The sequence below is a fragment of the Leptopilina heterotoma genome, unplaced genomic scaffold (assembly GCF_015476425.1).
Source record: "Leptopilina heterotoma isolate Lh14 unplaced genomic scaffold, ASM1547642v1 Lhet_19, whole genome shotgun sequence".
NCBI lineage: Eukaryota > Metazoa > Arthropoda > Insecta > Hymenoptera > Figitidae > Leptopilina > Leptopilina heterotoma.
In genome coordinates this window covers 569012-711066 of record NW_025110908.1, presented here as the reverse complement: position 1 = coordinate 711066, position 142055 = coordinate 569012, and the positions used below count along the sequence as shown (strand labels likewise).

Sequence of the window (142055 nt, the reverse complement as noted above, 5' to 3'; positions counted from 1 at the left end):
AATTTCAAAACAGTAAACAAAATACTTTTTTAATAAACAAAATAAGTATTTTAGCTTTCTTTGAAAAAAGTTATCAAAATGTAAAATAAAATGCATATTATTGTTTGTAGTTTGAATTTCAAATAGAACTAAATGGTGAAAATAAAAAAAATTAACTTTTTTCTGAAAAATAACAAACTCTTTTGTTCAATGACAACTTTTTAAAGTTTTTATGCATGATAATCAAATGCATTTTTGAAAAAAAACTAATTGTTTTTTTTGTTATCTTATAATTAGAAGATTATTGAAAAACGTAATACAATTGCGAAATAATATGCAAATTACATTTGCAGGTTGAATTTAAAAAAAAAATAATTTTCTAAAACAAGGAATCAAATTTTTTCCATCAAAACAAACTAAAAGTTTTAATATTGTTGTAGCACGAACTAAAAGTTTGTATGCTTGTAAATTACGTGAATTTTTAAAAAAAGAAAAAAATTTTTTTTTTGTAAAGAAACAATTGTTAGAAGAATTAAAAAAAATAATAGTTTGATTGTCCTTTACCACCGAGAAAATCAAAAAACGTTGAAAAATAAAATTATCTTCGAACGAGTTCTCTTTCCGTTCGTTTTCGCTCAAGACAGTTATGATTTGTTTCCAGACTCAGAGAATTGTAAGTTGTGTTAAATCCACATTGGCAGCAATTGTGGAGCCAATGTCTTTTATCAAACTCGGTCAAAGCAGGTTTTAATAAACACCTGTCTTCGTAGAAAATTTTTTCGAAAATATCTTTACAACTAATATTGCAATATTTGCAATAAAATTTGTCTTCTTCCTCTTCTTCTTTCTTTGGAAATTTTACATCTGTAACAAAAAGATATTTCATGTTATTTACAATAATATATTGTTAAATGTTACAAACAATTTCCTTTTAAACCTTTTTTCCTTTCCTCCGGTTAATAGAAACAGGACTAAAACAAACATAAAAAGACGAGACATTTCACAATTTAATTAAAAAAAATCTTTTTTCCCAAGACGACACATTAGAAAAAATATCTCTTTTCCCAAGACCGGACACATTAGAAATAAATTCATAAACGGTGACAAAAATAATTTTAATTTTCTTTCGTTTTATGTACTTAAAAATTGAACAATTGGATTAAAGAAAAATAAATTTCGTTGAAACAAATAATTTTTAAATTGTTAAGGGAATATTAAAGTCGACACGATTTTTCAATTCAAGTTCTGTGTAAATATCGCATCGACTTCGACATTACGTTTAATTAAGGAGGTGTCTAAATCGATTGAATTTTTCCATTAAAGCTTCTATGGAAAAGTCCAAATGACTTTGACATCCTCTTGACAGGAAAATTATGTAAAAATTATCATTTTTTTTTTTTTATTATTTGATAATAATTTGTGTATTTGATTATTGAAAAATAAATTATTCAAAACAAAAATTTGTATAAATCGTTTATATTTCTATAAAGTATGGTATATAAAGCTTATGTAATCCAAGTACAAAATTATAAGCATTTCTTTCAGAAATTATTTCTTAATTAATTATTTCTTAATTTTTTCCAATATAGACGACAATGAAATGAATAGAACGTAATTTAATCAAAAGACTTTCTGAAAGCTTTTGAATTTTTTTTTTAAAAGCACCGTACCTCTTATATAATTTTTAATTAATTAATTTTCTCTCCTTTCTGATTCTGTTTAACAAAATGTTAAAGTTTAATTACTCTAGGACAGATAGTTTTATTATGCAATTATATATTTATCAATATTTCTTGTATAATATTGTTTTTTCAAATACTTATAATATTACATGCAATAAAAATGACGAAAAATTAAAAATTAATGCGTCATTCGAAAAATAACACTGAAAAGTAACATAAATTCAATTAACATTGAATTATTAAAAAATGGCGAAGTTTTTATTTTTCAATTGGAAATTAGTATTTTTTTTTTTTACTAATTACTGAAGTATAATTTTTTCGGTTATTCAATAATATCCTTATAATGAAAAATGAGAGCAATTCTTGGTGAATTTATATTTAATTAGAAAAAATTTATATTTAGGAATATTGTTATATTCTAATTGATTGTAACTTGTAAATACAAAAATTAAAGAATTTTAATTTTTATATTGTGAATTGATATGAATATGAGTGAAAAGTCGTCAATGTATAGCAGAGTTTCAAAGCCAGTTCAGAAAATTAAGAGACTTGTGAATATTCTCGAAAACTTATTGGAGAAAATAGTAATTTGACATAAAAGCATTTAACATAAATATTTAACATAAATATTTGACATAAAACCATTTAACATAAATGTTTAACATAAATGTTAAACATTTATTTAAAACTTATTAGACAAAATAGTAATTTCACAAAAGACCATTTAACATAAATGTTAAACAAGAATTTTAAACATAAATGTTAAACAAAAATTCTAAACATAAATGTTTAACATAAAACCATTTAACATAAATGTTTAACATAAATGATAAACATTTATGTTAAACATTTGTTTAAAATCTTTGTTAAACATTTATGTTTAAAATTTTTGTTTAACATTTATGTTAAGCATAAATATTTAGCATAAATATTTATTATAAATATTTAACATAAATTTTATTTGACATGGATTTCAATAGATATAAGTTTCATTTGACGTTGAATTAATTTAGCATAAAATTAATTTGACAAAATTTTTATTTGGCATAGATTTAATTTGACATAAAGTCCATTTGACATAACTTTTATTTAGCATAACATTTATTTAAAATAAAAATGTCGATGCGAATGTTAAAAGTAACCAATCAGATATTATAAAAAATATTGTGATTGGACAATTTTAAATTTATATCAAATGAATTTTATGTCAAGTGACATTAATGTCAAATGCATTTTAGGTGAAAGAAAATTGATGTCAAATATGAATTATGTTGAATGAGTTTTATGTCAAATTAATTCAACGTCAAATGAATTTTATCTTTAATGAAATTTATGTCAAATGAAAATATTATTTTCATTTTATTTATTATGTCAAAAAAAATTCATGTTAAATGGTTTTTATGTCAAATGACTAATTTTGTTCAATAACCTTTCGTAAATATTCATGCGTCTCAAAAATTAAAATTTTTACTTCATCATTTTTCGGTAAAATTGCACATTAATATTATGAACATTGTTGCAATGACTTTTGACAATATAGTAAAAAGGATATTACTTCGATCTCCGATTTTTGAGACAAACTCTCTTTCGATAATGTTTCTGCAGACTCGATAGTCTGTAAAAATGTTGATTACATCTCTCGCATACGTGATCTATGCCACATTCATTATTCTTGTGAGACGTCAATGAATATTGTGAACTAAAACAAAAATTACAATCTTCACATATGAAGGTGAGGCCCTCTTTTTTAACGCTATATGGATTATGTGGGCACTTGTTTTCATGGAGAACTTTTCCAAAATTCGTTGGCATTTTGAATTTACAATATTTGCAAATTGTATCGTTGTTTATTTTCTTTTTACAATTTTTCGGATTCGAGGGACATCTTCTCTGGTGAATACCTCTCCCTCGCGGTGTATCAAACTGTAATCTACAATAGTGACAAATTGCTGTTTGAAATATTGGTCTCGATTGAAGTTCCTCGAATCTTCTCACAAACAATCGTGGTAATTTCGTGTCATACGATTCATCTGCAACAGATAGAATTTTATTAATATAGTGGTGTTCGGAAAAAAATTTGTAGACAATAAATTGCTAGGATTCTTTTTTTTTTTGAGGGTACAGAATATTTATTTATAAATTATTAAGCATTGTATATAAAGTCATAATGTGGAGAAAAAGTCGTTTATTTAAATGAACTTGTAATTAAAGTTCATACATTTGTTTTGTCTTTCAAAGACTATTCTTTACATAAAAGTTATAAATCACAGAGAGTAAAAATTTAATGTTAAATTTAATTATATTTTTGTAGTAAACAAGTTTTCAATTCTTAAAAAATTGCTTTGACTTCTTAAGTCAATTGTTTTACAATAAAAAATTTGTTAAATTTTTTTTTTTTTGAAGAATTGAACTCTTCAACTGATTGCTAATATTTTGTCAGTATTAGAAACTTTGATCAAAGTCTAAATTTTTTCTCTAAATTCCTAAATTTTTCTTTTCTTATAAATAATGTAAATAATAATTTTTATTTTAATTCTTGCAAGATTATTTTCATAGGTAATAAAATTCTTCAAAAAAATTCAATTAATTCAAAAAATTTTAATGAAATTCTTGTCAAAAATTCAATTATTTTCAGATAAAACAATATTCTTGTCAAAAAATTCATTTATTTTCATAAATAATAAAATTCTTGTCAAGAATTCAAATATTTTCATAAATAACAATATTTTTGGCAAAAATTAAATTATTTTTATAAATAATGCAATTCTTTGAAAGAATTCAATTATTTTCATAAAAAATAAAATTCTTGTCAAAAATTCAATTATTTTCATAAATAATAAAATTCTTGGAAAGAATTCAATTATTTTCATAAAAAATAAAATTCTTGTCAAAAACTCAATTACCTATTTTTGAAAAATTTAATAAAATTTTTGGCAAGAATTTTTAAAAATTAATTTCTTGGCAAAAATTCAATTATTTTCATAAATAATAAAAATCTTAGCAAGAATCCAATTATTTTCATAAATAATAAAATTCTTGGCAAAAATTCAATTATTTTCATAAATAATAAAAATCTTAGCAAGAATCCAATTATTTTCATAAATAATAAAATTCTTGTCAAGAATTCAATTATTTTCATAAATAACAATATTTTTGGCAAAAATTAAATTATTTTTATAAATAATGCATTTCTTTGAAAGAATTCAATTATTTTCTTAAAAAATAAAATTCTTGTCAAAAATTCAATTATTTTTGAAAAATTTAATAAAGTTCTCGGCAAAAATTCCATTATTTTTAAAAAATGTAATAAAATTCTTGACTAAAATTAAATTACTTTCAAAAATAATCAAATTAAAAAATTCAATTATGTTCATAAATAATAAAATTCTTGGAAAGAATTCAATTATTTTCATAAAAAATAAAATTCTTGTCAAAAATTCAATTACCTATTTTTGAAAAATTTAATAAAATTTTTGGCAAGAATTTTTAAAAAATAAAATTCTTGGCAAAAATTCAATTATTTTCATAAATAATAAAAATCTTAGCAAGAATCCAATTATTTTCATGAATAATAAAATTCTTGGCAAAAATTCAATTATTTTTCAAAAATGTAATAAAATTCTTGGCAAAAAATCAATTATTTTTAAAAAATGTAATAAAATTCTTGACAAAAATTAAATTATTTTTAAAAATAATAAAATATTCTTTGACAAAAATTCAATTATTTTCAAAAAATTTAATAAAATTCTTGACTAAAATTAAATTACTTTCAGAAATAGCAATATTTTAAAGCAAAAATTTAATTATTTTCAAGAAATTTAATAAAATTTTTTATAACAATTTATTTATTTTTAAAAGAATTTTAGTAAAATTTTAATTACTTCTTTATAAACATTCAATTATATTTAAAAAAAAATAGAATTTAAATATATTCAAAACCTAATTCTTCATAATTTATAATAAAACTTTTCCGAATTACAAATTTAAAAAAATGTATCTAAATCTTTTCAAAATTATTATTAAATTAAAATAAAATTCCTCTAAATTTCCATTTTTCCAAAAATCTGTTTTGAAATTCTATAACAAATTCAATTATTTTCAATTCCATTTCACAAAATTTCCATTAACTTGATAATTTTTTATAATGAAATTCTTTAAAAAAATTGAAGTATCCTGAAAAAAATTATTTAAAACTCAAATAATTTTTTGCATAATTATTTAAGTATTTTTAATTTTTTCAGCGGAATTGAAATTTTCAAAAAAAATTTAGTTGAAAACCTCTTGAATTTCAATTATTTTTTAAAATTGCCACAGTTTTTAACTAAAATCTTTTCTAAGATAATTATAATTAATAGCTTTTAGAATAATATTATAGAATTAAATTATTTAAAGTAAATGAAGATAATTCACACAAATAAAAAAAATTAACTCATTATTTTAAAATCCATTACCTATCATTCAAAAGTTTCTAAGTGTCGACAAAATTTCTGTGCAGATGATGAAGAAAAAAAAAATTTCTTTCGAAATTTGTCTCAAAAATCGAGACAAATATAATTTTTTTTCCTCTCAAATTATTGATTTAGCTGGGAACATAAACTTTTTCGTAAATGCTGACGTAAATTGTTCGAATCGGAATAAATCTTAAAACAAATATGACACTTGTGAGTAATGCCGCAGTCGAATTTCTTGTGTCTTCGATAATTATAAATATTATTAAAATTAGCACCACAATCATCACACTTAAATAGAGAATTTTGTCTAATAATAATTTGGGGATTGAGAAAACAACTATTGTTCTCGTGACGAGTCTTGGCGTGACGTTTACTAAAAAGTTTTGTGCAAAATCGACATTGATATTCAATGGTTTCCATACAGCCTCCTTTATTTATTGTTTGAAGTCTTTTGATGCTTTTTATACCAAATGTTGGTAAATCTGCGTTGTTCAAAATTTCTGCAACAAAAAATTGTCGATTCATTAGTAACAAAATTTGTTTCAAAATAAAGTGAGAATTTTTTTTTTTGCAATAAAAAATATGAATAAGAAAACATCGAGAATTTGTCACGTTGGTGAAGTTCACGCAATACGATCGACGATTGAAAGGAAAAGAAATATTTTTCCGGAAGAAAATGAAATTTTTTGTTCACAGAAATTTATTTTGTCGAATTAAAAAAATTGAAAAAAATTATTTTGTTGAATTAAAAAAATATATTTTGATTCAAATTTCTTTAATTTTTTTTTCTAATTTCTAAAAAGGAATGCGAAATACTTTTTATAGAATTTGTGACGCGCTGCTAAAAAAACCGGAAAAGCAAAAAATGTTATGTTATTTTTATAGTATTTACTTTTAGATAAATTTAAATAGAAAAATATTTTTTTATTACAGTAGAACCTCGGTTATCCGAGCCTCGATTATCCGAGATTCCGGATTATCCGAGGCACTAAACATGCTCGGATAATGCGGAATAACTCGGATAAAACGGATCGAGCGACTAAATTTGGAAAATAAATTTTACAAAACCACTATTTGTGATCATTGCATTTAAAATTTCGTCCATTTTTGTCATTTAATATTATTCTAACACTTTAAACACATGAAAAATAATTTAAAATTTTGAAATTTTCATTGGTTCCGTGTTATCCGAGTTTTCGATTATCCGAGGTACCTCTTCCCCACATTACCTCGGACAATCGAGGTTCTACTGTATTAAAAAATATTTTTCTAAATATAGTTGATTGTGAACGTTGTGAACTTCACAAACGTGAATTGTTTGCAAAAATTTTGTATTTCAAAAGTATGGATGAAACAAATTTCTTATTAGCTTCTTTTCTCTATAAGTAAAGTTTATTAAGAAAATTATTTTGCGCCTACAATTAAAGCATCACTAACATTGTTTTTTATGTGGGCTTAATTCAAAGTAAAAAATCACTATTGTTGTGTATAATATGTGCTTGTTTATAATGAAGCATCATTGTTATTGTATCTTATATGCGCTTATTTATAATCAAATGAACATTGTATAAATGTGTAATGAAACAAAAGAAAAAATTTTTTTTTGTAAATTTATAAACCTAAGTGCAATTATTTTCATTGCTGAAGTTTTTTTCTTATAATTAGTGTATAATAGTAGTAGTTTTACATTACTTTCTTAGAAATCAGCATTAAAAAACTTAGTATAATTATATATACTAATTGGCAAATTAATATTAATAATTAGAAAATTGTAGAAAATAGTAATATAATAAATGAATATAGTAATTTTTAATGCTGATACATTTTTTATAACAAGTTTTTTCTTGTATTTTAATTTGTCAACTCTCGCAAAATTGAAATTGTTTTCTGGTCCCTTAGAAAAAATATTCGCAGGAATTCAATTTATTATTCTCAAAAATTGTAATAATAAAATTCTTGTCAAAAATTCAATTATTCAAAAATTCAATTCATAAATAACAATAAATAACAATATGCTTCGCAAAGATTTAATTATTCTTAAAAAATTAATAAAAAAAATTAATAAAATTCTTAAAAAAATAAATTATTTGTAATAGAATTTTGGAAACTAAAATTTTCAATTACTTGTTTATGAACAATCAATTATCTTTAAAAAAATAAAATCGAAATATTTTAGAAACCTGTCTTCAGAATTTGAAATAAAACTTGAAAAAAAAAATTAAATTATTAAATTTTAAAAAAATTCCTTGAAAATTTTATTTTCTATAAATCTGTAATGAAATTCTCTAAAAAAATTAATTATTTTCAGTTCAATTTCAAAAAATTTCAAATAAAATTTTGAGAAAATTTCAATTTTGAAAACAAATTTTTAATTTAAATCTTCTCAAAATTAACTCATATTTTAAGATTAAAAAAAAAAATTTTCTTGCAAATTTTGATTATTCTAAAACTCTGTAGGGAAATTTTCCAACAAATTTTATTTATTTTCAATTCATTTTCACAAAATTTAGATTCATTTCATAATTTTCATAAAATTCTTTGTATAAATTATTTTCAATATTTTCTAAATTTTTTTAAAAGAAATTATTTTCAAAAAAATAAAAAAATTTTTTTTTAAATTTAATTCTCTGCAGAAATAATAAAATTGTTCCGAAAGAATTTAATTATTTTTTTAAAATTTTGAGAAATTTTTAAGAATTAATTTTTTTTCAATGCAATATCATATTTTAATTCTTATAGAGAATCTTATCAAAATTTTTGAAAATGTAATTGAATTCCTTCAAAGAATTTTAAATATTTATGCAGATAATTGAATTGTTGGGAAAAATTTTATTATCATACTTTCTTGAAAGAATTTAATTATCTTCATAGATATTAAAATTCTTTGTAGAATTTTAATTATTTTCAAAAATTTTACTAATATTATTTCCAAATTCAATTATTTTTATAAAAATAATACAATTCTTCGCAGAAATTCAATTATTTTCAAAAAATTTGTATAAAATTCTTTATGAGAATTGAATTATTTTGAATGCAATTTTAAGTAAATTCCTGGAAAAAATTTGATTATTTTGTCAAAAATATTGACAAAATTAAAATATAAATTAAATGAAAATTTAAAAAAAATAGTTTTGATTCAAAATATTATAAAAAGTTTACAAAATAGGTGAAAATTTTGAATGCAATTTTAAGTAAATTCCTGAAAAAAATTGGATTATTTTGTCAAAAATATGAACAAAATTAAAATATAAATTAAATGGAAATTTAAAAAAAATAGTTTTGATTCAAAATATTATAAAAAGTTTACAAAATAGGTGAAAATTTGATCGAACAGGAAAAATAGATGCAAAAATTTAAAAAAGGTGAAAAATGGTTCAAAAGTGACAGTCTGTGATCATTGTAAAAATATTCGATAAAAAATTCCGTCGATAATTTGAATTTTTTCAATGTCCCTTAAAATTCAATTTATCGAGAGTCGACTGTAAGTGGAAGAATTTATCAGTACTTAAACATTGCTTTTTGTAAAAGTATATTGTTCATAAATGCTTTAAAAAATGTCGAGCATTCAGAAAAATTTTATTTTGCCTTAAATATATTTACGTGCTGCCGAATTAACCCTTTGAGGACTATTCTAAATGCAAATAAAAAAATATCAAATTTTAAACAAAAAAACTAAATAACTTTCTCCGAAAAACTTGTATAAAAAATTAAAAATAGAAAATCGCGATTTTTTAAAGAAAAAAATTGGTCCCAAAAGGGTTTTAACTAAATTAAAAGTTCCGATCAAAGAACCAGTTATGATTATTTGAAGCTCAAAATCATCTTCTTCTAAATAAAAAATTAAAGAGTTTTAAATCTCAATTTTTGAAGAAATATTTTCGTAATTAAATACGAAATGTTTACAAGAAATTAAGATTATTTTTTTTTTATTTTAGAAATCGAGAATTTTGAGTTTAATTTAATTTTCGATAAATTGTATTTGTTTTCTGGTCCCTTAAAAAATATCCGATTCTTTAAATATTCGATAAATAAAACCCAAGTTGAATTTTTTTTCCTTTGAGTTTCAATTTATCGAGAATCGACTATAAATACAGTCGACTTTTAGCAAAATTTTTCAAGGGACCAAAAAACAAGTTCAACTTATTGAAAAATTCAATATTAATAGAAAGTTTAATTATTATCGAGAGTTGACAGTAGTTCATCGTTGCAACATACTGTTCGCATATGGTGTATAAGATAACAAGCGTTCAAAAATATTCCATTGCACTTTAAGCATTTACGTTCCATTCTGTTACAATCATTATGTCGATCAAAATCTGATTCTCGTCTAAAACCAGAATTACAAATTACACAACGATATGGCTTCATTGGATTTGGTGGATAATTTTTTGGATTTGCGAAACAAGTTCTGCTTCGATGAGTTCTTAAAGCGCGATTTGAAGTACAAATTTTTAAACAATATGGACATTTTAAGTCCTCATCACCCTCAGGTTCATTCTTTGGGAGAATTATTTCCTTCTTTTGAGTTTTTGAACTGGGCTCTTCAATTTTCATTCTTTTATTAGTGTTGTCATTGCTTGGGAGAAAAAATTCCTTCTGTATTGCTGCTAAATTCATTAAAAAGTTGGCGGCATTTCTGTTTCCCTCCGTGGTGAACAGTGGGTAAATATTCTTCAGTAGAATTGGCCATTTCATAGAATCTGCAACGATAAATATTTGTTAGTAAAAATATTGTCGAGTTTGAAGTAAAAATAGATTTTTTTCTATTTTTACTATTTTATGATTTATATTTTTACTATTTTAAGATTTATATATTTTTTACAATTTTATGATTTATTTAACTCAAATAATTAATATTTGGTTTAAATAAACTTTTTCCCTGGGTGTAGGGATTGCAAAGGAATTAAGGATAATTCTTTGGTTTCATTTATTTAGAAAAATCTATTACAAATTTTTTTCTGCAATTGTCTGGCTTGAATTTTTTTCAGTTGATTTCCATTTATTGCAAATATTCAATTGCCTTCAGTTTTTTTGAAACTGAAAAGAAGTACTTTTTTATACTTCGGCAAAAATTTGTTCAATTGTAAAATATTTCAGGATACTTCTGCAACAGAATTAAAAATATAAATTAGAAAATATTTCTCAACTAATAGATTTTTTAAAATAATTTTCTCAAGTGTTCTGAAAGAAAATTTGTATATATTTGTCAAGAAATATAAATTGTTGGCTTATTTATATATCTTGGATTATATTTAGAATATTTTTAAATTAATTTTAAATTTTTTGAATTTCGTTTAAATTTAAAAAATTAAAGAATTTGGTTTAAATTCAAAAAATGCAAAATTAAAGAATTTTGTTTAAGTTCAAAAAATTTAAAATTAAAGCATTTGGTTTAAATTTAAAAGATTTGAAATTAAACAATTAAAACTTGTTTCATTTGATTAAAATAAAATGAAAAAAAATTAAATTAATTAAATTAAAACCAAAAATTACTAAAAAAAATTCCAAATACTTCCAAAATGTATTATATTCTAATATAAAATATTAAAAGAATCGTTATAGGGGAAATTAAACACGAGACTGAAAACCACAACATTTTTGAAAACAAAAACGAAAACGAAAAAATGTAACAATTTATTTTGTTTCGCCTTCAAATTCATGTTATTTTTGATAAAATTTTCTTTTAATTAACAAAGTAACAATTTCTTGGAAAATTACGCGCTACGTAATTAGAGATGAATTTAACTTGAAAAAATTCTTCTTTTTCGTTTTTAAAATCGTTGTGGGTTTCAGCTTCCTAATTAAACAAAAATTTCAATTTAATTGCATTTATTTCGTATAAACATGTAAGTTAGTCACATGGAAAATTAACTTACTTCTCAAAAATCTCATTAAATTCGAACGATAATTCTAAAAAAAAAGAAAAGAAAAGAAAAAGAAAATAAATTATCATTCAAGTTCAAGTTTATTTTCTATATAATTTGACATATTTTTTTAATTCATTTTAAAATGAGATAATTGAGAAATTCGATTGGTCAGTTCAAATATATATTGTGTCTTCATAAGTGTTAGTATAATTGAATGAAAAAATTGTTAATTACATTGAATGGAAAATCGATTAAATGATAGATTACATAACAATAAATAGTAAAATATGCAGCTAAATGCTAATTTGTGAAACTGATTCTTTTAGAAAGTTATCATATAATAATTGTTAAATTGTTAAAATAAATTTAAATTCTCAAGAGCATTTAGTACTCTTTTCAATTTTCTATATGATTTTTCGTATCTCTTTTGAAGTAGAATGGCCCCTAGAAATGTGAAGGCAACTTTTGCCTCGGGGGCGTAGGAAATATTGAAAACCCAATAAATAGCGTGTAAATAAATCAAGCCGTCTATTGGCGTTCCTGTAAATTCAACTTTTCCATCTATATAGATGGAAACTAAGAATGATGGCGAATCGGCCGATCCGATGCCAATTAAACGTGGTGGATCTTGAGCTCTTGGTAGCACTGATTCATAAGGTGTTCCTTCCTGAAGTAAAAACAATTTTTAATTCTCGAATTATTATTATTATTATTATTATTATTATTATATTATTATTACTATTATTAATATTTGTATTATTATTATTATTATTATTATTATTATTATTATTATTATTATTATTATTATTGTTTTATTACATACCTCGAATATTTCAATGATGTGTCTACATCGATTTTCTTGTCCGAATCTGGCCTTAAAATGAAGAGAAATTAAATTCAATGCTTGAACAGATAATTGATTTATTGTCTTATTCATCCAAGTTTTATCGTTCGACGCGAAATAGTTTACTAATTTTGGTACAGCAACGGACCATCGATCTCTCAGTTCTGGTATTGATAAGCCCACTACTGCTTCGAATTCGTTAAGTACCTAAAAAAAATTTTAAAAACGGAAAAAATGTAGTAAAAAGGGCTGATAGAATTTTGAAAAGAAATTCTAAATTAGAATTATTTCTCAAAGAAAGAATTTTTACCTACAAATATTATGAATTATTATTATTAAGTATTTTTATACAGTAAACCAATTAATTGTAAAATTAATACAAATTCAAAGTAGAAATATCAGAGTTGTCACAAAAATCTAATTTCGTTTTTCTGCGATTTTCAAACATAATTTTGATTTTTTCTCTGATACAAAAAAAAATATTCTGATTCAAGAATTTTAATCTTAATCGAGAATTAAGAGATTTTTTTTAGATAAATATTTAATCATTATTATTATTATTTCCTCATAGGAATTAAAATTTTCGAAAATTAAAAATTTGAAACCTTTTGGAATTCAATAAATAACGTCCCTAAAAGTTTTGAAATTTCAAATGAACAAAATTCTTTTATTTCTTTTTTAAATTCCAATTCTATTATAATAAAATTATCGAGTCTCGTGTTGAAAAATAATTTATAAAGTTTCAAACATTTTAATTAATATTTTATATTTTTATTGCAATAAGTAATATTTATATTGAAAAAATATTTTGTTCATTTGTGTTCAAAATTTTTGGAAGATATATAAGAATTGCTGTATCAATTTATTCTGATTATTCTTATAATAAATACTTGAAAATAATTTCCATGAATTCAATTCAATTGTTTTCTGGAATTTTTAACTAAAATTCTTCTCTAAATCAATTATTTTTAGTAATTTTTTTGAGAAAGTTTCATTGAGAATTTAATTATTTAAAAAAGAAAACATGAAACTTTACCTAAAATAATGTTGAAGTCTTGCTCACAATTCAATTTTCCGAAATTTTGATACAATTTTGTAATTAATTATTCAAAAACTTGAACTAATTTCAAAAGAAATTAAAATAAAAATTGTTCACAAAAAATAACTTTTTCGGAATTTTCAATTAAAATTTTTCAAAAACTAAGTTGTTCAGAACTTTTAATTAATTAAAAATTCAGATTTTCTAAAATTTCAATTTTAAATCTTTGGAAACTGAATTATTCGAATAAAAAAAATTGTAAACCTAACTCTTATAAAATTCAATTATTCTTGGAAATTTTAGGTAAAATTATTTCTTAAATAATTAAAAAATTAAATAATTTTATGCGATAGTTCTTCGAGAAGTAAATTATTTAAATAAATTCAGTTTCATATACTGTAAAGTGCAATATTATTGTTAAAAATAAAAAAAATGCTTAAAATTTTGTATTTAAATTCGTGGTGTTTTTAACGTTAATAAGGTAAAACAAAAAAAAAATCCAAGAAGAATTTAATCTTTTCAATATTTTCAAAGATTAGACACAATATTTTCTTATGAATTCTAAAAATTTAATATTTTTCCAGTGTACTTTTGATAAAATTTCCTGACTTAAAAGTCAAAATATCTTGAGGTATCTCATGATTTAATATTAATATTTAATACCAATTGACATATGTAAATGTAAAATAACTTAAAAAAATAGTTTTGAAAAAGGATACAGAATTTATTGGTTAGTTCTGCACGAAATGAATATTCACTCGAAATTACTGAAAAAAAATACACAAGCACGTTTTGTGTTCTCTTAGAACAATTTTGTTTCCACATTTATAAAATATTCACACAATTTGAGAATTTTATGAATCAACTATTTAATATAAATGTCTCACAGATTGTACAAGGTAACAAAAAAATAATCTGATTTACTTTTGAGAATACTTTAAATGATAAGAGAGAAAAGAAAAAAATTTTCGATCGTTTGTTTACACCGTTTACACTTTAGGCTTCTGTCCGCCATTAATAAAATCACGTCATTTTCTCCACATGCGCGCGCAGATTTGTTTTACAGATATTCTAGGGATGTCCCTGGGACGTCTGGGACTGTTAAGGCGCTCTCACAGCTAGTAGGCAGCATATAAATTTGAATTTACTGTCTCTTTCACTCTAATTGATTTTCTCTCTTACTCCAATTACTGCCTGCGCAGGCAGGCAGAGCTGTGAGAGCTCCATTAGGTCACGTGATCGCGACAATTTTCCTCTCTTTTTTCGAAAATAATTATTCAATTTCAAGAACTGAATCAACTGAATTTAATAATTTATATGAAAAACGAAATGTTAAATGAGACAGAGGTATGGACAAGAATAATTAATTATTATAAATTATTTATAAGTAATGTTTTCTAATGAAAGGAAGGTTTCGCGACAAGAAACTTATAGGTTATGTTTAAGAATGTATTAACTTGATTAAAGATTAATTTTCAATTATTTGAAGACAGAAACAATTTTTATTCATTGTTTAGTGTGTAAAGTAGTGAATAAAAATTGTTTTTGACTTTAAATAATTAAGAATTAATCTTAAAGGAAGCAAAAAGTATTCTAAACATAACCTATAATTTTTTAATGCGTAAATTCTCTTTCACTTGAAAGTGTCACAAATTCGAATAAGAGATTAAAATATTTTGGTTTTATTTTTAATTAATTTAATTAATTTTCTTGGGTGTTGTTAAAAGTTTCTTCTTGTATTTTTTCTTTAAATTACTAATAAGTTTAAATAAATTTAAATAAAAATGTTTATTAAGTTTAAATAAAGTAATAATTAATAAGTTTAAATTTAAATGTCTTAAAATTTTTAATACGTTTAAATCAACATAAGTTTTAAAAAATTTTCATTTGTTTATAAAGATTAAAAAACCAATAATTAAAAATAAAATTGACTTAATTAACTTACCAATGGTTGAAATTTGAGAGCCGGATAATCCTGTAAATGCATTTCTATGGATGAAGATCTTTTAGCATCCTCTTGCCTCTTTTTTCTACAACGAATAAGAAGAGTCTTCAAAACATTTATCGAAGGCGTTTGCTTTGACATTTCTTGATTCATCATTTTTATAACTTTCTCATGACATTTTGCTGGTGTATCTTCAGCGGACATTTTTCTTCTCTGCAGTTTCAAGTAGTGAACATGATTTTTCGAGCATCTCTTCATTTGACTAACTAACGTTTCCTAGAAAATGGAATTTTAAATAAAGTTAACAAATTTTTTTTTAACTGAAATCATAAAGGATTTTTAGATAAAATTAAAAAAATTAATCACAAGTATTATTATTTACTGTAAATACTCACAACTCCAGCAGCAGTTCTCAATTCTAATATAGGGAATTTTTTTAACGCTCGTTGAGCGACATCGTAGTAATCGGCATCTTGCATTAAACCATTGTCCTCCATACGTCTCACAATTTTTCTTATAATTTCATTTCTCATTTTGTCATCGGGTTTTGATCCCTCATTGATGACTAACTGAATATCTTCCGGCCATGATAGGGGGAAACAGTTTTCAATTTTATTTGCCTGTGGAAAACAAAAATAAGAAAATTAGAAAATTAATTTTTTGTAATTCTTGATATAAATATTTATTTTTCGACTGCAAAAATGTGTCTTGTCTTCGTTTTAAATGTTTCTGTGTAGTTTTCATTTTCTAAAAAAAATTTGTAATTTCTCCACTTGAGAACGCCAAGGTCACCACTAGGTGGCAGTTAAAATTCTAAGAAGGAACTGAACTGCCATCTGGCGGTGACCTTGGCGTTCGCAGGTGGAGAGTAGCAGTTGATATTTAAAATTTTTTAAATAGATTAGAGGCTTTTTTAAAACATTTTTTAAATTCTTTTTACATTCAAAAGAGACTTGTTTTTGCACTGTTTGCGATAAATTCAGTAAAACTAATTATGAAAACGTACCCTGGCAAAAATGTGATTTTCTGTAAAGACTGATAAATCGTCTGTGGACGTTGAAGGAGTTGCAAAGTCAGTAATACCGGCACTAACGAACATGGGAAGTTGAAGTGTTTCCAATGTTTTAACTGATAATCTATGTGCATCCTCTAAATCTATAACAAAAGAAAAAATATCTTTATTGATGAGAATGGAAGAAAAGAAGCAAGTGAGTGAAAGGGGAAAAACTTATTACTGCATTAAACTACATTATAATTATTACAAGTTTTATTATTTTATTAGTCAATCTTTATTATTCAAAAATAAACATTTCTGTCGTCCAAAGTAAAAACCACTAAAAACCGCTTTTTCCATAAGGTCTTTGAAGTTCACTTCGGTTATAAACAAATCACGACCTTACGAAAAATACAGTTACTAGGTTCTTACTTTGGACAGTAGATTTTTAATTAAATACACTATTCATTTCTATTTAATTTATAATTAAATATTAATAAATTAATATTTAATTAATATTTATTAATATTAATTAATAATTAAATTAATAAAAATATATTTTATATTTAATTATATTCTTTACCATTTTTTGCAATTAAATTATTGATAAATTGATCATGATTAATCAATTAATTTACAAATTTTTAATTTCTTAAAATTTTATTACATTCAAAAAGCATGTTTAATACATTACAATCTTCAGGTGATAATTTGCAATATTATCCCCTAAAGTACATAATTAATAACTATTCGTTGAGAAATAATAGTATTTTACAGATAATCTCAAATATATTCTCCAATATAATATGAAAGAATATATCACATTAAGAATTTTTTTTTAATCTATCTAATTATTCTTGATTCAAGAATAATTTTCTTAAGATAAGAATTCTTAAGAATTCTTAATTCTTAATTCTTAAGAAATTATTTTTTTCGAAGAGAATACTTTTATTTTACGTATATTTTTTACAATATAAACTTTCGTAAAATTAGTTTAATTCCGATTTATACTTGTTTCTAGGTAAATGACATCGACCATGTCAATTGTCAAATAATTGAATTTTTAACTGAAATTAATTTTTTACTGCAGGGATCACAGTTAGGCCCCTTTTTTTAAACCCTTTTCCCCTTTTTTAACCCCTTAAATGCCTTAAATTATTGAAATCCTCTAAAACTCCTAAAAATTTTTCTTCCTTTTTCTCATTTTCTCCCCTTTTCTCTTTATTTTTATGAAAAAATTATAAAAATTGTTATTTTCTGTGAGTTAGGGATTTTTTTCTAAAAAAACAATTTTTTTCGCAAAATTTGGAAAAATTTTAGTTTTTTTAAAACTTAAGAATATTTCTATATTATTTCTCAGAATTTTTAAACTTGGAATTTTTTTCCTTGAAAGGTAACAAATATAAAAAAATTTTACTTTTTAAAAAATGCCTATAGTTTGGAATTTTTGACAAATTTTATTATCTCGAGAATAAATTTTACTAAATTCAAAGTAAATTTTACTAATTTTCCTTTTTTTAATAAAATTTACCACGAATATCAAAAAATTCACTCTGAAAATAACAATGTTTTAATAGCAAAATTTACTATTTTCAATGTTAATTTTTTTTATATAAAAATTATTCAAATTTTCCTCGAACATTACAATTAGCTACTAAAAATTATTTTTAAGTAAATTTTAGGAACTATTTTTATAGTATTCTTTTCTAATTTTTATAAAATCAAAATTGTCTTTGAAAATAGTAGAAGTAATTCTGGAAATAACAATTTTTAATATTAAATTTTAGGTACTATTTTTGAAGAAAATAAAGAAAAAAAAATAAAGAAAATATTAGTAATTAATAGAACAAGGTTAGCAAAAATAAACAATAATTTGATTTCAAAGAGCTGTAGTTAAAAAAGTAAAAAATTTTTTTTAATAAATTATAGGCGTTATTCTAATATTATTATTTTTACTTATTTTGTAAATTTCACTTTTTTTAAACTGAATTTCTTTTTTGGAAAATAAAATTTCCTTTTTTACCTAATATTACACGAAAAAATCATTGTGATCCCTGTTACTGTGATAAAAAAATATTTAAATTTATTTTGTTATAAATACGATGTAAAATAGGCATGATTAACATAATCATTTCAAATTCAAAGAATTATACTTTTTTTAATCCTTTAAAGCCCGAATTATTTTCGTCGATTCGATTTCTATCTGAGAGTTTTTTTGGGTTTTGAATACGAATCTATAGTCGGAATTGAAAAATCAAAAATGGTGGATCCAATATGGCGGACGAAAGAATTAAGAATTAATTTACTAGAAGCAACTGCGCTTGCGCCACTATAATTCTCTCATTGGTAGAAAAAACCGCGATTATTTAAAGTGCTTTAATATTATTTTCAAACGAAAATATTAAAATAAAAACAATTTAAAAAAATATTAATCTCTCAAATTATTATTTTTTATTTCTGTAATTTTTTAAAAATTAATCCAGTCAGGATTAATTTTATTACATTATTTTACGCCTAATATTTGGTTGGAATAATTTTTGAATTCTTTAATTAATAATAAAGTAATAATAATCGATGACAATTAATATTTTCAACATAGACGAAAAAAAAAATTTTTTTTAAAAAGGATTCACTTGTGTTATTCTTTAAAAATGTAAATATAGATTTCTAAAGTATTTTACTTGAATACATTTGCAGGAAATATTTGCTCTCTAAGGTCTTTGAAAATTATTCCTACTAAATATTAACCTTAAACAAATTTAGTAAAATTAATGTATCGATTCGAATTTGGAAAATATATTACTAAACAATTCAATTTCAGGGGTAAAAATAGTTTTTGTTGACATTTTTTTATATTAAAGTGTTTCGAATAAGCGCGCCATTTTCCACCAATAGGAAAGTGAGTAGAAAGTGAGCGGGGGAAAAAAGACGCGCGCAGGCGCAAAGCCTGCGCGAGTCTTTTTTCCCCCGCGTCACTACTTTTTTTCCCTCTCATACTATATTGTAATAATAAACAAATAAGTAAATGTGACGCACTTCTGAGAAAAGTACTTAAAACACAAAGAAATAAAATAAATTTTGAACTAAATAAATAGTAAATTTATTCCATTAAAAAAATTTAGACTATAAATTTCAAAGACTATAAATTCTAAGACAGGAGAAATTTTTCCATCCGCCATATTGGAACCACCATTTTCAATTTTTGACTTCAGGTTCATATTAAGAAATGTGTGAGTAACTTTTACAGTAGTTTCAAAGTTATAATGACTTTAATGATTTTTGTAGTATAACCACTGGGCGTTAAAGGATTAAAATTTGATGCAATCGCAAAGTGTTTATTTACAACTGTAAATATAAGTTTGTACAAATTCCAGCGCGTAAATGCCTCTTTAAACTGCTGCTTTCGGAGAAATTACGATTACAAAATTTACAAATGTGACTTCGTCCACAATCATAGCGAAGATGTTGATTCAAACGTCCCTTACTCGTATAAGTGGCATTGCATTGCTCACAGGGATAAGTTATTGGTTTTCCTGCGTCAACTGATTTTGCATAACAAACGTACATATGATGATCTCGACTATTTACACTTTTAAACATTTTCGTACAGTAATAACATTTTAATAATGACTTTAATCCCTCGTTTTCTTCAGTTAGGAACTTCTTGTCCAATGTCCTCAAAGAAAATTTGTACTCTGAAACAAAATTTTTAAATGATTGTCAATTATATGGAAAGGAGTTTGAAATCTTGCGGTAATATTTGGATTTTAAAAATAAAAGTGGACATTAAATTATTAGGCGCTTGCTGGAAAGATACCTGAGGAAACAAAGGATGTTAGGTTGTTTCTAATTTTTTATGTAAACATACCTACACATTACTATTGAGCAATTACTATTACAAATTATTGATTTTTATGTTTGTTGTATCAAAACCTTTCTCGATAGAAGCTTTTCACAGAATTAAAAAGAAAATTTTTTCCTTAAGACAAAGACAAACAATTCGTTTGTTTCTTAGATACCTTTCTAGAAAGCGCGTCACATTCTTTAAAATGTTTCACACACAGAAAAATGAGAGCGGTAATTATCGTACAGCTGTAAAATAATATTACATTACTAAAACAATTTATTCCACAGGTTCATTACATAGTTTTAATTACAATTTCCGAAGAATTTCGGTTCCTTAATATATAACATTACTGCAGTTGTTATGTATATGTGCTTTTAAAGAAGAATACTGTAAAAATGTTGAACCACATTTTTTACATTTATGAATTGTGTTACAATCATGTTTAATGTGAAAATTCAGTCTCTTTATTTGCGTATAAGATGTACCGCAAGCACTACAAGTGTGGAATTTTCGTTCTTTCATTTTCATACTCTGTGGATTCATGACACATTGATGGAGTTCGTGACGAGTCTGGTAGCGTTGTTGGGTGAAAGATTTTTTACAAAATGAACACGAAAATAGTCTCAGTTCTAGAGTATCTAGTACCGATGCGTCATATTGTGCAAATGTTGGATCCAAATTTTGAAAAGATGTGTTCATATTTCCTGAAACAATGTAAATTTTGCACGTTAGTTGAATTTATTGAAGGAAGATAATGCTCGAGAGTGAAAAAACATTGAATTGAACGAAAACAAGAAAGAAAAATTAAAGATAGAATTACCATGCAATGAAATATAATGTGCCTAAGTCACAATTTTTGCTTTTATGAAATTTGTTGTTATTCTTCAATAACAGGTATTTTTATTTGCCACTCTTTACATTAATATATACAGGTATTTTGGTTTATATAACTCGTAGTTCTCTGTGTACCGTTGATGGAAAAGTTACCATCTACTTGATTTGCTTATAATTACAAGTCAATAAAGTGATCATTATTGCCCAGCTGGTCCAAAAAGTGACCATTATAGCCCAACTGATCCAAAAAATGACCATTATACCCCAACTGATCAATAAACTGACTATTGTAGCTCTAGGGCAAAAATAGTCACTTTATAGACTGATTTGAAAGATGAAAGGCTACTGGAACATGGGCGGAAACTGATGGACCATCGACGGTACACAATTTACATTCGACAAATGACGCTTTAAATTGCGAAGTTCGGAAAAAGTATTGCCACACTTTTCACACGAATGAATTCGTCCGCAATCGTATTTTTTATGAGCACGCAAATTATAAATATGACTGTAACTTGCTCCACATGAATTGCAAACGAAAAATTTACTGAAAGCCTTAAATTTATTTTCACAGTTTGGATTTAAGGCGCATTGGAATTTTTGATGCTTTATTGTATCACTCTCACGTTTAAAGCATCTTTGACAAAAATTACATTTATGTGTTCCCATCACCATTGATTGTTGATCATAATTATATTCCACATTTTGCGATTGACTGCTTAAAAATGTATTTTGCTCGCTTGTGGATTGTAATTCTTCCCACATATTTGTATATTCTGAAACATATAAATAATGTCGGTAATTAACGAATAAATTGAATAAGAATTCGGTTTGTAAAAAATACCTACATTTGGAGGTGGAAATTGATTCACATGCTATGAGAATTCAAAGAAAGGATTTGTCAATTTAGAAATCGGAAATTATTTTAAAAAAAGCCTATCCTGTATGAGGCATTATGAAAGGAGAAAATACTTCGAATGAAGATATAAAATTCTAATTTGGTATATTTCAATAATTACACTGTTCACTACAATTCTTTAGATGAGAACGAAGACTAGTGGTTCGTTTGAAAAGTTGTTGACAATTATTGCATTTATGAATTTTTCCGCAATCGTGTCTTTGATGATAGGTGAGATTTTGTTTGTACGAGTATTTTGCATTACAGACATGGCAAACGTAGGTTTGCTTTTTGCCGAACATTATCGATTGTGGATTCTGAAAACAATGATATTTTTCGTGTCGTATTAGGAAACATTCTTCGGTGAAATATTGATGGCAGTAAAGACATTTCACGTGTTTTAAAATTGTACCCTCTTGTGATCCGTGTTTAGCAAATGATGATTTTACGCTCATCGGTATATATTGAGTGAAAAAATTCCCCTCGGCATCTGAAACAAATTAATTCAAAATGTGGTTAATAATAGTTCACAACAATGACAAAATATTTCAAAGCGAACGTAAAATTACTTCAACAAAAATTCTTTTCGTTTTGCTAATATTTTAATATTTTCATGTAAATATTAAAGTATTTTAAAAAAGCGCGCCAATTTCTACCAAAAGGAGAGTTAAAGTAGCGCAAGCGCAGTTGCTTCTTGCGACGATGCGCATGCGTCCCTAGAGAGAGATAGAAGAGGGGCCGTTACGTACTTTATTGTAGATTTTCGTTCCTCTTGCAACTAAATATTTACAGTTTTTAAACATTTAACAAAGCTTTTCCCCTGAGGAAGCTAAAACTTTAAACGTAAATAAGATGAAGACGAAATATAGTACAAAAATTATTTATTAAAAATTACTAAAGGAGAAAACACTTCATTCTTATTCAAACAAAATTCACTCTTTAGCAATTAGCACAATTATATTTTTCTCAATATACTAAAAAATAGTTAAATACTGAATAACAATAATATCGATTATTCGTTCTGGCACAAAAAAATTTCCTTTAGAGACAATAACAATTATATATTTTTCGGATAGAAAAAGTAGCAGCACTACAAGATAAAATTATTTTCGTCCACAGGCACTATTGTTAACGTGTCTTCTCAATCCGTTAGTATCGGAATAAATGAGACCGCAATTTTCACATTTATGAATTTGATTACAATCATGCTTGATGTGGTAATTTAATCTCGTCTTGTGACTGTAACTTGAACCGCAATTATAGCAAACATGTAATTTTAATTTTTGAACTTTTGTTTTTGAGTTTGGATTAAAAAGACACGTATTCTTTTGATGCCGCGTCAAACCACCGTAACTTCCAAATATTTTCGAACAATAACAACAGCCATATTTTTTATTATCAACAAAATCTGTTGGAGCATATTCCTCTTGATCTGTAACTTTTACATACAAATCTGTGGATTCTGTGGTAAAGTACGAGCCTAATGTATTACCTGTAACATAAAATTATTTTTTATTTACAAATTTTTTTCGTAGAAGTTCGAAAACAAAATTGTTAATGATCTGACAAAAATTAATATTTTCTTTTCATGCAGTAATTGAAAGATACGTTTCGCCAGGAGCTGTTTCTTTTATTTTTAATTAAATTATGAATTAAATTATTAATTAAATTATTATTTCATAAGTAGATTACAACATAATATAACAGTTCCTTAAGTAATTATACAAGTTTTATTTCAAATTGTCAGTAAATTGTCGGCTTAAGTTTCTTTGGCAAGACATTGACGCCTTATTGTGTTTTGCGAGACTTCGCTTTTTCTGAAAAGTCATTCCACAAACGTCACATCTATGAATTGTGCTACAGTCATCTTTTTGGTGAACACTCAAATTGTATTTGAGGGAGAAACTCGCGCCACAAATATTGCAACTGAATGCCCTTTGTTTTCCATAGGATTCAGAGTGAGGATACCAGTAACAGTATTTTCGCAAATGCGTCGCAAAGGAACCTCTTCTATTAAATATCTTTCCACAGTAGGAACAAATGTCCGTCGCATTTTGTTGTTGTACGACATTATAGTCTTCTGAAACGAAAAAAATATTTAATGATAGTTAGAGGTGGAAAATATTTGTGATATAGGAAATTATAGAAAAATGTAGACAACAAATATAGGAAAACGCATTGCAGAGTTGGGAATTAGTAAATTTCTGTACTGTAAAAAATTTTTGGAGAAAAATAAAAATAGATGTACGAAAATATTAGTTTGATAATCGCTTTCGGAGAGTGCGTAACGTCCCCTTTTCTTTCTCTCTCTAGAGGCACATGCGCACAGAGAGCCAATGAGCGTCGAGAAACAACTGCGCTTGCGCTATTCGTATTAGTAGAAAATAGTGGCGCATGCGCAGTTGCTTTTCGGGATGAGCGCGCATGCGTCGATAGAGAGAGAAAGAAGAGGGGCCGTTACGCACACTCTACGCTTTCGATATTTAAAATCCACTTATTTGGAATTTACATAATTTTTGTAAATATACACTCCTTGAAGAAAAACAACTCATTCAATAAAGATTTACGTTTTTTTATTAGTTTTTACAACAGCCGAGACAAATTCAAAATTAAGAAATACAGAGTGCAATAAATGATTACTTTATGAACAAAACTTGTATCGTTAGGAATAATTATTACTTTTTATCTCTAAAAATTCAAAAATGTTTTTTTTACAATAAATGAAGTGATTTTTTTAAATTTTAAGGTTGACGGATATTTTTTTGTGGATCAGCAGTTAGGTCGATAATAAAAACTTGTTCGTTCGGATGTCGTCGCCGAACGTGTTCATAGGCGTGGGAGGTTTTTTTCGTACGAAATTCACAGAAAGGACAGGCAAATCTCGGAGCTTGTTGGCACTCGTATTTTAAGTGCCTCGTCAAACAGCCCTTTAATTTAAAAACACTACTACACTTTGGACAGGGGAATTTTTTTGAATACATATCACTACTGTTTCTAAAATTAGTATTGCCATCAACATCATACAGGAATAATAAATTCTCGTCCTGTATAGTTGCACCGTGATCTTCAAAAAGAAATTTAGATATTGCACCTAAAACAAGAAAATTTTTTTTATTAATATTTTGTGGAATGAAATTTGAATGGTGTTTATGTTAATTTTTTATTAGTTTAGTAATTTTTGCTAAACAGACAAACGATTTTTCTAAAGTACTATGACATAATTTTACATGAATGCTACTTTGACTTTTGGGTCCATTCAAAAAATACGTAACGCTTTTTTCGAAAATTTTAACCCTTTCCCTGAATTTATTTATCACCTAAATTAATTAAATCCAATTAGCGTTAATAAATGCTATAAATAAATTTAATAAATAAATGAATTTAATTCTTAAATTAATTTTATTAATTAAAATAATGCTGCCGATCGTAACCCTTCCCCCCCCTAAAAGTGTCAGTATTTTTTGAACGCCCCACTGAGGATAAATTTTCATAAATTAAAAATTACGACTCACTTTATAATTATTAATTTTTATTCGTATTTTTCATCAAACGTACATTATTGTTATTTTAACAAAAAAAAACCCTTATAATATTATGCAATGTGAATAACTTCGATCGAAATTATGTGAATTTAACAAGAAAACATTTTTAAATGCATTCTAAACTTATATCATAGAATGAGTATGAATAATTTAAAAGGTAAAAAGTATAACCGTAAAAAACCAATATAATAATAATTATAACCGCCGATTATAAGTAAATTGTTAATTTTTTAAATTTGAAATTTTTTTAAGGCAAATACAATATTGAAATGAGACTTTCAAATGGTATAAAATATTATGCAATTTTATGCAAAAATTTTTGCTTATAGAATTATAATTTTTAATGCACTGAACACAAAAATAATAAAAATTTTTCCAGTGTGTATTTTTATGTTGATAAGTTCTAGATTTTGGAAAAAAAAATTTTAAGAAAAAAAAATTGGTTTTTAATTATTTTGTTCATATTTTAAGCTTAGCGATCTATTTAGTTTAGATTCTTCTCGGATGAGTCGTTGTCTGGCAAATCTGAACCATTCGGAACCAATGTTTTGAAATTCAACTTCAGTCATGCCTGGGAAGCCAGTGCAAAATGTATCTGAAATTTTAAATTAATGGTTAAAATTATTAAACTTTAGTTAGAAAATAATAATTTTTACTTTTATTTTAGAAAATTATTTATTAATTTATAATTAATGATAAAATTATGATTTATTAATAAAATAATAATAAAATAATAATAATAGAATAAAAATAGTAAAATAAGCATAAATAAAAATTAAGTATTTAAAGAAAGTAAAAAGTATTAAATTTTAGAAAAAAATACATTTTAATTTTCAAAATTAAAAAACGAAAAATTTGTTTCTTTTGGTACAAATAGAAAAAGCGGGATTGATAAAAAAATTATTTTGTACCTATATTAAATCATTTTTATATTTACCTTTCATAACTTGTACGAAGCCTAAATCAGACACCTTGATATTATTTTTACGACCCTTCCAGGAGCATTGCAAGGCACAGGAATTTGTGAACATTTTCTTAAGGGCCCGATGAATATTTTCTTTTACTGAACGACCTCCCATGTGAGTCAGCATTCTTCTCTAAAAATTTATCATTTTTTTGTTTTGACACTTTAGTGAAATTTAAAAAGTTTATAATCAACGATTCCAAGGAAAAAATTATAGAAAAACTATTTTTCAAGCCGAAAATAATAAAATTTTTGTTTGCTTTTTTACAATGTTTTCGAAACTAGAACAAAATTAAAACAAAAAACCGTTCTATAGATTTTTTGAATTTTATACTTGGGTAATAATAAAATTTTTTATTTATTAATATTTTTCAAAAATATCGATCTAGAAAGTATGTAAAATATTTTTTAGACTAAAATTTATTAAAACTTTAAACAGAATATTTATAAAGAAATTTTTTTTCGATTTTTGGAAGATGATGGAAAAATTAAAAAAAGTAAAACAGTTATCTTTTTTAATGAGTTAATAAAAAAATTTTTTTTTAAATAAAGAATTAAAAAATGAGAATGTAAAAATAATTTTTTTACATTCTCATTTTTTAAATTTAAAAAAAAAAATTTTTTATTAACTCATTAAAAAAGATAACTGTTTTACTTTTTTAATTTTTCCATCATCTTCCAAAACTCGAAAAAAAATTTCTTTATACATATTATAATGGAAGGAAAAACTATTTTAAACTAAACAGAAAATATTTTTTTTCTAAATCGTTAATTATAAACGTTGCAAATTTCACCAACGTAGAAATAAAATAGAAATAAAAAAATTTCGAATTATAAGAAATATATTCAATGAAAATTAAAATTAATTCAATTTAATTAAATTTCAATCAATTCATAGTAAACTGTATTAAAAAGCGTTGCAGCTTAAATTAAAACAAAAAAATTAGATTATTCTATTTTTGAATTAACTTTTTCTAAAAAAAATTGTCTACATGAAACAGGAATTATTTTTTAAAACATTTTGAAAAAAATCTTTTATTGTATTATTTTAATCCTTGAATGAATTAAAGTTTTGTCAGATTATTTTAATTCATTTCGGTGTTAAAATAAAAAAATTAAAATATTCAATAAAGATTGCTTTTGATTGAAAAATTAATGTAGAAAAATTTTAAACTCAAATATATAATAAACAGAACTCATTTTTTTGCGTAATGCAATATTATTAAAATTATTAAATTTAAAAAGTTAAAAAAATTTTCATCACTTGAAAATTAAAAACTTCGGAGACATTTTGATTTACGCAAAAATAAAAAAAATGCGTTCATAATTCTATTGGATTAAAAAAAATATTTATAAAATAAAAAAGAAAATAAAAAATTTCTTTAAATTTCTTTAATAAAATAAAAAAAAAATAATAAAAAATTGAATAAAAAGTATAAAATAGACTTACAAATTGAACAACGGCTTCTGGATTTGTTGCAATTAACATCTCAAAGTGATTAATACTTTCAATGTCATTCATGGGAAGAAATTGTATGAAAATTGGAAAATCATTATCATTAAGCACTACTTGAGGTTGCATGGGTGGCATTTGAGGTTGCATTTGCGAAGACATTTGTTGTTGCATTTGTGAAGACATTTGTTGCACGTGGGAAGGCTGATGAATTGTTGGAATTGACTGTCCCGTTTGTAATCTCTCCGGGCCCTCCAATTTATCATCGATTTTTTTAATCTCGTAGTGTATAATTGTAAATAAATTAAGTATTTTTTTGAAATAGTCTGAAAAAAGTAAAAAATTTGTTTGTTATTTTTTTTTACAAAGAAAAATGAAATTATAAAGTTGAATTAAAAAACTGATTCAATTTCTATGTATACAAGGAAGAAAAACCTTCTTTAAATTTTCACTGATAATATTTTGAATTTAATTTTTGATTTTAGATAAAATATTTTTTTTAGCCAAAACAGTTGAAAAAAATCAAAAACAGTTAAAAAAATTAAATTTTTTAAACTAAATTAATTTCGTATGAATATTAACTTTAAATAGATATTTAAAATTGATTTTTTTTCGTTGTCTAAAATATTATTATTAAAATTTTTTAAAACTGTTCAGCAAATTTTGATGAAATTGATGAATTTTGAAACGAAAAAAATTGCAGTTAAATATTTTCAAAACACAAAAAATAATATGAAACTATTACTGACAGTCTAAAGAAATTTTTTCCCTTCATCTAAAATACATTTTTTTAAATTAAAAAATTTTTAAACTTACCCATTACACCAGGACTTGGAATTTCATTTTTACATTTTTTCTCCGATTGTTTTTTATCTGGAACAAAAAATAAATAACGAATTATTAGTTTTAGTTACAGCTGAATAAAAAGATTCTTTACTCTTTTCAAACATTTAAAAAATTTTCGGACAAAACAACAATTTTTTTTAGTTTTTTTTTAGAATTTTTCTATAATTATTTTTACTTTTTCATTACCTCGATAATATACATTTTCTTGATCGTCAATATCCATAACAATTTCCGGATGATGTTGATTACTCTCACCAGAGATTGAAATCAGATCAACTTCAGATAAATTTCTAAGCAATAGTGGTCCAAGTCGACCTACAAAAAAATGAAAATAAAAATTATGTATTAGAAGAAAATCTTTTGGGAAAAACTTAATTTTTATTTAAATACATTTACCTAAAGTTATAAAGTTAAAAAAAGCAATAAAAATGTTTTCGTATAATTTTATTCAAAAGAAATTTTATTCTCAAATAGTTTTTTTTTTTAGTTTTTACAAGAGATAATTTTCTTTTTAACTAAATTGATTGTAGTTGATATAAAGACGGGAGTGATAACCATCGAAGCATTTGAGGCAAAGATATGGTTTGTCAGGACACGAGATGCAAATTGTGGAAACACGAGCCGCTTTGCTCTGTGCATAGCCAATGCTTTTTTCGTCTCTCAATGTCATGTAGCAAAATTTGCATCGTCCTCGTACTCTTCTACTGAAACAGATTTGTGAATTTTAATTTATTATTTTCTATTTTAATTTATTTATAGATTCTATTTTATTATTTTCTTCTATTTCTTCTATTTTCTTTATGAATTTTAATTGTTTTTATTTTATTTACTAAATTTTAGTTACTCTTGAATTTCTATAAAAATCCAGCTAGTAATCTAACGTCCCCTCTTTAGTCTTCGTTTCTTAGCGCATGTGCGCTGATAATGGCGCAAGCGCAGAAGCTTCTAGTGACGGTCGTCGACCGTCACAAGAAGCAACTGCGCATGCGCCACTCTCTTATTGGTGAAAAAAAGCGCGCTCTTATTTAAATTGACTTAATTCATTTTATCAAAAGAAAAACAATTTCAAAAATAAAAACTTCGCAAATTAATTAATTATTACATAATAATTAAATTATTTTAATTACACCCCAAAGACTGTAATCTTTATTTTAGTGAATTAAAATTACTTTTTTTTCTAGGGGGTAAAATAAATTAAATAAATTTTCATTTTAAATAAATAAATTTTGATTTTAATTAAACTAATTTTAATTAAATTAATTTTTTCGTGTGCAGTAAAAAACTCACTTACGCTTTCTTTTTCGCCTTCCTAGGATAGAATTTATCCAGTCTATGAAGAAAATGATTGCCATACGCATAAAGACAATCGGACGATATATAGTCACTCAGGTTATCTGCAAAAGTATAAATTGAATTTTAATTTCAGTAAAAAAAAAATAATTAATCATTTTTTTTTTTCTAGCAAAGTACATAATATTATTTTTATACAAAACAAATTCCCTAAGTTCACATTTGTGTAAAAAGTAAACACAGAAAGATACCACAGAAATGCAAATAAGTTAATTCAACAATTTATTAGTTACAATGACCCTTTTTATTTGCAAAATAAAGTGTATTCGTGTGATTAATAAAATTAGTACATTATTCTTGACAGAAATAATTTTGCTTTCAAACAAGAAAAAAATGTTTCCCTATATAAACACAGTGTCAGTATACGTGAGAGATATTTAATTATTTATATTTAATATCCGAATGGATATTTAACAGAAAAATGCACTCGTTGATGCTCTAATAAGTGATGACGACGTTTAAATCGCTTATTACACAAACGACACTGGAATTTTGGTAGAACATTGCATTCGAAGTTTAAATGCCTCCTTAAATTTCCTTTATGTGAATACGATTTTCCACATGTCATGCACATAAATGGTGGACCGTCGCCTCGCATTAGATCTAAAACATAATGAAAATTGGAAATATTAATAAAATTGAGAATGATATTTGTGGAAATAATGAAAACGGAGAAATGGAAAAAATCACAAAAAGAACACGTATATATGGAAAATTACAAACAATTTTTTTAGCATGTTTTTACGTCCCAAGAAATTAATCGGTATCAGACATTCAATTCCTGACTAATTAGAAAACTTTATTATTATTAATTATTATTTATTATTATCTATTATTAGTTATTATTATTATTATTATTATTATTATATTATTATTATTATTATGTACGTTATTATTTTCCTAACAATTAAAAAATTTCTAGTTAAAAACACTAGAAATTAGGGTTAATACACTAAAAATGAAATCAATAATAATAGAGTTATTAACAATTTAAAATATTGTAAAATGTCGAGGAAATAAAAGCAGTCGTAATTAATTAAATATTGGACAAATTTGTCATTTTTATTTTAATATACAAAGTAAATTGTAAATTCCAAATAATGAAATAAACAGTCAATTCAGAATGAACTGTAAAAATTCATCGATATGAAAATTGTCAGTAATGTAAAAATCGGTAAAATTATTTATATTACAAATTGAAGTGAGGACTTCACAGTGAATTACGAGGTATTGAAAAGCTTAAATTTACCGGAAAAAAGATTAAAATAATCCATTTTTGGAATAATTTTTTTAAAAATATGCCTCTAAGTCAAAATTATTATTCAATGATTTTAGAGAAATAATCTTTTCGACGAATTATTTTAATCCCTGATGGATCAAAGCTCTGCAGATTATTTTAATCCTTGATGGATTAAAGCTTTTCAGATTATTTTAATCCTTGATAGATTAAAGCCTTGTAGGTTATTTTTAATCCATTTTGATGTTAATAAACAAATATACCTTATAATTTTCTGTGTGCTTCAAAAAAAGTCACATTTTTTTAAAACTAATAAATATAAACGATGACACTGTACGTAGAAAATAATTTTTAATTAAAAAAAACAAATAATACAATATTTCTGAATTATTTACATCAAATTGATAATATTTTTAATTAATAACGTAAATGCAGACTTTGATGTTCGTTTAAATGATGACCGTGTTTAAATCTTTTTTTACAAAAGCCGCATTCAAATTTTCGTGAAACATTACATTCGAAGTTTATGTGCCTCTTTAGTGTGCTTTTATGTGAATATTGTCTGCCACATCTCCTGCAAAAATATGGTGGACCTTCTCCTATATCTAAAACAAAAAAAAAGGCAAAAATTAATAAGAATTGCAAAAAAGTTAATTTAGAAAAAAAATTTTTTGCTGTATAGAATTTTAAAGGTGGGGGTTGTCGAAATTTAGGGAGTAAATGTCGTATTGAAACTGAATGTAATAAAAAACTAAATACAGTAAAGTCAAATTAATTATGAAAAGAAAATTTTTCAAAATTCCAATTTTTATAATGCAGACCTTTTTGCAAAAAAAAAAAAAATGGTGATCCTTTTCCTAAATCTAAAACATAAAAAAGAATATAAAAATTAATAGGAATGATAATTAATAATAAAATATAATAATATTAATAAATAATAAGCAATATGAACAAGAAATAGTAAAAAAAATTGAATAAGAATAAAAATAATAAATTAAAGAATAAAATTAATAGTAGAAAATAAATAAAAATCAAATTAAGAATTCGGTGAATTGACAAAATTAACAAATTTAATAATTAAAAAAATTTTGCTTCGTCGAAATAAATTAGCAATTTACATTATCCAATTATATTCTCTATTTATAATATATCTTTTATTAAATAAACGAAGTCATGAAATTAAAGTCTAAATTAAAAATTGATAGATTTTGCAGCTTCAGAATTTAATCAATAAAAATTATTGGAAAATTAAAATTACTACCACTATATAAGTGAAATTTATTTATTCGAATTGACAATTTTAAGCACAAATACAAATTAATTTTTAATATTTTATTGCATGAATAAAGAACAATATAAACTTTCATGTAAAATAATAATTGTTCATGTTTTCCGGCTTTGAACGTAAAATATAGTAAATAAATTAAAGTGTTTAGTTTAAATTAAATGAAAAATTATTATTAATACTTCAAACAGATATTTTGTTAGAAGTATTTGATTTATTAAATTATTTATAATTTATACTAAATATGCTTACTAATGTATCGATAATAATAATAATAATCAGAACGTTGATATTATGACAGTCATTTTGATAGAGTAATATTAATTAAAATTTATAATATTTAAATGATAATTTCACCTAGAAATAATTTTATATATTTTCAATTTTTTTCTCATTTCTAATCAAACAATTTTCATCTGAACCTCGATCTGAACTTAACATGATGGTTTACTCAATATATACATTTTATAATATTCAAAAGCGATTTAACATTTGGGCCTTATTTTCAACTTTACTCATTATTCCATCAACCATTTACCTATCTGAGATAAATAAATAAGATATGTGCTAAATATAGTTACAGCAAAAATTATATGTAAAATATTAATTGCTTACAAGACGAAAAAAAATTAAAAAACTGATCATTCTGAATTTTTCTACTGAGTTCGTTATAGTTTATAAATTATAAAACAATTTCTTAGGAATTTTCGTAATTTAGCTTTTTTAATTTCGTTATTAATTAATTTAATTAATTTAATTTAATTTAATTAATTTAATTTCGTTAACATTCAAATATCTATTCGTTTCATTAATCCGTTCTGTATTCTGGATGTTTGGCAGAAATATGATTCTTCAACACATAACGCCTGTAAAATGTCTTGTAACAAACACAACATGAATATTTTCGAACTTTGTCACATTCGAGACTTTGATGTCTCTTTAAATTGTCCACTCTTGAATAGCGTTTTCCGCAGACTTCACATTTGAAAGTGTTACTTTGATCGTCATCATATGCCGCTGGATAATATTTTGATCTTACTGTTTGTTTTCGTGGTGATAATTCAATACCCGGATATAATGCACCTAAAACAGAAATTATTTTCTTGTAAGTCACTTTATTGAAAAGAAATTGGAAATTTTTTACTGTTTCTTGTATTGAAATTTGTTTATAAATATTTTTTTATACATTATATAATATATACTATTTATTATACACATTTTATATAAATTTATTATATAAATTTATTATACAAATTTATTATATAAATTTATTATACAAATTTATTATATAAATTTATTATACAAATTTACTATACAAATTTATTATAGAAATTTATTATATAAATTTATTATACAAATTTATTATATAAATATATTATACAAATTTATTATATAAATTTATTATACAAATTTATTATATAAATTTATTATACAAATTTACTATACAAATTTATTATATAAATTTATTATATAAATTTATTATATATATTTATTATATATATTTACAGGTGCTTCGAATATTGTGAAATGAAGGAAAACTTGAATATTTCTGTTTTAGAAAATTATTTTGTTTAGAAATTTTAACTGTTATTTTTTAAATAAATATTGTTAATTTTTAATTCTAAATATGTACAGGATTATTAACTTACGATTTAATGAAAATTTTTTTGTTTGCATTCGTAGAGATTTAAGAATATCAGGTCGATAGAAAGAGGCAGCCAGTAATCTAACGTCCCCTCTGTTGTCTTTGTCTTTTAACGCATGCGCGATGATAGTAAGATAATAAGAAAGTGAGTAGAAAGCAGGCAGGGGAAAAAAGACGCGCGCAGGCGCAAAGCGGCTGCGCGAGTCTTTTTTCTCCTGACAAAATTTCTTTTTATTAATTTTAATATTTTCTTTAAAATATTTTAATTAATTTTAATATTTTCTTTTAAACATTTTAATTAATTTTAATATTTTCTTTAAAACATTTTAATTAATTTTAATATTTTCTTTTAAACATTTTAATTAATTTTAATATTTTCTTTTAAACATTTTAGGTAATTTAAATATTTTCTTTAAAATACTTTAATTAATTTTATTATTTTCTTAGAAATATTAAAGTATTTCAAATAAGCGCACCGTTTTCTACCAATAAGAAAGTGAGAGTGACGCAAGCGCAGATGCTTCTGGTAACGGTCGACAGCTTTGCGCATGCGTCTCTAAAGAGAGAAATAAGAGGGGACGTTAGGCTGATATATAATTTTTCATCATCTACTTAAAAAAAAAAAAAATTAAAAATTCTTTTGACGAACACTTTTGGGTTTTATTTCGAAAATTCAAGATATAATTTACACGATTTATTTCCTTAAACACACTTACATATATATATATTATCTTTTTACATACCAATTATTATAATGAATAATTTATCTATCTTTTAAATTACACTAAGAATTAATATCATTAACAGAATTTTTAATTAATTATTTATTACACATTTTAATTGAATTTCAATTGATCACTTTTTTAAAGTAAAAAATACACTTCACGCAGGAGAGTGAAAAATGAAAAGAAAAAAAATCGTAAGTGAACTATACAAAAATTTCACACCACTAATTTATTTAATAGAGAAAGGAAAAAAAAAGTTATAATTTAATTTTCTTGGGACAAATAAGATCGTATTTCTCTCATTCGAGGAGTGAATTGAACTCCCGTATTGATTCCGTAATAGAATGATTGTACGAATTGGTAAAATGTTGATAGAGTCTCTTCGAATCTTGTGTAAAAGACAAAATGACTTTTGAATAGTTGATCGAAGGCCATTTGAAAATTTGTCGCATTTGTTGATAGTATTTTTCCCTTTATGGCAATGTAGTAAGAAGTTATGGAATCTCTATTCTTTCCAAGTGCAATAAGATGGGGATGTTGATTTCTTATTGGAATTTCGTCCAGATTTGTTCTAATCTGGAATTTAGTGTTTTAATTGCATTAGGTGAATTAATTACATTCTTTGGGGGGGAAATTTGTTTAAAACAAGTAAAAATTGAACCAAATGTTTATTTAAATCAAATATTTATTTAATTTAAACTTTAAATTTAAAAATTTTAAATTTAAACTTTACACAGAAAATAAAAAGTGTTATTTTAACACCGAATTTGGTGTTAAAATAACACGCAACAAATTTAACCGTTATAGGTGGCGCCACATTCTGTGTCGTTTAACATTGGTTAATTTAACACGCAACAAAAATCACACCAACTTTTTTCTAGTGTAAATTTAAAATTAAGACTTAAAATTTATTTTAGTATTTAAGTTTTGAATTTTAGAATAAAACCAAAAATAAGGTTTATACAACAAAATTGAGTATTTGATTCAATCATAATTTTAATCTTTTTGAAAAAACATAAAAGAAGTTATTAATAATTTTTGAATTATTAATTACTAATTATTAATTATTAATTATTAATTATTAATTATTAATTATTAATTATTAATTATTAATTATTAATTATTAATTATTAATTATTAATTATTAATTATTAATTATTAATTATTAATTATTAATTATTAATTATTAATTATTAATTACTAATTACTAATTTTAATATATTAATTTCTTACCTCTTCAAATGTGACGAGTTTATCTGTATGAATTATTTCTTGTTCAACTTTTTTTCTAGCTTTCGTCGACGGTGGCATTAATTTCATCAAAGTTATATAAGCCCTTGTTATTGTGTCCCATTCTGTAAAATAAGCTTACATTAAATTAAGAATCATGACAGTGCACTAACAATTAATTATTTGTATTTTAAAATTCACACTGCGAAAAAAATAATATATCATGAAAATAATTGTGTTTAAAATTTTAATATTGTAATAATTTAGTAAATTAATATATTAATTAATAATAATAGATGTAAAGGTTTTTTTTCAGATTTTATAATAATTAATAAATATTAAATAGGAATTAAAATTCCAAATTGAAAATTTAAAAATAATGAAATATTTTTTTAAAAAAAGGGGAACAAACCTGTTTCTTTGTTTGTTTTTATATTGCTGTTTCGAGGTAAAAGAATTTCAGCGGCTTTGAAAATTAAATCCGTATTCATTGGTCGACAATTCGTTTCGGGAAACATGAGGGAAAATTCGAAATTTATCTGAAAAATGCAAAAGTATTAAGTTGATATAATTTTTCAATTTATTAAATTTTTAATTTATTTACTCTCTAAATTTGAATTAATTACTAATTAATTAGTTACTAATTAATTAATTTCTAAATAATTAGTTACTAGTGAAATGAAGAAAAGTCGTTTATCAAATTATTTAGTAATAATTTTACTATTCAATTAATAATATTTTACAAATAAAAAAGAGAAAAAATCGCCCATGCAAATTATTGAAAATTAGTAAAATTTCACCAATTTTTAGAAGTAGTTTACTAATTCAAATTTAAAGAGTAGAAAAATGTTTTCAATAATTCGCTCACCAGATAAGGAATATCGGCGAAGCGAGGGAAATTTTCTAAAATTTGCCTTCTGTACGAGCATCTTAGTGGAAAAGTTGCTCTCATTGCAGCGAGAATTTCCTGCTTTTGAGCTATTGGACATGCCCCTTTTAAAAAATCAATTTTCTGCCAATCGTGCAATGACACTTGTTCCATAAGCGGATCCTCGTAATTTAATTCTGGCAAATTTTGCGTCACTGTCGTCTCTTCTCTTGTATTCGATTTTATATAATGAATCCTCCTTCGCTCACCTTTTCGCTTACGATTTATTGTCTTTAATCTCCAGGATATGTAACCACTTCTCGTCTCAGGATCGAAGAATATTTCCTGAAATTGAAAATTTTTTTATTTTTGGTTAAAATTCAAAGCTTTTGTTTATTTTAGTTTAACAATTTTGCTGCCGAGTTTCTAAATCTGAATTAATGGAAAGTCCACTAATTTTTATATTGAAATTTGGAAAATTTTTACTGATTTGAATTAGTACATGATTTTTTGTTTTTAAATTAGTAAATTTTAATAATAAATAGTAAATACAATAATTTTTATTAATTTAGCAGTAAAACTAATTCAAGAATTTACTAATTCAAAAGAAAAATCTCAGCCGCTAATTAAAATAAGTAATTCAATTTTAGAGAGCAGTCAGTAATTTTATTAATTTATTAATTTTTATTGAAATACTTTTATCGAAAAAATAAGCTCATATTTGTTCGGAAATTTTTCCATATAAAATTTAGAGGAGCAGCGAAAAAGTTAATTACGTGACCTAAAAATCACATACGTTATAAAATTTAAATTTTTTTACTTTTTATTTATTTTTTAAAATTAAAAAAATTTTCTCATACATATCCTTCAGCAGATCCCGGATCCTTTAATTTTGGAAAGCACTTGACAATTTCCTTGGCGCAAATAACTTTTTGTTCGGACGTGGGAAAATATCCATATCTTGCCACCATTGAGTCAACAGCAATATTTACTAATTTCCTACGATTCGTTGCTGACAGACCATTTGTTTCGTTATATTCCTGTATAAGTTCAATGCCACCTGGTGTACTTTTTATCTGCAAGTCCATTTTTTATTCATTTTCTTTAGAAAAAAAAATCATTTTTTTCTCTCTCTCTCTATCTCTCTCACTCCAAAAACGTTATTTTACATAATTTCACTGGCGATCAATGTGATGAATTAATTGTTAAATAATTTTTCTTACCAATTCACTCAACGAGTCAAGAGGATCAATCTCGACCCAGGCGAACTGCGATATATCTGAAACAAGAAAAATGAAAAAAGTCAGTTGAAATGGTAAATTTTTTTTTTATTTCTTACAAAAACTAACAAAGACTAATATTGTGAAAAAATTTATTGCAATTGAAAAAAAACATTTCAAGAATGTGTAATTAAGTGTCTAAAATAAAAGCTGATTTTGTTGAGGTGAATTATAGAGAAAAAAAATATGTGGAAATAGTTTTTATAATACAGTTTTAATAACAATTTTCGTATATTTACAAATAGGTTTTCTTATTCTATTTATATTTATTATAATTTCTATAAATGTAAAATTAAGAACTATAAAGTTATTTAATACTGAAAAATATTTCGACGCTCAAGAAAATAAATTCAGTAGATACATTTAAAATTTTAAATAAAAATTTTACAATTCGAATATTATAAATATATTTCTTATAAAAAAACTTTTTTTTCTTAAATTAAATTCTGGAAGTAAGTAAAATGTAATTTTGCATATAACTCGAAAATTTCAAGCATCCAGGGAAAAGATAGATATATTTGACTCAGAGCCAACTGGACTTTTTATTTGTATCAAAAAAAAGTTATTTGGTTCAAAAAATGTTTGATTTGGGTCAGAAAAAATTTATTTAGTTCAAAAAAAATTTGATTTGGTTCAAAAAAAATTTGATTTGGTACAGAAAAATTTTATTTGGTTCGAAAAAATTTTATTTGTTTCAAAAAAATTAATTTTCTTTTAAATAAATGTTATTTCATAGAAAATAACTTTGATTTGGTTCAAATAAATTTAATTGCTTTTAAATAAATTTTATTTGGTTCAAAAAAACTTAATTTCTTTCAAATAAATGTTATTTGGTTGAAAATAACTTTGATTTGGTTCAAATGAATTTTATTAGGGTCAAAAAAATTTTATTTGGTTTAAAATAAATTTTGTTTGGTTCAGAAAAAAAGTTATTTTTTCAATAAAATTTTATTTGGTTCAAATAAATTTAATTTCTTTCAAATAAAGGTTATTGGGTTGAAAATAATTTTGATTTTCTTCAAATAAATTATATTTGGTTCAAAAAAATGTATTTGGTACAAATAAATATAATTTCTTTTAAATAAATGTTATTTGCTTTGAAAAAAATATTTGGTTCAAGTAAATTTAATTAATTTTTTTCAAATAAATTTAATTTCTTTCAAACAGAGGTTATTCAGTTGAAAATAACTTTGATTTGGTTCAGAAAAAATTTATTTGGTTCAAAAAAATTTTATTTGGTTCAAATACATTTAACTTCTTTCAAATAAAGGTTATTTGGTTGAAAATAACTTTGATTTGAAACAAATAAATTTTATTTGGTTCAAAAAAATTTTTATTTGGTTTAAAATAAATTTGATTTGATTCAAAAAAAATTTGGTTTGGTTCAGAAAAAATGTATTTGGTACAAATAAATTTAATTTCTTTAAAATAAATTTTATTTGATTCCAAAAAAATGTATTTTGTTCAAATTTTAATTAATTTCTCTTAAATTAATTTTTTTGTATAAAAAAAAGTTATTTGGTTAAAAAAAATTTGATTCGGTTCAGAAAAAATTTATTTAGTTTAAAAAATTTTTATTTGGTCCAAATAAATTTAATTTCTTTCAAATAAAAGTTATTTAGTTGAAAATAACTTTGATTTGGTTCAATTAAACTTAATTTCTTTCAAATAAATTGGATTTGGTTCAAAAAAAAATTTATTTGATTCAAAGAAATTTAATTTCTTTAAAGTAAATTTTATTTGATTCCAAAAAAATTTATTTGATTCAAATTTTAATTAATTTCTTTAAAATTAATTTTTTTGATTAAATTAAAACATTTTATTTGGTTTGAAAAAGTTTTATTTAATTAAAAAAAAATTGTATTTGGTACAAATAAATTTGATTTGGTTCAGAAAAATTTTATTTTATTGAAAAAAAATTTGATTTGGTTAAAAAAATTTGATTTGTTTCAAATAAATTTAATTCCTTTCAAATAAATGTTATTTGATTCAACAAAATTTTATTTGTTTAAAAAGAATTTTACTTGGTTCAAATAAGGTTTTATTTACTTCGAATAAAATTTGTATTTTAGACAAATAAATAACCTAGTTGGCTATGAGGCAAATATACTTTTATTTATCTCAAATAAATAATATTTGCTTTAAATAAAATTTTCTCTGTGTTATAACTTATAAATATATATTTCTTATACAAAAAAATTTTTTCAAAAAATTCTGAAATTATTTTTTTTTTTAACTCTCAAATTTCAAATTTGACAGTGAAAAAAAAGACAGACAATCAATGCAGTCGTTTTCGTTCTCTTTCGTAAAAATTGTGAATCGTTCTTTGATGAATCCTGAGGCAGTCGGATCGAAAGAATTTTTTTTGACAAATTTGACAATTGAAATTCGGTTCTTTATTGCCGCATTTTAATTGATGTCGCCGTAAGTTATGCAACAGTGTGTAAGAATGGCCACAATTGAAGCATTTAAATGAATTCTGCTCATAATTCGTCTCAAATGTTTGTTGTTCCTCATAGTTTAATGTTGATACTGGGAAGTATTTATTCCTCTGGTATTCGTTTCCCTTGAACCATTCTGAAGAGGAAAAAATTTATTTTATCAGTATCAATACATACATTTTTATATTTAATAGTAATTTGAAGGAAAAATTAAATTAAATTATTATTAATATTATTATTATTATGTATTACTCGTGCAAGTTTCACATGCAATTTTTTATTAAATTCGATCGCTTTTCAAAATTTTTCTTGTTATTATTTATTACAGAAATAAAAAAGAGAGCCAGAAAAGTGCTTTCAAATTTATTAAATTATGTAAATTTATTTGAAACATTTAAATTTTCTAAAATTTTCCAAATGTGTACCAATTTTAAAAATAGGAGTTGTAAAATAGTTTTTTGACAGATTTTTTTGCTCTTTCAGCAGAAAATTTTTTTTTTTGAAGAAATTTAAAATTTGAGACTTTTTTCGAAAATTGACTTTTTTTAAAAAAAGACGACTTTTTCTTTTTTTTTGTTTATTTTATTTATTCATTTCAATTCAAATTATTTATTAAATTAAGCATTACTTGATTAGATTGACAATATTGATTATTAAAGAGCTAATATTTATGTTCGCAAATAATTGTGAATCGTTAGTTTGTAAACGAAAATACACCGCGTCAATTGCTTAAAAACTTAAATTAATTTAAATAATGTAGGCTAAGTTTACATTGTTTTAAATAAGGTCACGTGATAAATATCAAATTTTATATTAATCTTAATTTTAATATTCACATATTTCAATCATATCCCAGAATTATAATTTCAAATTTCGCGCCAATTAGGTTGACAAAACTGCCGCCTAGACGGCGTGAAAATTCTCTCACAAGTGCGAAATAAAGCACAGAGAAAAATTGATTAAAAAGAAGAAGAAGAAGAAGAAACAGTTTCAGTTACGAAAATGAATAATATTAGAAATGATAATAAATAAATTGTAAATAAATTACAAATAATTTTTTAGAGGAGAAAATTAGAGAGGCAAAAGTCGGGAAAAATGTTTGTAAATAAATAAAAGTAAAAAAATAGTTGAATATAAATATAATCTATTATTTCCTACGCTTTCTTCTCTCTAATTTTATCCTCTATTTTATCTCTATTTTTTATAAAATTGTTTACAATTTATTTATTATTTTATTTTTATAAAATATTTATTTATTTTTATAGTTTTTTTTATAGTTTGAAATTTCGCGCCAATTTAGTTGACAAAACTGCCGCCTAGACGGCGTAAAAATTCTCTCACAAGTAAAATAAAGCATAGCGTAAATTTTTTTTTTTTTTTTTTTTGTATTGTATTATTCATTTTGTAACTATGAAACAATTTTACATCGCATTAAAAAATAATTTATGAATGAATTTATACAATTGTAAAAATTTCTATCTAATATTTATTATTTATTAGAATTCATGTAGAAATTCTCTTGAACCGTTCTAGTAAAATTTTTTTAACTTGGATTTCAACCCTGAAATTAGTGTCGAAAATTATTATTTAGTTTTTAAAGAAAACTTTTTTAGCTCCCTAGGGAAATAAAGAGGTGACAACCTCTTTATTAGGGAGCTGAAAATTTTTCCATAGTACATTTCTAAGTTGAGAACTTCCAAAATGTTTATATTCTTTTTGGTTTTGAAAAAACAATATTTTCCGACGCCGACGAATGGAATGTTTGTATATTAATTGTATAGTAATTATTTTCTAATTTCTACAAATACATTTATAACTTTTTCATTTCATTATAAAGAATATTGTTAAAAAAAACAATAGATTAATAAAGACGATAAAATTTTTAATTTACATCAGTAAAATACGTGACTAATAATATAAAGTAACTTTTTAACTCGATGATTTACATATTTAGTTACTTTTTTACTTTTTTATTCAAAATTTACATAATGTCGATAATTTCTTCTTCGATTTCCAACTTCGTCTCTTGATTTTCATCATTTTCATCATTTTCAACATTTTCAGCATTTTCAGCAGCAATCCATTGATTTTGTTCGGCTTCACTCGGTTTGCAATTTTTCTTGTGCTCCTTCAAATTATTCAACCATTTAAATTCCTTTAAACAAACATCACATTTAAAGGAGCATTTAAACTTTTGCCCTCGTCCACCTCCGACATTATCTCCTGGCAGTGGCTCCAGCATCACTTTACACTCCTTCCAACGTTTACTCATCACTTTCTTCCGACACATTTTATGATGACGTCTCAAATTTTTCAGCCAATTATAACTTTTTCCACACAATATACATTGATAGCGATCGAGGCATTTTTCTTTGACAACAATTGCTGGAATTGGTACATCGGACGTTGATGGACGTTCTTCTTCTTTCTTCTTTGCTGCTTGTGCCTTGGAATTTTCTCCTTGGGGATTTTCAAGAGCCAATTTTATCGGACAACGCTCCTGATGAACTTTTAATCCTTTCTTCCAACGATAGGCTTTACTGCAATAGGGACAGAGAAATTGTCGTTCGTCGCCATTTTCGTCGACGTAATGCACATCACCATCGCTTAAAATTGCTTGACTTAAAATTCGTCCACAATGAAAGACGTGACGTCGCAGACTTTTTAATTGTGGATACATTCGACCGCAACGATTACATGTGAAAGTTTGATTTTGATTTTTTTCCGCCGGGGTTATTTGTAGAGGATCTGCAACGGGATGTTCCCAAATATCTACAACATAAATTCAATTGTATTAGTTTTTTTTTATTTGGAATTTTTTTTTTTGCGAAACAATTTTTATTAAATATGGAACTATTTTTATTTTTCTGTAAAAATAGATGATATTTTTTATATTTTTTAGTATGTAATAATTTTGCAGAGAAATTATTTGAAACACAACTAAATTGTGAATGTACATTACGCAGAAGATTTACTTTTTACAAGAAATTATATTTTTATAATATTAATAGGCCTGCACTGGAAAAATAGAGGTGTTCTTTAATGTTTCATAAACTTTTGTCATTTCAGCAAATTTTCTTGAAAGTGTATTTATTTATTTATTATTACAAAGTAGAAAATAGTAAAAGAGGGCAAAAAAGTAGTGACGCCGGGAAAAAAAGACTCGCGCAGGCGCGTCAGCGGCTGCGCGCGTCTTTTTTCCCCGGCGTCTTACTCGCTTTCCTATTGGTAGAAATTGGCGCGCGAATTTAAAATACTTTAATATTAAAATTAAAATTAAATTAAAATTAAAATTTAAAATACTTTAATATTAAAATTAAAATTTAATTAAAATTTAAATTTAAAATACTTTAATAATAAAATTAAAATTAAATTAAAATTAAAATTTAAAATACTTTAATATTAAAAAATTTATTTAAGGTAAATATTTAGAATACTTTTCAAAGACCTTAGAAAGTCGTAGACTATTATTAATTATTAATTAAAGAATTCCAATATTATTCCAACTGAATATTAGGCGTAAAATAATTTAATAAAATTAATCCTGCAAAAATTGTGGAAATCCTGTAATTTCATATTTACGTCTATAAGATAAAATACATTTCTTTTTTTTTATTAGAAAATACGTTTTTAAGTAACAAAACACTTGTTTTTGCAGTGCAGTGAATTTCATATTCGAAAAATTCTTAACGTTCAAATGAACGAGTTAATAGGTATTATTAATAAAATTAATAAATTAACAATTAATAATATTAAAAAAGTTAATAAATTAACAAATTAATAATGTTAAGAAAATCAATAAATTATCAATTTTTAGTAATATTAAGAAAATTAACAAATTAATAATACACAGAATATTAAATTTTGTAAAAGTATTTTACAAATTAGGGAAAAAGTGCGACAAAGCGAAATTTTCATATAAAAAATACTAAACTTTAAAAAAAGTCATGTGAAATTCAGTATAATTATATCAAATATCAAGAATATTAATTAAATTCTAATATTATAATTTTACTAAACACAAAAGTTTTTCTAAAGTTTAGTATTATTTATATAAAAATTTCAAATAAATTTTATTTGGTTCAAAAATATGTATTTGGTACAAATAGATTTAATTTCTTTCAAATAAATGTTATTTGGTTCAAAAAAAATATTTGGTTCAAATAAATTTAATTAATTTCTTTCAAATTATTTTTTTTTTATTCAGAAAAATCTGATTTGGTTTGAAAAAGTTTTATTTGATTTAAAAAAAATTATGTTTGGTACAAATAAATTTGATTTCGTTCAAAGTTCAAACAAATTTGATTTGGTTCAGAAAAAATTTATTTGAATCAAAAAAATTTGATTTGGTTCAGAAAAAATATATTTGGTTAAAAAAAATTTTATTTGGTTCAAATACATTTAATTTCTTTCAAATAAAGGTTATTTGGTTAAAAATAACTTTGATTTGGTTCAAATAAATTTGATTTGATTCAGAAAAAATTTATGTGGTTCAATAAAATTTTATTTGGTTTAAAATAAATTTGATTTGACTCAAAAAAATTTGGTTTGGTTCAAAAAAAATTTATTTAGTACAAATAAAATTAATTTCTTTAAAATAAATTTTATTTGATTACAAAAAAAATCTATTTGGTTCAAATTTTAATTAACTTCATTCAAATTAATTTTTTTGATTAAAAAAAATTTGATTTGTTTAAAAAAAAATTTGATTTGGTTTAAAAAAATTTTATTTGGTTCAAATAAATTTAATTTCTTGCAAATAAAAGTTATTTGGTTGAAAATAACTTTGATTTGGTTCAAATAAATTTGATTTCTTTCAAATAAATTTTATTTGGTTTAAAATAAATTTGATTTGATTAAAAAAAAATTTTGATATAAAAAATACTAAACTTTGAAAAAACTTATGTGAAATTTAGTATAATTATATCAAATATGAAGAATATTAATTAAATTTTAATATTATAACTTTACTAAATTTCACAAAAGTTTTTTTAAAGTTTAGTATTTTTTATATCAAAATTTCTCTTCGTCGCCCTTTTTCCCCAATTTGTAAAATACTTTTAAAAAAATTTAATATAAATTCTCTCTTCGTGTATTAATAAATTTATGAATTAACAAATTAATCTTATTAATGAATTAATAATTAAAAAAAAAAAAAAAAAAAAAAAAAAAAAAAAAAAAAAATTGGCACCATATTAAAATAGAAAAAAAACATGATATTGTTTTTAATACGTGACCGAATATATTCTTATCGTAAAATTTGAAAGAGAAACAAATAAATTTCGGTCATTCGAACGTTGAGAAGGGACTAAAAGTATCTTACTTAAGCATAACAAAAAATTTGCACTACCAAATAATTAAATAAATCAATGTCTTATTCTAAAATGTATATTTCATTAAAAAAAATTAACATTAGTTACAAATTAAATTCTTAATAGTTATTATGTAAAATATATAATACTGTTTTAAATACATACACAGAAATTGAATTCGACGCGCGGTGAAGAAAGGGACACAAAAGAAGCGAAAAGTTTTAGGTTATGTTTGTCATCTCTTTCCTTGGAATATTATTTTTGTAAAAGGAAAAATAATTTTCATTGGAATATTAATTGTGCAAAAGAAAAAATAATTTTCATTGGACAATTTCGTACTTTTTTATTTCATTTAAATAATAATTTAATGAATAAAAAATGTAATTGTAAATTAAATATATTTAATTCACAATTCTTCTACTTTTTCAATTCTTTTTTTTTCTTTTCGAAAATATAATTGTAAATTAAATATATTTAATACAAGAAATATACTTGATTTACAATTAAATTGAAAAATTAATTTGTTAAATAAATTAAATTGTATTTAATTTATAATATATTAATTATAATTAGTTTACAATTATATTTTCGAAAATAAAGAAAAGAATTGAAAAAAAAGAAGAATAAAGATTTAAAAGGTACTTTGAATCGACAGTTAATAAAACACAACAAACATAACCTATAAAATTTTCCTCCCCGCGTACCTTTCTTCACCACTTGCCTAAAGTTTACAACTTTCCTTCTTTATAATCTTCAATATTTTTACTTTTTAAAAAAAATTTTTTTTTTAATTTGTAAACTATAAAATAATTTAAATTAAGTATTTTTTGTAAAATCTGTTCGATATTTTTTTTTGTTTAACTATTGTCATTTCTAACAGTGTTATGAAGTCTTCGCTGACAAGCCAAAATATGTGAATTTAGAACAAATTTATGTTTGAAACGTCTATTGCACAGGGGACAGACTTCACTGCCCAAAACACCACATTCTAAGCGTATATGACGACTGAGCGATGTGGTGGCTTTATAAATTTTTCCACATCGTGAACAAGAGAATTTTTTTTCTGAATTCCCGCTATTCATTTGTATCCAATTTTGCGATGAATGCTGCTTGTATGGTGATCTTTCCTGTGAAATATCTGAGAAATTCCACGATGCATCCTTCGACGATGAATCATTTATATCTTGCGGTGGGAATAAATTTGCCATTGGAAATTCTGAAATGGAAAATTATTTTCGAATCAGTACGGAAGGGAAAATGGGGAGAAAATAAAGAAACAAACAGAAACTTGCAGTTTTTAGAAGAGAAAATGAAATATTGCAATTATTCTTTTTTTTAGATAGAGATCTTTTATTATACAGATAGAGATCTTTTTAGAAATAGATTTTTATGTCTTAAAAATAAGGAGAAAATTAAAAAATTTATTGATAGCAATCTATTTGGGGATGGCATTAATAGGCAGCATTTATGTATATAAAAATGTTTGTAAATACATTTTTGCTGATAAATAAGAATACTTTATTCGTACGTCATACATACACTTTTTTTTGATTTTCTATTTTCTGCCTGTAAATTCTATACAGAAAAATTTGTCAAACTAGAATTGTAAATTATAATGGAATGTCGACGTTTAGCGTGAGATTGCAAATGATGTTTTCGTAGAAACTTCCTTCCACATAAGGTACAAATGTATGAGGGCATTTTCCCACAATCCAAACGAAGATGTTGATTCAGTGATGTTCGTAGTTTATAGGATTTACCACATCGGAAGCATATCCACAGTTTTTCTAAAAAAAATGATCGAAACATTTAGAAAATTCCATTTATTCCTAAAATCGTCTTTTTATTTTAGGATTTTAACAAAAATTTCTAAATTTTATTTTAATGATAAATATTTACTTACGGATTTGTTTTTTATTGTCATGTCCTTTAGGTACAAAAAGATATTAATCGCATTTCTGTTCGTAAAAGGAAAAAGAAATAATTTTACAAAAATTAAAGTTGATTGTATAAGTTTTATATAATTACAGGGCTCGAAGCAGTGAAAGTATTTAAAAATACGGACTTTACGGACCAAAAATTAAAAATTACGGACCATTTACGGACCAACTGACAAAAATAGAATCAGTCCGAATCAAATAAGAGAACATTTTACTTAAAACTAGAAATTCAATTTTTCATAATTATAAAACATGAAGAAATCGATAACTCCGAGTCTTCGACTCGGAGTCATCTATTTCTTCATGTTTTATAATAATTATAATAATTAAAATCAATTCAATTATTATTTTTAAGAATTTTTATCTAAAATTCTTCTTTACATCGATAATTTTTAATAATTTTCGAAAAAGTACTTTGACAATTTCCAAATAATTCATTTCTTTACAATATTCAATTTTAAAATTGAAAAATTGAAATTTCAATTATTCGTAAATTCTTTAATTAAATAAATATTAGAAAATAGAAACTAAAAATAATATTAAAAAAACTCAATATTAAACTTTTTCAAAAAAATTACTTACAAAATTCAATTATTTTTTTAAAATTCACGCTCCATTGCATCTAATATTCAATTATTATCTAAAATTTTAACTGAAATTCATTTTTATAAAATGAAAATCAATTTAGAAAAATTAAGTTAGAAAATTCTACTAGAATTCAATTATTTAAATACAAATTTAAATGCAAAAATGCAAATAAATAATTTATTGAATAATTGAATGTTTCTTCAAATTCAATTCTGGTAAAGAATTGTATCAACAAATTTTCAAATAATTGAATTCTATCAATGAATTTTAATAAAATTTTTAAGAATAATTACATTTTTCGAGAAATTCCATTAAAATTGTATTAAAAATAAATAAAATAAATAAAATAATTGAAATTCTGCATTGAATTTAATTCTTTATGAAAATATTTGAATTCTTGCAAAGAATTTTATTAAAATTTTCAAAAATAATTAAATTCTTGTAAAAAATTAATAATAGGAATTCAATTATTTTTAAAAGGTTTTAATAAAACTTTTTTTGATAGAAATTTAATTATTTTAAGGCAATTTTAAAAAAATGTTTCGATAGAATTCAATTATTTTAAAAATTTTAATGAAATTATTTGAAATAATTCAATTTATTATAATCTAAGATTTTAACTGAAATCTATTTTTAAATCAAATGTTTATGAGAAAATTCCACCAGAATTCAATTATTTAAATACAAATGAAATGCAAATAAATAATTTATTGAATAATTGAATGTTTCTTGGAATTGAATTCCTATTAAAAATTTTATCAACAAATTTTTAAATAATTAAATTCTTTGGACGAATTTTAATAAAATTTTTAAGAATTTTTTCGAGAAATTCGATTAAAATTCTATTGAAAATAATTGAATTCTCCTAAAAAGAATTTTATTACTTTTGAAAATAATTGAAATTTTGCAATGGATTTTATTAAAATTTTTGAAAATAATTGAAATTTTGCAATGGATTTTAGTAAAATTTTTGAAAATAATTGAATATTATTACTTTAGAAAATAATTGAATTCGTGTGATAAATATTGTTAATCATGAAAATAATTGAAATTTTTTTAATGAATTTTATTAAAATTTTTGAAAATAATTGAATTTTGTCGAAGAATTTTGCTAAATTTATTTATAAAGATAATTGAAATGTTGACAATGCTTTTTAGATTTTTTGAAAATAATTGAATTTCGAAGAAGAATTTTAATATTTCTAAAGATAATTGAAATTTTGACGAAAAGTTAAATAAAACTTTTGAACATATTATGTAATTGAATTTTTGCGAATTTTCGACATTTTAAATGGAATATAATTTTTTAACCGTAATTAGATTTGAAACAATTAATGTATTTTTTTACAAATCTAAGGCAGGTCAGTTGAACTAGAACTAATAATAGAATAGAAAATAAATTTACTGTACATAAGTAGTTTTATTTATTGTCAATAAAAATTTGGCATTATAAAAAGAAATCAAACACAGTCTCAATATGAGAAGAATGTAAAAATTTAACTTCAGATTTTTAACAAACCAGAAACAAAAAACGAGAAAGTAACAAAATAAACTTCAAACAGTTTTAAAGCATTTATGATAAACGTGATTTTTTGGCATAAAAGCAATTTTTTTTTTATTTAAAAACAAGTTTTTGTTTTAAATGAATAGTTTCTTTTAAATGAAAAGTTTTTTTAAATAAACAGTATTTTTAAATGAAAAAAATTTTTTTTCTTTAAACAGTTTGTTTTAAATGAAAAGCTTTTTTTTTAAATAAACAGTTTCTTTTAAATAAAAGAATTTTTCTAAAGAAACAGTTTCTTTTGAATGAAAATTTTTTTTTTAATAAACAGTTTGTTTTAAATGAAAACTTTTTTTTTGGGAGTAAAAAAAAAATTTAGAAGTTATTTAGCATATCGACTTAATAAACTATTTATTTCGTGTGAATTGCATCGATGCTTGTTTCTCAAGTGTTCCTTCAAATGATGCTTGTGACGAAATTTTCTTTGACAAATAGCGCAATTAAATTGTGGTTCAACGCCGCATTCAAATTTTAAATGAACATGGTATGTGCCTTTCCACTTGTAAGATTTACCACACGCATCACACACGTAGCGATCTGAAAATAAGAAAAAAAAATTTAATTAGTAAAATTTCTAATTAGTCTCCTCTTCTTATTGACATTTAAATTTAATAAATTTTGCATTTCAATAAATTTCACAGTATTTAATAACCAAATATACTGTTCTCGATTTATCGCAACATTTATCAAACACGCAAAAAAAAAAATTTTTTCATTTTTTTTTTATTCGTAGTTTCTTATCAGAAAAAAACATGCAATATTTTTTACAACACGAAAAAAAAATATTCACCTGGAACAGGTACAAATTTCACTAAATTAGTCAAATTTTTAGTTGATTTTTTTTATACTTTCGCTATTTTAGAGAAACTTATCACTGTTCCAGGTAGAACTTTTTTTCTCTAAAAAACATCGGTTTTTGTTTTTCTAAGTTTCTTTTAAGTAAAATTGATTTTCTCTAAATTGAAATTATAGTGAAAAATATTTGAAAACCGAACGTTTTGATTTTTTTGATGAATAAGCCAATGATATAATGAAAAGATATTATGAATATTTAAAAAAAAAAATTATTAACTATTTTTAGTTGATTTTTAGTAAAAATTTTGTTTTTTAAATTATATTTTATCTTCTGATGATGTCTTCAATCTTCAAATGATGATGTTGCCAAGCCCAGTTAAAGAAAGCATTGTAAAGTTATTTATAAATTAAAATATATTTATTCAAATAAAAATATACAATTAGCAAAAAGAAATTTATTTTTAAAAATTTAAGTAGTAATACAATGTGCGTGTAACTAGTAAAAATTAACAATTTTAAGGAATTTTGTATTTAACTAATTAATAAATTAAGTTTTTTTTTTTTTATTCTACAAGGTACATTTTCAAGGCACATGGAAAACTCATAGAGATATTAAAATAGGGGGCGTGACTTTGTATTAAAATGGTAGAAGAACGTTAGAACAATAAAAAGAGACAAATAGTGTTTTTAACGTCCCTTTTTCTGTTTTTGTTTCTTGGCGCATGCGCGATAGAAAAAGCAACTGCGCTTGCGCCACTCTTATTGGTGGAAAATAGTGGCGCAAGCGCAGTTGCGTCTAGTCATGCGCATGCGTCACTAGAGAGAGACAAAAGAGGGGACGTTACGTTCACTTTGTCTCTTTTTATCTGCTTGACGCTTTCACCTTTTCGTATAATCTCACGTCCTTTATTATTGTATTTCTATGGGAAAACTTTAACAATGACAAATATATCAAACGAAATCAAAAAAATATAAGCTTTTTAACTAAATTACTAAGAAAAGTCTTCTTCAATCTTCAGAGTTGAGCAACGTCGATATTATTAAAAGAACTCATTAAAGTGTTATTGTTAATTTTTTCTGACTTTCATTATCTATTTTTATTTTTTAACAATTTTTTAAAACAATTTTTGAACTCGTCAATTTTCTAAACTGAGGAAGTATTTCGAAAATAATTATTTCCTTTACTTGTAGATTTGCTAAAAAATATTTAGATAATAAATTTTTTCACTTGTAAATTTTCTAAATAAAAAATAAAAAAAAATAATTATTTCTTTTACTCTTAAATTATTTAAATTAGAAATATTTAGAAAATAATTTTTTTACTCTTACTAAATTACAAATATTTAGAAGATAATTTTTTTACTTGTGAATTTACTAAATAAAAAATATTTAGAAAATAATTATTTCGTTTACTCGTAAAATGTTATATACAAGAAATATTCCGAAAATAATTTTTTTTTTACTCCTAATTTTACTAAATAAAAAATATTTAGAAAATAATTATTATTGCGTTTACTCGTGAATTTTCTAAACAAGAAATATTTCGAAAATAATTATCTCTTTCACTCGTAAATTTTTTCAAACAAAAAATATTTCGCAAATAATTATTTCTTTTAGTCGTAAATTTTTTTTAAACAAGAAATATTTATGGAAAACAATTATTTCTTTTACTTGTAAATTCTCTAAAAAATAAATATTTCAAAAACAATTATTTCTTTTACTCGTAAATTTTCCAAATTAAAAATACATATTTCCAAAATAATTATTTCTTTCACTCGTAAATTCTTTAAAAAAGAAATATTTCAAAAACAATTATTTCTTTTACTCATAAATTTTCCAAATAAAAAAAATTCGAAAATAATTATTTTTCTAACTCAAAAAATATTTTAATAAAATAAAAATATTTTTAAAAAAAGTCTGAATGTAATTTAATCTCAAGACTTGGAATCACGTTTTCCTACTATAATACTAAAACGAAAAACACAACCAAAAAATAATGCTATCGAAATAAATTGCAAATAATAAAAGTCAGAAAAACAAATTCAAAACCAAAAAAAATAATATTATTCGAGAAATGTTAAACTTTATAATTATTTTGATCGGGATGAATTGTACTTAAGTGACGCTTGAAGCTTGATTTTTGTTTGAATTTTCTTCCACATATTTCACAAGTGTGTTGTGGTTCTTTATGACATTCTTCACGAATATGTCGGCTTAAAGAAACTTTCCATGAGTAGCCCTTCCCACAAAGTGGGCAGATGAAAGGATATTTTTGCTGACTGAGTGGATACAAAAATGGTAGTAGTTGAACTGAAAGCAAATTTTATTTTCTTTTGAAATCTTCATATTTTTCAAATTTTTAGCAAAAATATATTCAAAATTTTAATGCAACTCAAGTTTTCAATGTAATAAAATCAACTTAAACTCTAAACTAAAAAAATCAACTTAATAATAAAACTTATTCAATAAAATAAAAATATATTTAAACAATAAAAGTATTTTTTTTAATTAAAAATGAATAAAGAATTAATTAAAAGTCAATTAAAAATTAATTAAAATTCAATTAAAAATTAATTAAAAGTCAATTAAAAATTAATTAAAAGTCAATTGAAAATTAATTAAAAGTCAATTAAAAATTAATTAAAAGTCAACTAAAAGTTAATTAAAATCAATTAAAAGTTTTAATTAATTAAAAATTAATTTTAGAAGAAATTCAATACCAAAAGAAATTTTATGTGGGAGAAAAATCCACTCTCTGGAAAAAGAATAAAAAAGATAATTTATTGAGAATCTTCAGTTGAAGAGAAGGTGAAATCTGAAACAGACTAAATATTTTTAACACAAAGAGGAAAATTGTAATAATAAATCTTATGAATGGATTTAGTATTCAATTTTTATTTTACAATCCGATTATAAATCTAGTTTCGTACATTTCATAAACTAAATTCAACAATTTAATTTATTGCTCTAGAAACATTTGGCAGTTTTTTTTTTTAAATTTCTTCCTATAAATATGAACCAAAGTTTGTAAATTAAAGTCATGGAGAAGTTTTTAATTAAAAAAAAAAAATTATAAATTAAATTCACTAATTCAATTTAATAATTAAGAGGAAACAATTATTAATTTATTATTTTAGAAACAATTGAAATTTTTATAAAGTTTTCCCTATTGCTATAAACAAATTTTTCAAATTAAAGTCATGGAGTAGTTTTTAATTAAAAAAAAAAAATTATAAATTAAATTAAGAAAAAAATAATTAAGAGAAAACAATTATTAATTTATTACTTTAGAAACAATTGGAATTTTTATAAAGTTTTCCCTTTTGTTATAAACAAATTTTTTAAATTAAAGTCATGAATTGAAAAAATTATAAATATTTAAATGATTTGCAAAAATTAGAATGTGAAAGAAAAACTTAAATACGAAAAAAAATTAAAAATTTAGGTACATTTGATTAAATAGTGTCATTTGATTACTTTTTTTTTAATAAATATTTAAAATTTCAAATAAATCGAGACGATCATTTCAAATGATCATATTTCGAATAGTATTTGTATATATATTAAAGAATAATTTGCGCTAATTAACTCAGTCAATATTGAACTTGATTAGGAGTCGAGTGGGAAAAGTTGGAGTGTGTCGATACGGGTGTCATTTGATGTTTCGCCGACTTATGTTTAATTAAATGGTGTTTGTGCATAAAGCGATTGAGGCAAATGTCACAAGTGAATTGTGGTGTTTTTCCACATTCAATTCTCTGATGTTTCAAAAGTGACTCCTTCCATTTGTATCCCTTGCTGCAGACGTCGCAGAAAAATCGCCTGTTCACCTCTGGATTTTCATTTGCAGTGAATGTTCGACATGTAAAGTGATATAGATCCGATGAATACTGTCGATGTATTTTGAAACCTGAAATAGAAAGCACAATTTTTTGTTAGTGTTAGAAATGTTTTGAAAACAAATTTTGGAAAGCAAATTTTAAAAACAAGTTTTGAAAACAAATTTTGAAACACTGTTAACTTAAAAGTATCAAATTGATACTAAAAATTTGGATCAAATAAAAAATTGTTCCAAATTGCAACGAATTGATACTAAAAATTGGGATCAAATAAAAAATTGTTCCAAATAGCAACGAATTGATACTAAAAATTTGGACCAAATAAAAAACTGTTCCAAATTTTTGGCATTAAATTGATTCGCCTTAATATTAATTTGATACTTTCAGAAAAGTTGTGAATCAAATTTTGAAAACAAATTTTGTGCGCAAATTTTGGAAACGAATTTTGAAGACAAATTGTGTGAAAAAACAGATTTTTACATAAAAAGACAGTAGACATTACTTAACGTGAGGACATGTAGCACAGGAGGTTTCTGAAAAGTCAATTAATTAGGTTCTGCATTGACAGACATTTAATTGAGTTTTAAGATTTTAAACACAGTGAAAAGGGCAAATAATTGAAAAAAGCCAATTTTGTTAATTAACATTTTTTTTTATTTACATTTACTTCGACTTGAAGAATCTTTTTTTGAAAAAGAGTAAAATTATATTCAGATGTCCAATTTTTTCTTTCAATTTTTCAAGTCCAGTGTTTAAATTATATTGTGAACTGCAATACCTGCAAAAAATAAAAATAGTTAGTACAAAGAAATGTAAAAATCGTTCCTACAAAAAAAAAAATAGAAAAAATAGAAAAAAATGTTTTTTTTTAAATTTAAATAAATTTTTTTTTTTTAAATATGAAAGAAAATTGAGAAATAAGTTCACTCTTCAAACTTAATGTTCATTTACTTTTCTATAAAAGTTAAAAATAAATTTTCCAGTTTTGACATTAGAGAATTATTTTTAAAAAAATTATTTAGTTTCTTTTTCAAATTATTGTTAAAGCTTAAAAATGTTGGTCAACACTTTTTTTAACAACACTTTTTATTCGTTTTTTGTCTCAATTTTAAATCTGCAGAAAAACTAAAAAATAAAAAACAAACTAAAAAATAAATAAAAATTAAAAAAAAAATTAAATAAAAAAATTACAGGAGGAATTGCAAATAAATAAATCCGCAATTTTTGTCTTTCTGAACTTTATTTTGCTCTAAATAGAATACAAAGCTCTATACAATCACATTGTATATGAAACAAAAACAATATATCTGAAGAGTACTTTAACTCATTACTGTTTTACAATTTTGTTTTTTTTTGTTTTTTGTTTTTTTTGAATGTGAAATAAAATTTAAGTGGTACATTTTTTTGAATGGCAAATAAAATTTAAGTCGTACAATATTATTTTTGAAAACAGTAAAAACTGACAAAATACAATTATTAAAAAAAAATTTTTGTTCTATGTATATAAACAAAATACGTCGTCCTTTGTTAAAAGTTATTCAAAATTGCAAAATAAAGTAGAAAGATTATTTTTAGCGTAATTAATAATAATTTTCTATATAATATTACAATATAAAAGACAAAAATAGTCATCCGTTGGCAAATACATGGCGAAAAAAAAGTAAAATTACAAGCTTTTCTTTTACGTATGAGGCGCTGAGCAATTTATATTTGAACATTTAAAATAATACTATAAAGTTTTGTGAGTGGAAAAAAATTCTTAGACTTGTACTATATGTGTAAAAAAATTAAAAAGGCTAAGGAGATAAAGTAAAATGTAGGTATTTTTTAATTTTTGTAGAGTAAGTGACAAATTTACTGAAAGATAAAATTACACAAAAAATTGTTTGGAAGTATTTTCTCCCTGGCGAACGGAATTAAAATTAAAATTTATTTTTTTCAAACTGGAGTAAAATTCATATTGATTTTCTTCGAATTAAATTAAAATTCGAATTGATTTTCTTCAAACTGAATTAGAATTCGAATTTATTTTCTTCAAACTGAATTAAAATTCGAATTCGATTTTCTTCAAACTGAATTAAAATTCGAATTAATTTTTTTCAAACTGAATTAAAATCCAAAAATAATTTTTTTTTGTTAAACTGAATAAAAAAAAAATTTCGACAGAATCGAATCATTGAAATCGTGTCAAAAGAGTAAAAATTAAATACTAAAAACTAAAAAAAAGTAAAAGATAAGGTAAAAAACAATTAGTAAAGATAAAAATAAAAAAAGCATAAAAATAGACAGCATCTGAAGGAACATATTAAAAGTCTCACTAGAAAATAAATAAAAAATGGCAGTAGATCATTAGAACTTATGGACGTTGACAAATTATTTAATCGAGAAGTACAGAAAAATACTATTCTGTTAAGGAAGTTTTCTTTTTTTCTCAAACATAACAATCAAACTTCAAAAATCACCCGAGACAAAACAATTAAAAATTGCACCATTTCTTCCTTCTTTTCACGCATACAACGTTATTTACGTTTCCTTTAACAGAATTACAATTAAAAAAAAAAAAAAACAAATACTTCTGTACTTCTAAAGCTATTCGGGCAAAATGTCATACAATACTATATTTATTATAAAAAAAAATCGCTTACATGGACTTTTACTCAGCGCCTCTTTTTTATTTAGCCTAAAATCTAAGTTGTATCTGAAGGCACTTAATACAAGGCTCTCACATTTTTAATAATCTAAATGCTATCTTTTTCGTGAAAAATGGAAATGTTTTTTTTTGTCGTACAAGTGTCTCGTTTTTTTTTTCTTGCCTTACAAGTATAGAATAATATATATATAATAAAAAAGCAAATTTTTTTTTTTTAAATCGACATTAACGAATAACATAACTTCGGTTTGGGGAAAAATAGTCCTAAACATAACAAAAATTTCTGTATCATAATCTAGTAACATGGGTTTTCGTTTTGAAATTGTAGTTTCTTTTACAATTTTATTTTCTTCGTAAAAAAAAAAAAATTTTTTTAGAGCCAAGCTCTTTTTTATAAAACTGAAGTTACCGGACGTTTTTGTCGAGGTAAACTGAAATTTTCTTTGTCCAAAAAGAATAAGGAATTCCATATTCAAATTCATCGACCAAAAACATTCGTAACTTTAGTTTCATTCACGTTTTTCGTCCAGAAACAAATAAAAATAAATTTAAATACAATCAAAATATCTCAAAAAACATAATTCTTCAAACAATGTCAAATTTTTTTCATTATTCGCAAAATACGGTTAAAGTAAAAGTTTAAAAAAAAGTTTTAAAAAAAATGTAATAAAAAATTGTATCGTTAAAATAAAAAACAGAATGTAATTTTATCACATTTTTGTAAAGAAAGAAATAATGTTTTCTCGTTCATTTAATACGCAAATTTTTTTAAAATTCGTTACACGAATATAAATTCAGTTTTTAATATCACCATAAATGTTGTTTTTTTATAATATATTATAAATAAAATGCGACGATAAAAAAGATATTTTATCTAAATTTGGTGTTTTCGTCGTGAAAATTTCAAAAAAAAAGAAACAAAGAAATTATATTTTTTAACGCACCGGACTTTTTTTCGTTCTTTTCATTAATTTTTCAAATTGTTTAATTATTATATAATATATTTAATGATCATCCAACACCGAAAAAAATGAATTTTTTAACCGCCAATATCGCATTTTATAATTAGATTCCTAGATAAGCATAATTAATAAAGCCAGACTACAATGTCTTTAACTAATTGATAATTAAAAAAAAAAAGATACAATTAGAGGTTTACCTCAATTTGCTTACATTCTAATATCTCATTTTCCTTCCAGTATTTTATATTCTATTAAAGAATTTCTAATCTCAAGTTTTTAATAATTTTTCTTAATAATGTTTTTTAATAATTTCTTTTAATAATGTTTTTTAATGATTTTTAATAATATCTCTTAATAATGTTTTCTTAATGTTTTTTAATGATTTTTAATAATGTTCTATCAATAATGTTCTTTTAATAATATTTTTTTTAATAATCTTTTTAATAATGTTTTTTAATAATTCTTTTAATAATGTTTTTTAATAATCTTTTAATAATGTTTCTTTAATAATCTTTTAATAATCTTTTAATAATGTTTTGTAATAATGTTTTAAATAATTTTTTAATGTTTTTTTAAATAATTTTTTAATGTTTTTAATAAATTTTTAAATGTCTTTTAATAATGTATTTTCAAGGCACGTGTATTTCAAAAGACGTCTTGAATGTTCAAATAAATATTCTATAAAATGTTTTAAAATCTCTGTTAGTTGTATAATCGAAATATTAGTTTCTAGTCAAAAAAAAATATTGTGTAGAATTTTACTAGAACGATTCTAGTAAATATTAGGTGGAAATTACAAAATTATTTTTTTGCTGAATATTTTTTGATAGATGTTAATTAATTTTTTCACTATTTTAATTAATATATTCAGAAATGAATTTTTCTTCTTTTGAATTTTGCGCCCTTTTAGTTCATTAAACAGCCGCCTAGACGGCATGAAAATTCTCTCACAAACGAAGTGAAGCAAATTTAATTTCAATAATTATAATGAATCTCAGTGTTGATAGAAAATTATTATCTTTTCAGTTATAAAGTGAATAATATTATAAATTACAATAATAAATATACTGTAAATAATTCTTAATGATTTTTTAATAATTTCTTAATAATGAATAAAATTAGAGAAAATCAAATGTAGGAAAAAATATATTTTTTTATTTAATATATTTTTTTTTACTTTTTCAAATTTTATTCATTAATAAGAAATTACTGTACTTATGTTGAACTATTTTTTTCAAAAACATAACTTTATTTTATTTTCTTTAAGATTTTTATCAATTAATAAGAATTATTTACAATTTATTTATTAGTTTATATTCTTAATTAAAATGTTATTTTACAACAGGAACTCTTTCTTCTTCTTTTTAAAGAAGTTTGTAGGCGATGATTCATTCCGCTTGTGAGAGAATTTTCACGCCGTCTGGGCGGCAGTTTTGTCAACTAAATTGGCGCGAAATTCAAAAACAGAAAAAATTAATATTATTAATATTAGTAATATATAATTAATTTATATCTATTGAAAGAATTTAATCTGATAAACAATTTAAATCTATTAATAAAATTGAGTCTATTAGAAAATAAAAAAAATATCTAGGTATTTAAAAATAATTTTAAAAAAAGGAAATTAAAAATTTCTATTGAATTATTTTCGCAGAATTCTATAGTGTTAACTAATTAACTTTTATTAATTTTTAAAGAACTTTTATGTAGAATAATTTTTCAGAATCCCTCTGGTAAAATTCTATAGAATTTTTTTTTTGATTCGATCATCGCATTTTTTTTCTTATTTAAAATTAATAAAGCTTTTTTCGATAAAAAAAATGTCACTTTTTTAAAGATTTCTATAAAAAATTCAAAATTCACTATATAAAAATCTGTAGAAAAAGGAGGTGCACTGGAAGAAATGTCTAATTTGTTATTTACTATTCTTATAGTAGTCTAATAATCTCCATTTGGATGATATAATTATCGAGCGATATAAATTTGATTATAAATCGCTGCAATTAGACGTTTTTTTAAGGCCTTCACGAGGCACTTACGTGTTTTTTTATGTCTTCAAGATATCCTATTTAGTATTTTTTTTTTTAATAATTATAAACAATATATTGTTTATAAATTTCTATCGCTTTCAAAAAGAAATTTTTTTTTCTCCTTCTAAAATATAATTTTTTTTCATCATTAAAAAAAAATGAGAATATTTACCTATATGAGGATATTTTAAAGAAGCTTTTCTATCACTTAATGATTATATAATTATATAAAAAAAACAAGATGGCGTAGAACTAAGATAATCTTAATCTAACAATCTTCGCACTGAGACTTTTTTTTCCTTAAAAATTATAATGAGTAGTTTTTCTATTTCATAAAAATATGGTCTATAAAATAAAAAAAAAAAAATTGGACGTTTGTGTCATATAGAAATTATGGGGGGGGGGGGGTGAGAAAAATGTCCAGAAGCATAAGGAGAGTATTTTTCTTTTCTATTGTATTTTTTTTATGTGTAGATATATAAATAGATTTTTCTATAATATATATTTTTACGGTGGTATTTTGAGGATATAAGACTACTTAGTTTAATATAATACATTTGTTGTACAGCCCTAGGGAATATCTTGCAGTCCATCATCAATGAGATTTGATGATTTTGATTCTTTGTAACTATAGTAGGATTTCAAGCGTAAAAAATATCGACAGTATAACAATACTAGTTATTAAATTAATACTTTTTTTAGCTTTCTGGACATTTTTCTTTTTCTATTGATTAATTGATTTTCATCGATCCAAAATTTGCGATTAAAAATTGTTATCTATAATTGTATGAAACAGTCTTTTGTTCCAAGTCTTTTTTTTTTTTTTGTTTTTCTTGACTTAGAATGGAAATGATTCGGGTTTTATTTATTTGCTATAAAATAGTTTTCTCGATGTAGTACTAAAAAAGCTTCGACTCTATTATAAAAATATAACTAAATGCATTATTTAGGAATCACTCGTTTCTTGTATATATGACAGTCTGAGAAGTGAGAATCACAAAATTAATATATGTCTTGTTCATATAAACCTAACTATAGCTTTAAAATAATAAAATACCTATTTATAATAATCTGTAGAAAAATATGCTTAATCTCTATATTCATTCGTGTTTGCTTCGTTGAGAATTTTGTACTGGAAGAAAAATCTCGATGAAAATTGTATGGAAAATTGTAAAAAAAATTCTAAATTGTAAAAATAATTGTTGATATTAATCTTAATTGTATTCTACATTTTTTTGTTTTGTTTTTACAAATCTATGTTTGCAGAAAATATTTCTGTACAAAATAAAGACTTTTTTGTAGTTCTCAAGATTTTTGTTCCCAGAATAAAATTCTCCTAGTTTGCAACTTGGATCGATGAAAAAAATCTTTTCTTAACTGGTAGTTTGATTACCTATAGTAGTTATTAAAAATCGGATTTTTTTTTCTTTTCGTAATTTCTGAATTTGTGAATTTGTGAATTTTTAATTCACAAGACGTCCAATGCAATGTAAACACCTCTTTCATAGCTTCTGCTAAGAATTTCACAATTATTCCTGTCTGAAAGATTTGTCACAAATTTTTAGATTAAAAAAAAAAAACTCGGGGTGATCTTTTCTAATTTTTACAAATACGAATATATAATATACTTAAATATCTAATCAATATTTATATATGTATATAACTTATGCAATTAATTCATTGCAAAAATTAAAATAAAAAAAAATGCAGATTAAAAATTTGCATTTTAAGGCACGATGATATTTTTTTTTCAATTTAGTTTAAAGTTTATTAATAAAAAAAGATTTAAAAATAAAAAAAAATTTGTTGGTCTAATTATAAAAACTATATTTTAATATAGATATATTATTAATTTTAATTTTTTTTTTTAAAAACAATACGATAACAAAGTATCACTCATAAGATCCTTCTTCATAATAAAGCTACTCAATTCTTGTTCCATTTATCACAGATCCATTCCGTTTAGTTTCATTATTTAAATAAATAGAAATTTTCCTCAATTGTCTTAAATTAGTAATAGCGAAATTTTAATTTATAAATTTTCTTTCATCGTGCCTATTTTTATATTCTTCAATATATTTTAGCCTAATCAATTTTTAAAATATGGAAAATAAATTGGGTTATTTTTAAATAACCCATACGATATTGTTAAAGGGTTAATTTTTAATATCAAGATATTCGAAATTTAATTTGGAAAAATTAGAATTTTTCAAATCTTCTTAGATTTTAGACTCCTTCAATTTTGAGTTGATTTTCAAAAAGAGAGAAAGAGACTAAATTTTTTTTCTTTCTCATTTTTAAAAACGAGTTTTTGAATTAATTTTTTACCCTTTTTTTGAGATTACTCAAAGGATTAGATTTTTTTTTTAATCTTTCTGAAAATTATAGATTTTCAATTGAATTGAAAAACAATTTTTCTACCTTTTTTTTAATAGGTAGGATTTTTAGATTACCCCGAGTGGACAATATTAAAAAAATGTAGCTCCGACATAAATATTGTGCTCTCTTTTTCGAATATAAACTACAAGAATATAGTTATAGAGAAATTGAAAAAAACGTTTAAAATATTTAAAAATTGAAAAAGAGGACAATTATTTTATTTTTCTACTTTTCTGTATATCGAAACGAGGAGAGAAAAGGATTTTTGTAAATCTTTTTCCTCTTTTCATCACTTATACGAATTTTCATTTATCAAAGAAGTGAATTTTTCTTTTTTCTATAGAAAATTTTTTAGAAAAACATTTTATGGAAAATTCTTGGAAAATTAAAATTTTGTAATGATTTTACAAAAATTTATAAAGATTTTATAAGGATTTCTTAAAGATTTATAAAGATTTTTAAAAATTTATAAAGATTTTGTAATGAAATTACAAAGATTTATAAAGATTTTATAAAAATTTATAAAAAATTATAAAGATACTGTAATGAATTTACAAAATTTTATAAAGATTTATAAAGATTTAATAAAAGATCATGAATATTTATATAGAGATTTCTTAAAGATTTATAAAGATTTTATAAAACTTTATAAAGATTTAGAAAGATTTTTAAAAATTCATAAAGATTTTGTAATAAATTTACAAAATTTTTTAAAGATTTTTAAAGATTTTTAAAATTTTATAAAGATTTTGTAATGAATTTACAAAAATTTATAAAGATTTATAAAGATTTTATAAAAATTTTTGAATATTTATAAAGATTTCTTACAGATTTATAAAGATTTTATAAAGATTTAAAAAAATTTATAAAAATTGATAAAGATTTTAGAAAGATTTATAAAGATTTATAAATATTTTATAAAAATTTATGAATATTTATAAAGATTTCTTAAAGATTTATAAAAATTTTACAAAAATTTATAAAGATTTAGAAAGAGTTTTAAAAATTTGTAAAGATTTTGTAATTAATTTACAAAAATTTATACAGTTTTATAAAGACTTTAGAAATTCTATAAAAATTTATAAATATTTATAAAGATTTTAAAAAGTTTATAAAGATTTATAAGGATATATAAAGATTTATAAAGATTTTAAAAAATTTATAAAGATTTAGAAAGATTTTGTAATGAATTTACAAAATTTTTTAAAGATTTATGAAGATTTTGTAATGAATTTTCAAAAATTTTTAAAGATTTATAAATATTTAAAAAAATTTATAAAAATTTATGAATATTTATAAAGATTTATAATGATTTTAAAAAATGTATAAAGATTTTGTAATAAATTTACAAAAATTTATAAAGATTTTTTAAAAATTTATAAAGATTTAGAAAGATTTTTAAAAATTTATAAATATTGAATAAAGATTTCTATGATCCACAAGTCTTGAACGTGCAAATAATCGAAATATTTTTTATAAATATTTTGATTATTTTTAATATTTTGAAATATTTTTTTGGAAAATTTGAAATTTTTTTTAATGAATATTTTTTATGAAAAATATTTTCATAATTGCAATAAAAATTAAAAACCAATTTTACATTTAGAAACTTGACAATTAATTTTTTTTTATAGAAACACAAAATTATTGCAATAAAAAATTAATTTGAACGAGAAATAAATAAATTTCGTTTATTCGAACGTTGAGAACTTTAGGAAAATGATTTAAAAATTATAAAGATTTTATTAAAAAAAAGGAAAAGAAATCGTAAGATTTCTTTTTATTTTTTGTAATAAAATCTTTATAATTTAAAGAAAAAGGATAAGAAGTCGTAAGAATTCTTTTTTTTTTTTGTAAAAAATAAAAAATCGAAAAATTGTTTTCTTTTTTTTAATAAAATCTTTATAATTTAAACGAAAAAGATAAGAAATCGTAAGATTTCTTTTTATTTTTTGTAATAAAATCTTTATAATTTAAAGAAAAAGGAAAAGAAGTCGTAAGATTTCTTTTTTTTTGTAAAAAATAAAAAATCGAAAAATTGTTTTCTTTTTTTTTAATAAAATCTTTATAATTAAAAAAAAAGGATAAGAAATCGTAAGATTTCTTTTTATTTTCATTTATAAAATCTTTATAATTTAAAGAAAAAGGATAAGAAATCGTTAGATTTCTTCTTTTTTTTGGTAAAAATTTTTTTTTTGCATCTTTCATAAAAGATAAAAATAAAAAAAATATTTCTATAAAAAAATCCAATCTTCACTTCTCGCAGTAAAAGAAAATTTCGAAATCAGTGAATATCTAATTAAAAAACCAAAAAAAAATGTCTAAACATTTTTTTTTCTTTTTTGGATATTAAATTTTTTGTAAAATTTACGAAGCTCTTCTTCTATAAATGACTTATATCATTTGATGATGATAGGGATTTTGTGATGGGATTTTTTTTTTTTTTTTGACGAAAAATTATACCAGTTCCTGCTTGTAGAGTTTTTCTTTGTGCATACGCTCCATGTGACGGGCGATGTGCATTTTTTGTTTCGCCTTGTAACTGCAGTGAGGACAGTGAAATTGCGGTGGTCGGCCGCACTCCCATTTTTGATGATTTCGAAGGCTGCTCTTCAATTTATAGACCCTGCCACAGGCCTGACAGCTGAACCCCTCGGGATTTGTTGGCGATAAGCTCAATCCTTTGCCCAAACTCGATGTCGATCGCCACATTATTGATGGCACCGCAGCCAATCTTTGAATAGCCGCTGCCCATTTTAAACTTGTGATACTCAAATCCTCAGCTGGAACACAAGATTCCAGTTTTTGTTAATTTTTTTTTTTGTTTTTTAAAATAAAACTTTTTACTATTTAAAAAATTTGAAAATAATTTAAATAGTAGAAATTTAAAAAAAAATTACTATTTAAAGGCCTTTGAATCATTATAAAGTGACCATTTGTGTAAAGTGTAAAGTTTGTGAAAAAAAAATTCTAATTTCTATAATTTCGTAATGAGAATTTTTATATTTTTCACAATGATTCAAAAGCCCTTAAAAAAAATTTCTTTTACCCGAAAAAAAATTTCTGGAAAATAAAGAATTTATTTAAATTTAAAGCGAATCCCAAGTTAATTTTTTTTTTTGCATTCCAATATAGGGAGGAAAAAAATTTTTTTTTTTAAGGCTACTAATTGGAAATAATTTTGAGTTTCTAATTGTGCATGCTTGTGTGTTGATTTAAGGTGAATAGAAAAGAATTTTAAAAAATACCAGCTTTTTTAAAAATAATTTTTATTAGTCAATTTTTAAAGTCTTTTTTTTAAATTTAAATCATTCTATTTAAAAATAGTTTGAAAACGACCCCCCCCCTGTAATGAACTACCCCTCCTCCAAATGCAAGGCACTTTTCAAGTAATTAGATTTTTTTTATTTGAATTTTCCAGGAATTATTCACGAAATAATATTTTTTATTTAATTAAACCAAATTGCACTAAAAAAATTTGATTCAAATAACCGATTACTTATCTATTATTAAATAAATTGTATTTGAATCAATAATTACAGTAAATCATGTAAATATAATTTAATTCACTTAAAATATAATTCATTTGATACAAATAAATATTTATTTGACAAGTAATCGTTTATTTAAATGAAGTTAATTTTTTTCAGTTTATATTTTTTTATCAGCAGTATTAAAAAATTTTTTTTTTGAATAATCATAAGAAGAATGGTTTTTTTGAAATTAAATAAAATAAGAGAAACAAAATTTGAAGAATAAAATTTTCAATTTCTTTAAATACATTATTTTATAGATTTTAATTAAATTCTTGTCAAAATAATTTTTATTACTATGGAAATTATTAAAATTATTATAGAAATTACTAAAAAAAAATGATAAAAATTACTAAAAAAAATGATAAAAATTACTAAAAAAATTATAAAAATTACTAAAAAAAATTATGAAAATATTCTATTTTTATTCCTGTATAGAGATTATGACAGAAAATTTAAATTCAAATTCAAAATTGTTATTTTAAGAAATAAAATATATTTTACAAGCATTATTGAGAATTCTTTTTCAAAATTGATATAAAAAATATAGTTTAGTTTTATTGAACAGAAGATGTAATAATTTCAAAAATGCCTTGCAATGATTTTTTTTTTTAAATAAAATACCCAATATAAAAAAAAATAAATATTTTTTTCATGTAGTTTTGAAATCTTTTATAAAATTTTAATTTGGAAAAATTTGGAAAAAAAATTTTCCTAAAGCATGCCTACTTTTCTATGCAATTTTGAGAAAATAAAAAAAAGTTCGTCTGAAAAAAATCTGATTAAACTTGAGTAGAAATACAAAAAGATATTTCATTAATTTCATTAATAATTATGATCAAAATATAGTTTTTTAATTTAAAAAAAACTATTTTCGGTATTAAATTTAAAATAACGATAAAATTTTGAAAAAGGATCATAAAATCCCAAATTAATGATGATTATACTAGGAAAGACCGGGAAAAAAGGTATTTTTTATTTTTTTGAAAATACATTATTGGTAATATTTTTCAATTATCACAAGTTACAATAATTAAGAAACAGTAGAACATTTTTTTATTTTTATTTATTTTTTTTAATTTATTGTTTTATTTATTTTTTCCTGTTGCCCTTTTTTCAGAAGAAATCCAGATAGATTCAAAAAAAAAAGGGCGGGGATTATTTTTAAATCAAGTCAATTTTTTACATTATGGAAAAGAAAAATATACTCTAAATTTTCAAAGTTCATTTATTTTTTTTTTGTGGGATTTCTTATTTTATAAAAATGACTCCAAATTTTGTCCTGACGTATTTTTTTAAATTCTTAATACGAAATCGACATTTCGTTTGAACTTTCGATCCTTGGTGAATTTTCCATAAATCCAATTTGATATTCACATCTGAAAAATAAAAATACAATTAGTTGTGTTCTAAAAAACGTAATATGTTTAAAAAATAAAAAATTACACTGTGAAATAATTTATTTTCAAAATTAAGAAAATATAAACTTAGCATCTATTTCAGAATATTTTATATTTATACTTAAATTTAGTAAATACTATCCTTAAAATAGGGATATATTCTCAGTGTATTTAGTATAATTTACTAAATCGAAGAGTATTTTTTACTAAATATTAAGAATATAATTTTTCACTTTAAAAAATAAATAATATACTAAATTTAGAAAGTCTAAAACAATTATAAAATATTCAGAAATAGATGCACGAAGAAAAAAAGGTTATTTAAACCAAATTAAGCAAATAAAATTATATTTTTCTTAAAAGCCTGAAATTATTATTTTTAAATAAAAATTTTATTCGACATAAATATAACTTTTATTTTGAATCAAATAAACGTTTATTTCGAACCAAATAAAATTTGATTTTGAATCAAATAAAATTTTATTTCAAACCAAATAAACGTTTATTTCGAACCAAATAAAATTTTATTTTGAACCAATAATAAAATTTTATTTTGAACCAAATAAAAATTTATTTCGGACAAAATAAAAATTTATTTAAAACAAATAAAAAGTCTAGTTGGCTTTGAGACAAATAGATATTTTTTCTATGTTTGCTAAGTATATTTTCTTAATTTCACAATAAATTTTTTTTCAGTGAACAAATTATGAGATTGCAGAAAATAATGAAACAAATATGAGACAAATAGTGCATTTATTTTACTCAAATAGAATACATTTTTATTGCTGACATAATATACAATTGTTATATATTTTCAGTGATTTTCACTTTACAATTTGATATGATTTTTGCGCTTTTATTACCATTTGATAAAAAATCATTTTTTTTTACTTTTAGTATGAAAACTTATTATTTTAGAAACTATAAATATTTACAGAAACTAAGCATTATATTCTCAATTTCTGATTTTATAATTTTCTTATTTTTATGAGCCTAAAACTAGTTCTGAACATTCAAATGAACGAAATATATTTTTTCTTCCTCGAATCAAATTTTTATTAGGTACAATAATTTTATATCTTGTACTTTGTACAACCGTCAAAATAAATTTACTGTAACATTTCTAAAAGTAAACTAAATTTTTGCTTGAATTTTTTTAAAACAAAAATCAGTAACTGCAATCTGTAATTTATGAAAGTATTTTTAATAGGAAATTATTCCTTCATTTGAATGTTCATTAATTGATCAATTTTTTTAGATACTATTATAAATGTTTTAAAATTTTAGTATTAAAAAGTTACTACCATTACACTGAGAAAATTTTTCTTTTAATTCAAAAATATGTCGTTAACCAAAAAAATATGTTTGAATTAAACGTATTTTAAATTAAAAATTTTTTTATTTTATTTAAATTTAATTTAATTGAATTAAATGTAATTTTTTTATTAAATCGAACTCATTATTTATTGAATCAAAATTATTACATTTAATTCAAAAATAATTTTTGGTTGACTGTATAACAAAGATAATTAAGTTTGATTCAAATATATTTATTTCCCAGTGTATTAAAAATAATAAACTATAAGAGGAACAGAGGGAACTAAAATATTTAAAGAAAACTTTTCATTTTTAATTCATGATTCTATTTTCTTTTCAAATTATTTGGCTTCTTTGTGCTTCACTCATTAGCCTATGACAATAAATTTTGCAATTTGAGGATTCAATGCAATTTTTAAAAAGAACAGAAAAATTACTGTTTGGTACCGAAGAGAAGGAAATATATTTTTTTTTCTTAAACATTAGTAAAAATATTATACTTATCCAAACACTTTGCAAAAATTGTTATAGAAACACGAAACACATTTTTTTATAGACATACATTAATTATATGATAATTACATAATTATATTATAATTACACAATTATATGATAATTACATAATTATATTATAATTACACAATTATATGATAATTACATAATTATATTATAATTACATAATTATATTATACGTTTTAAAAATAGATATATATTTAGAAATACCCATTTTCACACTATTCAGGAAATACGTGAACAATTTTTTCAATAATTTTTGGTTGAGCGTGGTGAAGATTACGCAAGTGTCTCGTCAAATGATGCTTTCGCATAAATCGTTGTAGACAAATTAGACATTGAAATTTCGGAACTGTTCCACATTCTTTTTCATGCCTTCGCCATGATCGTGATCTATTGTATTTATTGCCACACTTGCTACAGGAAAAATTGGCTCCCTCATTATTTTGATCCGCACGTTGTGCTCGTGTCTTGTAGGTATGAACATTATAGTCATTCAATATTCTCATTTCCAATGGCACGTCTTCAATTTCTTCATTTCTCGTCGTGAAAAATCCTAAAAAAGAGAAAGAATATTTTAGTTGTGCTCTAAATTATATTTTTTACCTGAATATAAAAATATTTTGTTGCTAATTCAAATTTTTTAGCTGAATAAAAACACTTTTCAGCCAGAAAATATTTTTTAATTGAATGAAAATATTTTTTAGCTGAATAAAAACACTTTTTAGCTAAGAAATATTGTTTAAGTATAATTAGAAACATTTTTTAGCTAAGTAAGAACACTTTTCAGTTACAAAAATTTTTTGAAGCTAAATAAAAACATTTTTTAACTCAACACAAACACTTTACAGCTTAAAAGTACTTTTTAGCTAAATAGAAACACTTTACAGCTAAAAATCATTTTTTAGCGAAATAAAAACACTTTTTAGTTAAATTAAAAGATTTTTTAACTACAGAAAAATACTTTTTAGGTAAAAAATACTTTTTAACTAAGTAAAGACTTTTTTCAGCCAAATAAAAACACTTTTCATCAAAAACACACTTTTTAGCTAAATAAAAACATTTCTTAGCTAAATAAAAACACTTTTTGACTAAAAAGTACTTTTTAGTTAAATTAAAAAATTTTTTAGCTACAGAAAAATACTTTTCAGCTGAAAAATACCTTTTAACTAAATAAAGAAAATTTTAGCTAAATAAAAACACTTTTTGCTAAAAAAAAATTTTTAGCTAAATAAAAATATTTCTTAGCTGAATAAAAACACTTTTTAGTTAAATAAAAAGAACTACTTTTCACCTAAAAATAGTTTTGAACTAAATTAAGACGTTTTTAGCTAAATAAAAACACTTTTCAGCTAAAAACCACTTTTTAGTTAAATTAAAAGATTTTTTAGCTACAGAAAAATACTTTTCAACTGAAAAATACTTTTTAACTAAATAAAGACAATTTTAGCTAAATGAAAACACTTTTTAGCTAAATAAAAATATTTCTTAGCTGAATAAAAACACTTTTTACTTAAATGAAAAAACTACTTTTCAGCTAAAAAATACTTTTTAAGTTAATAAAGACATTTTTAGCTACATAAAAACAGTTTTTATCTAAAAAACACTTTTTAGCTAAATAAAAACACTTTTCTGCTAAAAAACACGTTTTAGCTAAAAAAAAATATTTCTTAGCTGAATAAAAACACTTTTTAGTTAAATAAAAAGAACTACTTTTTAGCTAAAAAATACTTTTGAACTAAATAAAGACAATTTTAACTAAATAAAAACACTTTTCAGCTAAAAACACTTTTTGGCCAAATAAAAATATTTCTTAGCTGAATAAAAACACTTTTCGACTAAAAAACACTTTTTAGCAAAACATAAACATTTCTTAGCTGAATAAAAACACTTTTAAGCTAAAAAATACTTTTTAGCTAAATGGAAACATATTTTTTACTTTAAAAAAAACATACATACAATAATACACAAATGACTGTCTGATCTAAAACAAAAAATAAGCATAATAAAATAAGTGCAACAATAGTAAATGAATTTTGAAAAAAAAATGATTAAAAGGAATTGGATTTTTGGTTAGAAATAAATGAAACGCTTTTTTGATAATTCCCTCAACAGTATACCTTTTATTAATAAAAAAAACAATTGTTATAAAGGTAACGACAATGTGTAATTCCCAATGTATACAAATGTTACCTTAACCGAGGACAAATATTGATATTATAGTTTACAAAAGTCCCTCTTAAAAGTTAAAAATTAAATAAATATAAACGTATCGTGTGCGTGTAAGTATAAAAATAGTCTTCATCAGCAGAATATTCTTATAAAATCAAATTACAATCGAGACCTTAACACTGAAATAATATAATTAATTAAATAAACGTAAATATGAATTTTTTATTTCAAGAGGAAACAAAATTAAATTTGATCTCTAAATCTGAATTGGTAGCTATTTCTTTTTATTAATATTTATATTTGAAATAGTATAGCTAATTTTTTATTTCACAATTTTTTTCCAGTCAGAATTTCAGGATTAATTTTATTAGTAAAATTTTACTTTTACCTCGACTTTTACTCGCAGTAAAATTTTATACCAATTCAAATTTAGAGAGTCCAAAAATTTCGATAACAGACATAAATATAAAAATTGAAAAGTTTAAAAATTCTTTTAAAAAAATTTCTTAAATAGTTAATAATAAATTATGCTTATTACCCTCAAGTATATCGAAATCAAAGATATCAAATTTTCAAATTCCAAAAAAAATGGTGAGGAAAATTCAAAAATTCAAAAATTAAAGAATCGTATACAATATTTTTTCGCCAAAATTAAATTTTTGAAAAACTTTAATTATAAATATTTACTAAATTTTTTTGTATTATAAATATTATAAATATTTAAACTTTTATTTTGAAATTTGAAAATTTGAAATCAAATTCTTATAATCAACCACCAAAAACAAAAAATTTGTTCAATAAAATATAATATTTCTTAATCTCCCGTTTCAAAATGTTTAATCTCTTTCATAATTATAATAACGTAGGAAAGTTGTAAATTTTTCTTTTTTACTGATAACGAAATAGTAAAAAATAGAATGAGTATACTCTATAGTAATCTTAAAATTGTGGAGTGTCAACTGCTTCTTAAAAAATACTGATATAAAAATACTGCTTTTAACGAAGAAACATATCATCATTTCCATTTTTTTCGATATAATATTTCATTTTTTTTAATATAATATAAAAAAATATCTTAAAGTACCCTTTCCCATTTACAAAAGTACAAAGTGCATTTTCATAATCCGACAAGTGATGTTTATATATGTACATAAATTTATAGACTAAATTCTAAAAAATATTTTTTTTATTTATAAAATATTTTATTTTTCTATAAAATATTTCTTTTATAAAATATTTAATTTTTTTATGAATTTTATTTTATTTTATTTTTTGATATTTCAAATAATTTGTTTTAATAAACAACCGTTTTGTTTCTTTATTCAATGATAGTCACATTTACTCTCTAAATTTGAATTAGTGTCGACTAATTAAAAAAAATTTGTTACATAAAAAATAATTTAAAAAAATAAATAAATTATTAAGAAAAAAATTTAAAAAAACTTATAAGAATCATCTCTTTCTTTTTTTGTAAAAATTGAAATTTGATGTTATTCTTAGCTGATACAGCTAATAATCTTATTTTTCTTCGTAAAACTAAATTTTAGTCAAAAATAAATAATTTTAAAGTCAGTGATACAATTAATAATATTTACAATAATCATTTAGGTGGAGACAATTTCTTATAATTAATTTTTTTAAATTCACATTTTCCTTTTTTGTCAGAGTAAAAAATAGTATAGTGACTAAATTATTTAGTTAAACCTGTTTATTCATTCGTGTTATTTTTCTTAGACGAAAAATTAGTTATTTTTTCCCACGTGAAAATATTTTTGCATAATATTCAATTTACGGTGATTTTTAATATTCTTTTTTCCAAAAGATAAAGATAAAAAATTTCGTTAGCCGAAATTTCAAAAAATAATTAATTTCTTTTCGACTCATGAAATTAATGAGCGTTTTGACTAATATTATTAGTCAAAAACTAATATTTTTAGTCAAAATTAATATTATTAGTCAAAAACTAATATTTTTAGTTAAAAACTAATATTTTTAGTCGAAACTAAGATTATTAGTCAAAACTAAAATTATAAGTCAAAACCTAATATTATTATAGTCAAAAACTAATATTTTTAGTCGAAATTAAGATTATTAGTCAAAACTAAAATTATTCAGTTAAAAACTAATAATATTAGTCAAAAACTAATATTTTTGCTCAAAAATTAATATTTTTAATCGAAACTAAGATTATTAGTAAAAACTAAAATTATTAGTTAAAAACGAATATTTGTGCTTAAAAACTAATATTTTAGTCCAAACTAATATTATTAGTCAAAAACTAAAATTTTTGCTGAAAAACTAATATTTTTAGTCAAAAACTATTATTTTTAGTTAAAACTAAAATTATTAGTCAAAACCTAATATTTTTAGTCAAAAACTAATATTTATAGTCAAAACTAAAAATATTAGTCAAAAACTACTAATTGGTAGTAGAAAAACCTAAAAAATACATAAGTTGTTTTTTTAAAAATAAAAACAAAAAAATCTACTACTGATTACTATTTTTTCTTTGTTAAAAATTAGTCAAAAGACTTGTGCTAATTAATTTAGTGAATTCCCATTAGTCGAAACCGTGACTAATTCAAATTTAGAGAGTACACTAAAAAATGTGTATTCAAAATAAAAAATTCTTTTTTTTCAAGAATTACAAAAAATTACGAATTTTAATTTAAAAAAAAAATACTAAAAAAGAAAGTGATAAAAAAAGCCTTATAAAATAATTTAAGCGAAAAATTTCTAATGTTAGCACATTATTATAAGGCAAGGGATATGCAATAAATAATATTTGTCTATCTTGCATCAAATTAAAACCACACCATTTGACTTGATTAAAAACCCGCAATACCTCTCTAAAAACTAATTTTTATATTCTCTAATATATAATAAAATTGGTCCCTTTGTGCGTCATTTGATTTTATACTACAAAAAAAAATTATTATAGAATCTTTAAGTCTTAAAAAACGAAAACACAGTTTTCTTGAAAGTATCAAATTGATACTAAAGTGAATCAAATTGATGCCAAAAATATGGATAAAATTAAAAATTGATCCAAATTTTTGGTAAAAAATTTGGATCAATTTTTAATGTAATCCACATTTTTGGCCAAAAGTTTGTATCAATTTATAATTTGATCCAATTTTATGGCCAAAAATTTAGATTAAATTAAAAATCCAAATTTTTAATTTGATACCAAAAGTTTAGTTCAATTTTTAATTTGATCCACATTTTTGGCTAAAAGTCTGGATCAAATTAAAAATTGGTCTAAATTTTTGGCCAAAAATTTGGATTAATTTTTAATTTGATCCAAATTTTTAATTTGATACCAAAAGTTTAGTTCAATTTTTAATTTGATCCACATTTTTGGCTAAAAATCTGGATCAAATTAAAAATTTATCTAAATTTTTGGCCATAAAATTGGATCAAATTATAAATTGATACAAACTTTTGGCCAAAAATGTGGATTAAATTAAAAGTTGATCCAAACTTTTGATATCAAATTAAAAATTTCGATCAAATTAAAAATTGATCCAAACTTTTGGTATCAAATTAAAAATGTGGATCTAATGAAAAATTGATCCAAACTTTTGGTATCAAATTAAAGATTGATCCAAACTTTTGGTACCAAATTAAAAATTGATCCAAACTTTTGGTATCAAATTAAAAATTGATCCATATTTTTGGCAAAAAGTCTGGATTAAATTAAAAATTGATCTCAATTTTTGGCCAAAAGTTTGGATCAAATTAAAAATTGATCCAAACTTTTAGTATTAAATTAAAAATTGATCAAAACTTTTGGTATTAAATTAACAATTGATCCAAACTTTTGGTGTGAAATTAAAAATTGATCCAAATTTTAGGCCAAAAATTTGGATCAATTTTTTTTATTATATAAAATTTGGATCAATTTTTAATTTGATATTAAAAGATTGGCCAATAGTTTATGTCAATTTTTAATTTGATCCACATTTTTGGTTAAAAGTTTGGATCAATTTGTTGCAATTTGATAATTTTAAGTTAACAGTGAAGTAATTAAATAGTAATAATTAATAAAAAATATAATCGAAAAAATTTAATTTAATTTTTTTTTTAATTTCAATTTTCAACTGGAATGTCATCTAATTCGCCCTTTTGATGATGTCGCTTATAATGAACGGTGAGATTTCCTCTTTGCCTTGCCTTATAGGGACACTCGGGACACTGGAATGATGGAGCTTTTCCTCCACATTCGACCATCTCGTGTCTTCTCATTGTCGATTTCCATCGATAGCCCTTACCACAAAATTTACACCTAAAGAGACGTTCGTCCTCCGAGCGGCCGGCAAATATTCTTTTTCTGTCCCATGGCTGTGGCAGAACTTCAAATGAATCGGGAAAAACAACTTCGCGCGATGACGATCTCTCATTGCCCTCAAAATTGTTATTGCTACTATTACTGTCCGAATCGATATTACGATTTTCTCGATTTGAATTTCGACTACTCGGCAGGTCCATTATATTTTTTAATGTTGACACTTTTTTTCGTACATTTCGTTTATGTTGTGATGATCTCAATAGGGATATGAGTGCACGAGGACCTGTAACAGATAATCAAAAAAAGGCAAAGAAACCAAATTAAAAATAATGTTTGGTGAAACAAAACATAAAATGTAGAAAGAACTTATAGAAACCAAAAGGAAAAAATAAATCAACAGAAGATATTTAATTAAAAATTATTTTAATGAGGTGAGAATTTGTTTTTTTTTCTTATTGAAAAGTGCAATGCTTATATTATGTATATATAACTAATAACCAAACCCCAAAAACCCAGCATAAAGGCAACCATAAGAAGAGAAAAAAATTTGTAGGAAATTTTTTTTTTTAAAAAGTGTTAGAGAAAAGGAAATTTTCCAAACCTTGAGGAAGAATAAAAGTGGAAATTAAAATTACTGGAAGAAATTTTTAGCCTCTCCCTTCTACCCCCTGAATTATTATTCTCACTATTACGAATTTATTTATTAAAAAATAACTTGAATATTAACTATAATTTTCAATAATTTTTGAATAATAAATTGATACAGTAAATCAAGGAGTAAATATTTCTAAAAGATATAATACAAAAAGAAATGCATAATTTGCGAAAAAAATAATATTATAAAAATAAATAAATTAATATTAACAGTCTTTAACGTCCTTTAATATTAAATTATTAAAAATAAAAACGATAAATAAATAGAATAATAAAAATAAATAAAATGAAAACAAAAAATAATAAAACAATAATTATAATAATAGTAATCCAACAACAATTGTAACAATAATAAAATAATAATTATAATAATCCAACAACAATAATAAAATAATAATTATAATAATAATCCAACAACAAATGTAACAATAATAAAATAATAAATATAATAATAGATGAACAACAATTATAATAATAATAAAATAATAATAATAATAATAATAATAATAATAAAAGTAGTAATAATAATAATTGAAACGTAACGAATAATATTTATTAAAATTAATACATTTTTTTGTCCTGCAAATTTTCTAAAATATTTTGTATAGTCCTCAACCTGTATTTTTTTCAATACACAACTGAAATTCCCATCAGGAATTCATTGAATTCTTTGACTTGATGATAAAATGATGACTTCATGTAGTAAAATTTAAAACATTGTAGAAAAATTTTCGAATGTCACGAATCCGTAAATTCACCTAAAACAATATATAACATGTTAGTAAAATCATAAAAAAATTTTTTTGTACCAAAAAAATGAGTAAATAATTTATACTAAATAAATGAGATTTTCTAATTCAAATAATTGTTCCACCAACAAAAGACGATTTTAAAGAAAATATTTTTTAAGAAGTTTTTTTACAATATAATTAGTTATTAATTTATAAATAAATAATTGTAAATAAATATTTATTATTAAAAATAAAATTTACTTCAAAAATAGTCTTTTTGAGATCGTCTGTTGTTAATAATTATAATTATATAGTTATAAATATTTTTTTTATTTTCAAATATATGAATTTTTGAATCATTTCAGATTCAAACTTTAAAAGAATTCAATTATAAACTAATTTTTACTAATTAATTATTCTTGTTTATTAATTTCCGAAAATTTTAATAAAATTTTTCGCAAGAATTCAGTTATTTTCTAAAATTTTCATAAAATTCTTGGAAAGAACAATTGAGGCGTTCAGTCAAATAACTCGATCTTCGCTCGGCTGAAATTTGTGAAGCCAGTCAATGGCATGAAACATAGGGGAAAAAAAAATTTCAAAATTTCGATATTTGAAAAAAGTTATCTTAATGAAAATCAAAAAGCACAACTTTTTTCTTATTGTCATTTTTTTATAGAACGATTATTTTTTACAAAAAAAAATAAAAAGTGAAAAATTTTTATTCTGAAATTTAATGAAATTTTAAAACATAAATCGCATTATCTACTACAAATATAAATGAATTTGATTGCAATTTGGTATGTATACTCATTAGGGTCTCCTGAAACTGAAAAAGTCTTAAAATTTTGAAAAATTATTCATTGTTTATATTTTTTTTTATTATAAATGATGACGTGTCAACAATGAAGCTTTGTAACTTTCAACGAGAAAAAGTATGCGGGGAAGTTTTGAGTTCAGCAAAGTTGCAGTGAGAAAGTTGTTCCTCAATATTTAAGGAAGTTTTTTGGAAAATTTCAAATAAATTAGTTAACAAACAAAAAAGTTATGTAATTTTTAAAGAATGCGCGCGCTGCGCGTTGACTTCAACTTAACCTATAGAGACGTGAAATATGTCTATTTTCACAATTTTACCACTCACATATTATGCAGTTCATTTATTTCCATGCTTTATTATTTGAATACTAATAATTTTATTTGTTTACAAAAATTAGCACATTAAAAAATTTGACAATTTTTTTTTGTTCAACTAAATATATTTATACTTTTCAGCAATTTTTATTTTTACAATTATTTATTTTTATTATTATTATTATTATTTATTATTATTTTTTATATTATTTAATATACTGAGAAAATTTGTACTCTTTCAAAATATACTATTTATAATTTCTAATATTAATTTCAATGAAAATGTAGAAGTGATTATTTACATTTCTTGCTATTGTGATTATTTATAAACAAAGCAATTAAGAAATTTCCATACAATAAACTTTTAATTATAACTAGTCTATTACTAATCTATTTAATAGGAAAATATTACGTAGACAAATAATGTATATTGTATTTAAAAAAAGTACAAATTTTCTCAGTATATTAAATATTGTGTGAAATAATTGTAAAAATAAAAATTGCTGAAAAGTATAAATATATTTAGTTGAACAAAAAAAAATTGTCAAATTTTTTAATGTGCTAATTTTTGTAAACAAATAAAATTATTAGTATTCAAATAATAAAGCATGGAAATAAATGAACTGCATAATATGTGAGTGGTAAAATTGTGAAAATAGACATATTTCACGTCTCTATAGGTTAAGTTGAAGTCAACGCGCAGCGCGCGCATTCTTTAAAAATTACATAACTTTTTTGTTTGTTAACTAATTTATTTGAAATTTTCCAAAAAACTTCCTTAAATATTGAGGAACAACTTTCTCACTGCAACTTTGCTGAACTCAAAACTTCCCCGCATACTTTTTCTCGTTGAAAGTTACAAAGCTTCATTGTTGACACGTCATCATTTATAATAAAAAAAAATATAAACAATGAATAATTTTTCAAAATTTTAAGACTTTTTCAGTTTCAGGAGACCCTAATGAGTATACATACCAAATTGCAATCAAATTCATTTATATTTGTAGTAGATAATGCGATTTATGTTTTAAAATTTCATTAAATTTCAGAATAAAAATTTTTCACTTTTTATTTTTTTTTGTAAAAAATAATCGTTCTATAAAAAAATGACAATAAGAAAAAAGTTGTGCTTTTTGATTTTCATTAAGATAACTTTTTTCAAATATCGAAATTTTGAAATTTTTTTTTCCCCTATGTTTCATGCCATTGACTGGCTTCACAAATTTCAGCCGAGCGAAGATCGAGTTATTTGACTGAACGCCTCAATTTTATTTGTAAATGGTAGTAAAAATCTTTGCAAAAATTCAATTTTTTTAAATAAAATTTTAATAACATTACACGAAAGAATTCAATTTTCTTTTAATTCGTTATAAAAAATTTCAATAGAATTCAATTATTTTCTAAAATTTTAATAAATTCTTTGAAAAAATTGAATTATATTTATAAATAGTAAAATTCTTTGCAATAAAAATTCAATTATTTTCTAAAATTTTTAATAAATTCTTCGAAACAATTTAATTATATTTATAGATAGTAAAATTCTTGGTAAAAATTAATTTAATTTCAAAAAAAATTAATTTCTCGAATGAATTCAATTTTTTTCTTAATTCATTATAAAATTTTTCAAAAGAATTCACATATTTTCTAAAATTTTAATAAAATTCAATAATTAAATGTTTAATTTCAATTATTAACAAACGCAATTATTTTAAAAACTTGAAGGAAATTGTTTATAAAATTCAATTATTTTAAAAAATTTCAATTAAAATTATTAAAGAAACTTTATTATTTAAAAAAAAATATTCAAGCAAATTCTTCAAAAAAATTTTAATTAGAATTTTCGAAAATTTTAACAAAATTTTTTGGGAACATTCAATTATTTTCTTAAATAATAAAATTCGTTACAAAAATTCAATTACTTTTAAAACAATTTTAATAAAATTTCATGAATGAATTCAATTTTTTTGTTAAGGGGATTTGAACCTTGATGACGTCACAGTTTGTGCAAAGCATTAGTTTTAAATCTGTGACGTCATCATGGTTCAAATGCCCTTAATTTTGAATAATATTTTTCGGAAGAATTCAATTATTTTCTAAATAATAAAATTCTTTGAAGGAATTCTATTATTATCATCAAATTTTTTGATAAAATTCTTTGCAACAATTCAATGATTTTCAATACATTAATTTTAAAATTGAGAATATTTAAAAAGAAAAAGTTAAAAAAAGCTAGAAAATAAAAAAATCAACTATTAAAAAATAATTAGGTACTGATTATTAATTATTACATTAATGAATTAATTAATAATTAAAAATTTCCTTTAATTAAATAAATGGAAAAAATTTAATTAAAATTATAAATAAAATTAAATAATATTCCGCTTGAAAAACAATATTTTTTTCTTTCAATCGTTAATCTCAATCGTTGTAAATTTTATTAAAGTGCATTTTGAAAGAACTTTATTTTTTTCATTAGATTTCAAAGAGGATTTTTTTCGAGAATTTGAGAAAAATTAAGAAAAATATAAAGATTAATCAAATGATAATTATCTTTTGATTGATCTTTATATTTTTTTTAATTTCTTTTGTAAATTCTTATTGAATTCTTTTGTAGGTGGAACCGTTCGAAATAGAATGCCTGAAATAAATAAATAATCCTAATAAATAATTTACAATACATAAGTATTCACTGAAATAAATTAAATTAAATTAAATTACTTGTCTATATTATCAAATAAATATTTATTTAAATCAAATAAATTGTATACGAGCAAATACTATATTTAATTGACATAAATAAATTAAAATGCAATATTTTATCCTAAAATAATATAATCCAACTATTGACACAAGCCTTTATTAAACTTCAAAGTTATACATTATTTAAAACAATAATAAAGCAAAAGTACAAACGTTATATTGTATAGCAAAAAATTCACAAGAAAAATTGTATAACAATTGTTTTAAGAATCACATGTTTCCTTTCTTTTTCTTTTTTTTTTCGTAAAAAAATCACTCTTTATAGAAAACCATGTGATTTATGCATATGCTTCAGTAAATTAACACGTTTCGAAGTCTTTTTCTGACAAAATAAACACTGATATTTCGGTGGGGGTTTTGAGTACGGCTGCTTTTTCTCAATTAATCCCAAATTCATTGCAACCCTCTTGCAATTTGGATAATTTTCATAATGACGAATTAAACTCTGCTTCCACTTGTGACTCTGGAAGCATCCTTTGCAAATATTTTTTGGATCTGCAAAATAATAATAAAAAATTGTTAATAAAAAATTAAAAATTACAAAAAAGAAAAAAAGCAAAAAAATTTTAGAGTATTGAAAAAAACAAAACGAAGTCAAATGAAAAGAACATGAAAACTAAAAAATATGTAAAATTTTATTGTGTTAGATATTTTTTTTTCGTTTACCTTTTTGGAAAATATAATTTTTTATAATGTGAAAACATTAGCAAAGAACGAGATTGCGTAGATGAAACTTTTGGGGACGAATGATTCTTGAGACGTAAAATTGGTCTCAAAATTAACACCAAATTGTTTTAATTAGACAATTTTTTTTTACTGTTTTGAAAAGTGTAGAAAAGAAAAGAACAGGACCTGAATGGTAGTAACAGACAATATTGTGAATAAACATTTATTTCTATTTTATTGACGATTATTAGCTGTATAATCTACAAAGTCAGTATAATGTAAGATAATATTAAAGAATCTTTATCAGTATTATAAAAAAAATTTTTTTTTATTCAAACAATAAATTATATTATATTTTGAAATTGTATTCAAATTTCTTTTCGTATTTAAAGAAATTTTAAAATTTCAATCGATCTTCTTCTTCTTCTTCTTCTACTGTTTCATCTCCTTCATGTTCCATTTTAATTGTCACTTCTTCAAAAGTAATTTCATCATGAATTTCCTCATTGCAATCATCTACAGTCTTAACCGCATGTTTTTTATAAGATACTAGTGCCTCAGGTAAATCAATTATTCGATGAACTCGAAGTGCTTGTGATCTGCCCAAGACAATTTGTCCTGGAATCTCAGAAACTGTATGATGTAGTGTAACTTTCTTTGATGGACTAAACTCTAAATGAATTTCTCTATTCAATGGTGGAATTCGTCTTCTTTTCACCTTTAATGGCTTTGTGTTGCTCTTCTTGTCCGTTTTCTTGTTACCTGAAACAAAATGACAAATTTAATTAGAAATTTAATGACAGGGTACATTTTGTATTTATACATTTATATTGTACATTTTAAGTGTCTGATTACAGGTGATTATTTGATTGCAATATCGAGATACAGGTGAAATTTTGTATCTGAATTTGAATTAGTAGAAATTTTTACTAATTTGACTTAGTGACTGAATTTTTTGCTTTTTAATTAGTAAAGTTTAAATTAAATAAATAAATTCTTAACAATTACTAATTATTAGAAAAAATTACTAATTACTACTAAAATACACTAATTTAAAAGCAAAAAGTAAATTTTAAATTACTAAATTTAAGTATTAAATTAGTGGAAATTACTATTTATTAGTAAAATTTACTAAGTCGAGAGCAAAAAGTAAATTTTTAATTCGAAAAATTGCCTGATTCAACAAAAAAAAGTAAATTTTAGTAAAAAAATTAGTATAGTAGAAATTACTATTTATTAGTGAAATTTACTAATTGAGAAGCAAAATGTAAATTTTAGTAATAAATTAGTAAAAATTACTATTTATTAATAAAATTTACTGATTCACGATCAACAAGAAAATTTTAGTACCTAACAAATTAGTAGAAATTTACTTTTTACTTTTAAATTATTAAATTTTACTAATAAATAGTAATTTTTACTACTTTTTACTAGAACTGACTATTTATAGTAAAATTTAATAATTTAAAAGCAAAAAGTAAATTAGTAAAAAATTCTATTTATTAATAAAATTTACTAAGTCAAAAGCAATAAGTAAATTTCTAATTCGAAAAATTTCCTGATTCAAAAACGAAAGTAAATTTTATATTAGTAATAAATTAGTAGAAATTACTATTTATTACTGAAATTTACTAATTGAAAAGTAAAATGTAAATTTTAGTAATAAATTAGTAAAAATGACTATTTATTAGTAAAATTTACTTTTTGCTTTTAAATTATTAAATTTTACTAATGAATAGTAATTTTTACTATTTTTTACTAAAACTGACTATTTATAGTAAAATTTAATAATTTAAAAGTAAAAAGTAAATTTTTGCTTTAAAAGTAATAAATTAGTAGAAATTTCTATTTTTTTAGTAGAATTTACTAATTCAAAAGCAAAAAGTATATTTTAAATTCGAAAAATTGACTAATTCAAAAGAAATAAGTAATTTTTAGTAATAAATTAGAAGAAATTACTATTTTGTAGTAAAATTTACTGATTTAAAAGCAAAAAGTAAATTTTAAATTCGGAAAATTTACTAATTTAAAATGAAAAAGTAAATTTTAGTAATTAATTAGTAGAAATTACTATTTATTAATAAAATTTACTAATTAAAAAGAGAAAAGTAAATTTTCAATTTGTAAATTTTAGTAATAACAACAAAAAAAAGTAAATTTTAGTAAAAAATTAGTAGAAATTACTATTTATTATTAAAATTTACTGATTCACGATCAAAAAGAAAATTTTAGTATAAAATTAGTAACAATTTACTTTTTGTTTTTAAATTATTAAATTTTACTAATAAATAGTAATTTTGACTAATTTTCACGAAAATTGTTTATTTATTAGTAAAATTTAATAATTTAAAAGCCAAAAGTAAATATTTACTTTTAAAGTAACAAATTAGTAGAAATTACTATTTTTAGTAAAATTTACTAATTTAAAAGCGAAAAGTGAATTTTAAGTTAGTAAATTTTAGTAATAAATTAGTGGAAATTACTATTTATTAGTTAAATTTACTAACTAAAAAGCAAAAAGTCAATCACTAATTCAAATTAGTAAACATTTTTACTAATTCAAATTTAGAAATAAATTTTTGAGTCTTAAAATAAGTAAAATTTGACTAAAAAGGAAGGCACATACATAAAAAGAAATGTTAACTAATAGTAAAATGGAAAAATGTAATCAAATCAGTTCTGTTTTTTTCCAAAAAGTTTGTTTTCTGTAAAAAAAACAGTATAGAAAATAAATTCAAAAAATAAAATTTTAATGGGAGGAAAATATTACTATAATATACAATTTGATTAACATCGAAATTTATGACAATTGACAAGTTATTTATTACAATAGAAAAATATAAAATTATACATATATAAAATAAGGAAAGACTTAAGTAATTTTCTTTTTCTATTTACAAAAATTATTGTTACTTAATTTACAGTACAAAAATGTTCAAAACAAATTTACACAATAATATTTTTTTTTATTACAATTATTTTATACTATTGCTTCCACATAGAGAAAGTACTGTTGTCACACTTATTTGTTTACTATTAAAAAATAGTAAGAGAGGGAAAAAAAGTAGTGACGCGGGGGAAAAAAGACTCGCGCAGTCGCTGTGCGCCTTTTTTTTCCCCCGCCTACTTTCTACTCACTTTCCTATTGGTGGAAAATGGCGCGCTTATTCGAAACACTTTAATATAAAAAAATGTCAACAAAAACTATTTTTACCCCTGAAATTGAATTGTTTAGTAATATATTTTCCAAATTCGAATCGATACATTAATTTTACTAAATTTGTTTAAGGTTAATATTTAGTAGGAATAATTTTCAAAGACCTTAGAGAGTAAATATTTTCTGCAAATGTATTCAAATAAAATACTTTAGAAATCTATATTCACATTTTTAAAGAATAACACAAGTGAATGCTTTTTTAAAAAAAATTTTCTTTTTGACTATATTGAAAATATTAATTGTCATCGATTATTATTACTTTGTTATTAATTAAAAAATTCCAATTTTATTCCAACCAAATATTAGGCGTTAAATAATTTAATAAAATTAATCCTCACTGGATTAATTTTAAAAAAATTACGGAAATAAAAAAAAATCAATTTGAGAGATTAATATTTTGGAAATTCGTTTTCTTTTGATAAATGTATTAAAGCAGTTGAAATAAGAGCGGGATTTTTTCTACCAATGAGAAAATAGTGGCGCAGGCGCTGTTAACAACGACTAGAAGCAACTGCGCTTGCGCCACTGTCAGCGCGCATGCGCTAAACGACAATGACAACAGAGGGGACGTTAGATTACTAGCTGCCTTTTTCTATCGACCTGACGCTTCAAAATTAGTAATTTTCTACTAATCTGCGTGTTTTTTTGTATTTTTAACTCCAAAATTTTTACTTTAACACTCACATTGCAAAAAATTTACTTCTTAAATAGGAATTTACTTCTTAAAAGGAAAAAAAATTTAAGGAGTAAAAAAATTTGGGAAGTAAATAGGAATTTACTTCCTCAGTTTTTTACACTGTGAGTATTAAATGTTTTTTTGCTTTATAAAGTAAAAAAAAATCTTTTTACTCTATTTACATTGTAAATAATTGATTCAAGGGACCATGATGTCGTTTTTTATGATTTTCAATGCACCACTTGTGGGGACTCTTATAATTACAAAGATCACAATTAAATTTTGGTTTCGCATTAATACATTCAAATTTTCGATGCCTCCACAATGATCTCTGAACAGCATAACTTTTTCCACAATTATCACAGACAAATGATCTTTTTCTCGAGTCCATGTGCGTTCCATGCATCAGAGATGAATCGTCGCTGAGATTCGAACTCATTGGATATTCACTCGACGAATTGTACGACCAAAATTCATCTGAAATCAAAAAAATGAAAATATAAATCTGAAAAACAGGAAAATAGAAAAGTGAAAGTAATTTTCAAAAAAAAAAAAAAAAAAATTATAAAGAAATCTTTAATATAATATTGATAATTATTGATAGAAAAAATACCTTCTTAAATGTGATTAAAAAAAATTTACTCATGTAAGTAAAAAGAATATAAGAAGTAGAAGATTTAAACATCAAAAGTCCTAAATTATTCGATATACTCTAAATACAATATACTTTATTTTCTGATATTTTCTTTTCATTTTACAAACGTATTACAACAGTTAAGAAAAATTTCTTCTTTTAACAAAATGTTTTACAATCTTTTTAAAATTATCTTACATAATTTTTTCAGTAAAAAAAATTTCTTCTTTCAGTAAAATCTTTTACATGTCTTTTTACATAATCATTCGTTATTTTTCAGTAACAAAAAAACTTTCTCTTTCAATAAAATCTTTGCACATTTTTTTTTCCAAAATCGTTTCAAAATTATTTAATATAATTTTTTCCTAGTAAAGAAAAATGAGTTTTGCGAACAGATGCGAAATTTTTGACAAAATTTGTCAAAATTTACCAGAACTTGACAGAATTTGACAATTTTTACTTTAAAGTCGAAAATTTGAATTTCATTCATTGGAAAATTGCACAATATCAGTAAAAATTGTTCATTGAAACATTAACAATTGATTTTTTTTTCTTGTGCTTCTATAAAGCATTAACGTCTACAAATGATGAATGTTCTTTGATAATGTGATATTTCAGTAAAGTGTTGAGTCTCGCTCTGTGAGTACAAAAAGGACAGGGATAAAGTGGTTCCATTTTGCAAAAGTAGTTCATATGCTTTCTCAGACTTCGCCAATCGCTGTACGGTTTTTTACATTTCAAACACAAAAGATCAGTCTTGCAGCGATGCCAAACGTCACGTGGTAATGTGTCGCAATAAAGCTGAAGATAAAACTCTGAAACAATTCAATGTTTTTTTCCTTTTATTAAAAACAATAATTTACAATTTTTTTTTTCTTGAAAAATTAAATCACGCTTTTTTTTTAGGAAAAATTGTTCATATTTTATGTATTATAATAATATTAAGTATTATATTTAGTGACGCACACCGAAGAAAGATATCTAAGATGAAAATCATTTTAAGGTTATGTTTGTACTATTTTTATTTTAATCATTTTAATTAAAAGTTTTTGTTAAATTTTATGAAACTAAAAAAACAGTTTTTGCCGAATATTTTTGATCGAATAAAGACATAAAGCAGAATTTTATAGTAAAAAAAAATCCTTCTTTTTATTTACTCTTCATTCCAAAAATTGCAAACATAACCTCAAAATTTTGACTTCCTTTCTTTGGAGAAAATCACAAATATTATAATATTAATAAATATGAAAAAATATAATAATTATTATAAATATAATATATAAACAATTTGTTCAATAATCTAATTTTTATTTTTCATGCAAATACTGTAAGAAATTTTTTTTCGAAAAATGCTTTCTTTCTGTGTCATTTTTTTTTGGGAATAATTTGTAAATTTATAAAGTGGATGTAATTACAAAGACATTTTGAGGAAATATTCAAATTTTGTGAATAGAATGTAAATGCCGTTGGAGATGCATTTTTTGACTAAAGGCCCATTCACACAAGTGGCAGAAAAAGTTTTTACGTCCTCCACACTCGAGTCGCATGTGTTTCGCCAAATTGTGCTGCAAAGTATAGGACTTTTCACAATTTGGACACTGAAATCTCCTCTTGTTTGAAGATTCGTCACTTTTACCAAATCTCCTCTCTTGATTCGGTTGATTTCCGAATAAATTCAAAAAAGTTTGTCCTGGAAAAAAAAGTTATTTAAAAATTAGAAATTTGGACTTTTTTCCTCGCTCCTAGGAACATAGAAAAAAAAAATTTTCGATGCAAAAAGAGAAATACATTTACTAGCACCTATTTACATTCCATCCTCTCTTTAGTTCTGATTTCTGAAAACAAAAATTTCGCCAAAGAAAAATTGGGTCAAATTCGACAGTAACTTAATTTTTTTTCAATTTTTATTTTTTCGGATGTAAAAATACATTTTTTTTTGATACACAATTCGTATACTCGTTTTTCTCGTTTCCTTATAAAGCTTTTTTTTTGTAATAAAATACAGAGTTGAAAATTAGAAAATTGAAAATTTACAGTTTTAATTTAATAATTAAAAAAGAAATGCCCTAAAATATTCTAAAAAATTGGTTTAAAAACCCCTTTTATTTAGATAAACTTTGTGTATACTGAATAAATGCTGTTGCAAATTTAATTTCCGAGTGAAACCACGCTGGCAAATATTGCAAACAAAAGTCTTTTTTCCGCCGCACTCCATTTTTCTGTGCCTCTTTAGATTGCCTTCTTGGGAATATGATTTGTCACAATTTGGACAGTGATATCGGATTTTTTGTCCTTGGCCATCTTGACACGATAGGTCTTGATTTACATAATAGCCAGACACTGAAGGTGAGCTCAACCAACATCCGTCTGAAAAAAAGAATTACAATTAGTATAAATTGAAAAAGGGGGGAAAATATTTTATTGTTAAATATTTAAAATTAAGTTTAAGTTTATAGATTAAGTTTATAAAGAGATTGTGTAATTTATATATAAAGAATAGTTTCGAATATACAGTGTTAGGTTACATGAGAATAAGCTCTTAGATTATTTTCTAATTAAATTAAATTGAGAAAAGATTTCCTTTTTTGATAATTTTTATAGTGAAAAAAAAGTATAAAAAGTATTTTTGCATTCTTTTTACAGTATATTTGAAAGTGGTTTAATTTCTTCACTTGAGAACGCCAAGGTCACCGGCAGATGGCAGCAAAAATTCCAAGAAGTCCAAGGACTTCTTGGAATTTTTGCTGCCATCTGCCGGTGACCTTGGCGTTCTCAGGTGGAGGAAAGTGTATCTCCATATTAAATCTCTAGAATTTTTACCTTCGCCTTCAAAAGAGAGAAATTAATTAATAAAACTTACTGCCAAGTAAAAAAAAAATGTATTGAAGAGTAAAAAATACAAATTTCGGTACTTATGCTAGGAGCAAAATTTTATGAAGATAAAATGAAGACAACATAGCTTCAAATGTGATATTTTTAATTATAAATCGTTTTACAGATTCAAATGCATAAAGTTGCTTAGAGTATAACTATAAAGTAAAGTGGATAATAATAATAAATAATACTATAATAGTATTTTAACATTTTTCTTTTCTATATAATATTTTTCGGTGTATACTTTGGTTTTGAATTTTAAGTACTACATGTCCTACTAACTCATTAATTGTTTATTGACGTAGATTTTTAATACTACTATTATATATTTCAAGTAGAATATAAAAAATTTATTTTATTTCTTTAACATAACGTAAAAAATTTATTTATTAAATTCCTTTTAATCACCAACTTAACTTTTAGCTTTCTAGTTTGCCTTACAAAAAATTATTACTATTGTAAGTGCATCGAAACATTTCAAAAAAAAAACTGTCAACGAAATAAACTCGATTTAAAAAAGAATTTTTAATATTTAGAAATATTTGCAAATTATTTCAAATGACCAGGATGTAGGCTCACTAAATGATAAGTGAGTCGATAGCGATGATAAAATTTACGATCACAATAATTGCAAGCAAATTGCGGCTCCTTCTGACAAATGTAACGTTGATGTCTCACTAAATCACGATAATTAACATAGCAACGATTACAAGTTGAACAGGAATATTTTTTTTCTCCTGAATTTTCAAAATTACCACCACTTGGTGGCAATATGGGTAGAATAATTTTACTTATATTGACTTGTGGTTTTTTAATGACAAATTTTTCACTATCAAATTTTTCCAATGGTTTCTTTAATTTTTTGGTTCTTGAACGTCGCTTTTTCGATGGCGAACGTCCACCACATTCTTTTCTCTGATGTTCTGAGAAACGAATTTTCAAGTGAAACAATTTTCCGCAATTCCCACAAATATAGGGACCTTCACTTGGTCTTCCTCTTCTTTTCTTCGGAACATTCGTTCGTGTCGGAATGAGTTCCCAAAGGTTTTGATAGTCTGGAAAAATTTTAATGAAAATATTAAAAATTTTTATACAATTCCATAGTTTACAAATAGTTTTTTTGGTCATTATTATAGAAAAATGATATTGACTTACACATTTAAGGAGAGGAAAAAACGTGTACACTACAGTTAAAAAACATTTAGGAGTATAAAAATATAATTGGGCGCCTTGGAAGGTTTCAGCCTTGAAACGAAAGCTTATTTTTTTGCAAATTGTTAAAGTAAAAGTAACTGATTGAAAAATAATTAAAAATATAATACTGTTTTAAATATTTTTACTTTTATATTTATTCAACTCACTTTTTGGAACTAAATTTTCGTTTTCAAGATTTTTTCAAAATTCAATTTCGAATGCATTTGGTTTGAGTATATTTTACAAAATTTAAAGAAGATGTTTCAATTGATCAGAATGGAATACTCTTTATTGTTACATTCTGTTTACAAATGTTTACATTCACTGGTTTCAAAAAAGAGGAAAAGTTGATACACGCTGTGAAGTCGTTAATTTAATTAATACGATACAATTTTATTTTTCTAAGTTAATAACTCCTGCAGTGAAGAAAAAATTTGATTTAAATAATCGATTACTTGTCTATTCTCAAAATAAATATTTACTCAATTCAAATAATTTTTATTTAATTCAAATACTTACTGAATTTAAATATTTATTAAATTCAAACATTTATTAAATTCAAACATTTATTTAATTCAAACATTTATTTAATTTAAATATTTATTTAATTCCAACATTTATTTAATTCCAACACTTATTTAATTTAAACATTTATATTTAATTCAAATAAATTAGGTTTGAACCAATAATTTTAGTATTTGAAGCAAACTCACTTTGAATGACCTCAACAATTATTTGATACAAGTAAATAAATTTTTACTGAATTTTCAAAATTGACAATCGAAAAGTAATCGCAAATTTGAATCAAACACATTTTTTTCAATGTTTACATTTAATTCTGATTTTGGAATTCTAAAATTATTAAATTATCAAAGAGTACAATATTGTTATTGTAAATTCTATTATTTATTTTTAGGACGTCGATATGGATTATGGAACTATTTTTATAGTTTATTTAAAATCACGTTCAATTTTTTTGGTTCGCCTTAAAAATTTCTTTGAACATACAGATTGAAACAGGTATATATGTGTATAATGGTAGAGATAATGTAAATTCACTTAGCTAATTGTTATTTAAAATATATTGACTATTGAAATAGTTTCGATGTTAAACATCTGTTTTTAGTTTTATGAACTAAAAGTTTTAAAAAAATATAAAGGAAAATAGGTTATACCAATATTTTCTGACTTTGAAAATAAAAAGAAGTGACTATGACACTCCTTTAAAGAATTTATGGAAATTTTTAAGAAATAAAAAAATAAAATTTAGAAACAAAAATAAAAAAATAAATTCATTTCATAGAAATTTTGATTCATTACACAATAAAATCACGTTGCACTCGGCAATTTCGCATTATTTTCATTAAAGAGATTTAAAACAAAGTAAAACTTTGTCAAAATTTTTGCATCACTAATTAAAAATTAAAAAAACAATGTTTATGCAAAAGAGTTAAAATCACTTTCTGGTTGTTAACCCCAGAAGGGAGTGGAAATCTCACAAACGCTGTGCTCATCTGTAATGGAGAAATTTAATGTTTAGTGAAACTTTTTTTGTTTAGTATTTTTTGTTGTTGTATAAAAGCAGTATACCTTCAATAACTTCGGTTTTAGTCGCAGGGACAGTGCTAGTGCTTTGTTTATAGAGAAATGCTCTAGGTCTGCCTACTCTTTCGATTCGGAGATGTTCCGGTATGTCAATGTCAATTATTTCGTTTGCAGATTCAGGTAAATTTTCTTCTTTCCTAGATGGATTGCCAGTATTTTGAGCGTAGATGAAAGTTCTACCTCTTCCTCTTCTTTTTGATGCTGTTTCATATAAATTTATGCATTTTTATAATTATCAAATAGTAACTATTTCAATTTTAAGTTTTCAAGTTCGAGCAACGCTCGGAATTAAATTATTATAAAGACAACAACGTAGATCAACGAACAAAAATATTCAATTTTTTATGACGCAAACAATTAGTTTCTTAAATACTTCAGTCTTTTTTGTTTTGAAGCAAAAGGCATAAAATCGAAAAACTACTCCTAACTCCAGAGGACATTTAGTTCCTCAATTATTTACAGATGTAGTGTCGATTTTAATTTTAACAGATGTACGAAAGAAGTAAAATTATTATTTCAAAGAAAAAAATTTATATTATTGATATCGTACGCGTTGCTCGAACATTGTAGCATTTTACCTTTTGTTCTTCATCATCTTTAGTTGACTTACCTTTACTTCTTCGTGGGGAATATTCTTGCTGCATTTCTTGTTCCTCTTTCGGATAATTCACTCCTTTTTCATTTACAGCCGTTTGTCGTTTATAGACAGGCTGTTTATAGATGAAAGTTCTTCGTCTGCCTCTTCTTCCTGCGGGAATTTCACATAAAAAAAAAGAAGTGAAAAGAATTTTTTTTTCAGAGGTGTGCTTAAAAAATTTTAAGCGTTACATTCAAATTCGTCAAATAATGTTGCTACACTGAAAAAAAATGTAATTGATTCCAATTAGCGATTAATTGACTAATCAATGAAATATTTACTTGAATCAAATAATATTTATTTGGAGTCAATTAAACGGTATTTGAACCAACAATTTTAGTATTTGAAGCAAATATGAATTGAACCATTTAATTGACTACAATAAATATTATTCGGATTCAAGTATAAATATTTAATTGATAATAGGCAATTAATCGGTTATTTAAATCAAATAAATTTTTTTTCAGTGTATCATCCCACGAACTTACCTCTAATTACTGGTACAGAATATTCCTCCTCGTCATCGTCATCCTCGTCATCATCCTTTTCTTCTTTATACTCCTCTTCATTATCGTCCCCTTCATCTTCATCTTCTTCTTCTTCATCATCATCATCAAGATTTTTATAGAAAAAAGTTCTCGGTCTGCCTGGTTTGCTCCTTTTTTTTCTCATATTAGCTGGCGTATATTTATATTCACCTGAAAAATAAAATAAAATCTCGGAGAAAGTGGACGTAACGTCCCCTCTGTTGTCCTTGTCTTTTAGCGCATGCGCGCTGATGGTGGCGCAAGCGCAGTTGACCGCGCCTGCGCCACTCTCTCTCTCTCTCATTGGTCAAAAAAACCGCTCTTATTTAAACTGCTTTAATACATTTATTAAATGAAAAACAATTTCCAAAATATTAATCCCTCAAATTGATATTTTTTATTTCCAGTAATTTTTTTTTCCAGTCAGGATTAATTTTATTAAATTATTTAACGCCCAATATTTAGTTGGAATAATATTGAAATTCTTTAATTAATAATAAAGTAATAATAATCGATGACAATTAATATTTTCAACATAGTCGAAAAGAACAATTTTTTTTAAAAAAGGATTCACTTGTGTTATTCTTTAAAAATGTAAATATAGATTTCTAAAGTATTTTATTTGAATACATTTGCAGGAAATATTTGCTCTCTAAGGTCTTTGAAAATTATTCCTACTAAATATTAACCTTAAACAAATTTAGTAAAATTAATGTATCGATTGGAATTTGGAAAATATTATTACTAAAAATAGTTTTTGTTGCCATTTTTTTATATTAAAGTGTTTCAAATAAGCGCGCCATTTTCCACCAATAGGAAAGTGAGAAGAAAGTAGGCGGGGGAAGAAAGACGCGCGCAGGCGCAAAGCGGCTGCGCGAGTCTTTTTTCCCCCGCGTCACTACTTTTTTGCCCTCTTTTACTATTTTGTAATTTGTAATAGTAAATAAATAAATTTTTTAACACAAAAATACTATTATTCAAAAATAATTAATGTTTCTCTTTAAATTTTTTTTTTAATTTTAATTTAAAAAAATATTAATTAATTTGCAAACCATTGAAAATTTATCTACATTACACCATTATTTTCTTTATTTTCGATAATTTTATTTAAAAATATTTATGTTTTCTTTTGAAAATTTTTTCAAACTTAATTTTTGTTTCCAAAAAAAATATATTCAAGTTGAATGCGTAGTTTTCAGATTAAAAATTCTTTTATAATTACCAGGAATAACTTTTCTTGATCTTAAAATTTTAATATCGGATTCTGCTGTCAAGTTTCCAGCATCCACTTCAGGATTATCTATAGAAAATAGCAGAAATCCAGCTATTAATTATTGAAATTTAATTTATTATGAAATTTGTTGAAATTTATTGAAAAATAATTACCTTTCAAACTTCTAACATTGAGAATTTTGTTTTCTTCTATTAATTGTATATCAGATTTGACTCGAATCCTTCCAATGTGAATTTTATCTGCAAGAGAAAATTAATTACAAAAACTAAAAATTAAAACCAATGTTCAATTTTAAGTTCCCTTTTTTATTTCATTTTATTTATTTAAATTTTCTTTTTTTGTGATATCATCTTTTTGTAAAAATTCTTCAATTACCTTTTTTTTCATCAATTTGTCCTTCTTTCTCGCTCTTGAATTGTGAACAGCCACTCATCGAATACTTGGATTCGTCTATAAAATAAAAAACTTTGTCAGTCGTGGCAACAAAAACCTCAAGAGTATACAATAAACATCGAAATTAATTTTAAATTAAATTACTATCAAATTTTTTATTTTTTCCATCATTTTGGATCGACATTTTGAAATTTGATATGCGAGGGAAAATCTAACAAAAATGGATTTGAATTTAGTGGATGAAATACATTATAAAGATTTCTTGTCTTTTTGGTGTTCAAAATTTAAGCTGAATTTGTAAAACTGTGTAATTATTTTTAATTAATTATTATTATTAAGTCTGCAAGTATTTTTCAATGAATTATTATGAAGATCTGTAATTATTATTCAATTGATTATTATGAGGGACTGTAATAATTTTTCAATTAATTTTTATGCAAGTCTGCAATAATTATTCCTGATTATTCAACAAATTACTCTTTAAATTTCCTTTAGTAAGAATGTTTACTAATATGTATTAGTGACTGACTTTTTGCTTTCGAATTAGTAAACTTTGCTAATAAATTAGTAGCGTTTACTATTTATTAGTAAAATTGCTAAAAAAATTAGTAGAAATTACTATTTAATAGTAAAATTGCTAAAAAAATTCTAGAAATTACTATTTGATAGTAAAATTGCTAAAAAAAAATTAGTAAACATTACTATTTAATAGTGAAATTGCTAAATTGCTAGAAAATTAGTAGAAATTACTATTTAATAGTAAAATTGCTAAAAAAAATAGTAGAAATTACTATTTAATAGTAAAATTGCTAAATTTCTAGAAAATTAGTAGAAATTACTATTTAATAGTAAAATTGCTAAAAGAATAGTAGAATTTACTATTTAATAGGAAATTTCTAAATTGCTAGAAAATTAGTAGAAATTACTATTTAATAGTAAAATTGCTAAAAAAAATTAGTAGAAATTACTATTTAATAGTAAAATTGCTAAAAAAATAGTAGAAATTACTACTTAATAGTAAAATTGCTAAAAAAAATAGTAGAAATTACTATTTAATAAGAAATTTCTAAATTGATATAAAATTTGTAGAAATTACTATTTAATAGTGAAATTGCTAAATTGCTAGAAAATTAGTAGAAATTACTATTTAATAGTAAAAATGCTAAAAAATTAGTAAACATTACTATTAAATAGTAAAATTGCTAAATTTCTAGAAAATTAGTAGAAATTACTATTTAATAGTAAAATTGCTAAAAGAATAGTAGAAATTACTATTTAATAGGAAATTTCTAAATTGATATAAAATTAGTAGAAATTACTATTTAATAGTAAAATTGCTAAAAGAATAGTAGAATTTACTATTTAATAGGAAATTTCTAAATTGATATAAAATTAGTAGAAATTACTATTTAATAGTAAAATTGCTAAAAGAATAGTAGAATTTACTATTTAATAGGAAATTTCTAAATTGCTAGAAAATTAGTTGAAATTACTATTTAATAGTAAAATTGCTAAAAAATTAGTAGAATTTACTATTTATTAGTAAAATTGCTAAAAAATTAGTTGAAATTACTATTTATTAGTAAAGTTTGATAATTTATTAATTCAAAAGCAAAAAGTCAGTCAACAATTCTAATTAGTAAATATTTTTAGATTTTTACTAATTAAAATTTAGAGACTAAATTTATTAAGGCTGCTAGAAAGTAAATGAACACGCAATGAAAAAAATTGAAGAATATAATAAAGAAACCAGTTTATTGGCATTGTTTTTTTCTGTAATATAATACAAATTTACAGTTGATTGCGGTCGACATGCTTTGCGAAAACATGCTTCATTAAATTATCCTTATGTCTAGATCTGTGCGGACAATAGACGCACTGAAACATTGGTGGAACATTGCACTCATATTTTCTATGTCTTATTAAACCTTGTCTCCACTTGTACGTCTTTCCACAGGTTGTACAAGAATATTTATTCAAATTTGTTTTCAGCCTGAAGTTTCCTGAAAAGAAAAAATATTTCTTATTAATTTACTAAAAGAAAATTAATAATAATATTACTACTTTTATTGTGAACAATTCGTCAGTGGTTAACATAATGGTTTTTTTTTATTGGAGTATACAAAGCAGTACAAACATATTATGCAGAGAGACGTGAGAATGAGACAAGAAGCTCCAAAATAAATTTTAACGAGTACAATAATTAATACGCATTTTCGTTTGGGTTTGGAGTTAATAAAAATACATTAATAAAGAAATTATTACCTCTGTCTGAAAAAGATACATTAATATTTTGTAATTAAATTTAGACGTAAAGTTTTTAAATTTTACATTCTTAATTTTAACTTTTGTTAGAAAAAAAAACTTTTTGTTTGGAAAAAAAATATTTGATTTAAATACATAAGAAATAATAATAAATAAATAATTGGCTGTTATTAATATTAGAATAGTTATAATAATAACAATAATTATAATTATTATTATTCTTTTTTGTGATTTTTGTTTTTTGAAAAAAACAAAATTATTATTATTATTATTATTATTATTATTATTATTATTATTATTATTATTATTAATTATTATTAATTATATTACTTATTAACAATATTTACTTGAATTAAATCATTTTTATTTAAATCAATTAAACGGTATTTGCTTCAAATAGTAAAATTACAATTTGTACAGGTTTTACAAGTTTTTTGTACAAGGACAATAATTACAATAACGATCACAATAAATTTTAAATACAAAATAAAAATTAAATTGAAATAAAAATTATTTCTTTTCAGATTGATGTAGACATGAGAGTTAGTATATTATTCGAATATTTTATTCATTCCCAAGAAGAAGACATTTGTTTAGAGATAAATTTTATTATTTATTTATTGCACTTTTCTCACAATGAGTCTTAAAAAAAATCTAATTTCAAAATATTCTTCTAATAATTATATTCCAAAAGTATATTATATACTAAAATTTGATTTTTTTTCCCTAACTAACAAATAAACATTTGGATAAATTTTAATTTCTACTGGAATAAAAAAATTACAAAAGATGATGTTAAAATCAAGAAAATTAAAAATAAATAAATAAGTGCTTTAAAAAGTACTTAAAAATACTAAAATGTATTTAAAAAATACTTGAATACTTAAAGTACTTTTCATTATTTGAAAATACTGAAAAGTACTTGAAATGCTCAAAAAGTACTTGAAATAATTAAAAGTACTTGAATCGTCTAAAAGGACTTGAAAGTATAAAAAAGTACATAATAATTTACAAACATTTATTACACTAAGAAAAAAAATTTATGTTTGGATTAAACGAATCGTTAATAGAATTTTGCTATAAATTAATAAAATATCTTACTAATTGTTAGTAGAATTTTACTATCAAAATGTAAAATTTTACTAATTTTTAATAGAATTTTACCAGGAATAAGTGAAATTTTACTAATTTCTTTGTATAATTTTACTATTAAAATTGTAAAATTTTACTAATTTCTTTGTATAATTTTACTAATTTCTTTGTATAATTTTACTATTAAAATTGTAAAATTTTACTAATTTTTATTAGAATTTTACTATAAATAAGTAAAATATAACTTTTACAAATTGTTATTAGAATTTTTCTCTCTTTGAATTAGCAAAAATATTTACTAATTGGAATTAGCAACTGACTTTTTGTTTTAACTAGTAAGTTTTACTAATTAATAGTAACTTCTACTAATTTATTAGTACAATTTACTAATTCAAAAGCAAAAATTCAGTTACTAATTTAAATTAATAAACATTTTTTACTAAAATTCTTTTTATCTTTACTAACTTTTTGTAGAATTTTACTTATTTTTAGTAGAATTTTACTAGCAATTAGTAAAAGTTTATTATCAATAGGTCAAATTTTACAAATTATTAGTAGAAAATTACTAACTTATAATAAGATTTTACTCATTTTTAATAGAATTTTATTAGATTAGTAAAATTTTACTAATTGTTAGGAGAATTTTACTTGATTAGAAAAATTTTAACAATTTTTAGTAGAATTTTACTATGAAGAAGAAAAATTTTACTTTTAGTTTTTAGTAGAATTTTTAATAAAATTTTACTATCACTAAGTATAGAATTTTGTTAATTGCTAGTGAAATTTTACCACAATTATGAAATTTGACTAATTGTTAGTAGAATTTACTAGAATGGTAAAATTTTACTAAATGTTGGTTGAATTTTAGTTATAAAAATTGAAACTTTACTGAAAATAAAATGTTTTTTAGTTCAATTTTACCTACTATTAGTAGAAATTTACTAATCGTTAAAATTTTTAGTAAAATTTTACTAGCAATTAAGTGAAGTTTTACCAATTTTAGTTAGAATTTGTACTAAAAAAATTTTTTAAAAAATAGAAAAAAAGGTAAAATAAAAAAAAGGTAAAAGGTAAAATATTTGTTTTAGTAAAATTTTACTGTTAGTAGAAATTTACTAATCCTTAAAATTTTTAGTAAAATTTGACTAGCAATTAAGTGAAATTTCTCACTGTAACAAAAATTTGAAACCTATTTATTGAAAATTAATAAATTAATATTTATTAATTAAACATTTGAAAATCGATAAAAATTGGACAAATTTCAAAATTAATATAATTTTTTTCGTAAAATTACATTTAATAATATTATTATTATTTCTAGACAACAATATATTATCATTAAAAATAAAATAATATTAAAAATAAATTAATTATAACGAGCAATTGGATTATTCGCAACCAAGTGGCATGTCGATAGTGCTCATTGTATCGATAACATAAATCGATTTGTCAATATGATTTCTGATAATATGCTTTTTGACGTTGATCTTTTGCTTCGTATAATAATTACAATAGGGACATTTGAATCGAGGTGCCAAACCACACTCGTAATTTAAATGACGTTGCAATGTTCCTAGTGATTTGTAGAATTTTCCACACTTTGAACAGACATAATCGCCATACATTCTCCTCGACGGGTCCATTTTATAATCACAATCTTCATAAGGATACGATGAATCCAAATTATCTGAAAAACACATATAATTTTAGTTAGAAACAATTTTTTAATTGAAATTTTCATATATTCTGAGAGAGAGGGGAGAACACAGTTTTTTTTTCTTAAAGCTCATTATAATGTTAAAAAAAATTTACGCATCTGAAATGGAAAAAAAGTTTTGAAGAAAAAAATTTTTTGTAGATTATGTACATATAGAAGAGAAAAGATTGGGGTACAGTTTTTCTGAAACGTATTTTCTAATTTTTTATTATCTACAAATTCTTTCTCTAATTTTTTTTATTCTTAAAGCATTATTTTCTATTTTTTTCTAATTTTTTCTATTTTTTCCTAATTTTTTCTATTTTTTTTCTAATTTTTTTTTAATTTTTTCTAATTTTTTCTATTTTTTTTCTAATGAAGGTGAAATTATACATTTTTTTTCCTAGTGAAGGTAATTTTCTAAAATTTTGTTTTTCTAGCAATTTTAAATTTCTACTAATAAATATGTGTAATTTAATTGCAATTAACTTGAAATTGTAGAAATCGTTTTTTATTATTTGCTCTTTTTGTTATTTGTAGTTTACAATTTGGAGAAAAAATGCGACAAAGAAAAATTTTGATTTGCAAAATACAAAAATTAAAAAAAATATACAAAATTATGTATAAAATATTGGAAATAAAAAATATTACCTTCCAATTTTGAATTGAATTTAATTAAAATTCAATTGAATTTCAACAAAATTCTATTTAATTTGATAAAATTTTTTTTAAAGTTTAGTATCTATATAAAGTTTCGCTTTAATTGTTGTATTTTTTGCAGTTTTAAACTTTATTATTATTTTAAATTAATGTATTTTTTATGCAACAAAGTGAAATTATGATATAAAAAATACTAAAATAAAAAAACAAAATTACTTATGAAGTTTAATAGAATTTTTTGAAAATTTAATTTTTTATTCGATTTCCGATATTTTATACAAAATTTCGTAAATTTTTTTTAATTTCCGTATTTTGTACATCAAAATTTTTCTTTGTCGCATTTTCTCTCCAAATTGTAAAATAATTTAATAAAATTTAATATTTACTTTCTTTCCATATGTAGTAAAAAAATGCTTGTCAATAAATCTTTAGTAACTCTCAATTAAAAAATACTTTTTTTGAAAAATTTTATGTCAAATTTCACAAGTTCCAGAAAAATAAATTTTAGAAATAAAAAAACTTGCCTGAAATTGTAAAATAAATTTCAGAAATCAGAGATTGATGAAAAAACTTTTTTTTTAGAAAACTGCTTTCATTTAAAAATTAATATTTTTTTTTTAAATTTTAATTTTAGAAAAAGGATTAGAAAATAAATTTTTAGAAAAAGTGACCTTTCAGAAACAAATATAAATATATATTTCTTCAAAGATTTTACTAAAATTTTTAACATTCAAATGAACGAATTTTTTTTCATAGTTTCAATAATTAAAATTGAATTGAAAAATAAAGTAAATTCAATATTCAAAGTTAAGAATTTGTTTTTTTTTAATATTCAAATTTGTATTTTATTTAAAGAAACATAGTTATTAATTTTTTTCATAAAATACAAATTAATAAATAACAAATTGAATAAAATAAAGAAAAATAATAAATATTTTTTTAAATAAAATACAATTTAAAAATAATAATAAAAATGTTGACGTTCATTTTTTTATTTTAGATTTATTTATTCAATGTTTCGAACCTTGAAATGAACGAGGATATTTTTATTACTTCTTTTAATTTAAATTTTATTATTACAAAATAATAATAATAAATAATTTTATTATTATTATGATTAAAAAATTAACTGAACGTTAAAAATTTTAGAAAAATTATTTTTCATGGAAAATTGAAAAAAATACTTTCTAAAAATCATTTTATAACACGCTAATCAAGATTTTATTGTAATATTGCAATAATCATTACATAATAAATTCTGTTTTTTTTTTTGGTTTTAATAAACATATGCACACTACTCATTTTTCAATAAACTCATAAATATTACTAAAATATCGTCAAGGAGTTGTTACTTTCAAACTTGAATAATATTATCCTATAAATATAAATATATATATATTTATATATGCATAACAAATATCACTTGATTAAAATAGTTAAAATTTTCCTATAAGACATAAAACTGAGAACTACATAATAATAATAATAAAAATTATTTGGTTTTCTTTTTGTTTTTGTTTTTCTTTTTCTTTTTACGATTCTAAATTAATATAATAGGATTTCTGATCGGGATGCTTTTTTCTAATGTGACAATAAATTTGACTCGTTTGCTTGCTACGTAGATCGCAATATGGACAGCCAAAACGTGGTTCCTGACCGCATTCATATTTGTAGTGGCGATTGCGATTTCCCTTCAATGTAAAACCACGTTTACATTTTGGACAGAAATGTAAATTTTTCCCCGTTCCATCATCAACATTCTCACCGGGCTGATCATAACTGACAAACGAATCCAGTATCGTAAAGTCTGAAAAAATAAAAATCATATCTTTATTAATACAAAAATTTCTTTTTTTATACAATATTAGATAAACCAAAAAAATTTCTCTTTTTTTCTCACTATATTAAAAATTTAAAAAAAAATTCACTTCTGGATTATTCTCATGCTGAAAAAAAACCATGCAAAAAAAAAATTATTAGAAAATATATTAATAATATTAAAAATATTAAAAAACATTATAAGTATAAAAAAAATATTATAAATATTATAAATATTAAAAAATATTATAAATATTAACAATATAAAAATTTTTATAAATATTATAAATATTATAATTATTAAACATATTAAAAATATTAAAGATAATATTATAAGTATTAAAAAATATAATAAATATAAAAAATATTATTTGAAAATGAAACATTTTTCGTCGCTTTAAGTATTAGTTTATTTCGAATTATATATCATAAATGGAACACAATTTTTTTTTAATAATAAAAGTAGTATGATTACTTTTTCAGTCAATAAAGTTTGAAATACTTTTTTAAAACGATTTTTTCTAACATCTACTTCATACAATAATTTTCTTCATTTTATAAATATCATTACTCTCTAAATCTGAATTAGTGGAAAATTGCTAATGAAATGATAAAAAGTCGTCGAGCATTTACTTTAGTAATAATTTTAAGAAAAATCAGTGAAATTTTATTATTAATAGAATTTTACTAGATTTGTAAAATTTTACAAATTTTTAGTAGGATTTTACTAATTATAGTTAATTGTTTTATTAATTAATTTTACGAATTTTACTAACTGTCAGTGGAATTTTACTAATTTTCAGTAGAATTTTACTAACTTTTAGTAAAACTTGACTAATTATTAGTATATTTTTACGATCGATAAGTAAAATTTTACTAATTGTTAGTAGTATTTTACTATCAATAGGTAAAATTTTACTATAAAAAAGTAAGATTTTTCTTTTAAATATTTAGTAAAATTTTACCGTTAGAAAAAATTTACTAATTGTTAGTTAACTTTTATTATCAATAAGTAAAATTTTACTAATTTTTATTAGAATTTTATGACAAATGAGAAAGAAGTAAAATATTACTGATTACTGTCAATAAGTAAAATTTTATTAATTGTTAGTAGTATTTTACTATCAATAGGTAAAATTTTACTGTTAGAAAAAATTTACTAATTGTTAGTTAACTTTTATTATCAATAAGTAAAATTTTACTAATTTTTATTAGAATTTTATTATAAATAAGAAAGAAGTAAAATATTACTGATCACTGTCAATAAGTAAAATTTTACTAATTTTTATTAGAATTTAATTATAAATAAGTAAAATAATTCTTTTAAAAATTGTTATTAGAATTTTACTCTCCAAATTTGAATTAGCAAAAATATTTACTAATTTAAATTAGTAACTAACTTTTTGCTCTTGAATTAGTAAATTTTAATAATAAATAGTATTTTTTACTAATTTATTAGTAAAATTTTCTAATTCCAATGCAAAAAGCCAGTCACTACTGCAACTTAATAAAATGTTTACTAATTCGAGTTTAAAAAATACTACAAATGAGTAAAATTTTACTTTTAGTTTTTAATTGAATTCTTTTTTATTTTTAGTAGAATTTTACTACTGATAAGTAAAATTTTATTAATTGATAGTAGAACTTATTTAAATTATATGGTTTTAAAAATAGCTTTTATCTTATTTATTATTTTTGAATTTTTATTGCATTAAAAGGATTGAAAATTTACTATTTTTTAATTTTCATTGTAGTAAAAAAAAAAATTCAAAATTTACTATATTTGAATTTTTTGTAGTTGCAAAAAATTGAAAAATTACTATTTTTGAATTTTTATTGCAATGAAAATTGAAAAAATTTACAATATTTGATTTTTTTGCAGTAAAAAAACTCAAATTAAATTAAAGAGTAATTTTCTTGCAGTAGCAAAAAAACTCAAAATTTACTATTTTTTAATTTTCATTGCAGTAAAAAAATAGTCATTTTTGTTACAATGTCAAAAAAATGAAAAATACTATTTTTTAATTTTTTTGTAGTAGAAAAAAATTTTAAAATTACTATTTTTTAATTTTCATTGCAAAGAAAATTTTTCAACTTACTATATTTGAATTATTTTGTAATAAAAAAATCAAATTGAATTAAAGAGTAATTTTCTTGCAGTAGCAAAAAAAAAAATTCAAAATTTACTATTTTTGTATTTTCATTGCACTGGAAAAAATTCAAAATTTATTACTTTTGAATTTTTTTTTGTAGTAGAAAAAAATTCAAAAATTACTATTTTTACCTTTACTTACTTTAAGTAGAATTTTACTATCAATAAGTAAAATTTTACAAATTGTTAGAAGAAAATTACTAACTTATAGTACAATTTTACTAATTTTTAATAGAATTTTACTAATGATTATTAGAATTTTACTAGAAATAAGTAAAATTTTACTTTAAGTTCAAAATGGAATTTTTTACTTTTAGTAGAATTTTACTACCTACCATTAAGTAAATGAACATGGTTTTAGAATTGCTTTTATTTTAAAAAACTTTTAGTAAAATTTTACTAATTCTTCTATTGGATTTTTCGAGCAATTAGTAAAATTTTACTCATTATTTGTAAGATTTTACTATAAATAAGTAAAATTTTGCGTTTAGTTCTTAATAGAATTTTTCTTATTTTTAGTAGAATTTGACTAACAATAAGTGAAATTTTACTAATTGTTAGTAAAACTTTACTAATTGTTAGTAGAATTTTACTAATTTTCATAAGAATTTTACTATAAAGAAGTAAAATTTTACTTTTAGTTCGTAGTACCTAGAATTTTTCTTATTTTTAGTAGAATTTGACTAACAATAAGTGAAATTTTACTAATTGTTAGTAGAACTTTACTAATTTTTAGCAAAATTCTACTAGATTAGTAAAATTTTACTAACAATTAGTATAACTTTTCCATAATAAATCGATAAAACAATTTTACGGATTCTTTCAGTGAATTAAATGACTAGAAATTTTTCGAAATTCTACTATTAGTAAAATTTTACTAATAATTAGTAACATTTCACTAATAAAAAAAAAGAAAAGTTGTTCATGAAAATTCCTAAAAATTATTGTAGTTTTCCTATTTTTAGTAAAGTTTGACTAATTCAGATCAGCCAAATTTTACCATTTTTTTACTAAAATTCTACTAATTCAGATTTACAGAGAGTATATGAATCTAAAAAATCAAAATAAAGTAAAAATTTATTTACAGTATGTAACGAGAAAATTGAAACGAAAAAAAACATTAAAAAAAAGAAATACTTGATGGAATTAATTTTACATTTTTCTTTTCTTTTTTTTTTTTTAATTATGTCTCGTTCCTTAGATTAATAACATAAGCATTTTGTCCACTGTGACGTGCTCTAATGTGAGCCAAAACATTGGAACTTTGCTTCGAACGAAAATGACAATGTGGACAGGAGAATTTTGGCGCTTGATTACACTCGTATTTAAGATGTCTATTCATATTGCCCTTAACGGCAAATGTTCGATCACACTTTGGACATTTAAATGGTTTCATTTCGGACGATTTTCCCGAATTACTTCGTGTCCTCGATGGCGAATAGTATTTTGAACTTGTTCCCTCGACCCCGTCTTTCCCTCCAAAAACGCTCGCACTCTCGTTCGACGATGACGAATGCAAAAAATAGTTGAACTCCACGTGTGGTAGGGGAAAACCTGTAATTTTAATAAATTTTTTGTCAAGAAAATGAGATTTATTATTTTTAGAAAAGAAACGATCCAGTGACAGCACAATAATGATAATAAATTTTGTTTTTTGTTTCAATAAGCATTTTTCTTATATAGAGAATTTTTTTTTAAAGAAAAGTTATTTTGTCGGCATAATACATTAAGACGTGAGAGAAGATAATAATTTTTTTGTAAATGGATTTTTTTGAATAAAAATTAATTTCTTTTTGAAAATAATTTTTATTCTAATAAATAATTGTAGTAAATAATTATAGTAAATAATTGGATATTCCTAAAGTTTTGAAACTTCAAATGAACAAAATTTCTTTTGTTTTTAGTTTCCAATCTAATTATAATATTGCGTGATAATACAAGTAATTAGTATAGTAATAATCTAATTCATAAATTTCAAATTATTTAATTTAGAATTTTCATTTTTATGGCACAAAAAAATTCAAAATTTACTATTTTTGAATTTTTATTGCAGTAAACAAATCAAAATTGACTATTTTTGAATTTTCCTGTCAGTAAAAAATTCAAAATTTACTATAATTCAATTTTTTTGAAGTAGAAGAAAATTAAAAATAGTACGTAGTTTTTCTTACAGTTGAAAAAAACTCGATAATAGTAATTTTATTGCAGTAACAAAAAAATTCAAAATTTACTATTTTTGTACTTTTATTGCAATCAAAATTTACTATTTTTGAATTCTCATTGCAAAAAAAATCAAAATTTACTATTTTTGAATTTTCTTTTCAGTAAAAAATTCAAAATTTACTTTATTAAAATTTTTTTGAAATAGAAGAAAATTCAAAAATAATCATTTTTCATGCCGTTAAAAAAAATTCGAGAATAGTAATTTTATTGCAGTAACAAAAAAATTCAAAATTTACTATTTTTGTATTTTCATTGCAATGGAAAAGATTCAAAATTTACTATATATTTGAATTTTTTGTTGTAGAAAAAAATTCAAAACTTATTGTTTTTTAATTTTCATTGAGAAAAAAAATTCAAAATTTTCTGTTTAAATTTTTTTACAACAAAAATAGTAATTTTATTGCAGTAGAAAAAAAATTAAAAACTTATTGTTTTTGAATTTTCATTGAATAAGGTTCAAAATTTACTATTTTTAAATTTTTTTCTACTACAAAAAAATCCAAATTTTACTATATTTGAATTTTTTGTTGTAGAAAAAAATTCAAAACTTATTGTTTTTGAATTTTCATTGAGGAAAAAAATTCAAAATTTTCTGTTTTAATTTTTTTACAACAAAAGTAGTAATTTTATTGCAGTAGAAAAAAATTAAAAACTTATTGTTTCTGAATTTTCATTGAAAAAGGTTCAAAATTTACTATTTTTGAATTTTTTTTTACTACAAAAAAATCCAAAATTTACAATAGATATTTGAATTTTTCGTAGTAGAAAAAAATTACTATTTTCATTGCAATGGAAAAGGTTCAAAATGTACTATTTTTAAATTTTTTTGTATTTTCATTGCAATTTGAAAAAAATCAAATTTTACGATTCTCAAATATTCATTGCAGGGAAAAAAAATCAAAATTTACTGTTTTAATATTTTTGCAATTAAAAAAGTTCAAAAATATTAATTTTATAGCAGTAAAAATTAAAACTAAAACTAAAAATTTATAAAATACTATTCTCGTATATTCATTGCAGTGGAAAAATTAAAAACTTATTGTTTTTGAATTTTCATTGCAGGAAAAAAATTCAAAAATTACTAAATTTGAATTTTTTGTAGTTAAAAAACTTCAAAAGAACATAGTCATTTTTATTTTAATAGCAAAAAAAATTCAAAATTTACTATATTTGAATTCTTTTGTAGTAAAAAAACTTCAAAAGTAGTCATTTTTATTTCAGTATAAAAAAAAATTCAATATTCACTATATTTGAATTTTTTGTAGTAGAAAAAACTTGAAAAATATTAATTTTTATTGCAAGAGAAAAAAATTCAAAGATTACTATTTTTGTATTTTGCAGTGATAAAAAATTGAAAATATATTATTTCTGTATTTTCATTGCAGTAAAAAATTCAAAATTTACTATATTTAAATTTTTTTGTAGTAAAAATATTTCAAAAGTAGTCATTTTTATTTCAGTAGCAGAAAAATTCTAAATTTACTATATTCGAATTTTTTGTAATAGAAAAAACCTCAAAAATAGTAATTTTTATTGCAGTAGAAAAAAATTCAAATAACCGTATTTGTATTTTTTCATAGTAGAAAAAAGCCTAAAAAATAGTAATTTGTATTGCAGTAGAAAGAAATTCAAAAATTACAATATTTGAATTTTTCTGTAGTAGAAAAACTTCAAAAGTAGTAGTAATTTTTTTGCAGAAGAAAAAAATTCCTATTTTTGAAAAAATTAATAACTAAAAAAGTATTTCGTTCATTTGAACTTTCCAATTTTTTTTTTCTTTTGAAAAGTTGGAAATATTAAATACAGATAAATTAGGCAACATCCTAATGTATTATACATGCCTTATTAATATTATTTTCAAACGCTAGTTTCTACTGAAAATAATTAGCAAATAGTAAACATGCTTTACATACGTATATATATAATAAAAATTAGTAGAAAGTAATTAATTTAGAGAAATATTAATATTTATTGATATTAAATGAAGTTTTGTCGTATCACTTATATTCTAGACGTGTACAAAAAGTTTTTGGCAGAGAACAATAATTTTAACATTACATATGTATAATTATCGTAATTATAATTATGAATAATGTCGCAACTATATGTAAAATAGCCTTAAGTATGCAACACGATTATTAATTAATAATTAATATTTAATACAGATATTGAGGAACAAATGTAATTGCGTGAATACTGCAGACGTATTTCGTATATTTTCAAAATTAAATTACAAGTAATACTTGAAGCTTGACATATTTGAATTAACTCTTTAAATCTGAATCAGGTATACAAATTTTAAATAATTGCAATCAGTGACGGATTTTTTTTTATTTGAAATCAGTTAAAATTTTTTTTACTGATAAATCAGTAAAAAAAAATTTTGTTCTACTTTTGTATCAGGAAATTTTAACTGATTTCAAATAAAAAAAGTAGAACAAAATTTTTTTACTGATGAATTTGTAAAAAACAATTTTCTACTTTCGTATCAGTAAATTTTAAATAATTTCACTCAGTGACTAACTTTATATTTGAAATCAGTTAAAATTGCCGATACGAAAGTAGAAAAAAATTTTTTTACTGGTGAATCAGTAAATCTTATCATGGATGTCAATTAAATTTGTTAAAAAAAAGACTGATTTATCAGTACAAATTTTTTTAATCACGAATCAGTCAATTTTATGAAGAAAATCAATTTTTCACTCTAAATTTGAATTAGTAAAAACTTGACTGATTTCAATTACAGTTTTTTACTGATAAATCAGTACATTTTGTCATCAATATCAATTTTGTCAATTGAAAATTACTAATTCTTTACTAAAAAAAAAATTTTCTATTAATGAATCAGTCAATATTATTATTACCTTTATTTATCAGTCGAAAATCACTGACGAATCAGTTAATTTTGCCATAAATATCATTTTTTTTTATTTGAACCAAAAAATTTTGTAATTAACAGAATTTTTTTTTGGTAAAACTTACAAATTTATCTGTTGGAAAATTTATTACTGATAAATCAGTCAGTTTTATTATAAATATAAATTTTATAATAGATTTGTTTATCATAAAATTTTATTATATAAAAATAATGATTGTTTTTCAGTAGAAATTTTTTTACTGACAAATCTTATGATTATCATTATTTTTTAAACAATATCAAATTCATCAGTATAAAATTTCTGATTTATTAGGAAGATTTTTTTTACTAATAAATCAGTAATTTTTATCAACAATATTAACTGATGATAAAAGTCTAAAAACTAATAAATCAGTTAAATTACCGACTTATTAGTAAATTTTATCATCAGTTGTACTGATGATAAAAATTACTGATTTATTAGTAAATTTTCTTACTCTCCAAATCTGAATCAGTGAAATTTGACTGACAATCAGTGATTTCATTGTCGCGATTTCAATTAGTAAAATGTCACTGATTCATTTTTAGAGAGTAGTAAAAAATATCTGATTTATTAGTAAACTTTTTTTTACTAATAAATTTTTATTTTATTTAATTTTTTTATTTTTATAATAAAAATTAAATTGATTAATAAATGTACTGATTTATTAGTAAAAAACATTTTACTAATAAATCAGTACACTTTTTCATCAATTTAATTTTTATTATAAAAAACTAATTTTTTAGTAATTAGTAAAAAATTTTAACTGACGAATCAGTCAATTTTACCAATTTCAAAAGCAAAAATTCAGTCACTGATTTAATTAAATTGAAATTGTAGCTGATTTACATAAGAGAACGGAACATTATTATGAAGTTGAGAGCAAACCGATTTCTTCATTTTTCTGGTACATCTTCATTGAAGTTTCTTAATTACGACAAATTTTTGTTCAAAAAGCTTATATTCTAGTCATAATGGTTTTATGCATAATTTCAAAAAGTATTCGAGTGCCGACACTTTTAATGTTTTAATATTTATCAACCGACCTTAATTATAATAAACCATCATTATTTTAGAAATAAAAAAAAAATTAGAAACGAAAACAAGTACACTTGAGAACCTATTCAGGTCTTTAACACAAACTTGAAAAAAAAAAACATAATTCGAAAATATTTTTATAAACTAAGGAAAAACACAAAAAAACTCTTTTTTAACATTTTTTTTTTTTTTCTTTTTCTTTCCGACCTTAATTATAATTTGTATTTTATTCTTTCTTTTCTTTTTCTTTCCGACCTTAATTATAATTTTTTTATTTTTTCTTTTTCTTTCCGACCTTAATTATAATTTTCTTATTTTATTTGTCATTTTTCTTCTTTCTCTTTGACTGATTCAAAAAAATATTTTTTTCCGATTTTTGAACTTAACTTAAAAAATCTGCGTGAACACTAGTCATGTGTCTATGAAGTACATGATCGTATTTAAATGCCTGATTACAAAATGGACAAATAAACGAAGGAGTGGTATTACATTCGTGACGTTGATGACGACGTAAATTACTACGCGACGCATAACTTCTTTGACATACTTCGCAGGTGAAATTTTTTTGCGTTAATTTTTGATCGAAATGCTCACTAAAAATATGATCGAAAAGTACATCTCTACGCGAGAATTGAACACCGCATTTATCGCATGGAAATAAAACGTCATTAGCTACTGCTGCTGTTGTTGTTGTTGTTGGTGTTGTTGTTTGTACTTGATGAAAAAAGCCGAGATGTGAAATATCATCAATTTCCCCATCATCTTCATATTCACTTTTCGATTTATTCCCTATTTTCTGATCAATTTTCCCCTTATTATTATTTGTGATTGATCTTGTCTTTCTCCGGGGAATTAATTCTTCTTCATCGTCTTCGCCTTTTTCGTCTTCTTCCTCTTCTTTATCTGTTATTGGAATAATTTCTTCATCTACAAAAAAAAAGAAAAAAGTTTGAAAATGAAATCAGGTGTTTTTTTTCTTTTATTCAGGTGAAGAAATTATTTTTTATCGAATTACATGCGTTTTTTTTTTTGTTGTTTTGTTTTCCCAAAAAAAGAATGTTTTGATAGGTGAAGACAGAAGACAGAAGCAAAATGTATTTCATTCAGTTAATTAAGCTTTGGTGAATTTTAATTATAAACTATGATTTTTCTCCAAAATTGGGAAATTCGATTAATATAAAAATAAAAAAAAAAATAAAAAAAAATGAATAAATAAAAATGAATACAAAATTAAAATTAAAAATAATTAAAATCAATAATTTCATCGTGTAGAAAATACTGATTTATTACTAAAAACTGCTTTTTACTGATCTAACAGTCGAATAATAATAAATAATTTTTGTAAATTAATAATATCAGTTGAAAATTCGTATTTCGGAATAAACTTTTTACTAATAAATCAGTAAATTTCACAACTAATACGAAGTTTATTAAATTAAAAAATTATTGTTTTATTAGTGAAAACATTTTTAACTAATAAATCAGTCAATTTTATCATAGATATTAATTTTGTCAATTAAAAATTACTTTTTTATTAGTACAAGGTTTTTTTTACTGATGAATCAGTAAATTTTATAATCAAAATCAATTTTTTCAATTCGAAATTTTTAATTAATCAGTAAAAACTTTTTCTACTAATGAATCAGTAAATTTTATAATAAAAATTAATTTTGTCAATTAGAAAATTTTAATTAATTAGTAGTATTTACTAATTAATTAAAATAATTAAAATAATAAATTAAAACTAATGAATCAGTCAATTTTGTTATAATAATATCAGTGAATATAAATTTTATCAGTAAAAAATTTACTTATTTATCAGTAGAAAACTTTTATTCTTGATAAATCAGTTAATTTTGTCATGAATGTCAATATTATTAGTCAAAAATTAGTAATTTATTAGTAAAATTTTTTTTTACTGATTAATCTGTAAATTTTATAATCAATATCATTTGTGTCTGCTATAAAAATTACTGATAAATTAGTAAAAATTTTATTTACTCATAAATCAGTGAATTATATCAGTTAAAAATTACTGATTTTTTAGAACGAATTTTTTGCTAATAATAAATCAGTAAATTTTATCGTCAAAATTAATTTTTGTCTGTAAAAATTCGCACTATTTATTAGTAAAGAATTGTTACTGATGAATGATAATTTATGTTAATTAGAAATATTACTGATTTATGATATATCATAGATTAAATTGTATTTTTAATTTTTTAATTAAAAACTTTTTTAAAAAAAATATTTAAAAATTATTTAAAAAAATTATTAAAAAAAATGTTTAAAAAAATAAAGAAAAATAAAAAAAATAATTATATAAATGATTGCAAATGATTGTAAATGAATTAAATGTGTTTTGTAAATTAAATTAAATGAATCGTTTATGCGTTAGGATAATATTTTTTTATTAGAAAGAAAATTAATACAAAAATATGATTTTTCGTATACAACTAAATTAAAAATAAACATCGTGTTCGTGAAGACAATAAAAAAAAATTAGAAAACAGATTTCACTAGCACTTTATAATAAATCTAACAATTAATTAAGGGTAGGTCACACCGAAAATAATTTCATGGTAATTTTTTTTTTAAATTCAATAGCAGAAAATAAAATTGGTAAATTAATATTTTCACTTCTTTTGAATTCTTTTTTCTTTAAAATTGGTAAATAAAAATCTTCACTTCTTTTGTATTTTTTTTTCTTTAAAATTGGTAAATTAATATTTTCACTTCTTTTAAATCCTTTTTTCTTTAAAATTGATATTTTCTCTAAATTAGTTATTTTGAATTCATTTTTCTCTAAAATTGGTATTTTCTCTAAATTGGTAAATTTAGAAAAAAATCCATGAATTAATTATGTAGAAAATATATTTTTGAATTCACTCAAAATTTCCGAATGAAAAATTTGAATTTCACTATTTCAAAAGCATTTTTCTTCAAAAAAATTGTTTTCAGCCAAAAAAAAAATGCTAAAAACTACTAATGTTATTCAATTTTTCTATTTGAAAATTTATTTCTTCATTTTTCTAACGAACTACAGTTTATAAATTTTAAAAATATCGGTGTACCCTCCCCTTGTAAAAATGAAAAAAAAAATTATACACAAAAATTCCATAACATTCGTGCGAAAATAAATAAATAAATAAACAGCGATTGTAAAGACTAAAAAAAAAAAAATTCAGATTGTAAAATCTAAAAATATTCTTCAATTATTGTGAAACGAATTTTAACTCAACACAAGGAGTCTTCACATTATTTCCAAGCACATTATGTTGCGACAAATAATTTTTATTTTTTATAGTTGGAGAAAATTTAAAATCTAAATTATTAAATTAATTTAAAAACTAAATTATTAAATTAATTTAAAAAGTAAATTATTAAATTAATTTAAAAACTAAATTATTAAATTGATTTAATAACTAAATTATTACAAATGTTCTTTTTGCAAATTTTAAAGTCGATTAAAAAATAAATTTGCATGAATAAAATATAAATGTCGAATGTCCTAATAATAAATTCTAAATTGTCGCTTTAATTTAGAAAATCATGTCTTCTTGCTATCTTCCGTTTCCTTTAGTTCCTTTAGTTTTTTATTGGCGGCAATGATATCCTTTTTTTCTATCCTAATCACGCATTTATGCATCTTAACTAAAGAGACAAGTAGTGCCTTCTGCTTAGCTACAAAGAAAAAGAAGAAAATTAGTATTTGAAAATAGAAATAATATTTATTTTGTATTATTATTAGTATTTTTACCATTTTATGTTAATTAGTTTTTAATAATATTTTTAATAGTAAAAATATTTGTAATAGTAAAAATATTTTTAATTGTAAAAATATTTTTAATTGTAAAAATATTTGTAATAGTGAAAATATTTTTAATTGTAAAAATATTTGTAATAGTAAAATAATATTTTTAATTGTAAAAATATTTGTAATAGTAAAACTATTTTTAATAGTAAAAATATTTTTTTGGCAGTAAAAATACTAGTTTTGATAGTAAAAATACTATTTTTTGATATAAAAAGTACACATACCAGTTTTTCCCCACATTTCAGAAGACGGACGATCACAAAAAAAAATCATGCTGTTAATTTTTTTTCTTGATACAATCACAATAATTCAAAACACAGAAAAAAAGGAAGAAAGAACACAATTTTTTTTTTTTGAGTGAATTTATTTATTCAAATTTATTTGTTTAGAAGAACAAATTATTTTCACACAATTCTTAAACACTATAACTATTTTTGACGCTATTCGTAGAAAGGTAGCAAAAGAAGCAAAGAATTTAAAAATTTAAGGTTATGTTTTTTGTTATTTTTACCCTAATTAGGATAAAGTTAAAAGTTTCGTTTTCATTGTACGAAACTAAAATGAGTATTTATTAATTATTTACGATTTAATAAAGACTTAGACATAAGTGATTTTTTATTAAAACTTAATTCTCTTCGTGAATTTTCATTCCGAAAATAACAAACATAACCTCAAATTTTTGCACCTTTCTTCGAAGCGAGTCTCATACGCATAATGTTACAGGTTTGCGAATTTTTATTTTCCTCACACGAAATATAATTATAAATGACGCTAAAAGCAGTCTAAAAATCGTCTAGAATAAAAACTTCCTGCTTAGGATGATGTTTTCGAATATGCGAATAGACGAGACACGTTGAAATTCCACGATGATCGCAATAGGGACACTTAAAACTTGGCATTGCTGCGCAAACATTTTGAATGTGTTGCTGTAGCATTTCCTGTTGAGGAAAACATTGGCCACACTTTGAGCAAAGGTGCACTTTTTTGATGAATTTTCTTAATATTGTTCTGCCGGGTGGTTGTCGTTGATAATTATCTGAAACAGAAAAATTTATTTCAAATATTAGTTTAATTGTCGAAATCAGTTTTCAAAAACCTTTAAATCATTTTCAAAACCTTCAAATAATTTTTAAAACTTTCAAATAATTTAAAAAAAAATTTTCAATTTACAATTATTAAATTTCAATTTAAAGACAAATCATTACTTTTTCAGATACACAATTCATTCTCACTTCTTTATTACACAAACGACAGAAATACTCGAGATTAATGAAAAAAAATTTTAATTTAAAAATTAAAAAAAAATAAATATAAGACAGCGAGGAAAATAATTGATATTTATTGAGTGGTTTAATTTTTATTTGAAAGAAATTACAGATTATGTATAAAGTTAATTATTTAATTCTTAGAAATAATTGTTTCTAAACCGATTTTTTTTAATATAAAAAAAATATTACTTTTACTATTTACAAAGTAAAACCTCAGCTTTCGTAATAAAGGAAATTTTTTGCAAGAGGAAGTAAATTTTACTCAAAACTAGTAAAATTTACTCCAAGAAAAAATTAGTAAAATTAAAAATAAATTCTGAGTTGTCTTGAATTTCTGCATATTTTTTTATCAGCTTTTTTCGTAGTAAAGAAAATTTTATGCAAGCCGAAGTCAATTTTACTAATTTTTACTACAAAAATAGTAAAATTTACTCCAAGAAAAAATTAGTAAAATAACAATTAAAATCTCAGCTGTCTGGAATTTTCACTCATTTTAATCAACTGTTTTGGTAAAAAACGAAATTTTATTCTTTCCAAAGTAAATTTTACTAAAAAATAGTAAAATTTACTCCAAGAAAAAATTAGTAAAATAACAATTAAAATCTCAGCTGTCTGGAATTTTCACTCATTTTAATCAACTGTTTTGGTAAAAAACGAAATTTTATTCTTTCCAAAGTAAATTTTACTAAAAAATAGTAAAATTTACTCCAAGAAAAAATTAAAATGTCAGCTGTCAGAAGTTTCTGCTTATTTAAGCAGCTTTTTTGGTAGTAAAGAAAATTTTATGCAAGTCGAAGTAAATTTTACTGATTTTTACTAAAAAAAAAATAGGAAAATAGTGAATTTTACTAATTTTTACTAAAAAAAAAATAGGAAAATAGTGTTTTTCACTAATTTTTACTAAAAAATAGTGAATTTTACTATTTTTTACTAAAAAAAATTGTAACATTTACTCCAAGAAAAAAATGAGTAAAATAAAATTTAAATATCAATTATCTGGAATTTTTACTTCTGATTGATTAAAATCAACTGTTTTCGCAAGAAAGGAAATTTTATTCTGTCCAAAGTAAATTTCACTAATTTTTACTAAAAACAGTAAAATTTACAGCAAAACAAAAAATAAGGAATATAAAAATTAAAATCTCAGCTGTCTAGAATTTGGGAGTATTTGAAACAGGAAAATTTCTAAAAAAGGAAATTTTATTCTTTCTCAAGTTTAATTTTACTAATCTTTACTAAAATTAGTAAAATTCATTCGGGAAAAAATTAGCAAAATAAAAATTTAAATCTTAGCTGTCTGAAATTTATATTTTTTTATTCAACTTTACTATTTTTGTAATAAAGAAAATTTTATTTAGTCGGAAGTAAATTTTACTGATTTTTACTATAAAAACGGTAAAATTCACTCCAGAAAAAATTTGTAAAACAAACATTAAAATTTCAGCTGTCTACATATTTTAGAGATTTTAATCAACTATTACTATTTTCATAGTTAAGAAAATTAAATTTTGTGTGAAGTAAATTTTATTAAATTTTGCTAAAAATAGTAAAATTTACTTTGGAAAAAAATTGGTAAAATAAAAACTAAAATCTCAATGGAATTTTTGCGTATTTCAATCAGTTCATTTCGAAGTAAAAAAATTTACTCTATCTGAAGTAATTTTTACTATTCTTTACTAAAAAACTAGTAACATTTACTCTAGAAATATTCTGTACGAAGTAAATTTTACTAATTTTTGCTAAAAAATAGTAAAAATTACTCCCGGAAAAAATTAGTAAAAGAGCAATTAAAATTAGTAAAAATTGACACAATAATTATAGACAGCTCAGGTTCTACTTTTAAAGAACACTAAAAAAATTATTTGATTCAAATAATACTAATTAGTTGACTATTGTCAATTAAATATTTACTTGAATCAAATAATTTTTTTCGAACAAATAAATTGTACTTAAACAAATAAATTGTACTTAAACAAATAAATTGCATTTAAACAAATAAATTGTTTCTTAATCAATAATTTCAGTATTTGAGGCAAATACTATTTAATTAACTCAAATAAAAATAATAAGCTTCAAGTAAATATCTATTTGATAATTAGTTAATGAATTAGTTAATTATAATCATTAAACTTATAACTTTTTTTTATAAAAACTAGGTTTTCTTTTGAACTTCTCCTTCAATATTATAGAAAATTAGAAATATTTACGAGATCTATAAATTTATATCATATTTGGAAACATTGGTGCGGCACTGTAGTCAATGTAGCAAACGACCTCGTCAGGATGTCGTCCTCGAATGTGACGGTAAACGTGATCCTTGCGTTTGTTTCGAAAAGAACAATGAGGACAGCCGAATTTTAATTCAGAAATGTGATGATTTCTGTTTCTTCTCTTTGGTTGTGGTTCAATATTTGGATAATAATTCGCTGGCGTATAGAAATCTGCGAACAAAAATTACTTCATTTTAATTAAATTATAATAATTTAGAAAATAAGGGAAAAACGATACATTGTATTAAATCAACTCTCTTAATAATTAATTAATTAATAATTAAAAATCAATCAGTTTAATAATTGATTAATCAATCAAAATGATTCCATAAATTGATTCAAACAATCAAAATAATTTCACAAATTGATTCAATCAATCAAAATGATTCAATCAATTAATTTAATCAATCAAAATGATTCAATCAATTAATTTCTTCAGTCAAAATGATTTAATCAATTGATTTTAATTTTCTCAATCAAAATGATCCAATCAATTAATTTAATCAATCAAAATGATTCAATCAATTTAAAAATTCTACGAACATACGATTTTAATATTGTAAAGCACACAATGCACAAATTAAAATTGTTATTTTTATTAATATTAATAACAATTTAGTAATATTCACAAATTTTGAAAATAAGTCGAAAAATGTCTCATTTTTTGAAAAATAGTCGGAAAAAATCGAAAAAGTCATAATATCCAAGACCTGTAATAATAATAACAAAAAAATTATAGTAATAAAAATAAATAATAATGATAATAATAACAATAAAAATAATTAATAAGAATTGAAAATAACTTAAAACTATATGAAAAAATGGGGACTAAATTTTCTGGGGCTTGAATATAAAATATTTATTTATTTAACAAATTCTAACTAAATAATTTTTATTAATAATAATTATTAATTATTAATAATTAATATTCAATAAAAATAATAGTAATAGTAATAAAATATAAAGAAAAGATGTTTATATAATTATTTATATAAATCAATAATTCAATAATTTTTTATTCACATAATTCAATAATTTTTTATCACAATTTCATTGTGTTGTTACTAAAAACGTTTCCTTTTGAAATTTCGTCCACAAACAAATTGTTTATGTAGCTTTAAATATTGATTAGAACGGTATTCTTTACCACAGTTGTCACAAAAATAACATTTTCGACTGCGTACTGACTTGAGACCTGTAACTAAAAACAAAAAAATTTATTAGTAAAAGACCAATAAAAAATTATTCTTCATACGAAAATTATTATCTAAAATGCACATAAAATGTACAACGAGAAATCTCCAAGGAAAAATTAATATTTAATTCACATTGATGATGAGAGAAATGAAAAGATTAATAAGAAAGAAATAAAAAATAGAAAAATAGAAATTTAAACAGAAATCATACAACAATAAAAATAAATTAAATAAAATCTAAAAAAAAAATCAGTATAATTTGAATTTTTCTAGTTTGGTATAATTTAAAGAAATATTTTCCATTTTTTGTTTTTGTTTTTTTTTTTGTTGAAATTTTTGTTTAATTGCTATAGAAAAATTTAAAACATTTTCTTAATGACAAGGGGCAATTCAGAATGCCATCGTCGTACATGTCTGTAAACGTTACTACTCGATTTATCTTTTTTATGACAATAGGGACACGCAAAACGCAGTGCCTGACCGCATTTATGTCTCAACAAATCGAACATTCGTCGGAAACCTGCATTGCACTGTGGACAAAGGTAGCTGTCTAAAGGCGGTCGATTAACCCATTCTTGTGCTTTCGTTTCTGAAACAAAAAAAGGAAATTAATGAATGCAATTTCATTATTCATTCAATTTTTATTTTTATTTATTTTTTTTTTATTTTGTTTTTTTTTACCTGTGAAAAAGAAAATATAAAAATATTCAAAGCCGTGCAAAAAATATGTATATAATATTATAAATCTAATGAAATGTCATGCAAAAAATGTTTTATGAAAATGTTTATTTTATGCAATTTCACAATTTTTTGAAATCAGAAAATATGAATAAAAAAATAAATAAATATAAATAAAAAAATAAATAAATATAAATAAAATAAAAATAAAAGTAAAAAAATAGGAATAAATATAAACAAATATAAATAAATATGAATAGATATAAAAAAAGTGTAAATAAATATATAAAATAAAAAAGTATAAACAAAAAAATAAGTAATCCTTAGAATAGAAATTATAATAAAGGCTCTAAACTTGCCTGTATTGTCTGTCTTATTAGCGTCAATAAAGCAAACAACCTTTGATTAAAATATATTTAATGTATGTATTTTAGCCACTTTTTTTCTTCTAAAGTGTGTTGTTTATGCTGCACAATAAACATAAATTTACAAACTAATGCTTTTGAAGAAATGACCTTAATAGTTAATCTTATTTTACATTATATGTTCCTTTTTACAATTTACTAAACAATTTGGTTCATTCTCTCATTGATATGTACAAAAATTAGTTTTTCTCTTTTATACTGTGAACAAAAATTTTCTGTCCATTTACAGTTTTGTTATGGAATTTTGTAGAAACTTGTAAAATTACGTTTTTCAGTCAGCAAATTTAAATTTAAAAATTAAATTAATTAAATTAATTAAATTAATTATTTAAAATTAAATTAATTCAATTCCAATTCTCGAAAAATTAATAGAAAACACCGATTTTTTAACTGTAACAAGAAAATATTTTAAATATTCCAGAAAATATTTTTTTTATTTTAATATTTTCCTTAATATTTTCATGGTAATTTTTGGTGAAGAATTCAATATTCATAAAATAAAATGTGACAGAAAATATTTAGACACCTTTTGAATTTTTATTTTCAATCCATTCGTAATTTTGTAGAAAATATTTTTGTATCCATCAAAAATTTGATTTTTACTATTTTTGAAACATTTTTTGAAATTATTTTTACCTAGACTAAAAATGCAGAAGAATAATTATTTTTTATTTGAAAATTCATTTATGTTTCTAACTAATTGCAGATATTGTTGAATATTGTTTTTTTCGTATAAAAAAAAATATTATTTGAAATTAGTTAGAAAAATAAAAAATGAATTTTCAAACTTCTTAAAAAAATGGTAAAAATAAAAATTTTTCACTCGTCAATTTTTTTGTGGACACAAAATAATATTTTGTAGAAAATTACACATGGATTTCAAAATCTACTAATTTTTAGAAATAATAAAAATTCAAAAGGAGTGAAAATATTTTCTGATCATTGAATTCCTCATAAAAAAATACTTGAAAAATTTTCATCTTTTTTGAATTTCTAAATTTCCTATAAATCTTGTAGACTTTGAAATCTATTCGTAATTTTGTAGAAAATGTTTTTGTATCTACAAAAATATTGTCGAAGGAGAAAATTGATTTTTACTATTTTTGAAGCACTTTTTTAGAGAAAAAAATTTTTTTTTTCTATTATAAAAAATATTTAATATTTTTTATTTTCTATATTAAGAAATATTTAATATTTTCTATTTTTTATATCAAGAAATATTTAATATTTCTTTATTTTTTATATAAAAAAATTTCGATTCGAAATCAGTTAGAAAAATAAACAAATGAGTTTTAGAACAAAAATTAAATAACAATAGTTTTTTTAGCATTATTAGTCTAAAAACAGTTTAGAACAAAAAAATTCTTCAAAAATAGTAAAAAATCAAATTTCTCACTCTGCAATTCTTTTCTGGAGACAAAACAATATTTTCAACAAAATTATTAATGGTTTTCAAAGTCTATAAATTTTTAGCGAAACATCCAATTTTTAAAGGAGTCAAAATATTCCCGACCCATTTTATTTTATTTCTATTGAATTTCTCACAAAAAAATTTTCAAATAAACATAATTTTAAATTTTCCAGAAAATTATTTTTATGATAATTTTGCAAAAAGAAAAATTAAAATAAAAATAATTTTAAATATTCTAGAAAATCATTTTTCTGGAAATTTTTTTTTGTAGAATTCAATGAACATAGAATAAAATGGGTTAGATCATATTTTGATAGCTGTTGAATTTTTATTTTTTCCAAAAAGTTTCATATTTTGAAATCTGTGCATAATTTTGCAGAAAATGTTTTTGTATCAAAAAAATTCGACAAATTTTTACTATTTTTAAAGAAATTTAGAAAAAAATTATTTTTAGACTAAAAATGATAAAAAATACAACTTTTTGAATTTGTATTTGTCTAACTAATTTCAAATCACAATTTTTTAATAATTTTTATTTTCTATATTAAAAAATATTTAATATTTTTTATTTTTTACATGAAATGATGATATGAAATTAATAAGAGAAACAAGTGGACTTTAAATTCAAAAATTAAATAAAAATACTATTTTTTTAGCAATTTTAGTCTAAAAATAATTTAAAACAAAAAAATGCTTTCAAAAATAGTAAAAATCAATTTTTTCATTTTGAAATTTTTAAAAAACAAAAAAAATTTTCTACAATGTTACCCATGGATTTCAAAATCTATTTTTGAAAAAAAAATAAATTTACAAAAAAAAGTTGTGAAACTCTTACATTAAAATTACCAACAGTAAAAGAAAATCTCACCAAAAGAATTAATTTTACAAGAAGGAATTAAAATTCGCCGATTTTAAGGACATAATTTTACAAATTACAATTTTGTGTAAAATCCAGAGAAAATTTTTTTTTTACTATAAAGACAATTTTTTTTTCATTATGAAGATAATTTTTTTTTTTTCATTATGAAGATATAAAAATCGAATGTGTCTTCAACATTAAATTCTTTGATGTTCTAGCCTTCATAATTAAATTAATTACATTTTCAATGTTCAATCATTTATAATTCTATTAAAACTAATTTTCTTGAACTAAAAAAAAAGAAAAGTCAATGACTTCTCAATAATAAATCTTTCTTCACGGAAGCAAAAAAAAAAAAAAGGAAATTTTTTTTCTTTCAGTAGAGTTTTACCAGTGTTACAGTTTCACTGGGATGAACTGCTCTCACATGCTGATAAACATTAGAAGTCTTTTTACTGAGCAATTGACAATAGGGACACTTGTATCTCGGCGGTTGATTACACTCGTAGCGATAGTGTCCCAACATTGTGTCTCTCCTTCCATAGCCACTATTGCATTTGGGACAATGAAATTTTCCCGTGTACGAGTTGAAATGACTGTCGTCTAGTTTCGCTTTTCCAAATTTCGCAAAATGCCTCTGATGCGATCCACTGCGTTTTTTACCTGAAAAAAATTTATAAAACGTTAGTTAAAATTCAATTTCATTTTTCGAAATGTCATTCAAAGCTGTTTTAGAATTTTTTTTTTGTTTTTTTATTACCGCAATAATACTATTTGTTTCATGCAACGAAAAAAAATAAAAGAAAAGAAAAGAATTCTTTCACAAATTTTGGAAGTTGGAAGATGCGATATTTTTATTGTAAATGTTTTTTTAATCGAAATTCGTAAAAATGATTATTGTTTAATTAGAGAAGCTCTTTTTCATGATTTTCTTTTTAGAAATGAAAAATTGTTGACGAAGCAAATCGGGATAGTCGGGGTGATTGCTAATTGTATGAATTTTATTTAGAAACAAATGTATATTTAATTATTTATACAATTCGGTTTTTTATAAATTTCTTTTTCTTATGTTAATATTAATCAATTTTGTACTTTCGTAGAAAATTCCAAAATTTAAATTGTATAATTACGTTTTAATTCTAATCTGGATTAAATTAAATCGTAAATTACAATTTGGATTAAATTAAATCGTAAATTACAATTTAGATTAAAATTAACTCGTAAATTACAATTTAAATTACAATTTGGATTGAATTAAATTGTAAATTACAATTTAGATTAAAATTAACTTGTAAATTACAATTTCGAATTTAAATAGTAAATTACAATTTAAATTTTGGAAAATTGGGCGGAAATGAAAAATTTTACGGCACATGAAGTAAAGTGCCTCCGTCAGTATCGCCATAAATATCAATGGCATAAACCTTCATATCAACATGTCGTCTGCGAACATGTCCATAAATACTATAAGCCTTTTTACTCCGATGATTGCAGTAAGGACAGGCGAATCTCGGCTCTTGAAGACATTCGTATTTCAAATGTCGCGTTAAACTTTGTTTTTGACCAAAACTAGTTGTACATTGCGGACAGGGAAATAATTTCTTCACTCCTGACATCTGGCCTCTATCTGAAAAAATAAAAAATAATTATTTACTAAGCAATCACATTATTAAAAAAAGACTCTCAGTGAAATTTCATTTTTCCAAAGAGCCAGTGAAATAAAAAATAAAATTTATTTCTTCTTCTTAAAATAAATAAATTCTTCCTTCAATTAACAATAAAAATCGTTAATCGAAAATAAAAAAAATAGATAAAAATAATTTTATTAATTTTCTCATTTTCGTATATTGTGCATATATTTAAAATTTAAATTAATTAATCCTTACAAAAACAATTCCCTATAAAACTTATTGTAATTATACAAATACGAGAATAATTTCTACTTTATGTTTAGAAAAACAATTTCTACACTTTTTTCGAGAATAATTTCTAATTAAGGTAAAAATTATTCTCGAAAATAATTTCTATATATTAGAAATTATTTATTTAGTAATTATTTAATTATATAGAAATTATTCTCGAAAAAAGTGTAGAAATAATTTATACGTATATTGTGAATATATTTAAAATTTAAATTAATTAATCTTTACAAAAACAATTTCCTATAAAACTTATCTTCATAATTATACAAATACGAGAATAATTTCTACTTCATATTTAGAAAACCGATTTCTACACTCTTTTTGAGAATAATTTCCAATTATGTAGAAATTATTCTCGAAAATAATTACTACATATTAGAAATTATATATTTAATTATTATTTAATTATATAGAAATTATTCTCGAAAAGAGTGTAGAAATAATTTCTACGTATGTTTAGAAAAATTTCCAATTACAAATTTTTCTTTACAAAATTGTCGAAAATATTTTCTAACATTTCACATATTTTCAAAGAGATCAACTACAAAAACTTGATTGTCCTTGTGAAGTCGAATAATATGCTTGCGAACATCGGCTTTAACTTTGCATATATAATCGCAATATGGACATTTATATCTGGGCACTACACCACAAGAAGTTCTCAGATGCCAGGTCAAATTATTTCTCCTTGTAAAAGTACTATTGCATCCTTCGTTTGGACAGATGAAAAGAATTTTCTTCTGATCTTCATTTGGATCGAATCCAGGTTGATATTTTGTATCTTCATCGTCTGAATAAAATTGGCTCTGACTTTCTTGCTTCACCCATATTTGTTGATGATAAACTGCTGTAAAAACAAGATTTTTTTGTATTAGAGAAAAGAAATAAAATTTTTAAGCTTGTGAGGATGATTAAAAATATCTTAATAAGGATAATGAACACACAGACATGTAAAATAGGAGTTTATGAAATTTAGAGTTGGACACAATTTTATTGTTTTGGGAAAATTTGCGGACAATAAAGTTAAAGAGCTGACAATAAAAATACTGGTTAGGATAAGAAATTAAAAATTTTTTTAATTGGAATTTTTTATTTTAAATTTCGTAGAGTTAATGAAGAATGATAAATTAATGCAGAATATAAAAAATGTAGAATAAAAAAAATACAGCTGCAAAAAGTGCAGTATAAAAAAAATACAGAATGTACAGAATAAAAAAAATACATTTACAAAAAATACGAAATAAAAAAAATTCATTTACAAAAAAAAAGAATAAAAAAATACAGTTAGAAAATATAGAAAATAAAAAAAATTCAGTTGCAAAAAATACAGTAGAACAAAAATAAAGAATACAAAAAATTAACAAAAGCAAAAAAAAAATTAAATAAAAAAATACGTTTAAAAAAATACAGTTAGAAAATATACAGAATAAAAAAAATTCAGTTACAAAAAATACAGTACAAAAAAAAATACAGAATACAAAAAATTAACAAAAGCAAAAAAAAATTAAATAAAAAAAATATAGAATAAAAAAATACAGTTAAAAAATATACGGAATAAAAAAAATACAGAATACAAAAAATAAACAAAGATTAAAAAAAATTAAAAACAAAATTAGGGCCGGCCCGAAATGAGTCTTAAACATAATTTTTAAATTTACTTTTGAAAAATTCCTGTTTCGAAAATAAAAATAAAAAATAACTTAAAAAAACAACAGAACTAAGTAAATAAGGAAAAAAAGAAAATGATCTGGAATACGAGGAAAATATATAAATTAAAGTTTGTAAACAATTTTATCAAATACTTCTTCAGTTAGTTATAAAAATTGAATGCTAAATAATTTCTAATTAACTTTGACTTTATTAAAAGTTATCGAACTTTTCGAAAAAATTCTCGTACTTTTTATAGAAAAATTCTCGTTTCCAAGTTATTTAATTTTTTTCCTGCACTTTTGTTTTAATGGAGAAAATAATTTTATTATTATCAATTTAATTCATATTTAGTAGTACAACATGTGAATAATTATTATATAACAGTAGATGCAGACTACTTTAACATTTTTGTAATTTGAATATTTTAGAATATTAGCTTTGCTTTTAAAAAAACAGTTTAAATAACACAAATAAAAGTTGCAATATATAATTTAAATTTCGTACAACTATTCTTTGGAATCAAAGATAACGAAGATATTTATAAATATACCACTGACTTGGAATGAATACTTCAAATGTGCAATGAGAAACAACCTGAAATAGAAAATAATAAGTTTTATTAATGAAATTCTGATAATGATTTTGTTTAACAAACAAATTTGAAAAATTTTATTTTGAATTTTGATTAAAATTTTTTTTAAAGTATTTTTAATAATAAAATTCTTCGAAAGAATTCAATTGTTTTCAATAATTTTTTTTATAAAATTCTTCTCAAAAATTCAACTATTTTCAAAAATTTAAATAAAATTTTTCGAAATAATTCCATTGGTTTTAACGAAAGATTTTATAACAATTTTGTAGCAAAATTTTTCGTTAAAATTAAGTTATTTTCAAAATTAATAAAAATTAAAATCTTTAGAAAGAATTAAATTATTTCCAAAAATTCTTTTAAAAAATTCAATTATTTTAAAATATTCTAATAAAATTCTTCGTAAAAATTCAATTATTTTTAAAAATTCTCTGAAACAATTTAATTAATTTAAAAAATTCAATTAATTTCAAAAATTTGTAATACAATTTTTTGTTACAAGTAATTTATTTTCCTAAATAATAAAATTTATCTAAAGAATTAAATTATTCTCAAATATTTTTTAAGAAAATTTAATTACTTTCATAAATAACGAAATTCTACAAAAAAATTGAATTATTTGCATAAAGAACAAAATTATTCGAAAATCAATTAATTTTAAAAATTGTAATAAAATTTTCCGTTGAAATTAAGTTTTTTTCATAAATAATAAAATTTTCAGAAGGAATTTCCATTTTATAAATAATAAAATACAGTCAAACCTGGACAAGTGAGAATTAAAGGGTCCAAGAATTTTATCTCACTTACAGAATTGTCACTTAACGAAAATGTTTTAATTTTTCGCGATTTCGATTTTTCAATGAAATTAAAACAACTTTCGAAATTAAATTTGAAAAAGCAAACGCTTCTTGTTAAATTTGAATTGAAACTAAATTTTTCTGTGTATAATAAGTGGAATAATTAGAGTTTAAATAAAGGGCCTTTGTCCCTAGACATCTATTGTAAATTTAAGTACTGTTTATTGATAACTGTAGACTTTTAGAAAATTTCACGAAAGAATTCAATTTTTGTCTTAATTCGTTATAAAATTTTTCGAAAGAATTCAATTATTTTCTAAAATTTTAATAAATCCTTTGAAATAATTCAATTATTTTTATGAATAGTAAAACTCTTTGCAGGAATTCAATTATTTTCAAAAAAATTTTAATTCAATTCTTCGGCAGAATTAAAATATTTTTAAATATTTCCAAAAAATTCAATTATTATTTCCTAAAATTTTAATAAATTCTTCGGAAAAATTTAACTATTTTTATAAATACTACTTAAAATTCTTTGCAGGAATTAAATTATTTTTAATCCAATTTAAATTAAATTACACGAAAGAATTTAATTATTTTAAAAAATTTCCATAAAATTCAATTTCAACAAAAATTTTAAATTCTCTAAAAATCATTCAATTATTCTCAAAATATTTTTAAAAATTCTATATGAAAATTAAATTACTTTCAATGCAATTTCGAAATATATTCGTCAAAAAATTGAAAGATTTCAATTAATTTTAAAAAATAATAAAATTCTTCTGATAAATACAATTATTTTGAGTATGCTTAATTTTAATAAAATTCTTTACAGAAATTCAATTATTTTCGAAACAACTTTAATTAAATTTCTCGAAAGAATTTGCTTATTTTCAAATAATTCTTAAAAAAAATTTTTCAACACAATTCAATTTTTTCTAAAATTTTAATAAATTCTTCGATCATTTCAATTATTTTTATAAATAGTAAACTTCTTTGTAGAAATTCAATTTTTTTCAAAAAAATTTTAATAGAATTCCTGAAAAGAATTTAATTATTTTCAAATATTTACATAAAATTAATTTATTTCCTAAAATTTTAATAAATTCTTAGGAACAATTCAATTATTTTTATAAATTTTACAATTCTTCGCAAGATTTAATTTATTCTTATAAATATGTAATACAATTCTTCTCAGGAATTCAATTATTTTCAATATAATTTTAATAAAATTCTTCTTCATAAAATTCAATTGCTTTCAAAATTTTCAATTAAAATTATTAAAGAAATTTCATTATTTTAAAAACATTTAAAGAAATTTTTAAAAAGAATTTAATTAGGATTTTTTCAAATTTTAATAAAATTCATTAGCCAGAATTCAATTATTTTCAAATATTTATATAAAATTTTTCGTAATAATTCAATTATTTTCAAATATTTTAATATAATTCTTCTCAAGAATTCAATTTTTTCATAAATAACAAAATCTTTCGAAATAATTCAATTATTTTCATAAATTATAAAATTCTTCATAACAATTTAATTATTTTCAAAAATTTATTTAAAATTTCGAAAAATAATTGAATTTTTAAAAAGAATGGAAAATTTTTTATTAAAATCCTAAATATTGAAAATAATTGAATTTCAAAATTTTTCGTAATAATTCAATTATTTTTTAACATTTGAATATAATTCTTTCAAGAATTAAATTTTTTTCATAAATAACAAAATCCTTCAAAAGAATTCGAAGGAATTCAATTATTATCTTCAAATTTTTTGATAAAAAAAGAAAATTCTTTTCAAGAATTCAATGATTTTAAAAATTTTAAATATTTAAAAAGAAATTTTTTTAAAAAAGTTAGCAAACAAAAAATATAGATTATTATTATCAAAATTTTATTTGATGAAGAAATAATATAAGTTTTCATTTATTTGAACGTTCAGAATTTAAGAAGCATTGTTTGAACACTCTAAATCTGAATCTGTGAAAATTTCACTGATTTTAATTCAGTGGACGAGGTTTCTTTGATGAATGAGTGAAATTAAAGAAAACTAGTCCACTGAATTTTCACTGATTCAGATTTAGAGTGAAGGCAAAAAAAGGAAATTAATTTCATTTACCTGAGAATGTTGAAATTTAATGAAAGTTCCTAATCGATTATCTGTATTTCATCATCAATTGGAGGTTTGGCACAAATTAACGCATTGCTTTCGTTGACATGCCTCATCTTCATGTGCATATATCCTTCTTCGGGTTTTTTCGTCGAATAACTACAATAACGACATTGGAATAAAATTGTCGTACTCTCGTTCATAGCATTCAGTTCATTAATTTCATTAATTTCATTGTCTTCACTCATTTCATTTCCTTCACTCGTCTCCATAGTTTGTTCACTTTCATCGATTTCACTGCTCAGATCCACACACTCAATGTCATTCTCATCAATGGTTATTACTTTCTTCCCTGGATAAACTTCCCTCCTCGTAATCAGATCAATAAGCGAAATTTCCTCACTCGAATGGTATTTTTCAACGTGGCAAAAACCATTCGACTCGCCATGAGTGAAGAATTCACAATAAGGACACTTGAATCGTATCGGTTTTTGGCAACACAAACTCAAATGAATTTTCAACGTCGTCTGTTTGGTGAATTTACAACCACACTTATTGGGACACACAAATTGATTCACTGTTTTCTCCCCCTGATTTGCTTGATTTTCCGCCTCCATTCGAACAAATTTCGAAACCTCTTCGTTCAGTGCCTCTTCTGACAGTTCCTTTGGGCATGAGTCTTCGTCTGAATCACTGTCCTTCGCGATGTCGATTAAAGTCTCGTCCATTTCCTCCGGACCTTCGAGAATATCCAAATAGCTGAGATCATTGGATTCGCCGACAAATTCGGCAGTTTGGGAAAGGATTTCCGGTTCGGAAATGTTGACGAACTCGATGTCATTGAGTGGTTTTTGGGGACTTTTAATTACTTGGTTCTGTACCTGCTTTTTTGGACATTTTTGGAAATGCTCCCATAAATCGTCTGGGTGTTCGTAAATAGTGTCGCATTTGGGGCACTTTAAGTGGAGTTTTCTTTTCTCGTAACGCTCGACTGGGATTTCTTTTTGCTTTTCATTTTCTGTTTTTCGATTTCCGTCTATTGCACTTAAAGTAGAATTCGAGTTTGGATCGTCACCCAGAGTGTCGATGGAATAAATTTCCATTCCCGGATGATGGCGAGCGATGTGTGACGTAACATCCGAGTTCATTTTGTAAATAACCGGACAGTAGGGACATTGATAACGCTTTGGAAGCGTACAGTATTTGAAGTGAATTTTCTCATAACGCGGTAGAGTAAAAAATCTATCGCATCCATTCGAACAGGGAATTGTTTTACTGCCTATTTCCATTTCCTTTTCTTTCGGTTTTTTCTCCAAATTCTCCTTTTCTTTCGGTTTTCTCTCCAGATTCTCCTTTTCTTTCGGTTTTCTCTCCAAATTCTCCTTTTCTTTCGGTTTTCTCTCCAAATTTTCTTTTTCCTTAGGGTTCTCCTCGATTTTCTGTCGTTTGGATAGATTTTCAGACGATGTGGAGGATCTTCTTCGTTTACGTTGTTGCTTCATTACCGAACCTTCCAATTTTCTCTCGCTGAGGGAATTTTTGTAAATTTTTTGTTTCGTGTGTAAACTAATGGCACAAACTTGTTCGTTTGAATGTTCTTCTTCGGTGTGTGAAATGGTTAGTTTGAATGAGGCGAACTTTCGGCTACAATATGCACAACGATAGCGATTTACTTCGGGACAAAATCTTTTTAAATGATGATCAATACTGTCGGATTTGGAGAATATTTTACCGCAATTTTTCGGACAGGTGATATCTGTTGAATACTGTTCTTCATTTTCGGAAATGTTTGGCGAATTTTTTTGTTGATCTGTTGTCGTTTCGCAATTGTTTGGGGGTTTTTTCGAAGCGTCGGTGTGATTTTGTGCTGAGGGACGTCGAAAAACGGGAACGGAGCGTAAATATGTTTCCATTTTTCGACTAAGAGTTTTCTCCTTGCCTCGGAATTTGTTGATTAAATAAACTTTTAATTCTGGATGTTTTTTGATGACGTGAAAGAATCCTAGGAGTTGATTATCCTCTTGATAATTGCAATACGGACATTTGTAGAGGGAATTTAGACAACCTTCAGAAATGTGTCTGGCGAGTCCATATTCTATGTTGAATTGTTTTCCACATGAATAGCAGGTATTTGGGGTTAATTTCCGAAATGAAGATTTGATTTCTCTTCTTCGTCCTCTTGGTCGCTCTTTTGGCAAAAATTTTGAAGGACGAATATTAATTTTGGGACTCTCTCTTTTTCTTAATTGTATACAACTTGGATGTTTGAACCGAACATTTTCTTCTTCTTCTTCTTCTTCTTCTTCTTCGTCGTCGTCTTCTTCTTCTAGTTTAATACAGTTGAATTTTAAATGAGACGAAAAACCCAATTGACTTTTATATCGTTTCTGACACTTTGAACAAAAATATTTCTCTCTCTGCTTTATCCTATTATTTTCACTGGACGATTGAAAGTATTCCGAATCTTCCATTTGAGAGTTATTCCATGATAACTCTTTAGAAGTTGTTAGTAATTCCTCCGTTTCCTTTTATCTTTAATAAATTATAGAGAAATTTTCATTGTAGAGAAAAACTTTTTCTTGTAGTTGTGCGTTAATTTTCACAATTTTTACAGTTTCGCTGGGAATTTTTGGAATTTTGGAAAATGCCTTCACTGGTGGGTCATTACTTTGAATCCTAATTCCACTTTTTAGTATATTAGCGTTTGATCCTTTATTGTCGATGAAATCTGGGAAAAAACAGAAAAAAAGACATTTATTAGTGTAGGTGATAAAAAAGTTTGTGACACAAGGTGTATTCACCAAAAATAATGTCAAATAAAATACAAAATAGACTTCGTACTCGATAATTAATTTTGAAACTTAATTATTTCTAAAAATTCTAAAAATTGAAAAACTAATTCTTCCAAAATTCAATGAATTTTTTTGTTGTTGAAATTTTTAAGTAAAATTATTCAAGACTTTAATCATTTTATTTAAAAAAAGATTTATATTATTATTATAGTTGCATTTTTAGAGGAATTTAATTATTTTTATAAAAAAACAAAATTTTTCGAAAAAATCAATAAAATCCTTTGAAAAAATTCGATTAATTTAAAAAATTGTTATGAAATTTTCCGTTAAAATTAAGTTATTTTCATAGATAATAAAATTTTTAGAAAGAATTAAATTTCCTTAAAAAATTTTCCAAAAAAATACAATTATTTATTTATTTTTTCAAATTCGTCGAAAGAATTCAATTAATTTTAACGAAAAATTTTATTATAATTTAGTAATACAATTTTTCGTTAAAATTAAGTTATTTTCAAAATTAAAAAAATTTATACAAAGAATTAAATTAATTTTAAAAATTCTTTGAAAATATTTAATTGCTTTCGTAAATAATAAAATTAATCGCCAAAATTCAATTATTTTAATAAAGTTCTTCGCTAGAATTCAATTATTTTCAAAAATTTAAATAAAATTTTTCGTAATAATAGAAATAATTAAATTATTTTCGAATATTTTAAAACTTATTCTTCCCAAGAATTGGATTTTTTTTCATAAGTAACGAAATCCTTGGAAAGAATTCAATTATTTTCATAAATCATAAAATTTTGAAAAATAATTGAATTTTAAAAGAGAATTTTATTATTTATGAAAATAATTGAATGTTTGCAAAGAATTTTATAAAAAAAAATTTGTTAAATTATTTAATTCTTTTGGGAAAATTTTTATTAAAATAGTAAATATTGGAAATAATTGAATTTCAAAAATTTGTTGGAAAATAATCGAATAGTTTGGAAGAATTTAATTAAAATTTTTCGTAATAATTCAATTATTTTCAAACATTTTAATATAATTTTTTTCAAGAATTGGATTTTTTTCATAAATAACAAAATCCTTCTATAGAATTCAATTATTTTCATAAATCATAAAATTCTTCGTAACAATTTAATTCTTTTATTTATTTATAATTATTTCAAAAATTTAATTAAAATTTTTAAGAAAATTGAATTTCCAAAAAAAAAATTTAATAATTTATGAAAATAATTGAATTTAAAAAATTTTTTGAAAATAATCCAATGTTTTGAAAGAATTTTATTAAAATTTGTGAAAATAATTTTTTTATTTCAACTTTTATCAAATTTAAAGTGGTGCAAATTTTCAAACATGGAAAAAAGTCACTTTCAGTGTCACGAATCTAAAAAAAGTTGCAAATATTAGCAAATTGTAGAAAAAAAGTAGTAAATAGTAGATTTTAGTCGAAAAGTACGAAGCCTGTAAACAAAATAAATATCAAATTAAATATCAAATAAAATACAAAATTAATATCAAATAAAATATAAAACAAATATCAAAGAAAATATAAAATGAATATCAAATAAAATATAAAATGAATGTCAAATATAAATATCAAACAAATTAATATAAAAAACAAATAGAATAATTTTAAGGAAATTTTTCGAAGTGGACCAAAACTGAGTCACGAACAGCAGCTGAAAAAAAATCAGAAAAAATACATTTTTGATAAAAATCAAAATTACTTTCAAGAAATTAAATTATCTGAAAGGAAAAAAGATTAAAAATTGTTTCAAACTCAAATTTGAAAAAAAAATTTTTATGCATAATTATCAAATAAAAACCTGAAATATTGATTATTGTAAAATATTCACAAGTAAATTCCATAATAGAAAAGAATATTAATATTCGCCTCTATAAACAGTCAATGTTCCTGAAAATTCTGCTTCATTAAATAAAGAATGAGTAAAGTAATTAATAAAGTATTAATTAATAAATTATTAATAAATAATTAATAAATTATATAAATTAATATATAAAATAATCAGTTAAAATAACAAAATTTTCAACACACGTATATCGTTGTCGTTCTTCAGGAATCAATAACATTTTCCATTCCACCACAATAATATTTGGACAAAGTTTATTATTTAAAATTTTTACAATAAAATTATGAATCGCAATTATTTAAAAAAACACTATAGACACAAAAAAATATTTGCTGTCAATTATATTATTTATATATATTTTTTCGTCAACAAATTTTTCCCTTAAAAATATATTGAATTTTACTCATTATTGTAAATATCGATAGCGTAAACATCATTGCCAGGATGTTTTCTTCTCACGTGAGCGCGTACATTTGATATATGCTTCGTTCTATAGAAACAATATGGACAATTAAAGCGTGGCTCACGTCCACATTCGTATCTCAAGTGATATTTCAAATTATAATTATGTCGAAATGCGCTGGGACAATTTGGACAGGGAAAAGCCTGTCCCTGTGAGGTACGTTTCTGAATGGGAACGCGTCTCGTGTAAGCTCGAGCTCTTCTCACCACGTAAGGTGGAAACGAAGTACTCTCTAATCCTGAAAAAAGAAAAAAAACAGAAAATTAATTATTATCTCAAAAATCATAATTCTACGAAAGAAATGAAATTAAAATTGAAAATCAGTAATTGAAAATCAATTGAAAAATTGAAAATCAATTCGAAATGAATTGGAAATCAATTGAAAATTAGTTTTAATGAGAGAAAGACCTGAATAACGAGAAAAATGTTTTCTATTATATCAACAATAATTTACACAAACTTGCAAATATATTATACATGCTTTCTCTTAATTTCTAGGAAATTATTTTATTAGTTTACAAATTACATGCACGTATTTTATATTTTTTTTTTATGAATGTTGAGAATCTGTCGTATGAGAGTTTTTTTTTTTTTTTAAATTTGTAGAGTTGTTGGCTTAAGTAAATCGATGACCCAAACATTATTTCCCTTGTGCTGTGCTCGAATGTGTTTGTACATGTTTGAACGAAGTTTCGAACGTTGCGAACAATATGGACATTGAAATTGTGGCATTTTTCCACATTCATAAGCAACATGTTGATTGAGACCGCCTTTTCGCCGGAAACAAGTCCCACAGTTTGGACACGGATACCTCAGGTTATCGGATTCATATCTGAAAACTAAATATTAATTTTATTAAAATATTTTTAGAAATTGGCATTTTTTTCGAAACTAAAATAAACGAATTTTTACACATTCCACCGTGAATATTTTATACATTTTTTTTTCATCTAAAATATTAATTCTACCAAAAGAAATACATACTTGCTTTTATAGTGGGCATTTTTTTTTTATTGAAAACATGTTTACACTTTTGAAATTTAATACTTGAGAATAATATTATTTTCGGTATTTTTTTTTTTGTTTTTTGCTTTTTATATCTAATGACTATGTTTGTTAATAGTATTAATATGAAAAGCATTGTTTTAGCCAATCATGCTTACTCACACCGTATTTACAATATTATTAACATAATATTGAATATTTGACAAAAGAAAATTGTAAAAATTATAAAAATTTGGATATAATCGAAATTTCCATTTTTATTAATTTCTATGTGTATTGTAAACTATTTTTCTGATTTATTAATTTCTAGTATTGTAAATTATTTCTCTGATTTATTGGGTTCATATTAATTTACAACTTTATCTTTCGATTTTTTACAGATTTATATTGTCAAGGAAGTTAGAACCAAAAAAGTATAAGGTAAGCAAAAATTGTTAGTATTTGTAAATTATTTCTACAAAATTCCGGAGAAATCTGCCACTATTCGAATTTAGAATGTAAACTTTACACTAATTTACAATTTTACTTTCGTATTTATTTTAGATTTGTTTTCTTTTCTTTTCTAGGTATATTTTTTCTTTTCTTCTCTATTTCTTTTCTTCTCTATTTTTTTTCTCAATTTTTTTTCTTAATTTTTTTTTCTCTATTTTTTCTTGACTAAAATTCTTCATTTTTCTAACTATTTAAAGTAATAACTTTATATTTTATTCAGTCTTGAACACTTCTATTCGTTTCTTTGAGCTATTAGAATATTATTAATACATCGACACGCTGCATTCGTTGGTGACATAAATTATATCAATTTTTTTCTACTAGAGGACGGTATAATATAAAAATTGAACTGTCTGGCCCTTTTTTAAAATAAAGAAAAATTTGCCGAACGCAAAAATATAGTTTCTGAGAAAAAAAATGCTTCCTTTTCAAAAAAGGAAATTTAATTAAGGATTTCTCCTTAAATAAAGTAAAAAAAATTAATTTTCGAAATTTTCAGCTGTAGGAAGTTAATTAATTTTAATTTTTGAAAAAATCATTTTTATACTAATTTTCTGCAAGGAAATCATGAAAATTGGGTCAAAAAAAAATTTTCGAACACTTTTAAATTCTACAATTTGGAATGAAAATGAAATATTTCAAAAACTCATTCGTCATTTTTTAGAAAATGTATTTTTATATTGAATACAAATTTGCTAGATTAAAATTTTCTACTTTTGAAGCAATTTTTTTTTTAAATAACTAGGTATTTTCTTAAAACATAGAAAAAGAGCAAAATTAGTTTTTAAAAAAAAAAAATTTTTAACATAATTTTTGTAAACTAAGGAAGAAAAATTTTTCTATTTTACTATTTTTAAAGCATTTTTTAAAATGAAAAATTCATTGTTTTCTTTGAAAATGTTATTTTTAATATAATTTTTTTAAAACTAGAAAAGAAAAAACAATTTTCTTTGAAAATGTTTTAGAAATTGAAAAATATTTTTTACAACCGTTAAAAAGCTTTTTCTCAAAAAATTCATTTTTTCCATTCAAAATATTATTTTAAACATAAGTTTTCAAAAATAAAAGGAAAAAGTAATTTATAACTTTTAAAAATATTTTAGAAATTGAAAAATATTTTTTATGACAGTCAAAAACGTTTTTTTCAAAAAACTTCCATTTTTTTCATTCAAAACATTATTTTTAGCATAATTTTTAAAAATTAAGAAAGAAAAAAGTTTAACTATTAAAATGTTTTAGAAATTGAAAAATATCTTTGATAACAGTAAAAAAACTGAAAATGAGAAAATTATATTGAAATAAAAATTTTTTTAGTATTGAAATTGAACGGAAAAAATTAGAAACAAAGATAACGATTGATGATGTAAATAAATGTAAATAAAAACTGTATTTAATTTTTTTTTAAACTATCCTTTTAGTTCTAATTTGCAAAATGCATCGAAAAAATGAAAAAACTTGATAAATTTGTAAAATATCTTCAAAAGTTACTTTTTTTCTTTTCTAATTTTCGATAATTATGTCAAAAGTGACAGTTTTCAGGGAAAACTAATTTTTTTATATCGAAAAAAGTAAATACTCAATGTTTTCAAAAAATAGTAAACTTATTTCAAAAATAGAAAAATTAGAAATTTTGAGCTGTAAAATTTTTTACGAACATAAAAATACATTTTCTAAGAAAAAATAATAGAAAATAATTTTTCGTTTTTTAATTTTTGATAATTATGTCAAAACTGACCTTTTTCAAGTAAAAATAATTTTTTGCCTACTTAATTTTCGATAATTATGTCAAAAGTGATCTTTTTCAAGAAAAAATAATTTCTTAGATCGAAAAAAGTGATTTTGTAAATGATAAAAACAACTCTTCAAAAATAGTAAAATTAAAAAACTTGAGCCTCAAATTTCTGTATATGATTAGGTATAAAAATACATTTTTTAAGAAATTGCGGATGAATTTTGAAATATTTCATTTTTATCAAGAAATAGAATTTGAAAAGTGGTGAAAAAAATTTTTTGCCATTGAATTCCCAGCTAAAAATTACTTTAGAATTGATTTTGTCAAAGATTCGAACTAATTTCTTCATATCGCTGAAAACTTCGTCACAGTCTCCCTTTCGATTCTATTTTCTAATTTTGACACTATTAAAATTATTTTAACAAGTCTTTTAATTATTAAGTAACATGAGCACACGGTGAATTCACCAAAAGTGAATTTTTAAAATATAAAATCGTATTTTAAAAATACTTTAATATTAATTTAATTTCTATGTTAATATTAATAATCTGTATTAATTTTTTCTGTCCGGAAAGAAATTCAGTTAGTTTCAGTCGAAAAAAGTAGAATAAAAAATTAAAGTTCATAAAGAAAAAAAATATTTTCTTGTGACTGGACAAATTACGAAATTGCAAACGAAATAAATTGTGAATTAAATAAATTGTTAATGAAATAAATTGTAAACGAAATCAATTGTTACTGAAATAAATTGTAAACGAAATAAATTGTCAATGAAATAAATTGTAAACGAAATTAATTTTAAAAGAAATAAATTGTAAACGAAATAAATTTTAAATGAAATAAATTGTAAACAAACTAAATTTTTCTAATTTAAAGGAAAGATTAAATTAAAGAAAGAATTTAAAGAATCAACTTCTGCCAATTATTGTTACCACTGTCAAAAAAAAATCGTCACGTTTATGAGTTTGGCTCTAGATCAACGGCGTAAATTTTTAAACCAATATGCCTATGTTTGACATGGGTGTACATATTGCTGCGTTGCTTTGTTTTATAATTACAATAGGGGCATTGAAAGCGAGGATCACGATTACACTCATATTTAAAATGTCGCCAAAGAGCATTTTTTTGTTTATAAACTTTACCGCAACTCTCGCAAACATTACCGCCAGTTTGTTGTGAGTTGACTACGACAGTTTTCTTTGCGTCAACTGCTTGTCGAACAGCAACATCTTCCCGGAAGGCTGCATACTCATTCCAAAATGCAACTATCAACAAATAGAAGGAAAATAATTTATCATTCTTTTTTCTTTAAACAAACGAAATTACTTTTTACGAGCGATGAATTCAATATTATTTTTATTTAAAAACAAACACTTTCTTTCAGAGAGCAATAATTTTCAATTGATTCTAATAAAATTCATAAAATTCTAATAAAATTCACTAGTATTACTATTCTCTAATGTCACCATTGAATTTAATATGAAATTGCATTTGTATTTTTTGAAAAATATTTCTGAATCTTCATTGTAATCTTCCGAGTTGTAAACACTGTGAATATAAAACATGTTAAGATCATAATAAAGGTAAAAAAAGGCAAATTAACCTAAAATGGAAATTAATCAAAGATTTACGCTCATCCCTGTTTTATTCGAAAAATCCCATCTGAAAAAAAACTCTCGACAATAATCAAAATTAAATACCTGAAAGTAAAATATTATGAACATAAACACACTTACGAAATTTCAAAGAATAAATTCAAGAATACCGATAAATCGCTATCTTTACAGATATAAATCTACTGGCTATATATAAATATAAGCAGTGTATCTGGAAAAAGGATATAGTCACTGGCACTTCCTCACAAGAAAAACAATCATCACTTGGCTTTAAACCTGTCACTTTATTGAAAAACACAATTATACATTTCGAAAAACGATAAATCTTGAAATGAACAAATTTTTAGAAATAAAGAACTGAAATTAATTATTATACACAAGCACATAAATTCATAAGTATAATATAGATGTTTGAAATTAAAACAAAATCATATAAAATGTCATTGTGCTAAGTTTGGTTCGTGGTGCGTCAACACAAAAACTCAAATTTCGTGTATATTATATGTGAACCGTATTAAAGTTTGATTGTTATATTATCGAGTAAGTCATTTTTTGTATAAATAAACAAGAAAATGTAATTTATTTGTTAAATTAATGACTTACCGGCACGATAATACGCTTAGCACATAACCTCATCACAAACAAAAACGAGGAGAAGCAGAAGACAACTGAACTATGCCCAAAATGATCGATTTTCAGAGCATTGAAAAAAGTATCGAACTCGAATCGAGAGATCGATACAGAAATTTTAAATTTGAAAAACATTTTTTTTTAAATATTTTTTTTTTTTGGAAAATTGCAAATAAATAAAAATTATTACTTGTTTTAATAAATTTTTCATAAATAAAGATCAATAAAATTGTTTAAATTTTTATCTTTTATGTTTAGAAATTTTTTTTAAAATATATTAAGAGTGAATAGTTTTCCAAACCAATTAAATATCTCGAAGTTCGTTAAATTTTTTTTCAGTTAATAAAAGACAATCAAAACATTTGAAAATTTTTTGAAATATTTATCAATATTTATAAAATTGAATTTAGAATTTCTAATTAATTTATTAATTGGTACAAAAAATTATCAAAACGATTTCATATTTTTATTTCTTTGAAACAAATATCGTTTAATTGACTCGAATAATTATTAAATATTGATATATGTTTAACTGTTGCATATAAATAATTATTACTGATAAATATTTAATTGAGGAAAGTAAATAATTATTTGCTATTAACGAATTCTTTTTTAATTACAAACTAAAATCAGAACTTCCTTTCGAATTTATTTTTATTTAATTTTGTTTATTTATTATTTCATTATTTATTGTTTATAAATTATTATTTAATATTATTTATTAAATTTTATTTAATTATTTGTTATTTAATTAATTTAGATATATTATTTAATTTATCATTATTAATTTATTGCCTTCTTTTTTGTTCTTCATTATTATTAATTATAATTTATTAACAATAAATAAATAGTAAATAAACAAAATTTTAAAAAATAAATTCTAAAAGAAGTTCTGGTTTTAGTTTAAAATTTAAAAAAAAGTTACTATCAAATAATTATTTACTTATACTTCAATTAAATATTTATAAGTAATAAATAATTATTTATAATTTCATATTATTTATTACATTTTGTTTAAATATTTATTATTAATTAATTATTATTTACTAAATTTTTTTTCATTATTTGTTGTTAATTATTAATTAATTGATAAGTATTTATTATTTAATAGTTTTAATAAATTTTTTTTTGAATTATTTATATTTTTATTTA

The 142055-nt window shown here is 22.4% G+C and overlaps 6 protein-coding genes and 1 long non-coding RNA gene across 7 annotated transcripts; all 7 read right to left on the bottom strand.

Annotated features, from left to right (window-relative positions):
• Positions 1 to 43227: 43227 nt before the first annotated feature.
• Positions 43228 to 70279, bottom strand: LOC122500621 (zinc finger protein 337-like). The gene is made up of 8 exons (XM_043609632.1): positions 70276 to 70279; positions 65801 to 66085; positions 55167 to 55352; positions 53558 to 53752; positions 50987 to 51184; positions 48157 to 48345; positions 47460 to 47774; positions 43228 to 44018 (listed from the first exon to the last, which is right to left on the bottom strand). The coding sequence occupies exons 1-8, from the start codon at positions 70277 to 70279 to the stop codon at positions 43228 to 43230; spliced, it is 2163 nt and encodes a 720-aa protein (XP_043465567.1).
• Positions 70280 to 76329: 6050 nt separating this feature from the next.
• Positions 76330 to 87009, bottom strand: LOC122500620 (zinc finger protein 85). The gene is made up of 5 exons (XM_043609631.1): positions 87006 to 87009; positions 86628 to 86840; positions 82907 to 83232; positions 82075 to 82267; positions 76330 to 76811 (listed from the first exon to the last, which is right to left on the bottom strand). Exons 1-5 carry the CDS (start codon positions 87007 to 87009, stop codon positions 76330 to 76332), a joined length of 1218 nt encoding a protein of 405 aa, XP_043465566.1.
• A 549-nt stretch (positions 87010 to 87558) lies between these two features.
• Positions 87559 to 95501, bottom strand: LOC122500619 (zinc finger protein Xfin-like). The gene is made up of 12 exons (XM_043609630.1): positions 95444 to 95501; positions 95221 to 95307; positions 95057 to 95134; positions 93796 to 93906; positions 93281 to 93418; positions 92656 to 92871; positions 90747 to 90926; positions 90435 to 90608; positions 89689 to 89823; positions 89125 to 89364; positions 88523 to 88687; positions 87559 to 87812 (listed from the first exon to the last, which is right to left on the bottom strand). Exons 1-12 carry the CDS (start codon positions 95499 to 95501, stop codon positions 87559 to 87561), a joined length of 1836 nt encoding a protein of 611 aa, XP_043465565.1.
• A 1751-nt stretch (positions 95502 to 97252) lies between these two features.
• Positions 97253 to 115392, bottom strand: LOC122500618 (zinc finger protein 808-like). The gene is made up of 8 exons (XM_043609628.1): positions 115344 to 115392; positions 114867 to 114986; positions 111690 to 112229; positions 106378 to 106698; positions 102793 to 102981; positions 100218 to 100505; positions 97727 to 97732; positions 97253 to 97464 (listed from the first exon to the last, which is right to left on the bottom strand). The coding sequence occupies exons 1-8, from the start codon at positions 115390 to 115392 to the stop codon at positions 97253 to 97255; spliced, it is 1725 nt and encodes a 574-aa protein (XP_043465563.1).
• A 3215-nt stretch (positions 115393 to 118607) lies between these two features.
• Positions 118608 to 124842, bottom strand: LOC122500617 (zinc finger protein 319-like). The gene is made up of 7 exons (XM_043609627.1): positions 124595 to 124842; positions 124357 to 124370; positions 123618 to 123889; positions 120891 to 120930; positions 120264 to 120442; positions 119846 to 119858; positions 118608 to 118828 (listed from the first exon to the last, which is right to left on the bottom strand). The coding sequence occupies exons 1-7, from the start codon at positions 124840 to 124842 to the stop codon at positions 118608 to 118610; spliced, it is 987 nt and encodes a 328-aa protein (XP_043465562.1).
• Positions 124843 to 127157: 2315 nt separating this feature from the next.
• LOC122500656 (zinc finger protein 107-like) lies at positions 127158 to 132901 on the bottom strand. Its single transcript, XM_043609690.1, has 2 exons — positions 130306 to 132901; positions 127158 to 127392 (listed from the first exon to the last, which is right to left on the bottom strand). Exon 1 carries the CDS (start codon positions 132765 to 132767, stop codon positions 130335 to 130337), a length of 2433 nt encoding a protein of 810 aa, XP_043465625.1. The 5' UTR covers positions 132768 to 132901; the 3' UTR covers positions 127158 to 127392; positions 130306 to 130334.
• A 6-nt stretch (positions 132902 to 132907) lies between these two features.
• On the bottom strand, positions 132908 to 141084 carry LOC122500664. Its single transcript, XR_006301500.1, has 2 exons — positions 140877 to 141084; positions 132908 to 133024 (listed from the first exon to the last, which is right to left on the bottom strand). It is a non-coding gene; the product is annotated as an uncharacterized LOC122500664 (long non-coding RNA).
• Positions 141085 to 142055: the final 971 nt, after the last annotated feature.

Excerpts from the sequence above, each read along its gene's own strand:
- LOC122500619 (XM_043609630.1), bottom strand. The coding sequence starts at position 95,501 with ATGAGTGGCTGTTCACAATTCAAGAGCGAGAAAGAAGGACAAATTGAT. Across the intron at positions 93,419-93,795 it reads TTCTGTACCAGTAATTAGAG|GAAGAAGAGGCAGACGAAGA; the intron begins GTAAGTTCGTGG and ends AAATTCCCGCAG. Across the intron at positions 89,365-89,688 it reads ATTTTTGCTGCCATCTGCCG|ACGGATGTTGGTTGAGCTCA; the intron begins GTGACCTTGGCG and ends TCTTTTTTTCAG.
- LOC122500656 (XM_043609690.1), bottom strand. The coding sequence starts at position 132,767 with ATGGAAGATTCGGAATACTTTCAATCGTCCAGTGAAAATAATAGGATA.
- LOC122500617 (XM_043609627.1), bottom strand. The coding sequence starts at position 124,842 with ATGTCAGGAGTGAAGAAATTATTTCCCTGTCCGCAATGTACAACTAGT. Across the intron at positions 120,931-123,617 it reads CCAGTGAAACTGTAACACTG|GTTGTTTGCTTTATTGACGC; the intron begins GTAAAACTCTAC and ends TTTTAATCAAAG. Across the intron at positions 120,443-120,890 it reads TAATAAGACAGACAATACAG|AAACGAAAGCACAAGAATGG; the intron begins GCAAGTTTAGAG and ends TTTTTGTTTCAG.
- LOC122500618 (XM_043609628.1), bottom strand. The coding sequence starts at position 115,392 with ATGATTTTTTTTTGTGATCGTCCGTCTTCTGAAATGTGGGGAAAAACT. Across the intron at positions 114,987-115,343 it reads TGAAATGTGGGGAAAAACTG|CTAAGCAGAAGGCACTACTT; the intron begins GTATGTGTACTT and ends TTTTCTTTGTAG. Across the intron at positions 100,506-102,792 it reads CTGTCCATATTGCGATCTAC|ATAATTTGGATTCATCGTAT; the intron begins GTAGCAAGCAAA and ends TGTGTTTTTCAG.
- LOC122500620 (XM_043609631.1), bottom strand. Across the intron at positions 82,268-82,906 it reads AACATGAAGGAGATGAAACA|AGTCACAAGTGGAAGCAGAG; the intron begins GTAGAAGAAGAA and ends GGATGCTTCCAG. Across the intron at positions 76,812-82,074 it reads GCATATGCATAAATCACATG|GTCCTCGTGCACTCATATCC; the intron begins GTTTTCTATAAA and ends TATCTGTTACAG.
- LOC122500621 (XM_043609632.1), bottom strand. Across the intron at positions 55,353-65,800 it reads CATCGCCCGTCACATGGAGC|GTTTCAAAATACATCGACAG; the intron begins GTATGCACAAAG and ends TTTCTATTTCAG. Across the intron at positions 44,019-47,459 it reads AAATTCACATATTTTGGCTT|ATATTTGGGAACATCCCGTT; the intron begins GTCAGCGAAGAC and ends TTTATGTTGTAG.